The 141,656-nt window shown below is 48.9% G+C and overlaps 4 protein-coding genes across 7 annotated transcripts; 1 reads left to right on the top strand and 3 right to left on the bottom strand.

Moving 5' to 3' along the window:
* Window positions 1-241: 241 nt before the first annotated feature.
* On the bottom strand, window positions 242-25,046 carry She (Src homology 2 domain containing E). The gene is made up of 6 exons (XM_036190385.1): window positions 24,093-25,046; window positions 21,852-21,978; window positions 9,626-9,931; window positions 6,158-6,302; window positions 5,374-5,493; window positions 242-2,911 (listed from the first exon to the last, which is right to left on the bottom strand). The coding sequence occupies exons 1-6, from the start codon at window positions 24,699-24,701 to the stop codon at window positions 2,728-2,730; spliced, it is 1,491 nt and encodes a 496-aa protein (XP_036046278.1). The 5' UTR covers window positions 24,702-25,046; the 3' UTR covers window positions 242-2,727.
* Window positions 25,047-68,512: 43,466 nt separating this feature from the next.
* Ube2q1 (ubiquitin conjugating enzyme E2 Q1) lies at window positions 68,513-78,888 on the bottom strand. Its single transcript, XM_036190740.1, has 13 exons — window positions 78,419-78,888; window positions 76,255-76,359; window positions 75,818-75,922; window positions 75,134-75,184; window positions 72,744-72,884; window positions 72,476-72,560; window positions 71,901-71,961; window positions 71,631-71,721; window positions 71,476-71,534; window positions 71,346-71,394; window positions 71,004-71,099; window positions 70,627-70,693; window positions 68,513-70,220 (listed from the first exon to the last, which is right to left on the bottom strand). Exons 1-13 carry the CDS (start codon window positions 78,737-78,739, stop codon window positions 70,189-70,191), a joined length of 1,263 nt encoding a protein of 420 aa, XP_036046633.1. The 5' UTR covers window positions 78,740-78,888; the 3' UTR covers window positions 68,513-70,188.
* A 7,097-nt stretch (window positions 78,889-85,985) lies between these two features.
* On the top strand, window positions 85,986-97,468 carry Chrnb2 (cholinergic receptor nicotinic beta 2 subunit). Its single transcript, XM_036190707.1, has 6 exons — window positions 85,986-86,479; window positions 87,475-87,620; window positions 87,774-87,818; window positions 88,347-88,456; window positions 89,216-90,188; window positions 93,658-97,468. The coding sequence occupies exons 1-6, from the start codon at window positions 86,416-86,418 to the stop codon at window positions 93,826-93,828; spliced, it is 1,509 nt and encodes a 502-aa protein (XP_036046600.1). The 5' UTR covers window positions 85,986-86,415; the 3' UTR covers window positions 93,829-97,468.
* On the bottom strand, window positions 97,461-141,261 carry Adar (adenosine deaminase RNA specific). 4 transcript variants are annotated; one of them, XM_036190705.1, is made up of 15 exons: window positions 141,171-141,261; window positions 115,465-116,884; window positions 112,801-112,984; window positions 111,675-111,820; window positions 111,003-111,141; window positions 110,694-110,878; window positions 104,848-105,073; window positions 104,438-104,609; window positions 103,790-103,883; window positions 103,161-103,283; window positions 102,791-102,924; window positions 101,336-101,518; window positions 100,645-100,757; window positions 100,229-100,356; window positions 97,461-100,064 (listed from the first exon to the last, which is right to left on the bottom strand). In XM_036190705.1, the coding sequence occupies exons 2-15, from the start codon at window positions 116,166-116,168 to the stop codon at window positions 99,818-99,820; spliced, it is 2,778 nt and encodes a 925-aa protein (XP_036046598.1). In that variant the 5' UTR covers window positions 116,169-116,884; window positions 141,171-141,261; the 3' UTR covers window positions 97,461-99,817. The 4 variants fall into 4 exon arrangements, with proteins under 4 accessions (XP_036046598.1, XP_036046599.1, XP_036046596.1 ...); XM_036190706.1 differs by lacking the exon at window positions 141,171-141,261 and adding an exon at window positions 140,921-141,117; XM_036190703.1 differs by lacking the exon at window positions 141,171-141,261 and adding an exon at window positions 120,059-120,137.
* Between the last annotated feature and the right edge of the window lie 395 nt (window positions 141,262-141,656).

Raw genomic sequence — 141,656 nt, 5'->3', positions numbered from 1 at the left:
GACTAACCTGATAGGACACTTGTGCATTTATCATCACATGCCTCTGTGAACACACACTAAAGTGTGTTCTCCCATTGTTCTATTCCGATTTTTCAAGTTTTTAAAAAAGAGTTTATGTGTGTTAAGTGTTTTGCTTGCATATATGTATGTGCACCGTGTGCATGCCTGGTGCCCTCAGAGGCCAGAAGAGGGCGCCAGATCCCCTGGATCTGTGTGCCTGGAACTGAACAAGGGTCCTCTGCAAAAGGCAGCAAATGCTTTCAAGCTCTGAGCCATTTCTCCAGCCCTGATGTGTAACTCAGGAATAACCTCAAAGCCAAGAGCCACCCACCTCTGCCTCTTCAGCATCCTCCTGGCCTGCACCAATTCCTACACAAATATGCAGACCCGGTGGTTAAAATATAGCCTGACAGAAACCACTGCGGTGTCACAGGAAATAGAAATGCCATTTGCCTTTCTGTTTTCTTTCTGGAGACCCTCTCACTCTGTTGCCCAGGCTGGTTTTGAACTCTTGTCTCCTGCTCCTGGGTAGCTAGCTGGATTACATGGGGCCCTCTGTTCTCAGGGAGTCCTCTTTAAGGAACAGAGCAGCTTTTTACAAGTATGTTCTTTTAAAGGGGAAAAAGCGAACAGCTCTACAGATGTTTACTTCAAGGCATCCTGAGGGTTTACCAAAAGACAATCTTTCTAGAAAAAAATTTCTGGGAGACACAATCAACTCACAGGAATGACAGGGAGATACTTTATCAGGAGAAAAGGAAGGAGGCCCAAGTGTGTGGAGCTCAGAGGACAAGCTCAGCTGTGAGCTCCCTGGCTTCTGTCAGCTTGTGTCACAGCCTAAGAAGAAAATAGCAGCTTTAACCCACTCCCTCGCTGGCCTTCCACTAACCGACGATATTTTTGCTTTGGACAGCTCCCCTCCCCCTACTGTGAAGACTGGACTATATATAATAAACCTGTCTCCTCCGCTTCCAAACATGTCAAGGGAGGGAGTACACCTGGGCATGCGGCCGAGCCCAGGAGACACTGACAGTCAGGCCCGCATTCATCAGAGTCGCTGGGTGTGGACCCAGATCCTTCCACTCACAGCCACACTTTATAATGCTCCTACCATTCATTAAAGACAACAGCTCGCTTTCCTTTGAAGAGTAAGGAAAGCTGAGCAAAAAATAAGCCTCTGTGGCTAGAATGGTGAGCTAAAAATAGGTTTAACACAGCGAACAATACACACATACAAGATAATAAGTGATAATAAACATCTGCTGAATGGAATTGGAACTCCAGCTACTGAACATTTAAAACGAACACCCTGCACTACAAGCAAACGTCAGTACTGTGAGAACAGCCTTTGTGAAGATCACGGTGCCCCATTGAGAAAGTGCCTTCCACTTTTTAAAACAAAAAGAGAATCGCACAACCCTTTGGCTAGCATCTCCACTGAAATGGGCAAAATCTTCCTAGGTTTTGGTCACAACAGCCGAGTGACGGGTGTTTTCCTAAGAAGCCTGACCAGGTTAATACTTCTTGTGCAAGAAGCTGCGAAGGTTCACTTTCCACCGAGGGTGGTCAGTGCATCACCTTGGGACCAGTCTTGACACCCAGTTTACAAACCTGAGCAAGAAACATTCATCCAGTTCTGGTCTGGCCCCTTCCCCACAGTGCTGGCTCATGGCATACCACTCTGGTGGGATTTTCCATAATAGAGAAATCACAAGGATAAAAATACAATGATGGAGTGTCTTAGAGAGCAGCAGAGAGGACTTCAGTCCTTTCAAAATGTTTCTGTAGGCACAAATTGGTTTGTTCTGCACATACCGGGAAATCTTCCCAGCAGTGACTTGGTCCATATAACTGGATCCAAATTTTCTTGTAAAAAATTTACTAAAAATACAGAGCAAATCTAATTTTAGAAAGAAAACTTAAAGATGATTCTGTGCAACTAAAATCCACGAAGAGAAAACAAAAGATGTCTGAATTATGTAATCATCCAATAACAAAATGGTTGTTGAGCTCTGTAGAGTTTTGTTTTGTTTTGTTTTTTTAAACCAGAAACCAAATCTTTGGAGTACACTTAATAATAACCAGAATTTCACAAAAGATGTCATTACTCTATTATATTGATAACACTTTAATCTGGGATCTTCCATCCAATTTTTGCTTGTATTACTGATTTGCTAGAAGCGGATGTCCAGAGACAGCAAGAAAGCAAATACTTTTCTTAGGAAGGCCGACCAGCCGAATAATCCTCTGCACAGTCCTTAAGTTGTGAATGTGTGTGAAGGCCACAGCTGCATCAGGACATGGAGGAAGACAGCTTTCCTGTCCATTGTTCCGTTTCCCACTGTCCATCCACCTCCCCACGAGGGGGTCACTGCAGGATCTTCCAGTCCACGTGGCCACTAGCAAAGGCCGAGGGGTTTTCTGATGTTCAGGGGCCAGGCACTCCAGAGAACAATTCTGAGGGGCAAGTCAGTGCTCCTGAACTCTAGATCTACCCCAGACAGACCTCCTGCTCTGAGGGTGAAGACAACAGGCAAGCGATACTTTCTTAGAGTGTAGTTACTTGGCAGGAAGAGAAAGAACAGGTCAGACCACAAGTCCTGGATTTAGGACCAAAGACGGCTTGACTTCTAGGCGCTGAATCCCGGTCTGCAGCAGCAGAGAGTCCTGTGATGCTGGGTGGGTGCCAACGCCCTCGAAGGTGCCTGGGCTCTGGCTGCCTAAAGTTTAGTGAAGCTTGTGCACTGGGTGGAGTAGGGTCATGTGCTCTGCCCCTTTGAAGGGCAACTTTGCGCTGGAATAATAGTGTACCACTTCAGGGATGCTGTCAAACACAGCACTGGTCTGATCCAGTGTGTATCTGTTGTCTTTTGTCTGAGCCACTATGATGTGGACACACCCTTGACTAGTCCTGGGGGAGAAAAACAAGAAGACATGAATGAGCGAGCAGAGTGTCCATCCCCACTGGAAACCGTCCCAGCCAGACTCACAATAGGTGGACGGGCCCTCTTCCTGTCCGGCAACTGCTCCACATACACAGAAAGGCATTCGGCAAGCTGATGGAGTGTCTGGAAGTTTCTAAGCCTAAATGCCTGGTACCTCAACTTGTTTACTGTCATTCCACACCAGTGGTCGGGACTGGAGGGGAGAGTCAGATAAATCCCTCCTACGGCCCAAACACTAAGACAGTGAATGGGCCCGCGCCTGCCACCGCCACTCTGCAGTTCATACTGAACCCTCTCCACTGCTAAAGGTTTCTTCTCCCTTATTTTCCCCAAAGGAACACATTAACAATAATAACAACAATAACTGCCCATTTGGCCCCTGCCCTCACGAGGAAAGACCAGTCCTGCACATAATGACAGCTGGTACCGAAGGCTCCAAGATTTCATCCCCAAACACCGCTTTCGGGAGCCCAGTGGCTGTTCCTGGTATTGTCTACGTGGCCTGTCCCATTTTCTGAGCCATATTGCGCTCATGCTCCCCCCCCCCCCCCTTGCCTTCCAGCCTGATTGTTTCAGCTGCAGGGGCTCAGCTTCCTCAGGAAGGAAGTGCTGCTGGAGCTCTTGACAATGATCCTCCAATACAGTGCCACCGAATTCACCCAGCAAAGAGAATTTCCATGAGACACATTCTGGGAAGCCCACCAGGCCAAAGTGAGTTTTCTGTGTCTAATTAGACGTGGAGCAACAGGCAACTCCGCATCTTCTTCTGCACCAGAAGAGACTGGTATCAAATGCAGCTGGCATTTTGACAACCAGGGATTCAATATCCATTAAGGTCCCTCATACTAGGGAATAAAAGAAAACCAACTGATTCTGGGAGTGTTGGCACATGCCTGTCATTCTCTTACTAGGGATGCAGAGACAGGAGATCACTAAGTTCTAGTGAACCTACACAGTGAGACCCGTCTCAAAAGAAAAAAGAAGTGCCAGGCATGGTGGCACATACCATTTAATCCCAGCACTCGGGAGGCAGAGGCAGGTGGATCTCAGTGAGTTTGAGGCCTGCCTGGTCTACAAGTCAAGTTCCAGGACAGTCAAGGCTACATAGAGAAACCCTGTCTCAAAAAGAAAGAATTGGGATGTGTGTGTGTGTGTGTGTGTGTGTGTGTGTGTGTGTGTGTGTGTATGCTCATGTGCGTGTGCGAGATATGGCTCAGGGGTTAGTAGCATTTACTGCTCTTGCAGAGGACCTGAGATCAGTTCCCAGCATCCACACAGAGGCTCACAACTATCTGTAACTCCAGTTCCAGGGAATCTGATGCCCTCTCTGGCCTCCATGGGTGCCAGGCATGCACATGTTACACAGACATACATGAAGGCAAATACTCAATAACATGTTTTTTTTTCCTCCAAGACAGGGTTTCTCTGTGCAGCTTTGCACCTTTCCTGGAACTCACTCTGTAGACCAGGCTGGCCTCGAACTCGCAGAGATCCGCCTGCCTCTGCCTCCTGAGTGCTGGGATTAAAGGCGTGCACCACCACCGCCCGGCAACATAAAATTTTTAAAATAAAAAAAAACACAGAAGAGATTGAATTGCACTGTCTTTTTAATTTTTATTGACTTATTTATGGACAAACTTAGGGCTTGTGTGTGCTGGACAAGTACTCTACCACTGTACTGTACCCCAACCTCAGACACTACTCTTTTTTAAAAATTATTATTATTTATTTTATATGTTATGAGTGTTTTGTCTACATACATGTCTGTGTACCATGTGAATGCCTGGTACCTACAGAGGCCAGAGAGGGCATTGGATTCCTGGGAACTAGAGTTACAGGCAGTTGTGAGATGCCATGTGGGTGCTAGGAATTGAACCCGGGCCCTCTGGAAGAGCAGCCAGTGCTCTTAACTACTGAGTAATTTCTCCAGCCTTGGCACTTTTTAAAAAAAATTGTTTTTGTTTTCTTGTTTTTTAAGACAGGGTTTCTCCGTGTATCCCTGGCTGTCCTGGAACTCACTCTGTAGACCAGGCTGGCCTTGAACTCACAGAGCTCCGCCTGCCTCTGCCTCCCGAGTGCTGGGATTAAAGGCGTGCGCCACCACTGCCCGGCTTCACTTTTTTTTTTTCCTTTTTTTAAATCAGGAATTATTTCTCTTCTAAGAGGCCTTAGATCTGATGACGTAAGGTAGAAACCGACTAACGTTCAAGGATGAAAACGAGAGCGTCATGACTGTAACAGATGCCAGGGCTTTTACCCAGGGTCAGCTCTGATCACAGTCCCTCACCATCTGCTGTCCAAGTAAATGCCTTGTTTTCTGGTGATACGCACCCTGCAACCACCTTCAAATTATACCTGTTTGGACTGCCCATCTCCCCCCAGGGAGGGAAGACTCTGGACAAGGACGTTCGAGGGTGAGGATACTTACTTCAGTGCAATGGAGTACCTGCTGTTGCCTGACTCACTGTTCCGGACCAGGTAACCAGCTTCTCTGCAGGGCTGGAGTCGGCTCTCGGCCTCAGCTCGGGTAATGGTGCCATGATACCAACTGAACAGAGGCAGAGAAGAAACAGTGTCACAGTGCAAACCCAGACTGAGCTCACAGCCCACTGCAAGCATCACTTAAAACCACCCCACTGAGGCACGGTTGGTACGGAGCTCCAGAAGATGCTCAACAGCCTCGGCGGACCCTGTTTCACATGTGGAACAGGCATGATGCCGATTCCAGTGGTCCTATCACAAAACCTTTCATACACAGCCAAGCCAAGGAGGGTGTGACGTTTGAAACCTTTCCCTCTAGGTCTGGAGGGATGGCTCAGTGGTTAAGAGCACTTGATGCTCTTGCAGAGGACCTGGGTTCAGTTCCTAACATTCACACGGTGGCTCATAACCATTCACAACTCCAGTTCCCGGGGTATTCAATGCTCTTTTCTAGCCTCTTCAGGTATCGGGATGTACATGGTTCACACACACACACACACACACACACACACACACACACAGGCAAAATGCTCATAACATAAAAATAAAACAATCATTCAAAAATAAAGCAAGCTTCCCTCTGTATGAAGGAGGCTTAAGCCCTCTATCCTGAACAAATGCACTGTGCTGAGAAGTTCCACTAGGCAAGAATTCATACATGAAAGGGATCACCCCAAATGGGCCAGGGGGCCCCACACAAGGCTGTGACAGAGTCACTGAGGGAGACTCACGGCTGCTTTTCCAGGGCCAGGCCCGGGTCCACCTTCTCCCTGTCACTGTGGTCTGACAGGGTTGGCTTCAAGGTCTTCTGCCAGTGGTGTGCTGCTCTGCCTGTCTCCTCTTTGCTGGGAGGTCGATCAGATCCCTCAAACTGGACTGGAAGGAAGAAGTCACTCAGTACCCGAGACCACAGAGGCTAGCCATGTGACCTCAAAAGGGAAAACCTCATGCCTGCTTTAGCCCAGGAAAGAAACATTCCTTCCTTAAAAGTAAGCGCTACTGTGCAGCAGTGTCCTCAGTCAGGCATGCCCCTGCTGTCATGGACATCTGACTACAGTGCTACTGTCCCCATGGGACCACTTTCCTTGAGGTGACTCATCAGTTTAAAACAGTTTTGGAACACAAAGAGGAGACTCACGTTCAGCATGGACTTTTATTCTAAAAATGCTTTAAAAAAGCTGTTTTTTTTTTTTTTTTTTTCCTAAAGATTAAACATACATTTCAAGTGTGACTCTAGAGCACTCTGTCCTGAACGGGACATCTGTTTCTCACCCTATCCTCAAGGTTCAGGGGCCTGTGAAGAAGAGAGGCAGAAATACCATCAGCCACATGTGGTAGATGATTTCAACGAAACAGCGTTTTGCAGACACACATGAACTCAGAGGCTGTGACTGCTCACACAAACCTGCACAAGCCCAGGCCAGACAGAATCCCAGCCAGGAGGAGGGGACGTGGGCACAGAGCCCCACCCCTAGCCAAGAAGTTATTCACAAACAATAGCTTCTAGGGAAATCAGTTTTCTTCAACCACACTCCAGAACAGACACCACACAAACAGAGCAGTTAGCCCACACAAACAGAGCTCCACGGTTCTTAGTGGCTTCCCCCTTTGCTTTTCAGAGAGAAGCTGTGTGGGTGCCAAAGGGGTAAGATCAGAGAGGAATTGGAGGACAGCAAAGGGTATGATAGAAAGGGTATGAAAATTCTCAGAGAATAACTGTTTTTCAAAGGACTTCAACATACAATTAGTGAAATGTAGCGAGTCTCTCTCTCTCTCTTTAAAGATTTATTTATTATGTATACAGTGTTCTGCCTGCATGTATGTCTGTACACCAGAAGAGGGCACCAGATCTCATTACAGATGGTTGTGAGCCACCATGTGGTTGCTGGGAATTGAACTCAGGACCTCTGGAAGAGCAGCCAGTGCTCTTAACCGCTGAGCCATCTCTCAGCCCCCAAGTCTATCTCTTTTTATAGAATCAGTGGCAACTTTCGCTATGAAATAATAAACCACTGAGAAACGGAACAAAACCATGACATGACACCATAGAGCTTTGGAGACACCTAGGACGGGCAGAGGAGAGACTGAGCAGAGGCGCTTCATATTGGCTTTGCTTTTTTTTTTTTTTAGGCGAGCTCTCACACAGCCCAGGGTGGCCTAGAACTTGCCACGCTCCTGCTTCTGTGTAGGAAGTGCTGGGATTACAGGCATGCACCACCAAGTAGCACCCGGTTCCACTTCTACTTTGATTTCCTGTTAAGGGGAAAAGATACCTTGGAAATTCTAACTCAAAGGCAAAACAAGTTCTGTGAAAGCCAAATGGAAAAATGATGTATGGGGAGCAGCAGTTACAGATGGCTGTGAGCCTCCAGGTGGGGTCTGGGAACTGAACCCAGGTCCTCTGCAAGAGCAGTCAGTGCTCTTAACCGCTGAGCCATCTCTCCAGCCCACACTCCCATGCCATTCTCCTTGTTTTGCTTTGGGGCAGCTTATCAACATTCCCTGAAATTACTTAGAAACCCTCACGCAAGCAAAGCATGGTGGTATCCCAGCAACCTGAGAGGCTGAGCCCAGGAGCTTGAGATCAGCCTGGGCTAACTACATAGGAGATGCCTTCCCTGGTCCCTGCAACAAAAGATCCACATTTGAAGACGTGGCCCTCCCTTCAATCGAGGTTTTACTATGGAATAACTTTCTAAAGGAATCAATCTGCAGCTGGGGACTGTGGCATATGCCTCAAACACTCTCACTAAAGCACAAAGAAACTCAAGGACAACAAAAGCATCCAGTTTTCCCTCTAGGTTTTGGCCACAGTGGCCATTAACCCATCTCACCCAGACCTGCTATCTCATAGCCTTGAAGAGGAAGTGAGGCCAAGAACTAGAGAAGCTGTTCCCAGTTTGACAGCTTCGGTGATGGGGAATCTACGCAAAGTGATCAAAGAGGTTTTTCCAACAGTCCCTGAAGGCATCTCCACAGCTACATGCAGAAAGAGAAGAAAACAAGTATTTTTAAGGGCACAGTTTCAGCCTGGTTTCGTTCTGATCACACAGAGTATTGGAGATCTCAGACTAGCCTTGAACTCCTGATTTTCCTTCCTTCCAAGTCCTGGGAATACAGGTATAATCTGTGCCTCATCCGTAGCTAGATTCTTACTTCTCTACCTCAAATGCCCTGTTAAAAAAAGAGACTTGTGGGGCTGGAGAGATGGCTCAGAGGTTAAGAGCACTGGCTGCTCTTCCAGAGGTCCTGAGTTCAATTCCCAGCAACCACATGATGGCTCACAACCATCTGTAATGAGATCTGGCGCCCTCTTCTGGCCTGCAGGTATACATAGAGGCAGAATGTTGTATACATAATAAATAAATATCGGGGAGAGAGAGAGAGAGAGACAGAGAGAGAGAGAGACAGAGAGAAAGAGAGACAGAGAGAAAGAGAGACAGAGAGAGAGACTGACCGACTGACTGACTGACTTGTGGGATGCCAAGATGGCTCAGGGAGTAATGACAGCCTGGGTTCAATTCCTGGAGCCTACATGACGGAAGGAGAGATCAACTCCCTCAGGCTGTCTTCTGGTCTACCATGTTACACTCATTCCCACATACAAGCAAACAAAGACTCAAACAAACAGATGTCATAAAAATAACAGACTTGGGGCTGGAGAGATGGCTCAGAGGTTAAGAGCACTGGCTGCTCTTCCAGAGGTCTTGAGTTCAATTCCCAGCACCCACATGGTGGCTCACAACTATATGTAATGAAATCTGGCACCCTCTTCTGTATACATAATAAATAAATAATTTTTTTTTTTTAAAGAGAGACTTGCAGTCAGGAAACAAAGAAAATGATGCAGCCTTTAAAGTCATTATGAAACGTGCATCGCTCTTGGTACCCTCTGCAATGGGTCATCAGAGCTGATGCTCCTCTGGAGCTGGGCATGGGTGACCAGCCGCTCCCCTCCTCCTCCCCTCCCTTAGCCTCTAGTATCCAGTACTCTGCCCTGGATTTCTGAGGACTTCTTCAGAGTGTCCACCTGAGTGAACTCATGCTAGGTGGTGGATATGTTCACCACCTGCACTTGGCCGTTATTCAACATACACATGTGCTGAGGGGCACACTACATGTGAGCCTGGATCACTGTGTGTGTCAGCTCTGAAAAGTCAGGATGAGAAGGCCCTGAGTGGCAGCTGCTGCACCCTCACCTGACAGGGCCCGTGCGATCTGCTCCCTCTTCCATTCCCAGGGCTGCTCATACTCGGCAGCAGGTCGATCATCCTCCTCCGGCAGCCTGCTGTCTGCTGGCCGGGCCTTCACCTCTGCCACCCGTTGGCCACCCTCCGAGGGCTCGTAGGGGGTGTCATAGAGTTGTGGTGGTTTCCCCAACAGGTCCTTGGAACTGCGTCTCTTGGCTGTGGCCTCCATCTTCATGCTCTCCCCTGGCTCACATGGGCCGTCGAGCAGCTGGAGAGCCTTCACCAGGGGGTCTTTGGAACCACGACGTCTGATTTCTGAAAATCAGGCATACAGGTCACATAGAGCACCTCAATGGGCATGGACAGGTGTCATGAGGCCCGTGGGTAACCCAGTTACCTTCGGCTAAGGCAGTAGAATGCTCTAAAACTGTTCTGGGCTGGGCTGGCAACTCTCTGGCCACGCTGCAGAAGCCAGAGGAAGGCACCAGAGCGTTCCCGGCTAATGCACATGAACTGAAATACCACATTGTCCCCAGACAGTCTGCGCAGTTGCCCAGAGTCAATTCTAAAGACAGGTTTAAGAAGAATATGCCTCGGCACAACCCGATGGGCCCAGCCTAAGAGGAGGGTACGCCTGCAGGTTCCCTGTCAGGGTGGTGGAGAAGTAGCCTCTGCAGGGCAGTTTCACTTCCTGCCTTCGTGTTTGCTCTGAGTAGTTTACCTTCAGTCTCTACACTTCTTGCCGGAAGCCCGGAATTAAGTATGTGAAGGAAAACTTTTATGGTATTGAAAGCATTGCTCACAACACACCAGGAGAGCCATTGGCCCTAGTCAGGCTTATGTTTATTTTGAGACAGGGGTTCTCTGTGTAACCCAGGCTGGCCTGAAACTCACTCTGTAGACCAGGCTGGCCTGAAACTCATTCTGTAGACCAGGCTGGCCTGAAACTCATTCTGTAGACCAGGCTGGCCTGAAACTCACTCTGTAGACCAGGCTGGCCTGAAACTCACTCTGTAGACCAGGCTGGCCTGAAACTCATTCTGTAGACCAGGCTGGCCTGAAACTCATTCTGTAGACCAGGCTGGCCTGAAACTCACTCTGTAGACCAGGCTGGCCTGAAACTCACTCTGTAGACCAGGCTGGCCTGAAACTCACTCTGTAGACCAGGCTGGCCTGAAACTCACTCTGTAGACCAGGCTGGCCTTGAACTCAGAGACCCACCTGCCTCTGCCTCCTGAGTGCTGGGATTAAAGGCACGCTCCACCATGCCTGGCTTCCATCCAGGTTCTTAAGATGAGGCAGACACATTCACAAAGCTTACTGAAGGATAAATCCAAATAAAAGGTGTTCTGACAGAAAACAAAATAATCTCTCCATAGCATCTGCCCCGCAGTGAGCGCTGTTCTCAGGGCTATAGCACCCACAGCCAGTCTGTGAGATACTCATGACTGTGTCCCCATGTTAAAGAGGATCGAAGCACAAAGCGCTTGAGGAAATGACCCAGACCAGTACGTGGCAGGGCCCAGGGTGGAAAGCAGGAAGCTGGGCGCTGGAAGCCTTACTCTTGACACACACTTGGATGGATGCCAAGGGCAAGAAAAATGGAAGATGAGAGCTGACTCTGATGGAGAAGGTCATTTCCAGCAGAGGAAGCTGCCTGAACGAAGATAGGGAGCTGGGAAACATAAGGGTGCTCTGCCATCCCGGGGACAAGAGGAAAGCTTCACAGGTAGAAGTCCAGAGAAAAGGAGGCTATTTGGGAGACCTCAGCTTCAGAAGGGAAAAGCCCAGGGATGCAAAACGTGGGGGTGTTTGTTAGTTTTGTTGCCATCTTTTAAAAAAAGATTTACTTATGTATGTATACAAGTGCCTCCTCTGCATGTAAGCCTGCACACCAGAGAGGGCGTTGAATTGTGAGCCGCCTGTGGGTGCTGGGAATTGAACTCAGGACCTCTGGAAGAGCAGTCAACTGCTCTTATCCGCCGAGTCATCCTTCCAGCTCTGTTATCTTTTTTTTTTTTTTTTAAATAAAAAATTTCAAGATTTATTTATTTTTAATTCTGTGTGTGTTTCTGCAGAAACCAGAGGATGGTGCCAGATCCCCTGGAGCTCCAATTACAGACAGTTCTGAGCCAATGAACTTGGGTTCTGGGAATCCAACTCTGGCCCTCTGCCAAAGCGGTAAGTGTTCTTAGTCACTGAGCCATCTCTCCAGCCCTGTCTTTGCTGCTTTTTAAGACAGGGTGCGGTGTAGGCCAGGCCATCCTGGAGATTGTGACATAGAGAAAGATGGTCTTGAATTCCAGGACTTTCCTGCCTCAGCCTCCCAAGAGCTAAGATTACAGTTGTTGACAACTCATCTGGAGTGAGGTTTCTTTCAAAAGCAAGAATAAGAAGTTTGGATTGTGCTGTGTACAGTGCAAACCCATGTAAAGATCCCCCTCCCCCCAGACAGGATTTCTTTGTGTAACAGCCCTGGCTGTCCTAGAACTCGCTCTGTAGACCAGGCTGACCTTGAACTCACAGAGATCTGCCTGCCTCTGCCTCCCAAATGCTGGGATTAAAGGTCTGTGCCACCAGGCCTGGCCATTTAAAAATCTTAAAAACAGGCAATTATACCTGTGAGTCACTTTACAGTAACTCTAACAGCAGTGTATCGGATGAAGTGATAAATATCTGGCCTGCTGGGTGGTGGCGCACGCCTTTAATCACAACACTTGGGAGGCAGAGCCAGGCAGATCTCTGTGAGTTCGAGGCCAACCTGGGCTACAGAGGGAGTTCCAGGAAAGGTGCAAAGCTACACAGAGAAATCCTGCCTCAAAAAACAAAAACAAAAAACAAAACAAACAAAAAATCTGGCCTGAACTGATGCCTAGTAGTGTACAGTTAAACCCCGATATAAACCAGCCTATCAACAGTTAAACAGCTAACCAGTGTAGGACAGGGTCAGTAGTGTCTGGCAATTGACCAGTCTGGGCCTAGGGGCCTTACCAGGTCGCCCTAACCAAATGGAATCTCTGAAGATTCCTACATATTACACTTAGGTCTATTAGCATCTGTGGTCTTTTAGTCCACTGGCATCTAATGCGGCATCTCCTCTTGGAAAAGCCTCTCCTGCCCGGCTGGTCTCTGCTGTCTTTCAGAGCTCACCAGCGGCCATGGTGTCCTGGCCTATCCTTGCCTTGTGTGTTTACTACGGTGTGCGTAGTTTTCGACATACATGTTTCCAACTGGGTAGAGATGGCCGGTCAGGGACCACCGCACCTCACTTATGTTGGCAGGACACACACTGTGCCATGATGGGATGGGATGTCCAGGCACAGGCCAATGTGGATCTGCAAGAGTGTGTCAAGGAGGTTTGTGCCGTGGATAGCTGTTACTACTGTGAGAATAAAAGCAACTTCTGGAGAAGAGGACAGCCATTTGGAAGGACAGAGAGCCCCAGGCAGACTCTAGACAAGGGGTTCTGAGTAAGGGTGGCTGACGGAGCAAGGAGGGGTGGGAAGGATGGCGAGGCAATAGCAAAAGGACCTGTGAGCCTGCAGGACTTCCCACAGAGGAGAACAAATGGACAAACGGTGTTCCCTGGACAGCCACTGACCCAGTGAGAGCTCTAGTGTGAAGAAAGGACAACAGATGGAGAACACTAGTCAAAGAAGGGCACACCTAAAAAGGGCAAACTTTAGCCAGGCATGGTGGTGCACGCCTTCAGTCTCGCACTCAGGAGGCAGAGGTAGGCAATCTCCATGTCCCAGGCCACACAGAGTTCTAGACTAGTGAGGGATGTGTGTGTGTGTGTGTGTGTGTGTGTGTGTGTGTGTGTACATATAGTGTGCTCATGTGTGTGCTTGTGTGCATGTGTGTGTGTGTATGTGTGTGTGTGTGTATGTATGTATGTATGTATGTATGTATGTATGTATGTATGTATGTATGTGGTATGTGTGATGACTTTATTTCTAGGGTGAGGTTTTGGATCTATGGAATTCAGGACCCTGTCAGCAACCACCCCTGTGCCTCTAATCCCATGCAAGTCTACGCTCACTGGAATTACCTGGGCAAACTGTAATCCACATTTATTTAGCTGGTCCTCACCTTCACAGGACCTGACTTCACTGGTGGATGAAGCCTGCAAGCCAGATGGTACACACTACTGGGGATTCTTATGAGCAGTTAAACTTGAGGACATCTCTCACCTGCTCCCTCTGACTCCCTGGGGCTAATCTCGCCTGGCCTCATCACCAAACAGAAGGACACATCACAAGATGATGCTGTGAACACAGCTGGCAGGGCCGACCCGGCTCACCTCCCATCAGGTCAGGGGCCGCTGTCTGAGGCCAGAGCTGTGTCTTAGTCTCTTGACTCTCAACCCCATGGCGTTTTCTTCCTTGCCTATTCTAGGTTCTAGATGTAGCTATGAAAAACAAGAAACAAAAACATACTCTGTTCTTGGCTCAGTTGAGATAAGGCTGGCATTTCAAAAAATAAAAGATCTTTTCTCAAGAACTAGGCAAAAGGAAGCAGAGCACACAAAGGAACCCGGGGGATAGATTTAGAATTTTTAGGTTTCTAATCAGAACTTATTTATGCTCAGTTCAGACAGTGTTTCCCAAGATCATGACTTCAGATCTGGAGAGACATCTCAGTGGGTAAGAACACTTGTTACTCTCACAGAAGACCTAGGGTCAGTTCCCAGTGCCCATATGGTGGCTCACAATCATTTGTAACTCCAGTTCCTGACACCTTCTTCTGGACTCCTTTCAGGTACACACATGGTGCACATACATACATACATGCACTCATGCACATAGAATAAAAATAAAGAAAAAAAGAGATCCTGGATTTAACTCTGCCCCAAGTGAGCTGTATGAACCCAAGGAGGAAGACTGAGTTCATCCTTAGGTGAGGTCCTGAGTCCATCCTTAGGTGAGGTCCTAAGTCCATCCTTAGGTGAGGTCCTGAGTCCATCCTTAGGTAGAGGTCCTGAGTCCATCCTTAGGTGGAGGTCCTCAGTCTATCCTTAGGTGGAGGTCCTGAGTCCATCCTTAGGTGGAGGTCCTGAGTCCATCCTTAGGTAGAGGTCCTCAGTCCATCCTTAGGTGGAGGTCCTGAGTCCATCCTTAGGTGAGGTCCTCAGTCTATCCTTAGGTGGAGGTCCTGAGTCCATCCTTAGGTGGAGGTCCTGAGTCCATCCTTAGGTAGAGGTCCTGAGTCCATCCTTAGGTGAGGTCCTGAGTCCATCCTTAGGTGAGGTCCTCAGTCCATCCTTAGGTGGAGGTCCTCATCCATCCTTAGGTGGAGGTCCTCATCCATCCTTAGGTGGAGGTCCTGAGTCCATCCTTAGGTAGAGGTCCTGAGTCCATCCTTAGGTGAGGTCCTCATCCATCCTTAGGTGGAGGTCCTGAGTCCATCCTTAGGTGAGGTCCTCATCCATCCTTAGGTGGAGGTCCTCAGTCTATCCTTAGGTAGAGGTCCTGAGTCCATCCTTAGGTAGAGGTCCTCATCCATCCTTAGGTGAGGTCCTGAGTCCATCCTTAGGTAGAGGTCCTGAGTCCATCCTTAGGTGAGGTCCTCATCCATCCTTAGGTAGAGGTCCTCAGTCCATCCTTAGGTAGAGGTCCTGAGTCCATCCTTAGGTGAGGTCCTCAGTCCATCCTTAGAGTCAAAGTTTTGCTCACAAGGAACTTTCAATAGACTTGCATTCCAATGAGATCCCGTGATTGGCATCTTGGGTTATTCCATCTGTGTGCAGCATGTAGTGGCGTTTTCCTGTCCCCTCCATTTGAAATGGACTAGTAGCCAACTGGAAAGCACACAGCTGAAAACGTTCCTTTCTTGTCTAGCCCAGGAATGGAGATGTTGGTAAAACATCTTTTGAAACAATATTTAATTAGTCGGAAAAGAGCCTAGCCACCTCCCCCTTCCAGGGCATTAACCTTCCAGTCCATTCCAACACCTGGCGGTCCCCAACCTGAGGCACCATAGAAACAGAAACAATCACAGGGCTGTAAGCCGACCCTTCCTGCAGGGAGAATAGCCCCTGACGTGCAGGGCTGGCTCCAAGAGGAAATGAGCCTGAGAAGGAGGAAATGGCAAGAGGAAGCTACGCCCTGGCTGCCGATAGAGGCCATTTACTGTGGCAGACAACAGGGTGCTGTGGTTGGGCCGCAGATAAACACTCATTTGCAGCCTCTCTGAGACCCAGGGCTGCCCCACACAGTGAAAACTGCTACTGATATGTACGAAGCCTAACCGGGACTGGAAAATTCCCCTTTCCAGCCTGTAGTTCTCAGCGCACAAAATTAAGTCATTCACATCAGACACAAAGCAGAAGGCAAGTGTCTTTCTTAATTAACTATTAACAGCTTTGATTTTGCAGGGTCTCACTCTGTGGGCCCAGGCTGATTTCTAACTTGCAGTGATCCTCCTGCCTCAGCTTCCCAGAGACTGGGATTACAGGAGTGGACTACTACACCTGGCAACAAGTTTAACTGCTTTATCACCCTGTATTATCTAGGATTCTCTTTAAACATAGGGTTCTCTCTCAACAGTAAGCTATGTTTGCTCGCCATGGACATCACAGGCGTGTCATGCCCAGAATCTCACTGAAGCCTTGGAGCATCCTGATGGGTGTTAGGTCTCTACCCTGCAGGCCACTGAGTGGGCAGCCCATGCTTCTCTACCATCCACACCTTACTTTGTATGTATCTTTATGAAAAAGAGTTCCTGTAATATTTTCATTAAAAAAATTTAGATTTATTTACTTTTATTTTATGTGTATGAATGTTTTGCCTGCACATGTGTCTGTGCACCATGAGTGTGCAGTGCCTGGGGAAGCCAGAAGAGGGCTCAGATCCTCTGGAATGAGTTATAGACAGTTGTGAGTGCCATGTGGGTGCTGGGAATGAAACCCAGGTCCTCGAGGGAAGCAAGTGAGTGCTCTAAACCACTGAGCCATCTTGCCAGCCACACATATAAAATTTTAACTATAATTCTAAATAACATATCTTTCCCCCTAATCCTTTTCAGGTTTCCAAAATCACTACACACGAAGCCTCACGATGCTGTTTCCTTTTGGAGTCAGGAACGGGGCTGTTGTACAACTGTCTTACCAGGGTCTTCTTCCAGTGCTCAAGTTTCTAATCTGAAGTTAGCATTTCCTACCAGTTAACTCAGGGACACGTCAACAAAGGCAGATCTAATTCAGACACCCTGGAATTTACCTGGGAGAGACAGATTAAAGACTCAGCTGGGGTGCAGCTAAGGGCAGAACACTTCTGGGCAGGTGAAGCCCTGGGCTCAATCTCCAGCACTAAGGGACAAACAAGCATTCATGTGGACTTTTCTCTACAGTAGTTGTTAGCATGCTGGGGTTGTCCTTCAGACTTGACTATTTATACAAGCCAATAAAAACACTTAGAAGCAAAACAAAAATTTAAAAACAGTCTTTGGCCGGGCGGTGGTGGCGCATGTCTTTAATCCCAGCACTTGGGAGGCAGAACCAGGTGGATCTCTGTGAGTTGGAGGCCAGCCTGGTCTACAGAGTGAGATCCGGGACAGGCACCAAAACGATATGGAGAAACCCTGTCTCAAAAAAAACAAAACTAAATAAGTAAATAATAAAAAAATTAAAAAATAAAAACAAAAGCTTAAAAACCGTCCTTGACAGGAGTTCAGCAGTCAGAGCCACAAGCTGCCAGCCGCCCTGGGAACTCCCCTTTCAGCTGAGCGGTTTGGACAACCTACTTTACCCTTCTGGACCTGTTTAGCACTCCCTGCCTTTACACTGGTGTCAGAGCGTTTGGTGAGGTTATTTGGCAAGTTTGGCTCCTCAAAGCTCTGGCCGAGCAGCATCCAAATGCCTCCTGTGCTAAGAGACAGCTGCCTAGGGAGCTCCTGAAGGCCCGCCCAGTTTTGTGGCTCCTCTGCTGAATTACACAGAACACGTGTATCAGCTGCTCAGGGAAACCGCTCCTGGCATTTAGCAGAAAAATGGCAGGTTTATGTTAATCACGCTTCCTGTACCCAGCCCTGTGTTTTGTTTTTTGTTTGTTTGTTTTTTTTTAATTAACAATCCTAAATCCCAAGGAGAATTTATTTGTAAATTCTTAAGTTCTGCAAGTTAAAAGTTTTCAGGGGGGAGTCAGGCAGTGGTGGCACACGCTTTCAATCCCAGTACCAGAAGGCAGAGAGAGACAGGAGGATCTCTGTGAGTTGGAGGGCCAGACTGGTCTGCATAATGAGTTCCAGAACGGCCAGAGCTACATGGTGAACACCCGTCTTTGTGATGCATGCACAGTGTATGTGGTATGTATTTTAAAAGAAGAAACATTAAGTTAAACTAACCCAAAGATTGTTTTGTTACCAGAAAAACATTGCATTCTTAAATTACTAATTTCATAAATAAGGTAATTTTAAACTTTGTTTCTCTTCCTTTTGAAACAGGGTCTTACTGTCTGGACCAGAACTCCAAATGTAATAATGGAGCCATCATGCACAGCTTATTATATTTATCTCATATCAGACATTTTAAACTTCTTTGTTAGGTGGGTAGGGGAATAAGGACTCAGTGTGTAGCCAAGGCTGGCCCTGAATTCAATGTCCTGTCTCAGGCTCCCAAGCCTTGGAGTACATGCTACTAGCTCAGGCTCAATTTTGTCTTTGGTATATCACGTGACTTTGAGCAGAGCGATGGCCTAGCTTTGGGTCAAGTCTGCAATGCCTTTGCAGGTATTATTTTAAATGTCTCCCAGGGACACGGCACTGGCAAGAGAGCACTCATTTTGGAGTGGCAGATCTCAACTCAAATTCTTCATCTATTCTGAAAAAGTCTTGTGAAGCCAGGTGAGAGACTGTAATCTCGGGGGGCTGAGGAAGGCAGACAGCCATGAGCTCAGGGACAGCATCACTACAGAGCAAGACCCTTTCTCAGAACAAACAAATCAACAAAACCCAGTGAGAACCAAAACAGCATCCAGAGCGCCTCATGCCTGTAATCCCAGCATTTGGGAGGCTGATGCAGAAAGCCAGCCTGGCTTACTTAGGGAACAGACCTTGCTGACTGTGGTGGCCAATGCCTCAATACCAGCAGAAGCAGGCGGGATCTCTGAGTTCCAGGCCAGCCTGATTTATAAAGCAAGTTCCGAGACAGCCAGGACCACACAGAGAAACTCTGTCTTGAAAAATAAACAAACAAAAAAGTTTAAAAACTATAGTGAGTAGGCCTTGTCTCTTTAAAAAAATAAAAGTATGTGTGTGTCTCGATGGCTTGGCAGGTAAAGGTGCATGCTCTCAGTTGACCAGGGTTCAATTCCCAGAGCCCACATGGTAGAAGGCGAGGACTGATTCCTACCAGTTGCCCTCTGATTTCCACACATGAACTGTGGCAGGCGCCTGACCCTCCCACCAAATAAATAAAGTCTTGTGAGTGGGACAAGCCTGATGTCCTCTAAGTGTGCTTTCACCTAGTAACAACAGGGGAATGGCTAGCCTCTTTAGAGAGCTTTTGTGGTGATTAAATAAAGAAAGTGGAACTGAGGATGCAATTCAGTTGCAAAACGTGGGTTTACTATGCTCAAAGTTCTGGGTTCAATCCCCAGCAAGGGGACTAGAAGGGGAGCAATTAGAGATACAGCCTGCACTCCTGGGCTCTCCTGACTGGTGTGCTTCTCACCCCTTCACAGAAGCTGCTTTCCTTTTCTATTTTTTTGGGGGAGGGGGTAGGTTAGTGTTTTCGACACAGGGTTTCTCTGTGTAGCTGTGGCTGTCCTGGAACTTGCTCTGTAGTCCAGGCTGGTCTTGAACTCAGAAATCCACCTGCTTCTGCCCTTTGGGAGCTGGGATTAAAGGTGTGTGTGTGTCACCACCACTGCTCCTATGAAGCTACATTTTGCAGCCAGTGGAGGTTACCACAAAGAACCACAACTGGTCAAAATACAGAGAAAAGTGACTGTGGATACCCACCCCCAAAGGGGCATCTGTAGCACAACTGCCACAGCCGAGGCTCAGGGAACATTGTGGGAGGAGGCGGGAACAGACTGTAAGAGCCGGAGGACCAGGAGGAGGGCTGTAACAATGTCTTCTGGACCTGGCAGAGGTGCTACAGTCATGAACTCTCAGCAGCTTGGCTGCTGGCTCAAGACCACACTAGCAAACATATCAGCGTGGGTCGGGAAGGGCTTACAATCATCCCCAACCCCACAAGTTGAGAGGCTATAGGAAATCCACGGCTGTTAAAAGAAGGAGGGGCGGTGGTGGCGCACGCCTGTAATCCCAGCACTCGGGAGGCAGAGGCAGGTGGATCTCTGTGAGTTCAAGGCCAGCCTGGGCTACAGAGTGAGTTCCAGGAAAGGCGCAAAGCTACACAGAGAAACCCTGTCTCAAAAAACCAAAAAGAAAAAGGAAAAGGAGAGACAGTTCCATTAGGGACAAGCACCGGGATGCCCATACCCCTGGGGCAGCCCGACACCCATGTGCATGTGGCAAACACTGACAGATGCTGTAGGCTTTATGTATATTATATTCACATAGTGATGCATATACGTCATCTATTATATACGCTATAGAAGAAGATGCATGTATTTGAGAGGGGGTGGGGTGGGGACACGGGAGGATTTGGAGGGGAAGAGTGGGTGTGACCACAACCCATTGTACTTACGTATCAAATTCTAAAAATAAAAAGGAAAAGAATAAAAAGGAAATAAAACACTTTTCCTTGGTTATATGTAAAAGTCAATCCTTTCCCTTATTCCTTTTAAACCGCTGATATTTTGTAAAAGTGACTAATTTCGTTTTCACTTCCTTTCATTCACAGATTTCATTAGGGGCCGCAGTCCAGTGACCTGCAGGGTCACAGCCTGGCCAGGGCACACCCTCCCCAGAGTGGTACCTTATCTCTGTGAGCAGGGAAGCAGGAAACAGAGGCGAGCTTTCCTGTCGCTCGCTCGTTCTTGCCTGTCTTGGCTTTCCAGGGTGTGACAGTTACCTCTCGGCTCGCCTCTGCAGGGACGGGCTCACCCAGCTGGAGCTGGATAGTGTGTCTCCTCCACACAGTAAAGTCTTCCGAGTGTGAACAGGATACTCAGCCAGCACTCAGGAGCCACAGATTTCATTACGGGTGTTTACTTTAAAATTCCCAAGTAAATCTGAACTAGTTTGATGTTTTGCCTGAGGACTGCTTACACCAACTTACGAGAACTGAGTAGTTTGACCCCAAGACTCATGAGAAGGTTTGTTCAGCCCACAGACTTGGAACGGCTGACAGTGACTGTTAGCTAATTATTCCCTAGTAATTAACTGTTTTGTTTCAATGTTGAAGAACTTACGGTAAATAAATCTTCTACCACAATACAAAAAAAAAAAAAAAAAATTACATCTGCAAATGTTTACAAACCACTTGAGTATATATTTGTACTGACTTAGGATTCCCATTATGGATGCCAATGCTTTTGAATGTGCTCAAGATATGTATATTAGCAATCTTAAAAACTAAAGGCATGAAGCCAGTGAGACAGCTCAGTGGGTAAAGGCGCCAACCAGCACCAAGCCTGACATGACAACAGACCAGATAACTGTCTCCCCCAGGTTAGTGCACAAGCGCACCCGAATGGAACGCAATAAAAGTTTTTAGAAGGTGAAGGCTACATACTGAGCAGACTCTCCAACGCCATCTTGCAAAAATTAGAAAAGCTTAAAAACAAAACTCTTCAAATTCTTAGAACTCTGAAGGACACTCAGAAAGACATTCAGAACGTTTCCCTTTAAGATTTGGATCTAATTTCTGTTTCTTCCAGTCAACAGGATCTGCTTAAAGTGCTCTCTTCCTCAAATATCTATCAATGGGTATATGTATGTATGTATATGTCATCTATGTACGTATGTATGTATGTATGTATGTATGTATGTTTGTATATATCATTTATCTACTTATGTATGTATGTATGTATGTATGTATGTATCTATCTATCTATCTATCTCTATCTTCCTGGGTTTTTTTTTTTTGTTATTTGTTTGTTTGTTTATTTGTTTGTTTTTGAGACAAGGTCTCTATATAACCCGGACTGTGCTGGTATTGACTATGTAGACCAGGCTGGCCTTGAACTCACAGAAACCCTCTGGCCTCTGCCTCTTAAGTGCTGGGATTAAAGGCGTATGTCACTACGCCCACCCCTGATTACAATTCCTAACACTCAAAAGGAGAGTGATTTTCTGTCCTCACCACGCAGAACCGGCCACAAACCTGTTATCATCTGCTGGGCGTCGTAGGGCTCCATGTAACCGTCATTTTCTCCAGCTCTCTCTGCGTCCCTTTGACCTTTCGTCCGTTGGGCATCATACGGGTCAGCATAGTCTTCTAAAATGATAACCTGTCCAATGAGAAAGGACAGCTGCTAAGGATTCTTAGCTGCTGTTGCTAAAATCCCAACAGCATTACCAAAATCTCCTACAGGAACAAGGAGTCAGAAATCTCTCGTTGGTTCTGGGAGCTCTTGTATTTGATCATGTATCTCTGTCAGACAAACTTTTTTTGTACCTGATTTGTGACAGTTCACCTAAACTCGTGCTTGTGGGTTAGAGGTGGCAGGGTGGGCAGCGGGAAATGCAGGGTATCTGTAGCTTCAGTGCACAAAAAGAATTGTTCTGCCACATCCTGACAGCTCAGAGTCCGCTGTCAGCTAAGTGATATAGTCCCAGTGAATCAGTCACCTCACAGCACTGAGTTGGGTCAAAATGAATCCTGGCCTCAAGGAATTTTTTTCCCCCCAGAAGGGGTTCTCTGTATAGTTTTGGTTCCTGCCCTGGATCTTGCTCTGTAGACCAGGGGGGCCTCAAACTCACAGAGATCCGCCTGCCTCTGCCTCCCGAGTGTGGGATTAATGGTGTGCGCCACCACCACCCAGCAATCCTCAAGGAATTTTTATGAGCTCCAAAGAGACAGGCTTCACAGGTTAGCACTGAACAGTACTGCAGCAGTTTTGGATTCCATAATTCACAGGGAGAATGATTCAGCAGCTACAAGCCAAACAATTTTAAGGTATTTGTGTCCAAGATCACCTATCATTGCCAACCCACAGGGCGCGTGGAGAAGCTCTGTGCGCACAGCAGTTCTGTCTTAGCGGCTGAGTGACACTAAGAGGGGTGAGAGCCCTTCTCAGGAGGAGGCCAGAGCCACGCTCCACAGTCTCTGGCAGAACATCCTCTAGAAAGCTCATGAGGTCCCACAGGAGCACGAGGAAAGAACTCAAGACATTTAAAGGAGAGGTGAGGAGAATGGATCAGACCAGAAGAATCTGCCGCCTTGGAGAAGAAAGAGCCTAAGAAATTTCAGCCACCCAAAAGTGACACCCACGACAGGGGACTGTGACTGCCACTTACTCCAACCCCGATCTTGACACCTGCTCCACATGCTGTAACTCGGATACAGCAGGGAAGACAGGATGTGACACTCAGTCCTTGGCTCTAAACTGCTGTGAGGGTCTCAACCAACAGTGAGGTACACCCCCAGTTATATATGGGACGCGTCCACATCCATCTTCCAGTGGCTCTGCTCAGTGCCTGGCACCAGACAGGCACACAAAAACATTGCTGTGAACTATTGAATGGAGCAATGAACAGGCACCCAATATATGCCACCTCACACATGCCACAAGTTCCTGGCAGCCTAGGTAGGCAGCTTGTTGAGAGCCAAGAGGAAATTCAAGCCCCTCACCAGGAACGGTTTGCTTGGGCTGAAGCCAAAAGTCTGGGTGGGAGCTCTTCTTTCTCCCCATTTCTCACAAGACAGAAAGCCCAGCTCTGCCCTGTAAGGATGGAGAGTAGGCTCCCAGGTCCACTCCTCCCCTTCCTTACCTTTCCCACACTGGACAGCACCCAGAAGCCCTCTGGTGACTAAGATGCAGGAAACACCTTCTCTCCTGATCTGCAATTTCCTTAAGGGCATTTCCTTGTTATGGATTGCCCCCTCCCACTCCCTTAGCGCCCATGGCTCTTACTCTACAGCACAGAATGAATATCCACAGAATGAATGGAAGGCTTGTCATCTGGGCGATGCTGGAACTCTGAGAGGCCGGGGAAATGGGCAATTCACACTTCAGTTTACAGGCTCTTGTTGCTCTGTATGCTCAAGAGGTGTAAGCCATACAGAAGTCTGGCTTTGGTAGACCCCTTGACGACAAACTTGAAAACAAGAACCAGGGTACACCACACCCATGAAAGGGCCAATTTCTTTCCCTTCCCATCAACTGCTTTTCTAAACCACGAACAAAAACCAAACACATCAAACTTTGCAGCGAAGGTTTTGAAGCCTGGGTGAGAATCTTTCCAAGAGAGTTAGTCTAATGATTTTTAAATGGTCACTTGGGAGTCAGAATGGACTCGGGGGGGGGGACCTTAGAAAACATCTTTAACTTGGGGTTCATCAGGCTCCCGTGTGCCCCACCTCCCGCACTGAGACAGGTAGGTTGGGAACATGTATTCTCACCGTGTCTTGTTTCATTATCTTGGCCTTGTCCAGCTCGGGGCCCAGGGAGGAAGGTGAAGAGGACGCAGAGGAAGAGGAGCTGCTGGAGCTGCTGGTGCTGCCGCCACCCGGGTAGCCACCCTTGCCGTTCTTCTCCTGCGTGTCCACCTTGATGAGCCTGCTGATGTAGGTGCTGCAGCCCGCGCTCTTGGCCACCGCGCCCCGGTGGGGCTCCTCCTCAGTGGTGGCAGCGGGGGCGGGGGCGGTGACCCGGGAGTTCTTCCGACCCTTGCCGGCCGCGGCCTGGATCAGACCCTGCAGGCTGTCCCGGGACAGTCGGCTGTCTTTGGGGGGTCCGTTGCCGGCCCTGCTGCCCCCCAGCTCGGCCGCCGAGTTCTTCCGGCCCTTGCCGGGGGTGGCCGCCGAGCCGCCGGTCTCCGAGGTCTTGCGCGGCTTGCCGCCGGCGCCCCCGGGCCTGGCGCGCTCCGACGCGGTCTTCAGGGTCAGCGGGAACTCCTTGAACCACTTGGCCGCCATCAGGGCGCCCGGGAGCGTCGGGGCCGCGGAAGAGACGAGCGAGGAGACCCAGCCGAGACACCGAGTGGCGCCAGGAGCCGGGGGCCGCCGCATTCCCCGGGGCTGGGCGCTGGAGGCAGAGGCGCGCGCCGGGCAGGGTGGGACCCTCGGCCCGAGGCTGGACGGGCGCGGGGACTTGCGGCGCCGTGTCCTCTGCGCTCCACCGCCAGCGGCCGCCGGGCGCCGGGGCTTCCCCTGCTTTTCCTCCAGAGGTGGGCGAGGCCGAGCCCACGGAAGCCCCCGGCAGCCCTGCCCACACTCGCAGGGACGCCGCAGTGCCCGGGCGCCCGCCTCACGGGGGGGGGGGGGACGCACAGGACGGACGCACCCCTCCCTCGGCGGCGGCGGGGGCCCCCCGAGTGCACGCTGACCTCGCCCCGAGGCCCCCTTTCTGCAGACGGGACGTGCGCGGGGGAGAGTGGCCTGGAGTCGCGCTCAGGGACGACTGTCGCCAGCGCCCCCCGCTCCGTGTCCCTCGCTCTCCGCGTCCGGGGCGCGGCCTTCCCTGCGCGCAGGGAAACAGGCGCGCGGGGCGAAGGCTCGAAGCTCGGCCGCCTGGCCGCGTGCGAACCTGGGCGCGGACCACACAGGCTCCCACGCACCTACGGCCTGGGCTGCGGGCCGGGCGAGGAGGACGACCGGGTCCCCAAGGAGGAAGAGCGTGGTGGCCCTGACCGGCTCCAGACAGAGAGAGAAGGCGCCTCTTTGGGCTCTCTTTCTCTCTTTCTTCTCCTAGTTGGTTCTGTCATTCTCGCTCTCCCCTCCCTGCCCCCGCCCCAAACAATTTCAAAGCTTTTTGGTTAAGAAGATTAAGTCTGAGCGTGAAACAATTTTTTCGTTAAAAAAAAACGAAACGTGGCAGTTGCTTACAAGCCTTCACTGGTAGACCTGCATACTTTTGAGTCAGAAAATGTATCTTTTTCTTTTTCCAGATACAGGCCAAAACACCAATATCGCCTGAACTGACTGACAGTCGGAACAGTCTTGTGGTGCTGATGTCTTCCTTCCCCTTCTTCACTTCTTTCCCCGCTCTCTCTCCCTTCTCCCTCTCCCATGAAATCCAAATTTGCCTCTAGTTCTGTGCATTGGAGGACAATCGTAGCTGGGATGGCAAAGGGTGTGCTATCGCTGCGAATCTCATGTGGTGCTGAGGATGGAGCTTCCTGCTCTTTTTGTTTGTTTGTTTTTTGAGACAGGGTTTCTCTGTGTAGTTTTGTGCCTTTCCTGGAACTCACTTGGTAGCCCAGGCTGGCCTCGAACTCACATAGATTCGCCTGCCTCTGCCTCCCGAGTGCCGGGATTAAAGCCGTGTGCCACCACCGCCCGGCTGGGCTTCCTGCTCTTTAGGCAGGCACTCTACCAACAGAGCTATGTCTCCAGCCCTGTGCAGCTTTTGAGATTCCAATTACAGACCTCAGGGGTGTAACTTTCTCGGCCCCTCCTTCCCACCTTTCTCTCAGCTGCATGGGTTTACAGTTTGCCTGCTCCTTTTTTTCCTTTCAAACTCAAATAAATCATCTTTGAACCTCAAAGTAAAAATAAAACAACAATATCATATACAACAATAACAACAAACAAAAACTCTAACTGTGCTACGGAGACTTACACAACTGGTTCGAAAGTTCAAGCTACAAGCTGTGGGAATTGATAGCAGCAGCCTTCATCAGCTTGGAAGAAATGCAGGCTCAACCTGACCATTCAGATTCTAAAAAGTCATCTTAACTTAAATGGAGGTATAATTTGGATGTCACAAAATCCAGCTATTTAAAGTGTATACTTATGGGATTTTTAATATATTGAAGTCTCACTTATAATCTGATTTTAAAACAGATTCCCCCTAATAGGTGGGAAGATAGCCCAGTTGATATCATGCTTGGCATGGAGGCATGAGAACCTGAGTGTCAACTCCAGCACCCAAAAAGAAAACCCCTGGGAATCACACTCTTGTAATCCCAGTGCTGAGGAGGCAGAGAAAAACAGACCCCAGGACTCCATCGCCAGCTAGCCTACCCTAATGGGCAAGCCCCAAGCCCAATTAAGAAACCTCTTAAAAACAAAGTAGACATTTTTGAGGAAGGACATTCAAGGTTGACTTCTGGCCTGCATACATGTGCAAACATGTCCTCTACCACACTTGAATATCTACACACACACACACACACACACACACACACACACACACACACACACTCTGATTTGTTGGCTTACAAAATAAAGTCTGGGTAGCCAAACAGTGGCTTTCTCACATCGGAGAGGCCAAGACCCTGATAGATATTCAGTCCACCATGTTGAATGTCTCACCAGTGCCAGCCTGGCACAGAAGGCCTGAAGGATTCCTGGACACCCATGGCCTTGAGTCTGTGTTGGAAGCCTGGAGAAGCTGGTTCTACTACCAGCAAAGGGATGCAGTAGCAAAGGCTAGATGAACTTCCCTGCAGAGTAACAGCAAGCAGACAGAAGGCAGGCTTCCTTCTTCCATGCCCCTTGTATCTGGGCTGCCACCAGAAGGTGTGCCCACATTTAGCACCATCAAGAAAGTCCCTCACAGGAGTGCCCAGCGGCCCGCCTTTGAGTCAGATGCCATCAAGCTGACAACGAAGACTGCTCACGGCAGCTGTCACCGTCTGTTTTGTTTTTACATGTTTGACTGTTCTGAAAGTTTGATGTCATTGGAACCACACACGTGACCTCCTTGGTCTGCCTTTCGTCTTAGTATCCTCTTTGAAGTTTATGCACACTGCACACATGTGCACCCTTCATTCTTTTTATATTGCCCAGAAATATTCCACTGTATGGTGCTCATGTGCCACTGATAGCGTTTGGATCATTTCCAATTTTTTTTGTTTTGTTTTGTTTTTTGTTTTCTGAGACAGGGTTTCTCTGTGTAGCTTTGTGCCTTTCCTAGATCTCGCTCTGTAGACCAGGCTGGCCTCGAACTCAGAGATCTGCCTGGCTCTGCCTCCCGAGTGCTGGGATTAAAGGCGTGCGCCACCACCGTCCAGCGGCTTTCAACTTTTTGACTGTTACAAAAATGCTATGAATATTAGTGAAAAAGTCCTTATGTGGATATATGTTCAAATTCCGCAGGACTGGAATGGCCAAGTCACGTGGTAACTCGCTGTTTTAACTTTTTGAGAAACCGCCAAACCCCTTTTCAATCTCTCGGCATCATTTTACACCAGCAGCGTGCCCGGCTTTCCACACCTGGACACGCCACACCCTCGAGTTGGGTGTTTTGACTTATAGCTGTCCCACTGAAGTGGTAGGGTCATGCTTTTGTTTTGCATTTCTCTAATAGCTAAAGATGTGGAACATTAGCTAGGTGTGAGAGTACACACCTGGAATCCCAGAACTCGGAAAGTGGAGGCAGGAGGGTCAGGAATTTGAGGTCGGCCACCCGAGAGACCGTCTTTGTTACTGTTCTGTTGCCGGGAAGAGACACCATGGCCAAGACGATTTATAAGATAAAGCATTTAACTGTGGACTTGCTTAACAGTTTCAGGGGTCAGTCCATTATTGGCACGGTGGGGAGGAGCATGGCAGCAGACATGGTGCTAGTGCAGTAGCAGTGAATCTTGGTCTGGCATGAAGCTCTCAAAGCCCACCCCAGTGGCACACCTCCCCCAACAAGTACACACCTACTCCAGCAAGGCCACACCTCTTAATCCTTCCCAAACAGTTTCACTAACTGGTGACTAAGCATTCAAATATATGAGCCCATAGGGGCCATGCTCATGCAGAGTCTATTTAAAAAAAAAAAAAAAGACACGGAATATCTCTTTGCTTTTTGTGTAGTTTTGGAAAAATATTTCAGATTGTTTACTCCTTTTTGGTTTGTCTTGTTACTGGCTTGTAAAGTTCTTCACATATTCTTACATTTAAAAAAGCAAGCAAGGACCAGAAAGATGGCTCAGCAGGTAAAGGTACTTGACACCACGTCTGAGAACCTCAGCAGAAGGAGAGAACTGGTTACTACAAGTTCTTTGACTTGGATGTGCACACACACACACACACAAACACACACACCATTCTAAATAAATACGTGTAATTAAAATTTTAATAAACAAAGATTAAGAAATGAAACATGGGACACTTCCTCAGCCCCAGTATTAGAAGTGGGAGGAGCTCAGGACTCAAGTCACTAGGTTAGATTGTAGACAGTCAACAACCAAAGAACGGCAACAAGGCTCTAGGTTTCAGAGCCGACTCCAGGACCCTGACTCTCAATCTGTGGGTCCTGACCCCTTTGACAAACTTCTAAATTCAAAATTATTTATATTACAATTCATAACAGTAACAAAATTACAGTTACAAAGTAGCAACAAAATAACTTTATGGTTTGAGGTCACCACAACATGAGGAACTGTATTAAAGGGTCTCAGCTTTAGTAATGTTGAGAACCAGTGTGCTGGGAGACGATGGAGAAATAATGACCAGGTTCTGGTCTCTGAGCTTTGGTGCCTCCTTTTCCTTTTTTTTTTTTTTTTTTTTGTTGTTGTTGTTGTTGTGGGATTAAACAAGGTTGTGTAAGAGCATGCTCATCATAACACCAGGCAGGCCAGTGAGGCATCTTTGAAAGTTTCTGCTGAGCCTATACTTGGGAGGTCTTGGTGCTTGCCGGAGTCCAAAAGACCATACACATTTCCGTGGATCAACAGGAAGTTTGGATGGATAGTCTATGTCCAGTTTTCTCCATAAACTTCTTCACTCACTCTTGAGTGTTTCCTTAGCTGTTCTTGGCTTTGTTTAGGTTTATTTGCCCACAAAGCAGTTGTTTCTTCCCACAGCTGGGAACATTTTAGAAAAAAGTATTTCTCTTAATAGTTAACATTTTAGCTGGGGGGGGGGGAGAGTGTGTGCAAATAATTCCATAACATGGGAAAGTAGAGGACTGGAATATCAAGAATTTATGGCCATTTTTGGCTATCTAGTGAGTTCAAGGCCATTCTGCGCTACATGAGACCTTGTATCAGAAAAACAAATCAACAGCAATAATACTAAGACTGATACTAATACTGGTTTTGTTTTTGTTTTTGTTTTTATTGGAGCTAAGGACCGAACACAGGGCCTTGCGCTTGCTAGGCAAGCGCTCTACCACTGAGCTAAATCCCCAGCCCTTGATACTAGTTTTAAGCCAGGTGTTAATTCCAGCAGAGGTGGTAGGTCTCTGTGAGTTTGAGGCCAGTGTGGTCGACACATGAGTTCCAGGTTAGCCAAAGGTACACCGACTTTGTCTTTAAAATTAGTAAATAAGTAAATAAAACAAAAATAAGCAGATTAATAGTAATGCTTTAATTTGTATTTCTCCCAAAGTGAAGGAAAAATAGCACCTGAGAATCAGTTTGACAGCTTTCTTGTCTGTAGGAGCAGGATGAGGGTTGTGTGGTCTCGGGCCTAAGTTGTTCAGCTGGTGACTGTAAGCCGGTGACCATAAGCTTTGATGTGCCCACCCACGTGATCCAGCTGGGGGCGTAGCTCGGCGGCAGGGCATGGCTCCACCTCCACCACCATAGAAAGCAAACAAAGATAAAGCCTCACAGACTGGAAGGAGCTGCCAACAAAAGGTTCACAAATTGCCAGTATCTATCATTTAGTCACGTAAGTGTGCAATCTCACTTGGATCTCCTCCTCTGGGACCTGCTTTTTTAAAAAATTGTATGTATGGGGCTGGAGAGATGATTGAGTGGTTAAGAGCTGCAGATGATCTGAGTTTGGTTCCCAGCACCCACATAACAGCTTACAACTGTCCAGAACTCTAGTTCCAGGGAATCTTCTCCTGGCCTCCAAAGGCACCAGGCATGAAGACAGTGTGCATACATATATACAGGTAAAAAAAAATCATATGAATACAAATAAAACACAAGCACAAATCGTTAAAAAACATATGTGTGTATGAATGTATACAAATGCCCTGGTACATTTGTGGGAGTTTAGGACATAGTCTATTGGAAGGAGTCTATTAGGAAATAGTCTCCCTTTCCACCATGTGAGTCCTGGGCATTGAACTTAGGTTGTCAGGCTTGGTGGCATTTGTCTTTATCCACTGAGCCATCCCACAAGCCCTATGACAAAGCTTTTCAAACAGGGTTATGATGAGCCAGAGAGGAGGCTTAGTGTGTGAAATTACTAGCCACATAAGACTGATGACCTAAGTTTGATCTCTGGAACTATCTTAAAAAAGCCAGATGCGGTCGCCAGGAGTACATAGTGCGGCAGCAGGAACATAGTGACCCTGCCCTAACCCGATGGGCAGCAGGCATTCTGTCCCAGAAGCTGTATCTGACTTCCATTGACACTCTGTGGCATAACTCACATGGAGGTTGTGAAAAATTGGCAACAATCAGAAGTTTCTAAATAGCAAGCCAAAAATTAATTAAAAATCAAACACCATGGCTGTGTTGCTTCGAACACAGAACTGAACCTTTCTTCTTCTTCTTCTTCTTCTTCTTCTCCTCCTCCTCCTTCTTCTTGGTTTTTCAAGACAGGGTTTTATTTGTGCAGTCCTGGCTGTCCTGGAACTCTCCCTGTAGACAAGGTGGCCTCAAACTCAGAGATCCATCTGCCTCTGCCTCCCCAGTGCTGGGATCAAAGGTGTGTGCCACCGCTGCTCAGCTGAACTTTGCTTCTGAACCTACAGCATACACACTTTTCACTATGAATGCCATCTTGCTAGGCAGTGGAATGCCAGGGACTTGCAGGATCATATGTTCTGAATTGTTTATTTCTATGATAGGTGCATAGTTTCCTACTCACAGAGAAATACAACAGTCTAATTATGGAAATCAATGCAATATCTTTCCACTGCCATTGCTCAGCATGTAAGCATTAAATTAGTGCATCTTTGGATCATATCATGTTAGACTGTTTGATTAAAAATTTTTTTAACCACTGGGGATGTAGCTCAGTGGTAGAGCACTTAAGGTCAGTGTGTAGGAGGTCCTAGGTTTTTTTGCTCCTGTAGCTGAGAAACAAACTGGTTTTGGGGCTGCTGATTTGGGTTTCATTTTGAAGTACAACAGGTTTCCGGCACTTTCTAAAATGTCCCTAAATTACTTCTGCCATTTGGGTATGTGTTTATGTGAAGTGTCGTACTCAGTACTGATGACTATAAAATCAAAATGATCAACTTTGAAAAGCACTGAAGATGTCATATTCCTTAGGTATCAAATATTCATCCCAGATTTTATTCTTTATGCAAAACCAGGCACACCCATCTCATTACCATGCAAATTTGCTTTCATGAGTTTTTAAAAAAATATTTGTTATTTATTTTGTATATGGGTGTGGTGCACATGTGCCATGACACTCATGTAGGGGACAAGGCCAATGGTGGGACTGAGTTTTCTTCCATAGTGTGAGATCAGGGCATCGAACTCAGGTTGTGAAACTCATCAATAAATTGCTCTTACCTACTGGTCTGACGTTCATCCTCAACAAATGGTAAGACTGAGCTGGTTCAATGGCTCAGTGTCTGAAAGTGCCCGCCATGCAAATCCAGCAACCTGAGTTTGGTCCCCAGAGTCAGCAGGGAAGGAGAGAACTGGCTCCCTGTCCTCTAACCTCCACGTGCCGGAGCAAGAATGAACATCTGCATTCATCTGTACCATACATACACAATAGCAAAATAAAAACCAAGTGTTAGAAAATACAAACAGTAAAACGATATTTGCACCAAAGAATTGTTTTAAAGCAAATTTCTTCATCATTTATCAGTGAGCCCTTGGTTTTGTTCCAATCTGTTTTGTTTCATATTTTTGAGACAGGCCTTCTCTGTGTGGCCATGGCTGTCTTGGAATGTGCTCTGTGGCCCAGGCTGGCCTCAACTCACAGAGATCCTCCTGCCTCTGCCTCCCGAGTGCTGGGATTACAGGCGTGAGCCACCACCCCCTGGCTAAATCTTTGGTTTATATACTCATTTAACTTACCTATTTGTGCTGGTTAGTTTTATGTCAATTTGACACACATAAGGAGTCATTTAGGGGAAGAAACCTTAATTTAAAAAATGCCCTCAACCTCCTCCCTCCTTCAACAAACGGCATTTGGCATTAAAAAGAATCAGAAGGAGGAGGAGGAGGAGGAGGAGGAGGAGGAGGAGGAGGAGGAGGAGGAGCCAAGATCATGATGGGGAAACCCACAGAGACAACTGACCAGTGCTAGCTGGAGCTCACTGACTCTGAACTGACAGCTCAGGAACCTGCATGGGACTGAACTAGGCCCGCTGAATGTGGGTGACAGTTGTGTGGCTTGATCTGTTAGTGGGGTCCCTGGCAGCAGGACCGGGACTTATCCCAGGTGCATGAACTGACTTTCTGGAGCCCATTCCCTGTGGTGGGGTACCTTGCTCAGCCTTGATACAATGGGGAGGGGCTAGGCTCTCCTTCAACTTGGTATGCCAGACTTTGTTGACTACCATGGGAGGCCTTACCCACTCTGAGGAGTGGATGGGGGTAGAGTGGGAGGGAGGTGAGGAGGTGGGAGAAGGGAGAGGGTTGTATGTAAAATGGAAAAAAAATTTTAATAAATAAATATATTATTTAAAAAAATGCCCTCATCAAGCCAGGTGGTGGTGGCACACACCTTCAGTTCAAGCACCCAGGAAGCCAAGGAAGGCGATGTGAGTTGGAGACCAGCCTGCTCTAAAATAAAGTTCCAGGACATCCAGGGTTGTCACACAGAGAAGTCCTGTCTTGAAAAACAAAAACAAAAACAACAACAACAACAAAACCAAACAAAGACAAAAACTTTCCTCACCAAAGCAGTCTGTGTTGCAAGGCTATGTGGGGCAGTTTCTTGACTGATAATTGAGGGGGGACGGTCCAGCCCATTGTGGGTGTTACCATCCCTTGTCTGATGGTTCCGGGTGCTATAAGAAAGCAGGCTGAGCAAGCCGTGATGAGCAAGTAAGCATTACCCCTCCATGGGCTCTGCATCATCTCCTGCCTCCGGGTTCCTGCTCTGCTTGAGTTCCTGTCTATCTTCCTTCAGTGATGACAGTTACCAGGAAGTATAAGTGTAATAAACCCTTTCCTTGCCAAGTTGTTTATAGCCATGGTATGTTATCACAGCAGTAGAAACCTAACAAAGACACCCATATAACTGGAACCATGTAAAATTTTCTTAGACAAAAGGATTTTCAAATGGAAAGTTTCAGAAGTCCTATCTATGGTATGGATGCTTTAATTCTCATCTTATAGAAAAAGCATGCTCAAGGTTGGAACGCCAGGTCTAGCTTCCCAGGCCTTGTTCTCACAGGCCAACCACTGTGTAGAAGTATGTGGAGCTTAAAAGTTGCTCATGGTTTGGGGCAGTGAAGAGATAACTCAGCTGTTAAGAGTACTGGCTGCTCTTGCAGAGGACCCAGGTTCGATTCCCGGTACCAACATGGAAGCTCACAACTGTCTGTAACTCCAGTTCCGTGAACTTTAATGATCTCTTCTGACCTCTGCAGGCACTGCATATATGTGGTACACATCACCTGCAAGGCAAAAACTCCCATATATGGGGCACCTTTAATCACAGCATTGGGGAGGCAGAGGCATGTGGATCTCTGAATTTGAGGCCAGCCTAGTCTACAGTGTGAGTTCCAGGACAGCCAGGCTATGCATAGAAACCTTGTCTCTAAAAGCCAAAACAAACCAACTAAAACAAAAAACAAAAACAAAACAAAATGACAGCAGCAACATCTTTTTTTTTTTTTTTTTAAACTTAAAAGTTGTTCACAAGATCTGTGTTACTTTGTTGCTAGTAGCATGTTGCTCACAGCATCTGTGTTACTTTTCTTTGTTGCTTGGAACATAGGGGGGTAAATAATATGCTGTCTTCTGCAGGTTAGACTTCGGATGTGCATTCCACTGGGCTAAAGCCAGGCTGTCCTCCCAGCTGACACAAAGGGACCAGAATTGAAGACTCCCATTCCTTGCCTTTTCCAGCTTCTTCAGGCTACCCTCACCCCTCGGCTGTGGATGCTCTTCCCTGACCAGCAGCTCCCCAGTTCACACTACTTTAATATTACTACTAGCCTTCAATTTTAAAAATTCCCTTTCCTGCTCTCCTCTTCCATTTTCTTTCTTCTTTTTTCTTTTTTTTGTTTTTTTGTTTTTTGAGACAGGGTTTCTCTGTGTAGCTTTGCGCCTTACCTGGAACTCACTCTGTAGCCCAGGCTGGCCTCGAACTCACAGAGATCCTCCTGGCTCTGCCTCCCGAGTGCTGGGATTAAAGTCATGCGCCACCACCGCCCAGCGTCCTCTTCCATTTTCAAGGATTATCTGATTACATTGGGCCCATCTAGAGAATCTATTTTAAGGCAAGTTGCTTAGCACCCACCACCATATTTCTAGGTCCTATGGATGAGGATGTGGAGGGCTGGGAGACATTACCATGACTACCACATCACCTACTGAGTGGAGATTCCCGCAGCCTGTCTCTAACTGGACTGCTTTGCTTTGTAGAAGCTTGTTGGAAACAACTATAGCATGGAAGCCCTTATCTTTGCTAGCCCCATCTCCACCCTTCTCACGAAGCCTGTCCTCAAGAACAACTTTTGAGGGGCTGGAGTGAGCATTCAGAGAACTTGCTGGTCTTGCAGAAGACCAGAGTTTGGTTTGTAGCACCCACAAACCACCGGGTGGCTCACAGCTGCTTGTAACTCCAGCTCCAATGGATCCAATGCCCTTTTCTGGCCTCTGTGGGCACCTGTGTACATCTGGCACACATAGAAACACACACACTATATATACACTTTTAAAAAGAGTCACCTTTGAACTGGGTGTGGTGTTACACACCTGCAGTGTCAGCACTCTGGAGGCAGAAGAAACAAGCCGATCACCTGGAGTTTGAAGCCAGTCAGGGCTACGTAGCATAACTCTGCCTCAAAAAGTGTTCCCTCCCTCCCAAATCATCCTCAGCATCTCTTACCTCTTGATTCCAGCTCCAGTGTGCTTTGAGTGATTAAAAGACCCGGAGTGACTTGTTCCCTGCCTTTGACTGGACTCCTGGGGGGGAGGGTGTACTCAGGCAGGCGGGGGTGCAGGTCTGTGTAGAGACCCTTGCCCTTCCTTTGGGTTCAGTGGGACAGTGCTGATGCTGTGTTTGACAGGTGTTGAAACAGCATCGACTTTGTGTCTTCTGATAAGCAGAGAACGACGCGTTGGAGAAGCAGACGCTCTGGGGTGAGTGTTCTTGGGGAGAGGCGAGGTGCAGGGGCCCTGACTGCAGTCTCATTAACGAAGGCCACTGTACCTGGTTTCTGTTGAAGAATGGGCCTTGTCTGTATGGCTTCTGTCCATCCTGCGGTCAGTGGCTGTGCTTCCGTCTGCTTCCTTTCTCATGGCTCTCCCACCACCTCCACCGTGCCCTGGCCGCTGCATTGCGGTTTTATTTCCAACATGCTCTCTGACATCTTCAGAATGGGGATGTCACCACTCTGGTTAAGCCTTTCAGCTGCATCTTCCTGATGGGGGATGGATTGTGGCCACAGAGAGTTTCCCTGACAACTTGCTGTCTTCTCCAGCATCCCACCTCACCTGACTCACTGGTGGCAAGTGTGCAGTCCAGCTGTTTCTGACTGCCTGCAGCTTCCCCAGGGAGCCTTGGTGGCTCCTCTTGCCTTTGTGGTTTCCTTCTGGTCTGTCTCAGATACTTGCCTTGTCCCCACCCCCATTGGTGGCAGCTCTTTGAAGCACAGCATCACTTCCTAGAACCTCACTGAAAGCTTGGATCTCGGGGTTGGGGATTTAGCTCAGTGGTAGAGCGCTTGCCTAGCAAGCACGAAGGCCCTGGGTTCAATCCTCAGCTACAAGAAAAAAAAAAAAAAGCCTCTGCCTCCCACCCCCACTTCCAAACGAGCTCCTGTCTCAAAGGCTGGTGCCCAGCATCCTCCATGCATGAGTGTTTGCTGAGGGTCCGTGTTACCCATTGTTTTCCAGAAGGCGGCTAGGGAGTGTTGCACATCTTTAACATTTTTTTTTTCTTGTGTCGCAGTGGCAAGTCATACAGAATGGTCTTGCTCTTTAACACCCCTAACTCATCGCTTTAAGAAGGGTGTTAGTCTCCTCCAGCCTGATTACTCGCCACTGGGCCCTACCTCTTCAAGACTCGACTACCTCCCAATACCATGAACTTTCAGGAGATAAACTTTTAGTTGACCCTAGGCCGGATTGTCCCTAAGTCCTATGTTCTTTGCCTGGTACCGAACTGCACAAGTGATTATACATGGAGATGACTCACCATGATAATAGGGGGACCTCCTGTGTTCTCCTGACAAAGGGAAGAAAATGGGGGAGGGGCTGGAGAGTCGGGTCAGCTGTTCACTGGCTGCTCTTCCAGAAGATTCAGGTTTAAGTCTCCGAAACTCACATGCTGGCTCACTACCGTCTGTAACTCCAGTTCCAGGGGATCCAACACTCTCTTCCGGCCTTTGCTGACATGAGGCATGCACATGGTGCACAGACACACATGCAGACCAAACATACACATGAAATAATAGTTCTTAAGAGAGAAGAAAATGGCATTGGGCCACCAAGAATTAAATAAGTCACTTTGAACCATTAAATCATAATCCAAGAGGCAAGTTGGTGGCCCTTGCGCCTGACAGAGCTGTCTGTCCTGTCCATCTTGGGGACTGGCACAACTCAATCCTTGCCAGTGAAATGGGCGGAGGAGCCCCTGGACTCTGTTCCCACAGGAGTGGCACCACTTACCTTGCTGCCCGTCTCTCTAGGAGACTAACTCCTAGTAGAAGACTAAGAATGTTGGTGTTTCTTTTTAAGCATGTTTATATGTGTGTGTGTTGCGGGTATGATATGTGTGTGAGTGCTGTGCCTTGTGTGTGGAGGTCAGAAGACAATTGTCAGGAGCTGGTTCTTTCTTCCGCTGTGGGTCTGGGGTTCACCTCCTGTCACCAGGCTTTTGTGGCAAGCACTTCACCCACGGAGGCCACCCAAACACAGGACTTCTGGATCAGAGTTGCAGGATGGTCTACAACTTACAACATACAATGTAACTACCTACCCCAACTCTCGTTCTTTCTCTCTTTAGAACGCTTTTCATCTACTAACATTTTTTGTTTGTTTGTTTTGTTTTGAGACAGAGTCTCTCTACAGAGCCCTGACTGTCCTGGAACTCCATCTGTAAACCAGGCTGGCCTTGAACTCACAGAGATCCACCTGCTTCTGCCTCCCAAGTGCTGGGATTAAAGGTGTGTGCCACCACTGCCTGGCATCATCTACAAACTTGAAAAAAAAAAGTTATGGTATAATTTGTATGCCATAAAATTCACCTTTAGAAATGTACAGTTTGGAGGTGGAGGGGGTGGTTCAATGGTTAAGCACATGTATTGCTTTTGCAGAGGACCTTAGTTCGGTTCTCAGCTCTTATGTCAAGCAGTTTATAAGAGCCTGCGACACCAGATACAGGGGGCTTATGCCTTCTTCTGGACTCTGAGGGTACTGCACTCTCGTTCCCTGTCTCAATTACTTTTCTACTGCTGGATGAAACACCGCTGCCATGGCAACTTATAGAAGGAAGGGTTTACTTGGGACTTACTGTTTCAGAGATAGATGCCCATCATCACCGTGGTGGGGAACACGGCATGGCAGTGGGCAAGCATGGTGATGGAGCAGCAGCTGGAGGCAGAGAGAGCTCTGAGGGTGTTGGGAGGCTTTTGAAACCTTGAAGCTCACTCCCAGTGACGTACCTCCTCCAATAAGCCCACATCTCCTAGATCTTCCCAAACATCCCCGGCTGGAGACCAAGTAGTTAAATGCCTGAGACTTACGGGGGTCATCTCAGTTAAACTACCACATGCACACACAGATATACGCACATCACATAATTAGAAATAAAGTGTTTTAAATGTGCTGTTCAGTGGTTTTTTAAAAATGCATTCACAAGAAGTAACATATTCACAAGCTTCACCAAAACATTTTATTAATTAAAAAATAAGCCCTGAACTCAACAGCCCCTCTTCTTCTCCTCTCCTTCCAGCTCCCAGCAAAGCCACTGATCTACTCTCTGTGCACATAAGAACCGACTTTCATGTGTGTTTAAGAGTTTGGGTTATTCTGGACTCTTCACAGCAGTAGGCTCAGACAATTCACAGAACTGTTTTCTTTCCCTTTTGTGGTGGTTTAAGGGTCATTCATGGAGGTGGGTCCCATCCTTCACTCCCATTTATGGCTGAACTGCATTTCATCGTATGGATAGATCTCACTTTGTATGCCTGTCAGGTGAACATGTAGGTCATGTCTACTTTTTGGTTATTATGAACATTCATGTATAACTTTAAACATTTAAGAAGATTTTCTGTGGGTGTTTTGCCTGCATGTGTGTATTTGTAGCACATGTATGCCTGGCGCCCCCAGAGGCCAGAAGTGGGTGTAAGAACTCCTGAAACAGGAGTTATGGGTTGTTGTGAACTGTAGGTGCTGGGAACAGGTGCTCTTAACCTCTGAGTCATCTCTCCAGCTCCACCATATAACTTTTTGTTGTGTAAATACGTGTTCTCTTGGGCACATAACTAAGGACAAGCTTTCTGGGTCACATGGCGATTCCATGCTTAACTTGGTGCAAACACTCACTTTCCCTAAACAGCTGCACCGTTTACATGCACAGCAGCAACCGACGGAGACTTCTTACTGACTCAAACTTGCTCTTGCCTGAATTATTAGTATTAACAATACTACTATTATAAAACATGCCTTCTCTTGCCTCAGGTAAAAATGCTAGTTCTTGGGGAAGCTGGGTAGAAATCATTCCAAGGTACAACAGTGTTAGGATCCTTTATTGTATGTCTAAGGAGAAGGAGATTGATTTTATTTCTCTTCTTTACCCACCCCCATTTATCTCCCTCCTCCTCCCTAATTAGAACCTTCTTGTTTTTCCCATTCCCCATCAGATCAAGAGGCCTAAGAACAATGTTGGGAGATTCAATCAGTTCAACCTTCAGCTTAGTATAATAGTCTTAAGTTCTCAGATCTGGAAAAATATACAATATTAATTAAATACTAACAGTGTATTGTCTAGGGTTACAACTGCTTGTGCTGAGCTTTCCCTTCCTACCTAATCGTGTACACTCTGTCCCGGCCTGCTGCAAGCTGCAGAAATGTGAATTAGGAATTCAACTGACTATGGCAAAGCAATTACCTGGAAGAGTCAAGGACTTTTCCAGAGGAAGCCAAGGTTTAAGGAGTATTGTGTTATTGGCTTTTTGAATATATTAGCTGTTTCCTGCTATGAATTTCAAGTGTGCTATTGTAGCTTTCCCATTTGATTCTAAGAACTTCTAACAGTGTGGTTGAACCTTGATTGGGCAGTTTTTCCCTATACAATTAAGGTATGTGGACAACTTCCCCCAACTGTGTCAAAAATAGTTACACAGGCAAGACTTCCTTTTTCTAGGCTTTTGTCTCCCCCTTTTAGCATTAGAATCCATACCTGCCTTCTGTAATTATCTCCTGTAGCAAGTATCCAGGGCCAGGACCATCTCTGGACAAAAGCATTTTATCTGAGATACCTCTCCAACACCCAAGGACAGACTGCAGATAGATAAGCATCCTGACCACCTGCTAGTCTCCTGAAAATAAGGTAAATATCTACAGGGAGACAACTGCCAAGGTCAGGCGTATGTTAGGTATAAAGCCTTGTTTCTTGTCCAAATTAAGCTTAAACCCTCCTTTCTCCCACAGCCCAAGTGGTACCGCTAGACATCCCTTTGACAATTAACTCAGAACATACCAGGCACATCAAGCTGTGACACAGGCTGCCTAGTACCCCTCCCCCTCCCTCTCCCCTCCTCAACCCCATCCTGCCAAAAAACAGCATGGCCAAGATTAGGCTGAGGCAGATACAGCTCCAAAGGAAAAAAAGGCAGTTTTATTTTCACTCATAACTTAGTGATTTATAGAATCTTAATGTTTTACCTAATCACTTCTGTTTTTTTTGTTTGTTTGTTTTTTCGAGACAGGGTTTCCCTGTGTAGCTTTGCGCCTTTCCTGGAACTCACTTGGTAGCCCAGGCTGGCCTTGAACTCACAGAGATCTGCCTGCCTCTGCCTCCCGAGTGCTGGGATTACAGGCATGTGCCACCACTGCCCAGCTACCTAATCACTTCTAAGAGTATAGTTTGAGCACATAAATTCCCATTTTTATCTATTAACCGATTTTAGCCCTTAGTTGGCCCCACCTCCTTTAACCACTCCCCCTTTGGGTTGCAAATGAAGCTGCTCTTTGTGTGGATCTTATCACCTGTCTGTTTGACCCTGAAATAATTCAAGCTATGCGGCCTTGCCTTGGCCAGAGCATTGCTGATTGCATGGGTATATAACTGTAAACCTCGGAGACTTGGGAAGAACTAGATTGGAGAATTAAGATGGGGAGGACTGAGAAGGGAGAATTAAACTAGAAATATCAGGCAAGAAAGGAGCTAAGTTTGAGAGCAGGAAAGCAGCTGTGTAGAGAGAGAACTGACAGAAGAATAAAGTGAATGGACTGAAGAGTTTCATGTATGTAGATTCATTCAAGAATCCCTCAGATTACTTAATTCGTTGCTGGTCGTGTCTCTTCTGGGACTCTGGGAAAAGACTATAGAGGGGCTGGACCCCACTGGTCTTTGTTACTGGCCTTCCGCTCAGCCTGTCTTGTTGGGCACTGCCACTTGTATTCCTGATGCATGACGTACTATGAGGACAAGCCCGCACCCTGTGAAGTAATTGTGGTTTATATTCTCTCCATTCATCTCTTTAAGTCAGGAACGAGATCCCCTGTGCGGCATCTCACCTCTCACGTTAGAAAAAGTAACTGACCAAGTTCAAAATTTTACTCCAAGGATACAGTTTAATTCTAACTGAACAAACGCTCTGCTTTTGAAATGATAGTCCGAAGTCCCCTTGATTGATCTCATTTCACATATTCCTCTCAGTTCTGGTCACCAAATTCCATCTTGAATTAGGATGAAAAGAATGAGTAGTTTAGGTTTTAAGATGATTTGGTTTGTGTGTAGTGTGCATTCATGTGCATGTGTGTTCGTGTGTGTGTGTGTGTAATGTCATCGGGATGTGCATGCCTGAGGTTCGTAGCAGGGTCTTTCCTAAGTGTAATCCACCTCATCTTTGCCCCTCAGTTGGACATAGAGCTCTCCGAAAGCTGCTTTAGCTGCACATCTGGCTCCCGGGATCAGGCCTCCACCCTCTTGGGGAGCACAGGAGCTGTGGGTGAGCCACCCACCAAGCACTCTAACCACTGGGCCATCTCCCCAGCCCAAGATGACTGCACTTAACCGCCAAAGAGTCAGGACAATTCTGAACAAAGCAAATCTCCACTACTCATAGAAGGTTATATCAGGCATGAAGAGCCAAATTGGGACTGCCACAGGGACTCAGACAGAACATTTTAACTGTTTGCATTGAGATATAACTGATTCCTAGAATGCTCTAAAATACCCTAAATATAGCCTTTAGAAAATTAGCATTTACATTTTTATTTTAAATCTCTCTCTCCCTCTTGCTTTCCCTCTCCAGCCCTCTATGTGTGTGTGTGTGTAACTTTCAGGAGTCAGTTTTCTCTTTGCACCATGTGGGGCCCGGGGAACTCTGAACTCAGGTTGTCCGGCTTGGCGGCAAGCACCTTTACCCACTGAGTCATCTCACAGGCCTCCTTTGGAAATTTAGAGAACCTGGAATATCATCTTCCATGTGGGACTCCTTGAAAGTATTTTGGTTTCAATTAGTTACACCAGTGAATCTCCAGTCCTCGTTTGTTTAATGGGTCCCTTTAAAGACTGTGGTAAACCCATTGTTTAGGTTGGCAGAATTTATAGAGAAAGAAAATGACAGCTTTCCCAGCCAAGGTCAAGGAGAGTCTTCCGATGAAACCAACTACCGGGGACAGCTCTTCTCGGAGTGCGAGGCTGGCGTCTCACAGTGCGTCCGTCTATTAGCGGCAGGTGGAGAGGGAGGGAGGTGGTGGCTTGAGCTGAGATGGTAGATGGTAGATGGTAGATGGTAGGCAAAGAATGGAAGTCGGTGCTGTTTGTCAGACCGTACTGTTAACTGTTGAATTACGTGGACAGACGCTCCTATGCCTTTCTTTATGTTCTAGCCTAAGCAGGTGACCTCAATGGTAGTGTTATCATGGGGAAAAGCTGTTGATGTGTCCACAGGTTTCTAGTGGTCGATGTCACTCTCCTAGATGCTGTCTTGGCCATGTGTTCAGTCACATTTGGGGTCTCTGTTTTGACTCTTTTTTTTTTTTTTGTCCTGTTTGGACAAAACAAGCTTAAGATATTTTTGAGACAGTTACTGAAAGTTTCCTATTGGTAAGAAGTTATTGTTCACTTCCTTAGTTTGACAAGGGCATGTGTCAACACATGAAATGGCCTTTCCAACGTACACACTGAAGTGTGTAAAGGTTGACACAATGTGTGAGGTTCACTTTAAGATCCCTTGAGTAAGTGTATGTGGAGGGAGGGAGAGAGAGAGAGAGAGAGGGAGAGGGAGGGAGAGGGGGAGAGAGAGAGAGAGAGAGAGAGAGAGAGAGAGAGAGAGAGAGAGAGCGAGCAGCTACAGCAAGATGGCGCAGCTGTGAAGCTTGGAACAGGTTGAGTTCACTGTCGTCCTGTGTGTATAGCATGTCTCATAACAAGCCACTAGCCATGTCTGTTCACTTTCCATCACACGCTCTGCTCGCTGGCTCTGGCCCTGGTGTCTCTCACCTGAGTAAACAATGGCCTCTTAGTCTTTTCCTTCTCCTTGCCCACCATGTTTCGGCGTGGCAGCTGACACAGCAGTGTGTGGAACCTGACAGAGCCTCGGATCCTCCAGCCGCTGCCGTTCTCACTTAGAGAATCAGGAGCCCCCAGCCGCTGCCCACGGTCTTCTCTCTTCTCCGCCTACACGGTAGCCGTACTGTATGCTAACCTGCCTCGGGGGGTGGGGGGGGTGGGGGGATGGGGTGGGGGGGGTGGGGTGTTTGGGTGTGTGTGTGTGTGTGTGTGTGTGTGATCTGCTCGCCTTCTCCGGAGGCCCAGGGTCTGCTCTTCAGTTCTCTCCTGCTTTGGATCGTCTTCAACACATCACTGCACACTTGTCCTGTGCTCTACTTATTTCTCTCTTTTCACCATCTTATTTATTTTTGTGTGTATGCATGTCTCTGTGTGTGACACACACACAGGTGCCTGTACTATGGCCTATGTGGGGAGATCAGAGGGACAATCAGTGGGAGTCTGTCCTTCTACTATGTGGGTCCCAGGGATCGAACTCAGGCTGTCAGGCTTGGCAGCTGGCGCCCTTCTCCACCGGGCTATCTTGTCAGGCCCTGCTTGTTCTCTGCTTGATTCTCCATCTCCTGCAAAGAAGATAAGCTCGGGAATGAAAAGGTTTGGCTTACTGGTGATTCCCCTCTTTCCTTTTTGGGGGTGCTTATAACACATTTTATTTGGCTTGGTTTCTAGAACTGGGCTGCCGTTTGGACTATGTGTAGCTCTGAACACTCTGCTAGCTACTCTTTGGGGCGCCACCGAAAAAACAGTTTTAGCACGGAGCTGGCACATATTTGTTGCATGAGACAAAGCAGAGATAGTGAATGCAAGGTGACATCACCTAAGGACAGTAGTGTTGTGGGAGAGGAAGCAGGGGTACAGCAGGGGAGGTGGGGCCAAGGCTGTTCCGAGAATATGGAGAACTCATTTATTGGAGAGTTGCTGCAAGGCAGAAGAGATCTCTTAGGAGCAGAGGGCCCGAGAGAACCCGTGGGTTATCAGTTGAGCAGAAAGAGGGCATGGGAAGCACATGTGGTTTTTGTCTGGGGAAAGTGGAGCCTGGTGGTGAGTGCTAGGTCATAGGGATACTGAGAAGTTGTCTCGGGAGAAAGGGATGGAGTGATAACTGGGCAGAGGACAGGAAGGACATCGTGTGGGGCTGGGCAGAATAGAGAACAGAGAACAGAGTTGAAGGGCACAGGAGGGTAGTGGAATGGTGGGGTTCGCAGAGTCCAACCCCAGGAATGGGGGTTGGAGAGCTAGAGGCGTGGGCTGGTGGATGGTAGGAGGTCACAGAGTTGGCATTTGGGGTGGCGATGACAGGCCAGCATGTGCCCTAGAAAGTGGGGTAGGAGAGGATAGGCAGGCAGCTTCCGTTCTTTGTCTTCCAGTCTGTCTCATTTTAAAAATCATTTCACAAAACTGGCGTGTGCCACCCCAGTTAGTACTTTAGATTTTGTGGGAGTCTTTCACAGTGTGTTTGCTCACCGTATACATTCCTGGGCTTACAAATATTGGACCAGTTTTGGTTGGCAAAAGCATTAATTTCACCTGGTTTGAACTAATACTTCCCCAGGCTTGGTTGCCTCAAACAGTTTTGGTGAACTTACTTATATGCGTGTCTGGGCACATGTGTGTGCTTAGGGCTTGGACCTGGGTGTGGACCTCAGAGCCACACAGTGTGCACAGCCTGAGAGGGAGTGGCTTGCACGCAGCTCAAGTGTAATCTGTCTTCACCAAGCTCCCTGCTGTCCAGCCGTGAATTTTTGCCGGCCTGATGGGTGTGAGAGTGTAGTGCAGGTGTTGGCTGCTGTGACCTCCTACCTGTCTGGTGCGATGTCACTGCTGACGCTCCAGTTAGTAGTCAGCTGTAGATCCCTTGACAAGTGTAGCTGTCGATGGGCTGAAAAGGCACATGGCTAAGTGAACTGCCGTGATGCGCGAGGCCCAGGGAGTTCCCCCATCAGATGGGGCGTGTCTTCAGGTTTGGGGGGTGCCTAGTCACAGCTACCAACAGTTGTGGTGTCATTTTGTGGGTGAAAAGGGGCAGCAGGATTTGCTTTATTTTGTATCCTGGTGTGTGTGGGAGGGAGGGGGAAGGGGGAGGGGGAAGGGGGAGGGGGAGGGTTCTTCTCTCCTTCTCAAGCACATGTTCCAGACTCAGTTCCTCCTGGGCCTGCTGTGCACTCCCAAGCAGTGGCTTCTGACCTCGGTCGAATATTAAAGTCGTCCAGGGACTATCGGGTTTGTTTTTAGGTAGGGCCTCCCTTGTAGTTTAGGCTAGCCTTGAACCTGTACCTCCTGGATGCTGGGAGTGCAGATGTTCTTACCACGTACAGGTGGAGAGGTGTTCAAAGAATCGATGCTTTAGTTACTCCCGTTCTGATTCTGTTTTTCTGGGATGGGCTAGGCACTTCATCAGCTGTCAAGAAGGAGAAAAACAGTGCCTTTTCCACTTGAATCTTGTCAGCGTCAGAATTAAGATCCATTGTTAGGGGCTGGAGACATGGCTCAGCAGTTAAAAGCAGAGGTCCACAGCTGGATTCCCAGCACCTGCATAGCAGCTTGCAACTGTAACTCTTGTCACAGGGGATCTGATGCTCTCTTCTGGTCTCCTGGGCACTGCATACACGTGGTGAGTAGACAGCATGCAGGCAGAACACCCATATACATAAAAAATAAGTAAGTCTTATCTGGAAAGTTATAAGGAATCACATTATTGTTTATTTACATAAAATTACAGATAATACAAACAAGTTTGTGTATTTGTACACATACACATATGTATATAATATACATATACAGTTTAGAAGAAAAATTCCTATTTGGGCTGACAATATTACCCCCCAAAAGAGCATACCAATTTGTTACCCAATACCAATGGTCAGCCCTGTATATAACATTCTATGGACAGACTGAGCAAGTTGTATTTATATATTTAGGAATATACACACATACGTATGTTTTAATATTTTTTTGGTCCGCTTTTTTTAAGACAGGGTTTCTCTGTGTAGACTTGGCTGCCCTAGAACTAGTTCTATAGACTGGGCTGGCCTTGAATTCACAGAAATCCACCTGCCTCTGCCTCCCCAGTGCTAGGATTAAAGGCATGCACCACCACCACCTGGCTTATGTTTTAACTCTTAAAAGATCATTAAGTAAACCTGAAAAAAAGAACCATTACTATAGAATACATGTTGGCAATCCTTCTGCGAAGGTCAGATAGTGGATATTTTAATTTTATGCTTTCAATGCCGCCTGCTTCTGTGGGTAGGATAGCCTACAGGCTGGCGTGAGAGGATCATGGACAGCAAATAACGAAAGAACAAACTTGATTTGCAAAACAAAGAGGCAGTGGTCTGAATTTGGCTCAAGACTTTGGTTTCCTGAGACCCAATATAGAAGATACAAAAATATTAAATCCTCTTCCATTTTGTCTTAATACTGGTGAAATATGAGACAAAGTTTTTTTAAAACCGTGTATAGAAAAAAACTATTTATTTTTAACTACGCCTGTACATGTATGTAGGGGTGGTATGTGCAGATGCCCTGAAGTCATCAGGTCCCCGGGAGCTGGAGTAACAAGCTGTTGTGAGCTTGGCCCCTCTGCAAAAGCAGCACACACTCTGAGCCAGTTCTCCAGCCCCTGTGAAGGCCAGTGTTATTTGAGACAGCAGCTCACTGTGTAGCCCAGGCTGGCCTCTGGGATGATAGGCATGCGCATCATGCTGGTCACATTTGATGATAAAATGGAAGCATGGACCTAGAAGCCCTCAAGCACAAATCCTAACTGAAGCTTGGCTGTGTAGTGTGAGGGAGGTCACTCAACCTCTTCTCCTTGTTTTTATGAGTCACTGTGATGAGGATCACGTAACAATGTGCCCATCACAGGGTGGCTGTGATGACGGCAGAGTAAAGATATGCAAGCTCTTCTTAAACAGATAATGTGGAGTTGTCCTTGCAGATTGCTGGTTGCTCTGCATCTCACAGATTCAAGTGTAATAAACATTAAATATTTAGAAGTAAAGCAAGTTTAAAAATCTGAATTTAAATATAATATAAACACATAGCATGGGAAGCAGGAGTTATACATAATGCGTTTTTGTTTTTGTTTTTGTTTTTTGTTTTGACTTTGTTTTTCTCACCAACATGGTGCCTTTAGGTTGGTATGATGTGCTTTTTAAAATGGTGCCATAAATAACAGTTTTCCAGAGTAGGACTTCCCAGGGACCAATGAGTCTTCACCATGGTTGGTTGGGAAGTGTTTTACTGTACAACATGCCCGTGGCCAGAGGGAGCCAGAAGCATGGCAGGTGTGCAGGTACAACATGAGTAGGCATGGGCTGGAGAGAGGGCTCAGAGGTTAAGAGCACTGCTTGTTCTTCCAAAGGTCCTGAGTTCAATTCCCAGCAACCACATGGTGGCTCACAGCCATCTGTAATGCCCTCTTCTGGCCTGCAGGGATACATGCAGACAGAACACAGCATATGTAATAAATAAATCTTAAAAAAAAAAAAAGAGTAGGCTGAGGCTGGCCAAGTAAGCCATCACAAGGGCACCAGCACCTGTGACCTTTGGATGCTGCGCCAGCAGTGTGGGGACCACAGCCAATTGGCAGACAAGGAGCAGGGGAGGACACCTTTCCACTAGCATAATAGAGTGTGGCTCAAAGGGGCACCAGGGTGGCAGGGATGGTATCAGAGCAGAGGAGAGGGTCAAAGTAGGCTGGGGGCTGGGGACTGGGGCTCCCTAGTGAAGGGCAATGTGGGGGTAAAGAGGAGGAGTGGGGATGGATGGGTCAAATGGTCATATCCAGGACAGTAGAGACCAGGCTATGTTCAAGAGCAATGGGAGGGTCTGCAGAGGCGTGCAAGTCACTTCCTCCCCGGACCTTCTGCCTCAGCCTTCAAATCTAGATGTGGCACTGGTCCTACACACTCACAGTGGAATTTGTCGCTCTGTGATGTCTGCCTGTCACCCTCACATCCATCCCCACTCAACTGCCCAGGCTCAGTGAAGACAGTCTCCATCCCTCCTGCCTGATTCTGTGTTCTCGGGCATGGGCATGAAGTCTGACCCACACTGCATGTGGCAGATTCTCTCACTCAGTGTGTTCGGTTGAGCTGGGGTCCGAGGCCTCAGGAGCTCACTGTGAGTGATCCACTTCCTCTCTCCTGCTGCTGCTGCAGGAGGGGATTCTCTCCCTTCTAAAGGACTACACAACCCTCTCCGTGTCTGCAGAATCCAAAATAGCTGAAGTGGCTGTGACTACTTCCTTTGTCTGCTGTGGGAAGCTCCTCCTCTGTCCACTCTGCTGATGTGTGGATGTTGCGGATGAGACACTTTGGCAAAGTGTCATCTGGAAACTCCCTGTTCCATCTTTAACCCTCTGGCTCAGCAGCCAACACTGTCTGCTCCACCCGGCCCTGGGGTCCAGAGTTACTTTTTCTTCTGTGCCTACGCTGTTTCCTAACCTGAGACAGGTGATTAGGCTGCTCTCAGACTTAGCTGGCCCCCGGAATGACCTGGCCCCCCTTTGAGACAGGGTCTCACTATGTAGTTCATACTGACCTTGAACTCAAGGTTTTCCCCGCCTCAGTCTTCCTAGTGCTGGGACTGCAGGCACAGGCCGCTGTTTTCAAAGTAATAAAAGCTCTTGGAGCCTTAGCTGTGGGTGTACTAAAGAGATACAAAGTCACAGGTATGCTATTATGGTGAAAACTATTTTCGGGGGTTTGGGATTTGGCTCAGTGGTAGAGTGCTTGCGTAGCAAGCGCAAGGCCCTGTGTTCGGTCCTCAGCTCTGGAAAAAAAAAAAAAAAGAAAAAAGAAAACAATTTTCTCCTAGTTCCTGAGGCACAGCCCACTCCTGAGACTGGAAGCCCTGACTGGGAGCCCCGTGCTCTCTTCTGAGGCCCCAGACCGGGGACAGAAGCCTACTGGTAGCTTTGCTGCCACCCAGCAGCTCTGGCCTGCATTTCCGCCCAGTACTGGGGATGGATGCCAGGGTCTCTGCTCCGGAGTTGTCATACCCTCCCTCTTTGTACTCTTTGAGGCAGGGCCTCACTAAGTTACCAGGACTAGCCTTGAGCTGACTCTCTAGTCCAGGCCTTGAGCTCCCCCTGTAGTCCAGGCCTGGAACTGCGAGCCAGAACTCTCAATAGTGAAAATCGTAGGGCTGTGCCACCAGAGCCAGCTCAGCGCTGTGGCTCCCTTGGTTCACAGGTGCTTCTCTAAATTTCAACTTTGTGATGGCAGGTCTGGGCTCCCCGCAGGAGGCGGCAGTGTGGTCCAGTTCAAGGGCAAGTTCTCCCAAGAGCAGAGATTATGAATGCCAACAGAAGGCTCTGGAACATCCCCAGGTGGCCCAGGCACCCCACTTCTGGTAAGTCTGGTGGTCTCCGCTCTGGTTGCTTTGTTCTCACTCCCCAGGGTGGAGACTTTAAGATGGCTCACTCGGTGAGTCTGGGCTAGATGACCTCAGCCAACCGTCATAGCCTCTGACTGCCTTTGACAGTCAGCAGCCCATCCAGGATCAGAAAGCATTGTGCATTTTGTTGTTGTTGTTTTGGTTTTCGAGACAGGGTTTCTCTGAATAGCCTTGGCTGTCCTGGAACTCCTCTGTAGACCAGGCTGGTCTGGAACTCACAGAGAGCCACCTGCCTCTGCCTCCCTAGTGCTGGGATTAAAGGCGTGTGCCACCACCTGGAGCATTGTGTTTTTAAATAAAGGTGAGTCTGTCTTCTTGGCAAGAACAGAAAGAGTCATATGACAATTCAGCTGGGGTTTTCCCACTTGGAATACTGAAATTCTTGTTTTTATTTGCTTACTATGACAAATATTAATTGCTTAATTAATCAGTGTGGAAGGGTGAACCAGGAGCAAGGGATCCCGTTTCAGAGCCTGAATGTCAGGGTTGGCTGTACCCACGGAAGTCCACATGCAGTGGCTTAAACCTGTTCACTCCCTACCTGACTTCCAGGGGAAGTAGTCAAGAGGTAGCCAAGGCTGCTCTGGAAGCCCGCCAAGTTATAGGAGTCCCAAGCAGGAATCAAGGACAAAGGCCCCTTATCCTCCTCAGAGATGCATCCCGAAAACCCCAGGCACATTTTGCCGGCACTTCATGGAGCAGTTCTGTGGCTCCTGGCCTCTTTGCACAAAGATGCTGGAAATGTGGCTTTTAGAGACAAGCATGCTGTTGCTACACTTCTGGGTCTGTCACCAGAGCGGGTGAGAATACAGGTCTTCAGGCAGCTCACAGGCTCCACAAGCTGGAGAGATGGGAGCAGGGAGTGGGTGATGGGCCAGGTCTGAATTCCAAGAGTGCCTCTGGCCACCTCCCATCCTCCTCTTTAGGACCGCTCTTGAATGTGGTCCTCTGCTGCTCCTCCACTGATGATACCCTTTCAGCCCCTCCCTCACTGCAAATTGCCTCATCTGGTTCACTGGGTACTCAGACTGAGTCCCTGATAATGATCCATCCACTTCTTAGCCCATTGTCTTCCATGGTCTTTCAGCTCACAGCTTCTCATGTTTTAGCTGTGTTTCAGACCTTGTTATAACCAAGTCTTTCCAAATCCTCCATTCCAAGTATCCTGTTGTGCACCTCCAACCCTGAATTTCTCTTTCTACAAGTCTGGTTTTCAGGCTCTAACAAGCAACAGAAGTATCCACTGAGTCTGCTGGGACAAGCTACAGGGCCAGGCATGGAGACACACACCTGTAATCCTAGCGCCCAGATGGCTGAGGCAGGAGGGGCAAGAGTCTGAGTCCGGTGCCAGCTACGTAGAGCTGTCGTCTTTTTTGTTGTTGGTGGTGGTTTTTTGTTTTGTTTTTCAAGACAGGGTTTCTCTGTGTAGCTTTGCGCCTTTCCTGGATCTCGCTCTATAGACCAGGCTGGCCTCAAACTCACAGAGATCTACCTGCCTCTGCCTCCCAAGTGCTGGGATTAAAGGCATGCGCCACCACCACCCGGCTAAGCTGTTGTCTCACAATTAAAAGCACATCAATCCTTTTTATGACTTTGCTTCCCCCTTAGCTCCCACCATCTGTAAGTTTCCTTAGTTGAAGATGAGCTTTTCTCACTGGATTATACCCTATAAAACCCCAACGATAGCTGAGCCAAGCCCCCTGCCTGTTCAGAATCAGCCCTCTGAGCTATTAACAACATCTGTACATCCTGGGCACGAGCTCAGTGTGCACGCAGTCGCGGGCTTTCCCACGCTTCCAAGCTGACCGAGGCAGGGTTCCCAGCATTCTGACATTTCAACACAACACTGACATCCACTGCTGGGCCTCATTTACAGGTGTCCTGGGATGTGCAGCCCAGGGCCACATGTTGACCACATCTCTATACTTCTGTTGCTTTGTGTCTGCTCTTAAACACATTTGCATTTTAAGAGAGTGTAATTAGCAAATTCTACGTGGTTCTCCCCTCCCATATCTTTCTACAATCTTCCATCTTTGACCCTTTAAAAAATAGTCTTTTTTACTGTTTTTGGTTCTGTGGTGTGTTTGTGGATGTGGTGGAGTATACAGATGTATATACAGATGCCCCTGGTAGTCAGGAGTTGGTGTCTGTCCTGCCGGAGCTGGAGGAACAGGTGGTTGTGAGCTTCCTAACATGGGTGCTGGGAACAGAATGAGGAACTGTTAACTGCTGAGCCATCTCTCTATGCACGCCCCCCTTGAAATACTACAATGTGACTTGCACTCGGGAAGGACCTCGTGCTAGGCCGGCGTGCATCCTTAGCTCACTGTTCACTGTGTCCCTTTTCTTCCCCTTAGCATAGTCATGGTAGTGATTATGAAGTAACTTCTTGTTAATACCAGTATCTGGCCATCTGTGAATCTGATCTTATCCATATTTACTCTGTGATTATAGGTAAAAATTTCAAAATTTTCACAAACACAAAAAGTTAGATAACTTAGATGAGATATTGAGACTTTATATAATGTGTTTGTCTTCTAAATAGTATTACCTTTTTTATAGCAAAAATTAATTAATAGCTGGGCTTGGTGGTGTAGATAGGCTACTTAGGAGACTGAAGCACAAGGATCGTAAGTTCAAAGCCTGCCTGGTTGGGGAGGATTGAGATGGCTTAGTAGGGCATGTGCCCCAATGCCTGCTGCCCTGAGTTCAGTCCCTTGGACAAGGAAGGACCCACATGGTAAAGGAGCTTTCTACCAGAAGTTGTCCTCTGTCTTCCACATGCCAGTGGCGGGCCATGCGTGCACACACACTTACACATGTATGAACACTCAAAACAAACAAGGTTTTCTTTAACAGCATGCCTAGACATGGTGGGTGGTGGTGGCGCACGCCTTTAATCCCAGCACAAGGGAGGTGAAGGCAGGTGGATCTCTGTGAGTTCAAGGCCAGCCTGGGCTACAGAGTGAGTTTCAGGACAGACTCCAAAGCTACACAAAGAAACCCTGTCTTGAAAATAAAAACAAAAGCCAAAAAAAAAAAAAAAAAAAAAAAAAAAGACAACAAGACCAGCGTGGGCCTCACAGTGAGGCCCTCTTTCAACATAAAAAGTGTAAAAAGGGCTGCGGGTACAAATGGGAGGTAAACAGCTGCCCAGTGTGCACATGCCCTCAGTTTAAACCCCAGTACTGAAACACAAAGCCAGGCAGGGTGACACACACCTCTCAGCACTCCTAAGGCAGAGGCAGAGGATCTCTATGAGGTTCGAGGCCAACCTGGTCTACCATAGTGAGTTCCAGATCAGCCAGGGCTACATAGTGACACCCTGTCTTCCCATTTCCTCTGCCCACTCCCAGAAAAGGAAGGAAGAAGAAGAAGAAAAGAAAGAAATGAGTAATGGGCTTTTGCACCCACTTAGGGTGGAGCCCTTGTTGTTAGGATGCCTAGGTGTCAGCTTGAGCTTGTGGCTTGGTGTCCCTGGGGTCTCAGGTGAACCCTCAAGTTGCTTCTGCTTCCTCCTTAGTGCTGAGTGCTGGCTCCCACCCTTCATCCCTCACAGTGTCTGGTCTCTTCAAGGCCTTCTAGAAAATGCCCTGTAGTTGGGACTGCTTAAAATCTGAACCAAGCATGCGGTTAACTCGAACTCTTTGGAACCTCTCCGAGGCCCCGTCCTCTCTGGGACACTAGCTCACAAAACTCCTGTACTGAACCTGTTTTGCCACCCTTCCGGTGTCTAGGTTGTCTAATCAGCACAGACGCTGCCAGCCTGTGTGGGAAAGTCCACAGTGTGAAGGTAAAGTTCCAGAACCTTCTTTCCTGTGGAAATTGCCCTCTGCTGTCTGTGCAACAACCTTTAGCGTTGTGCGTGGGAGGAGCTGCCATGTGGGTCCAGAAGCTATGGAGTGTGCCCTGGGTCCTCTCCCGAGTTCTTTTGGCCAGATGTGGGTTCCTAAATGCTTCTAAGATGGAAGTAAACCCTAAGAAGAGGAGTGTAGGATCCCACCCATTCGGGAATCTAACACTCCTAGAACAACCCAGGGCTAAAAAGGAAAGTGTAACAAAAGCATTAGAGCACACAACTGAGCAATAAAGATGCTCCAGCCCACCAGAAGTTTCTGAGAGCAGTGCTGCATGGGAAAGGTCCAGTCTAATCAAAGGGAGCTTGAAAATTCATTAGTGGATGGAAAATGTTGATTAATGAAGACCAAATAGAGAGATGACGCTATTGTAAAAACATTTTGCTTGAAAATTTAAAAAAATTAATGTTATAAGCTGTGCCTGGGTGTGGAACTGTAACCCTAGCTACTTGAGAAGCTGTGACAAGAGGGTCACAAGTTCAAGGTTGGCCTTCACTGCAGGAGAGTTCAAGGCCAGCCTGGACAGTTAGGAAGACTTTATCTCGAAGGCGAGAAGGTGGAGGGCTCATAGTCAATAAATGCTGCCTTAGCATGTGCTGGGAAGTCCCTGGGTTCTACCCCAGTAACACACACACACACACACACACACACACACACACACACACACACACACTGTAGTCAAAGAGATTGCTAGAGCCCAAGTTTTATTTTGTTAAGAAACATTTTTATTTGGTGTCTGCCTGGCTATCTGTGTTCCTAGCTGTGTGCACCACAAGTATGCAGACGCCTGTCAAGGCAGGAGGGCGTCAGATCCCCTGGAGCTGGGGTCACAGGTGTTTGTGAGCCACCTGATGTGGGTGCTGGGAACCAAGCCCAGGTCCTCTGGAAGAGAAACAAGTGCTACCCGCCACTGAGTCATTTCTCCAAATGGTTTTTCTTTAAAAAATTAACAAAACAAAAACTCTGGCCAGGTGTTGGTGGCTCATGCCTTTATCCCAACACATGGTAGGCAGAGGCAGGTAGATCTCTGTGAATTTGAGCCTAGCCTGGTCTACAGAGTGAGCTCCAGGACAGCCAGGGCTGCATAGAGAAACTCTGTCTCAAAAAACCAAAACCAAAACAAACAACAAACACCCCTCTGGATCTGAAAGTATGTCATGTAAATGGCATTCTTTCTCAGCATTAAGAAGTCTGAGCTTGGAGGGTCACAGTTTTGCAGCCAGCCTGGGCCACAAAGCAAGACATTGCCTCAAAACATAATAGCAAACTGAGAAAGTGGGCTATAATACAGATTTTTTTTTTAATCAATGAAAAAGAGACCAGTTCAGCAGAGGCTAAAATGAAAGATATTAAAGTGATGATTTTGGAAACCTAGATGACATGAACATAGTTCTAGCATTCTCTTCTTAGATTTCTAAAACTGTCATTTTTGGACAGTACTGGTGGTGGAACCTGGGGCATGAGTGTGTGAGGCGAGTGCTCTGCCACTGAGCTATGTTCCAAACTCTCAGAAGCATTCTTGTTGGTTTATTTTATTTTATTTTTTTAAGATAGGAACATGTCCACTGTCACCATTACTTTTCAATGCACACTTGAGGTTTTGGTTATCTAGTAAGACATTAAAAATAAAGACATATGTTATTGGAAGGGAATTGTTTGTGGGAGATGTTTCTTCTTTTTACATTATTTATTATATATGTATGGGGTGTGTTGTTGTTGGTTGTTTTTGGTCTTTTGGGGGCCTTCCACCCAGTTGCCAAATAAATCATACACAAGAAGCTTATTCTTAATTATAAATGTCCAGCCTTAGCTTGGCTTGATTCTTGCCAGCTTTCCTTAACTTTAAATTATCCCTGCTACCTTTTGCTTCTGGGCTTTTCCCATTATTCTCTTGCTTCTGCAAATCTTACACTTATTCCATGGCTTGCTGTGTAGCTGGGTAGCTGACCCCTGGAGTCCTCCTCCTTCTCTGGCTACTGCTTTCCTCCCAGATTTATCCTTCTATTTATACTCTTTCTTGCCAGCTCCACCTATTCTTTCTCCTGCTGTGTCTATTGGCCATTCAGATCTTTATTACAGCATCAGGTGTTTTAGACAGGCAAAGTAACACAGCTTCACAGTGTTAAGCAAATGCAACATAAACAAAAATAACACACCTTAAAGTAATATTCTTTAAGAGTGTGTCTTAGTTAGGGCTGTTATTATTGTGATGAAACACCATGACCAAAAAGCAAGATGGGGAGGAGATGGATTATTTGGCTTACACTTCCATATCACTGTTCTCATCAAAGGAAGTCAGGACAGGAACTCAAACAGGGTAGGAACCTGGAGGTGGGAGCTGATGCAGAGGCCACGGAGGGGTGCTGCTTACTGGCTTGTTCATCATGGTTTGGTCAGCCTGCTTTCTTATAGAACCCAGGACCACCAGCCCAGGAATGGCCCCACCCACAATGGTCTGGGCTCTTCTTCATCAATCACTAATTAAGAAAATGCCTTATTGGCTAGAGTGGTGGTGGCACAAGCCTTTAATCCCAGCACTTGGAAGGCAAACGCAGGCGGATCTCTGTGAGTTCGAGACCAGCTTGGTCTATAGAGAGAGTTCCAGGACATCCTGGGTTACACAGAAAAACACTGTCTCAACAAAGAAAACAACAACAAAAAAGAAAGAAAGAAAAGAGAGGAGGGAAAAAATGGAAAATAATAAAATGCCTTACAGGCTTGCTTTTATGGAGGCATTTTCTTAATTGAGGTTTCCTCCTTTCAGATGACTTTAGCTTGTGTGAATTTGACATAAAACTATTCAGCACAGAGTATGAGGGTGCATGTGCCATGGATGATGCAGTCAGAGGATAACATACATGCGTCAAGTTTCTCCTTTCTGGGATTGAACTCAGCTCATCAGGCTTGGCATGAAGTGTGTTTTACCCACTAAGACATCTCACCAGCTAATGTTTGTTTACATAGAAAAAGAAAAAAGGAGAAATGATCTGTAACACCTGTGACAAGGAGCTTGCTCACTGGATGAAGCGCCTGCTGTGTAAGCATCAAGACTGGAGTTCAGATCCTCAGCAGGCATGCAAAAGTCTGGCATGTGTGGTAGCCACCCGTAATCCCTGGGCTTAGGAGACAAAGACAGGAGACCCCTAGAGCAAGCTAGATAGACAGCAGGAATTGTCAGGCTCTAGGTTCAGCAAGAGACCTTGCATCAATAAAAAGTGGAGAGTGAGCAAGACAGACACTCAACTTTGGACCTCCACTCTCGCACAAATATGTACATACAGGTGAACATTTACCATGGTCTATCTTCTGATTTCATCTCTTATCTGCGTGTATGTATTAGTTTGTCTTCTATTGTTATGATGAAGATCATACCCAAAAGCAACTTGGGGAGGAAAGGGTTTATTTCATCTTATAACACCTGGTCACATCCCATCCCTGAAGGAAGTCAGGGCAAGAACCAAGAGGCAGGAACTGAAGAATAGACTATGGAGAAATGTTCATTGGCTTGCATTATAGTTCAGTTACTTTTCTATCGTGCCTGAAGACAGCATGACCAAGGCAGCTTATAGAAGAAAAAGTTTATTTGGGGCTTACAATTTCGGAGGTGAGCCCATGAGCATCGTGACAGGGAGCCTGGCAGCAGGCAGGAAGGCGTGGTGCGGGAGCAGGAGCTGAGAGCTTATGTTTTGATTCATAAGCAGGAAGCAGAGAGGGAGTTAACTAGGAATGGCGTGGGTTTTTGAACCCTCAAAGCCCACTCCCAGTGACACGCCTCCTCCAGCAAGGCCACGCCTCCTGATCCTTCCCAAACAGTTCCACCAGCTGGCCCACGTGCATGAGCCCATGGGGTCCACTCTCATTTAAACCACCATCCTCTCTGTGGCTTGTCCAGCTTGCTTTTCCACAACCCAGGACAATTGCCCAGGGGTGGTACTGACCACTGTGAGCTGGGTCCTCCCACATCAATCTTTAATCAAGAAAATTCCCCACTGGCATACCTACTGGCCATCTGATGGTGGCATTTTCTCACTTAAGGTTCCTTTTCTCAAGTGACCCTAGCTTGTATCAAGTTGATGAAACTAACTAGAGCAATGTGTGTGCAGTTAAATCTAGATTCTGCTAGATTTCTCCAGGGGGAGAAAATGTGATATTTGTTTTTTTTTCTGTTCCCCATTCTGCCTCCTTTTAGGCCTCCTCCTCATCCCACATAGTCCTCCAATTTTCTCTCACACACACACACACACACACACACACACACACACACACACACATGACAGGTCTCTGGCTGTCCTGGAACTCACTCTGTAGACCAGGCTGGCCTCAAGCTCACAGAGATTCACTTACCTCTGCCTCCTGAGTGCTGGGATTAAAGGCATGTGCCACTATGCCTGACCCTATATATAATTTTTAAAGGTTTTCTTATTTTGTTCTATTTGATGTGTATGAGTGTTTTCCCTGCATGTATGTGTGTACACCACAAGCATGCCTAGTGCCTGTGGAGGTCAGAAGAGGGCATTGGACTCCTGGAACTGGAGATACAGACAGTTGTGAGCCACAGTGTGAGTGCTAGGAACTGAACTCAGGTCCTCTGCAAGAACAGCCTGTGCTCTGAAGCACTGAGCCGTCTTCCAGCCCTTTTTGAATTGAAGTTTTTCAGTCGGCCTGTTCTCTCTCTCTCTCTCTCTCTCTCTCTCTCGACTATATAACTCCCATCATTCTATTTTCTAGTTCCCACCTCCTCTTCTTCTGCTTCCCCCATCCTGTGGTTGAGTGTATCCGCCGAGGTTTTGGTTATTGTATTTTTCTATTTTAAAATGTCCATCTAAAGGTATTTTAAATCTTTGTAAGTTTCCCCAGCAGGTTTCCATGCCTCTAACAAGAGTTCTGATTTCTCATTTGCTTTGAGAGTGTTTGCAATTCACACTTCCACATCCTCTCATGTCTGGTGAAAAATGTTTGTCAGGTAGTGTGCTATCATGCTGTTGGCAAGGTTTGATTACTTTTTTTTATTCTGCTTGAGATTTTCATTGGAAACCTGGATATTTTCTTCTTTCTTTAGTTATGTGACTGGATTTGAAATCTTAATTTAGTTGTTTGTTTGTTTATTTATTTTATATGTATGGGTGATTTGCCTGCATGTACGTCTATGCATCTCTTGCATGCCTAGAGTCTGCAGAGGCCAGAAGAGGGTGTCAGATCCCCTGGAACTGGAGTTAGGAATAGTGGTGAGCTGCCATATAGGAGTGCCGGGAACTGAACCCGGGTCCTCTGCAAGAACAGCCAGTGCTCTTAACATCTGAGCTATCTCTCCAGCCCTGTGACTGGCTTTGTGTTTCCCGCCTTCTTCACACTGCTGTGGCAAGGAAAGGAGGTAAAAATACAAGTCCAGTTTCTTAAGGTGACAGCAGCTCCTTTACTGCTGGCACTGGCTCATGCTTCCCACTGACATCGTCTGGTGTGTGGCCATGGTCCCTGGGAAAGTTCTGACTCTGCCCTTGACTTCTTCGGACTTACTCCAGTGGGTAGAGAAAGGGAGAGTCTTAATCCTGCTGGGCAAGCATGGATGTCTAAACTTCTCAAGTGATCTCCATTGATATCCAGACTGAGCCTGAGAGTGAGTGACTTCTTTACTTCCTGGAGGATGAAATGTCTGCCTACCTGCTTTGTGATAGCATCAGGGGAGGAGACTGAGGTGACTTACCTGGAAGTCTGAGCTATCTGCTTTGCTTTGGTGTGTGTGTGTGTGTGTGTGTGTGTGTGTGTGTGCAGAGGAATCACTTCAGTCAGAAGAGAAGAGCTGTCCTTTGGAGGCTGTCTTGCCATGCTGCATTCTGGTTCTTTGCCTGGAGGAAGCAGGCTTAGGTGGGGGTGGGTTTGTCTATGTTGGCTGGAATTCTGGGGTTGCCAGTCTTTTTGGCTCTGAGTCTGGGATATACACACCCCAAAGAAATCCCAGAGAACCCATTGCCATGTACGTTGGGTGCCAAGGTCTCTAGTTAGCCTGTCTTCTCACCACTTCTGAATCATCTTAGATATGTTTTATATGCAACAGCCAGGTTTGACTTCACACAGTTTATAGAATCAGAATCGGAAGGACCATGCCAATCCCACCCCAGGGCAGAGGTTCTTAAAATGGAGTGTACATTTTTTTTTTTTCAAGACAGGTTTTCTGTGTAATAGTTCTGGCTGTCCTGGAATTCACTCTATAGACCAGGCTGGCTTTGAACTCACAGAGATCCACCTGACTCTGCCTCCCAAGTTCTGGAATTAAAGGTGTGCGCCGCCGCCGCCACCACCACCAGGCTGGAGTGTGCATTTTTAAATGGTTGTGAAAAATCAAATAAAAGATTTCCTGGCACTTTGTCAAGGCAGACATGGTGTGTGCTTGTGATCCAGTACTTGGGGAACTGAGGCAGGAGGATCTTGAGTTCCAAGATGACACACAGATGCACAGTAAGTGGATGCATAGTTGAGGACATGGAATCGGGTGGTCTCAATGAGGGTAGAATAAAGCCTTTTTCAGAAGTGTACATCTAAAGAAAACCTATGTCCACTGTACTTGTTCATAGAAAGGCAGGAATGACAGTGTTCCCATAAAATGCATCTGTAGGGCTGGAGAGATGGCTCAGAGGTTAAGAACACTGACTGCTCTTCCAGAGGTCCTGAGTTCAATTCCCAGCAACCACATGGTGGCTCACAACCATCTGTAATGAGATCTGGTGCCCTCTTCTGTATATATAATAAATAAATAAATCTTAAAAAAAAAAAAGATGCATCTGTAAGCTAGAAAAACAGGGAAGAGCCAGCTCAAACTCATCAAGTTCATCAAGGGAAGTCTTAGGGTCTGCATGTGAAGCCAGCAGTCCAGGACCGAGGGAGATAGTGGAGGGTCCAAGGTTGATGTTGGCAGGGAGAGAGGTGGAAAACTGAGCAAGATAAATGGATAAAAAGCCAGGTGTGATGCACACCCACAACTCCCTCGGAGCAGAAGGGTCAGGAGGTCAGTGTCTTGAGAACCCACATGGTGGAAGGAGAGAACTGATTCCCGCAAGTTGTTCTGTGTTCTACACATGCGTGTTGTGAAAAATGTAAGCGATTAAAAAATCCTAACTCTTCACACTGGTTCTTAGGGTCATCAATTAGAACCGCCTTTGGGAATTTTAAATAGAAAGGACTATATGTGCTTGGCTAGAAGGGGAAAACTTTAGGGCATGGCTGTGGCATGGAGGGCCGGCAAGGCACAATGCGGTGTAGAACAGCGGTTTGGGCACTGAGGTCCCTCTCACTGACACTCTTGCTCATGACTTCACCACACGACACATCTGATGGCCACAGTAAGTGCTGGACGGAGGCACCCGAAGTCAAGCAATTAGGTGATTGGGGGCCAGGATTAGAGCTTGGATGGGCTCCAGAACCTGCATTGTGAACAGCCACACTGCTGCTGCTGCTGCTTCTTCTTCTTCTTCTTCTTCTTCTTCTTCTTCTTCTTCTTCTTCTTTTTTTTTTTTTTTTTTTGGTTTTTCGAGACAGGGTTTCTCTGTGTAGCTTTGCGCCTTTCCTGGAACTCACTCTGTAGCCCAAGCTGGCCTTGAACTCACAGAGATCCACCTGGCTCTGCCTCCCGAGTGCTGGGATTAAAGTCATGCGCCACCACCGCCCGGCTGACTGCTTCTATTTTTAAAGCACCTACTGAATGTCAAGGTCCACGCATGACATCTCTACTAGACCCTCACATTACAGCAGGTGACATTCATGATACAGAGGAAAAGTAAGGTTTGCTGAGTGCCATGGTACATGCCTGAAATCCCGTTACTCAGGAGGCAGATGCAGGAGGATCACCTTGAATTCAAGACTAGCCTGACACCTTGTGGGAACCTGTCTCAAAATCAGTGAAAAGGGAAAAGAAAACTCAGGCTTGAAGAGTTAAGCATATGAGATGATTCTGTTGGTAAAGACCCTGCCCCCAAGCCTGATGTACTAATTTGGATGTAACTGGCCCCCATAATCTCATAGGGAGTGGCACTATTAGGAGGCGTGGCTTTGTTGGAGTAGGTGTGGCCTTGTTGGAAGAAAAGTGTCACTGTGTGTGTGGGGGGCTTTGAGGTTTCCTGTGCTCAGGATACTGCCCAGTGTCTCAGTTGACTTCCTGTTGCCTATAAGATGTAGCACTATAAGATGTGTCCAGCGCCACATCTACCTGCATGCCGCCATGTTCTCTGTCATGATGATAATAGACTGAACCTCTGAAACTGTGAGCTGCTACCCCAATTAAATGTTTTCTTCATAAGAGTTGCTGTGATCATGGTGTCTCTTTCATAGCAATAGAAACCCCAACTAAAACACCTGACGACCTGAGTTTGATCCCTGGGACCCACATAGTGGAAGGAAGAACCAATTCCCCCAAATTGTGTGCCCTCTGACATATATATATATATATGTGTGTGTGTGTGTGTGTGTGTGTGTGTGTCTGCTTTATAACTGTAGTTTGCTACTGTTATGAATCCTAATGTGCAAGGGTATCTGGTACTTGACTCCCAAGGGGGTCACAACCCACAGGCTGAAAACCCTTGTTCTAGAGTGACTAAGGTAGAGGTCCAGCTTTGGGAGTCTGGGTGCACTATTGGTCCCCAAAACTGTAGAGCTGGGGACAGGCTTGGAAAGCAGCTGATGAAGAAATGTGCCAGGAGTGTCTAAAGAGAGGAGTGGAGCAGATGTGACCGCACACGCCTTTAGTCTGCACGCAGGAGGCAGAAGTAGCTGGATCTCTTGAGTCTGAGGTTTGAGGTCAGCGAGTTCCAGGCCAGTCAAAGCTATAGAGAGAGAACTTGTCTCAAGTAAATAAGTAAATAAATAAATAAGCAAACAAACAAGTAAGGGGGTCATGGATGGAAACTGGGTAGTAAATTTAGATCAGAGACTTGGCTGCAGGACTGTGTGAAGGTCGCTGCTGCTCCTGTGGAGAGCCACTTGGAAGGAACGGGAAAACACTTTCTACTCTGGAGCAGAGAAGGGCTGTAGTAGAGGCTGATGTGGGGTCAAGTCAGGTCTTTCCAGACACAGACAAGAGCCATGTTTGTTTCCCAGTGGGAAAGGTCCCCACAGGAGAAAGATGGGGAAGAGGAGGGCAGCCTAAAGGGGTGAGGTGAAGTGGGGAGTGTAGTGGGTAGCCATTCCAGCTTTGACCTGGAAGTTCCAACCCCCATTGAGGCTTCGGTAATGGTCACGCCTACAAGGTGGGGCGGAGAGATCCGGATGTGTGGGCTCTCTTGGTTCCTGGACCCTGGATGCTGGAGGTAGACCGAGCAGAGTTCTCCAGAGAACGCCACTGGACTGTGCTACACCTATCCCAGACCCTGTTACCCATCCCTTCGCTTGTAAGTTACCCCACAAAATAAACCTCCCTTTTAACTATGTGGAGGGCCTTAATAATTTCACCAATATCTGGTACCCAACGTGGGGCATGAACCCATGACCCTGAGATTAAGAGTATCATGCTTTACCGACTGAGCTAGCAGTGTGAATGGCAGGAAGTTCACCCCTTGAGGTGGGGAGGGAAGGGTGTGGCTCTGAAGGGAGAAGATGTGACTGGTGCATTTGGAGAGAGAATGTAGGGCTTAGCAGGGGCTTGTGGGATATTATTTGGCTTGTTTTTATTTTATTTGTATTTATTTGCATGTCAGTGTGTGTGTAGGTCAGAGGACAGCATGTGGGAGTCTGTCCTCTCCTTCCACCACGTGGGACTAGGGATCAAATTTCTTAGGTGTGGCAACATTGCCTGCTCAGCCATCTTTCTGGCCCTTGACTTGGCTAGCCTTGAACTCTCTCTGTAGCACAAGCTGGCTTTGAACTCACTGCAACTTCCCTGCCTCAGCCTCCCACAGTACAGGCATGTTCGATCATGCCTAGCTAATAGTGAGTTACGTCAGGAACACTGATTATGATTATACTGTCAGCCCCAGCTGGAGGCCCCTTTGTGTGTGTGTGTGTGTGTGTGTGTGTGTGTGTGTGTGTACTCACATGTATGCACATCTTTGGATTTAATCAGGCCTGCGGTTTCCCTGGTGAGAAAGTAGGGATAGCAGCTTAAGCTGGGTGTGTGTGCCGGGCAGCAGGCAGTGGCTAGCATCCAGAACTTTCTGTTCATACCCAGAGTTATTCCTACTCTCTACTTCTCACTGTCCTCTGAGAAGTGCCATTGGGGAGCCCCCAGGCCCACCGTGCTGGCTAACCTCTGCTGTCTGTGGAGGGCTTGTGAGGACGCACACCTGCAGCAGCCTCCTTGGCCCTCCTCTCTTCCCATGCACCCCTTTGAGCTGCTCCAGGATTCTGAGAGGAAGGAGAGGCTGCTGGGGGCCTCTAAACCACGGGGGATGATCCAACACGTAAACTGGTAGCGTAGACAGCGCCACACCCGGGTGATGCCTCTTCTCTTTCTCCTCGGGCTTTGGAGAGTAGCCAGACCAAAGGTGAGACTGAGCACGTCCACACAGCTCCTCTGCTTCTCTCCACCCACCTCGGCCATGGCTTCCTCAGCCTCCTTTTCAGCTTTGTTTCCACTGAGAATACAGAAATGTCCCTCTCCCCCTTAGTTTCTGTTGGGGCACTTTCCTAATCCACATGAGGATGTGGGGGGCTGGGAAGTGGAGGGTGTATCTTCTCAGCCCACCCTCAGCTACCTTGGAGCAGGCTGAGGCCACCTGGGGAAGGCTGCACTCCTATAGCACAGGTCTGGCCCCTTCCCAGCGTGCATAAGGCTTACTCCTAAGGGGTCCACTGCCCACCTCACCCCCAGATGAGAAAACAGGGCAGCCTTTGAAGTTCCCACAGAATGAGAGAACACAGGAGCCTAGGTAGAAGGCTCACCAAGTCAAATAAATGGTGTCGGCAGGCTTCGTTCTACAGGATGAAATTTTTTGTTGTTGTTTTGTTTGTTTTGTTTGTTTGTTTGTTTTTTCGAGACAGGGTTTCTCTGTAGCTTTGGAGGCTGTCCAGGAACTCTCTTTGTAGACTAGGCTGGCCTCGATCTCACAGAGATCCACCTGTCTCTGCCTCCTGAGTGCTGGGATTACAGGTGTGCGCCACCACTGCCTGGCTAGGATGAAGATTCTAACAACTCCTGAAACCAACCTGTTTCCCTTCTGGGTACAGTGAGAGCCTGTGGCAGACCCTTCTCTGGATTCCAGATCACTATGCACAGCACATCACATCTGCTTTGTTTTGGCAATGGACACCATTCCTAGCCTCAGAGGAGCCAGAATAGTGCCTAGTAGACATCTTAGTTTTGGTTTTGTCCTTGAAGAAGCAGGTTTTTCTTACTAACCGTGTGTGACCCAGGCAGGCCCTAGGGACTGGCGTGGCAGGAGGCTGGAGAGCACTGGAGCAGCCCAGGAGTTGGGGAGGAGTCCTGTGTTGCCGGGCAATTCATAACGGAGTCATTCAGAGACTCACTGTAGCAGGCTCAACATTCACCTTGTGAGACCTTCCTTCAAAGGCACCATGATGTACCTGTCTGCCGTGTTCTTCCCTTCAGGGATTCTCCCTGGCCTAGGCCTCCTTCCTTCTGCTACACATTGTGTTTCTTGGGCCTTGGTCTTGGCACAACCCCACTGCCCGGGGCAGCTGAGCCCAGAGCCACTCACCTCCTTTGCGAGATCACTCACTTCCCCCACTCTCCTGGCTCCTTCTTGAAGCTGCTTCTAAGGGACCTGACCTGGCTAGCTCAAATCCAGGGTCTCTGTGGGCTCCAAAGAAGCAAGGACATAAAGGGGTGACTCTTCTACTAGAGTCCTCTGCACCCACATTGTCCTCATGTTGTGGGGCACACCTCTTCCAGTGCAGACGCCCAGATGGAGCTCTGCCAGGCAGAAGCCCCAAGCCACTCAGGAAAGGTTTCAGGCCCTCCCAATAGATAGAGCCTACACGTACCAGCAGAGCATCTGCAGGTAGGGTGAATGCAATGGGCCAGACCTGTCTCTGCAGATGCCCTCTTACAGCAGCTCTACTAACCATCCTCAAGAGAAACTAAGCCCTCCTGGGGAAGACAAAATTCAAAGCAGGGATCGCACAGTGGTTCTGGGTCCCCACATCTGACCAGGCCTCATTGCCATGTTCACGCCAGGAAGAAGGCACCAGAGCCAAGAGGTCCACCAACCCATGTGTACCTCAGTGATGCACATGGCTGAGAGTCGATATGGGGAACAGCAGTGTCGTGTTCCTTAGAGCTCTGTCCCCTCACGGAGAGCTGTTGTGCCTAGGACCAAGGGGCATAACCTGCCCCTCTCCTTCCTTCCCATTGGCAAAGTGCTGGGTTAGATAAAGCAGGCTGCTGGGCCGTGGTCATGTTTACTGTGCAGTTGACCACCATCCCTGAGTCCCTGTGCGGCCTAGACAATAATGACTGACTGCTGGACCATCCACCTCTGTCTCAGCCATTCATGTTGGAGAAAGGTCCTGAGGATCAGGAACAGGAGGTGCCTACATCTGGAACCATCTGGACGGCCCCGTGGGTTCCCTTTAGCCTCTGGCTCTGTCCTCTCCCCTCCTTAGCAGCAGCCATGCCAGTAAAGTGCTCTCTAGAGTCAGGGCTTTTCACACCTGTTTCTGGAGCCTCAGTGTCCCCGAGGATATCAGCTGCTGCTGAGTTCTTAGTTGGTAAGGGAGACTTCCCACCCCAGCTTCCACCAGAGCCGCTAAGATGACAGGTATTCCAGGCTGCCAATTTTATTTACAATTTCTTTGGGCACGGATTCTGCTGTAGGAGAAAATGGAGGTTTGGAGACCAGTGTAGAGGCTGGAGCGCTGGGCTCAGGGGCGGGGGTGGCGGGGGTCCTTTTTTCATGCCCTTTCTTTAGATCCAGGCGCGGAGACAGCAGTTTCCACATTCTAGAAACACAGAAGACCCCCTCCTTTCCCTGGCCCTTCACAAGGTTGAGGGAGAGGATGAAATATTGCCTTGGAGAACTGGGAGAAGTCGAGGTAGACACAGCCCACTCCCTAGATGGAAAAGTGCCTCCTGAAGACTACCTGGGAGGCCAGCAACCTTGTGCCCAGTGGTCAGGGTGCTCCACCCAGTGGTCAGGAGCTCCACCCAGAGGGCATCGTGGCTCATTGCATGAGGAAAGGTCTGCTGCCATGCCTGGGAAGGAACAACAGTCTCTTGACCTTCTGGTTCTGGATATTGGAAAGCGGCCCAGAAGGGAGCCTCCTGATCCAATGAACAGCTGCCAGGAGAGCCAGAGTGCCCAGCCCAGTTGTGTACGACTTCCTCAGTAGACTCTGAGAAAGCCACCCCAGGGGATGACTTTCTTCCTTATGTAGGTGAGGAACGCCAGGCTCAGGAAAGTGAAAGGACCTTCCTGGTACTGCACAGCATGGCATCCTGGAGGAGGGACTCCTTTTGCCCCAATCAGAACTGGTCTCACTCATACAGACAGTCCCAGAGTTTGGAGGCCTTGGTGGAAGGGAAGGCAGGGCTGAGTTCTAGAGAAACCTCTTGGAGAAAGGTGAATTTTTGGCTGGTGCCCCCACCCTATCTTTCTGCTTTCTGCTTACCGTGGTAAAAACATCATTTTATCCCCACAGAATTTCCCATTAAAGAGCATAACCCAGGACCCCCTAATTGTTTGAACAGGGCTGCCTCTTTCCATACAAGCTCCTACTTTGCCCCAACCCCCGGCTTCCCACTGCTCCAGCTTTCATCATCCAGGAGGGGAGCCGGAGGTAGCAGGCACTAGCAGAGACTTGTTGGGGAGCTGATCTGCCGCCAGAGCCCACTCCCTGTGGCCTCCGCCTTCTGCTTCCCTCCTCTGCCACCACCTGCCCTAAGTTTTGTGGTGTTTTGTTTTGCAGATATTTTGAATTCACACCAGGTGTCCATTAAATCTCCAGGGAAAAATCACTGGCACTTCTGAGAGGTGACTGTCCCTCTGCCAGGATTCTGTGGGTCCCTGAAATCTTGGATGAAACAAGCTGAACATGGGCCAGGAACTGGGGAACCAGATGGGAGGCACCCTGCCATCTCACCAACTTCCCTTGCCTTCTAGCCACACATCTTGAAGTTTGAAGAGTTTAATGGGACATGATGGGAACATCCAGCTCATCTGTCTGCCTGCACTGCCCTGGGTGTCAGCTGTTCTTGGGGCCTCAGCATTGAATTGCTTTCCATTTTGCCTTTATTTCAACTCATCTTTCCAAAGGGTGTAGTCTTGTCAGGTGTCTTTAGTCTACTAAACTGGCGTAAACATTTGAACCAAAAAAGTAAGCTTCTATTAGGTTAGAAGCTTGAGGCAGCCAAGCGTAGGTATTTCCCCCTTCTTCGTATGCCAGGGCACTCATGGAGGTTGGAAGAGACCTTGCCTAGGTTCCTTGGTGTTAACATGTAGAATCAGGTAGGAGAGTGAGCCATCGCCCTAGCAAATTAAGGTTGTCATGTCTCACATTCGAGGTGACGGATACTTTCTCCTGGTCACTGCCTGCTGCTCTGTCCTGCCCTCTAAACTGCTGCATGGAGACTGAGAAGTAGCTGTGAGCCTCCCATGTTCACTTAGCTCCCAGGCTGCGGGCTGCAAGCCAGACCCTACCTGGGTCACAGATCCACATTCCTTGCCTTCCCTACTGCAAAGAAGAAATCTGCCCTTTGTGATATGGCCTCTTTAAATTCAGTGCATAAGTTTATGAGAAGCCTACACTTAAATTTTCATCATAAAAGGTTTGAGGACAAAAATGGAGGGTTGTAAGGGGTTGGAGTCACAGTTCACAGAACCTGACATTTTCCTTCATGTCAAGTGGATATGAATCCATTATATTTTAATAAGTTTATTAGAGCCAAACTATTTAAATAACTTTATTTGATCCATCCTTTGGTAGATGAGAAAAATACATTACAAAATACATTATACAGAGGACAGCTCACACAGTACACATTACTAAAAACACAATCTACATGCCAGCCAGGGCTGACATTAAATTCAGAAGGAAGCCACGTAGGCTACAAGATAGATTGCAGTTCCATGGGATGACTTTTCCCCTTGTATCCTCTCTGTCTCAGCCTCACTGTATTAGCACCCCTAATCTGGTGGGTGGGTGTAGGCAGAATTAGAGCAGCATCAAGTAGGACTGGTGAACTCTCCATCCACCTAAAGCAGCAAGACATTCAAATTCCTAAAAGAAAGTGGGAGCAGGAAGGATGGCCACATTAAAATGCCCACCTCAAAAGCATTACCAAAAATCCTAGAGCTGGGGTTTCTAAACCCTGGGACCTTGCTTAGCTGTCCCTCGTCTCTCACATCAGCAGGCAGGTGGTCCCACAGCAAGCTCACTGACAGGGAGATGCAGGCTTCATGTGCTATGTGGAAAGCAGTCTCACAACAGCAGGTCCATCCAACACGGTGCACAGTGCCGATTTCTAGCTCTGCAGACTTCTCCCCTTCCGCGCTGTTCCTGGGGCTGAGCCAAGGACCCACCACACAACACAACCACATTGAGCTAGCTGTTTCCAGGAGGCCCAGAACTTGGGAATGGCTAGAAAGAATCCAAAGTTCATGTCTTTTCTTAGACCACCTAATGAAGCAGATGAGAGGTGAGAAGAGAGGATGGGAAGGCAGGGAACCAAGGAATTACAGCCACCCAGCAGGTTGCTGGGATTAGAGGAAACCTCATGCATCCAGGAGCTGGGCCCCACCCCACTCAACTTAAAAAGTTTATGAAGCAGCTACTCCAGTCTCATCTTTTTCTTGGAAATTTCAAAATGGAGATTAGTACAAAGTAGCAATGACAATCAGGCTGTTTCTGGGCCTCTGCACTGTAGTTCAGCAGGCCAGACTGTTCCAAGAAATGTAGGTGCTGGTTGCTTCAGAGGCCTTTAGGAGCACCTAGGGTCAGATCAGGCAAATGCTTCAGCTTGGTATTTCTCTTGTGTTAGCAGCAAAATGTAGCCTCTCTGCAGCTTCTCCTTGCTACCAAAGCATGGTGGGCCTGGCACCCTCCCCACCACCCAGCAGTCAGGGGATGTAGAATAAAAATAAAGATGAGTCAAGACCAGCATCTTCAAATTAACAAACTGTAATTGTTTTCCCAAAGATACATTTTTTTTTCCATACACATCCATCATACACTGTAACCAAAAAAAGCAGTGTACATGAAATAAGAGAAAATAAATTAAAAACCCATAGCATAGGTAAGGAGGCTCTAGTCTGGAGCACAGCTGAGTTTCCAGCAATGTAAGGAGGCTTGAGAGTTTCTTTAGAAGAATGCCTGCTAGCAAGGGTTCCAGCAAGGTGGTTGGTCTGTAGTCAGTCTTGAGTACTTGAAACAGTTCAGTGTGTGTGGTTTGTTGTTGTTTTTCCTTAGCGTTTAGAATAGCCATCATTGTCCTGCAATAGGCAGAGCTATCACGTCCAGGAAAAATGAGGGAGGGAACCAGAGGCAGCGTGAGATCCAAATACAGCATTCAAAGGTAATTGGTCCAGTGGTGCCTGGGGAAGGAGGAAGGGGATGATACTCCAGGGTTAGCCATCTTCCTTTGGGGGTGTGTACCAGCCTGCACAAAAAACACAAACCAGCACAGTAAGGGGCAGGCCCAGGGCAACTTTGACCACTCCAATCCCTGAGGACATCTCCACTGTTCCAGGAAAGCAGATCCTAGGAAGGATGTCCAGTCCAGTGTGGGGACAAAGATGCAGAGAAGCTGAGGGTACTTACCTGGAGGCTATTGTAAGGGAGGGAGAATGGGGAGCCCACCCAGAAGTAACAGGAATTGGATGGCAGTACCCAGTCTACCTTTTACCCCACCCCTTGGAGAGAAGAGTGAGGTTAGCCACCTCCAGACTTCTAGAGAACTGGGCAGATGCTGGATCAATGGACAGTAAGGCTCAGAAACCAAAGGTTCTTGCACTTGGCTGGTGTGGGGCATGGGGCTAGCTCTCCGGGCCGGGCTCCAGCCTCACCGTTTTTTTCGTGGATCTGCACCAAAGACTTGTAGGACTGCTGTGCTCTTGTTAGGCTGTACTGAGACTGGGGAGACAAAGTCGCCAGGTCAGATCATGGCCAGCTGCAATCTACTGTCCCTCACCTGCAGGCTGTCACCCAGGGACCTAAGAGTCCTAGCTTCCAGCACTAAGACCCTCTGCCCGGGAAGGCCTTGAGGACACACCACATACAGCTTCCCTTCCCAGACCTGTGCCCACCCCAATATCTGAGATGCCACTGAGGCCAAGGTCCTCCCTCCATTTCAGGGGCCTTATCCTCTCTGTTCCTCAAAGGCAGCTTTAGCCAGCTAGAGGCCCACACTGTCCTTGGCTCCCCAGAGTCCCAGGGCCCTTACTTTGTTGGCTCCAAACTGCACCCGTGCCTTTCCCTTCACCAGTGTGGCGCTGATCTGCATGATCACGGACTCTATGGAGTAGGCACTGCTCCAGCCCTGGGCACAGCAGGGACAGAGCAGGAAGTCAGGGTCTGCACCTCTCTGGGAAGAGGCTGCCCTCACAGAAGGGTCCCTTTACTCCCAGTACAGTCACCACCCGCCCACCTAGGCTGCTGGGTACAGGCTGTGCCTAGAGCAATCAAAGGGCCCTATTACGGCTATGGTTTGTTCCCCAACCCCAATGGTTAAAGCTCAGCCAGCCCTGCCCAGGCCAATGCCCAAGAGTGAAACAGGCTTGCTCACCTGCTTGGTGAGAAGTTCCATGCAGATGGCGCCTCCACCCAGAACATAGCTGCAGAAGAAGGGATAGTCAGCTGTGCCTGGCCAGAGGTCCAGCCCCTTCCTCACCTCTGCACCACAAACAGCCACTCACCCTCCAGAGAGGACTGGAGACACAACCCTGACGAACGGTGGGTCAAAGGGGAAGTTGTCCTGAGAGAGAGGCAAACAGCAGTCAGGGAAGGGAGGCCTGCACTCTCCTAGGACACAAGGCAGGCAGGAAGGGAGCACCGAGAAAGGCCATCTTACTTTAAAGGAGAAATTAAGTAGGATGAAGTCTGCTCCTTCCTTCTCCTTCAGGATCTGGAGATCACTGTGCAAAGCGCTGTCCTGGTCAACTCTGCAAAGCAACGAATCTGGGCTCAGACTGCTGGGTCCTCACTGAGCAGCCTCCTATGGGCCCCAGTGCCCACACCTGTTCCTGGGACCCTGCAACCAATACACTGGCTGGGACACGACTGCCCGAGGTCCACCCGTCACTCCACTCATTTGCTGTCTCATCCCAGAGTTGCCACTCACTTGAGGAGTTTGACATTCCAGTCATAGAGACTGTCATTCACGAGTTCGACTGCATAGTTTCCTGGAAGGATAGGAGACATTAGAAGATGGGTCTGGACCAGCAGGTGGATCCCTCCCTCGTTGTAAGAAAAAGGCTCAAGCCAGGAAGTGGTGGCGCACGCCTTTAATCCCAGGGCTCGGGAGGCAGAGGCAGGTGGATTTATGAGTTCAAGGCCAGCCTGGTATACAGAGTGAGTTCCAGAACAGGCAAACTTGGGGGGAAAAAAAGTTCCAAGAGTCCAGGTTTGTCTCTGGATATGCACCAACCCATGCCTTGAGGAGTTCCAATCGCAGTCTGAAAAGTTTAGAACCATTTGTGTGATCTAGACATTCTCAGGGCTCCTTGCCAGCATCATACTGCATTCTTTTAAAAACCATTACCTGAATTTGCGCGTGTACCACCCATGCAAGCGGAGGCTCTGTTATGTGGGTATTAGACTGAACTCAGGTCCTGAAACCTGGTGGCAAGTGGTTTTATCCACAGAGCCATCTTTCCAGCCCACGCCCTGTCCCTGTGCAGCCCCAGGCAAACTCACCGCCTTTGAAACTCTGTGATCGGTATATGTCCCTGAGCTCCTTCATCAGCCGGTCAGTGGCCTGCACCGAGCCAGACACTGCACCCTGGGAAGGAGAGCACACGATCACTCCTTGATCTGGGAGGGAAGCCTTAAGGCACTCTGGCCTAGGGGAAGGAGCAGTCCAAGTCCACAAAGGAGGCAGCTCTCCATACTGATGGGCAGTGGCCTGCCACTCCCCAGCCAGCACCCATCAACCCTTCGCCTTGCCTCTCTACAAGGCACGTACATTTAAGTAATCTTGCCTCTGGTTCTTTTTAATTTTCTCTAGGATGGCCAGGTTTTCTTTTCCGATGCCATCGTCTTCTGATTTCTTGCCTTCCGCTGGCTCTTCCTCTTTCATTTCATAGTGATCTAGGTCTTCTGTGTCCTGAGGTAGGTGTGGGAGCAGAGGAACGACACCAAAAAAGGCAGTGGATAGACTATCCTTTCTTTATCCCACTTTTCCCGGAGCCCTAAGCCCCCAGGCATTCTTAGTAACACATTTTCCAGTTCGAGAAAACGGCTCAGCCTCATTCCCTCCACAGTCTAAAGGCCAAGGCAAGTTGGATCTAGTTTTTTGAGACCGAGTCTCAGATAGCCCAGACTGTCCTCAAACTCATTACATAGTGAAGATAACCCCAACCCTTCTGCTTCTACCTGACAAGTGTTAGGGATACAAGTGTGCACGGAGCTTTGATTTTGAGACAGGGTCTTGCTATGTAGTCTTTGCTATCCTGGAACTCACTATGTAGACCAGGCTAGCTTCAAGCTTGCAGGGATCATCCTGCTTCAGCCTCCTGAGTACTGGATTACAGGTCTGTGTCAATACATCTGGCCTCCCAAGGCAATTTTCTTCTCTTTCTCAATCCCCAAACCACAGCAGCAGAGCTACAAAGAGGACTGAGAAAGGGACTGTCTTCTGTTCCCTTTACAAAACCTTAGAAAACCCTGTTCCAACTGCCCCTAGAATTTCCTTGGCAGCAGACACTCTCAATTTCTAGATGACTGTCTTTGGCCTGCAGTGATAATTAAAAGCTTGTTTTATGGGTTGGGGATTTAGCTCAGTGGTAGAGCACTTGCCTAGCAAGCGCAAGGCCCTGGGTTCAATCCTCAGTTTAAAAAAAAAAAAAAAGCTTGTTTTATTAGGCTAGACCATCACACCCAAGAGTCCCTAGGACCCTACGCCTAGCAGAGAAAACTAGGAGCCAGCTGTGTGGCTCAGTGGGTACAGGTGTGTGCCGCTAAGCTTGATAACATGTGTTCAATCCATGGAACCTACACAGTAGATAGAACTGACTCCTCCAAGTTGTCCTGACTTTCAATACATCTTAAAAACATAAGGAGAAATCCAGACCATGAAATTCTTCCTCTCCCTACAAGAGCAGGATCTGAATTGAGTGCCCAGAAGTACTCATTGCCCAGATGGAAATGCGGTGGCCCAGAGCAGGAGATGGCTGAACTCCACAGCATAATTAGCTCCTGTTCTCCCGGCTCTATGTGAACAAGCAGCTCACTAAGAGGAGGCCACACACACAGAGGCAGCTTCAGTCCAGAGTCAGGTGCCAGGGCGTGGCACGGAGGATTTGGCACTGCCAGGAAAGACTATTTCAGGGCTCATCAGCCCACTGTGGGCTGAAGATCACTACAAAGTTACAGAATCTGGGTCCAATGCTAGGAAACACGATCAGAGATACCATACTACAACAGGACATCCTGTCAAGTTCTGTGCTAGGGGCAACACACACTAGCTTACTTCACTCCTTTATAACACTGAACTATTCTATCATTATCTCCATTTTATAGAAAAGCTAAAGGCTAGTGAATTAATTCTCATGCCCAGTCAATGCAGACTTTAGAGAAATAAGGTTAAGTTCTAGCTGGCTATGAAGTTCAACCTAACTATGGTTATATTCTAGAGAAGCACCTACAGTCAGACATGGTGGTACATGTCTGTAGTTCTAGCACTTGGGAGGTAGAGACAGGTGGATCAAATCAAGCCATCCTCGACTACACAAGTGAGTTTGAGGCCAGCCTAGCTTACACAAGACCCTGTCTCAAAAAATAAACAAGTGTTAGAAAGAAGGCTCTGAGGTTAAGAGCACTGGCTGCTCTTCTGGAAAACTGGTTCCCAGCACCCACATGGCGGTCACAACCATGTGTAATTCTAGTCCCAGGGGATCCGATGCTCTCTTCTGACCCCCACAGGTACTGCAGGTATGTAATGCAGACATTCATGCAGGGAAAACATCTATGCATATATCAGGTATATTATACATTACTATTTACTGCCTGAAACAACTATATAATATGTATCATAATCCTATTTTATAGATGAGAAAACTGTAGCTTCATGAGAGTAATTGAAACTCCCGAAGTAAGACAATCAGGGTGCAAACTAGGGTCTGTCAGGACTCCTGAAGTCATCTGAGATGAAATTTGTCCAGTGTTTGTTTTAACAGATTCCCACCTAAATGCTTTCTAAGAAGAGATAATAGATGGCAATCTCCTTCACGTTAGGACACTCTTTATTCCAGTGACAGCTTCTTTCCCCAGGACGAAGATGGAGCTGTTTATAATGAATGGCCCATACTAATGAAAAACACTTCCCGTCACCGCCATCTCAAGTGGCAAGCCTACCTCAGGCATCTCCTCATCTTCATCTTCTGAAGACACTTCTTCCTGTGTGCACTGCAGTGGAGATGGGGGCAAAGACGAAGGTCAGAACCCAGAAGGTTGCTAGAGTGCAGCCTCTGACCTACCCCCCTGGCCCTGAAGGTCTGGAAGCTGGGCACTGTGCCCATAAAGATGCCAGTTTCTCCACCAGCCAGCATGAGCCCAAGGGATGGATGACTTTGCTACCAGCCAATTATTCTCTTCTTACTACATGTCAGAGGGATGGACAGACGGACAGACGGACAGGGATGGCTGTTCTTGTCCTCTACTCTGCAGATCCCAGCTTAACTTTCCTGAGAACCCCTCCTTCATTTGATCTCCTCTAGAGAGACAGTGCATTTCTGGTTCTAAACAAAGGGCCTGGGTTTCCAATAGCATCAACTGCTAGTGCTAAGATAATGGTAAAACGCCTCATCTCAACCTGAGTGCTGCCCCTGAGAATGCCTTCTGATAGGACAGCAGCAGTGAGTAGTGCCGCATTTAGCTGGATTCTCATCTGGAGAAGAAAGAGGCTGAGAATCACAGGTGTTTGGGAGGAGCGCGGTTGGAAGGAACAACTGCAGTTCCATCTCAATTATCAAGTACTTATCAATCGCTCTATGGGATGACTGAAGAGCAGGACCCAAAGCCCAATCCTCAACTGCATACCTGCTCTGCTGGCAAGGGCTGATCCAGCATTTCCACATCAGGATGCTGAGGCAGGTTGTAGAGCTTACACAGGTCGGAGATGATCCTCTTCAGATGCTGCAGAAGCTGGGTGCAGACCACAGAGACATCAACTACACTTCCCTACTGCAATCTGGACTGCTGCATGGATGAGCTTTTATCTCAGGTCCCCAAATGGTGGCTGGTTCTCTAACTGGATGGCCTCATAGTTATAGGAATGACTTTCCTTAGTGGCCCTACCCTGGAGCTGCTACAGGAATCTGCCTCCTCTGGCTTCAGTGAACAACTCTCCTCAGAAGTCTGCACCAAGACGGTCCACCCGGGGTACCATCCACTTTCAGATCTACCTGTCTCTCTAGGGTACTTCTGTGGCTGAAACCTCACCAGGAGCACATGCACTCTCCCCCCTGCCTCCTCACCAAAGTATTCCCTTTCTTTATGTCCACCAGCCTCTCCAAGACAGCAGCCAAGTTAGGGTCATCAGACTCCACCGACCAGATGGGGGGCACAGCAGGGTAGGATTCCTGAAGGGAAAGCAGGGAGAGCCGTCACAAGGGGAAACTGAGAAACCAGTTTTTGCTTAGACTTCCTTCTTCCCTGAAGACTTATGATTCCTTTCCTTCCCACCACTATGCCCTACACTCAGAAACACCAGCTCAGCTTCTCTAGAAAGAGCCTGGGGGGACCTGGACTAAGGCAACCTGCAAGCTTACGTTCTCCCCGAGTAAAGACCAGGGCAAGGTAACACCAGCAAAGGGCTACTGTCCTGATGGTCACAGTCCAAGTTCTCCCACACCCAGGCTAGAGTCTCTCAGTGTTTCCAAACTCCAGAATGGGGGAAGGAAGAGCACCTCCTAACAGTCACACTGCTGAGGGAAATGCAGGCTGTAGCCACCAGGGGAGGAGCTAAAATACAGTCTTCAAAGCTAATAATAAAAGGGTATGTGCAAGACCCCCCCCAACAGAACCCCCCTAAGACCCATTCTCCCTACCACTCCCTCAGGAACCTGCCCTCTCCTCAGTCCAGGCATGGGCTGGGAGAAAAAAAGCCTACGCTACTGACATTCCCAGCATTCCTGAGCCACCGTGCCAAAGGAGCCTAAACAGACTCCCCCACTCTGCCCAAGCCAAGGGGGCCAGTATAGGCCAAGTTTCCTTTTAGAGGGGCCATGGGCACTGCAGCTGAGAACCCCCAAAGACAAAGCTAGGAGCTGGCCTCTGGAAACTGAAAGGAAGCAGCTGGAGGAAGCAAACCTACCCGTAAGTGAATCCACTTAGCAAAATCCAATCTTTGATGTTTCAACACATGCCAAGGAAGCCTTACCCACTTCTACTGGGGATCTTAGCGATGCCATAGTTCTAACCAGTGCTGCAGGAAAAACAGTACCAAAGATGCTAAAATCTTTACTTGACTGAGCCACTCCTGGCGGTCATAGCTTGGTGAGGTAAGCCTCAGCTTGGATAGATGATTCCCCATCAAAACTCAAGGGTCTCATTACGCTCCACTCCCAGACCTCACCAAACCATGACCTGGTTTGGTGGCAGAAAGGGATAGAAAACACCATGAAACACGAATTGAAGGGTTCAAGTACCACAGAATGCACAAGTCGGTCTTTCCCCAGGCCACTCCCATTTCCAGTGTGGATAAAGGCACTAGCCCTCTAGCTAGCTAGCTCCAGGTGGGTGTTATCAACCAACAGGATCATGCAGTACCAGATTACACCCAATTTCCTCAAGGGACACTAGGGGATAAAATAAGGCCGGATACATGTAAGGTGTTTCCTAATCTAGTATAGTTAGGATGGAATGATGCCCACTCAGGAGCAATGGCGCTGTTACTGCTCAACACACACACACACACACACACACACACACACACACACACACACATTGCTATCACCACCAGAAAAGGTAACCACCACCTAGGACAAGCAGACAACCCCAGGAACGGGGAGAGGGGTGTGGCAATGTTGCTACCAGCTGAGGCATCTTAAAAGAGGAGTTAAAGGTTAGTTACACCCGAGTATTAGGAAATCCAAAGTGGAGTCAGTGAACAGCTAACTATCACTTGGTGAAATTCAGGGAGCAAAATGGGGTTGCACGAGGGATGCCTGGGCAGAGGGAACCCACAGGTGGGTAACATCTAAGTGGAAAGAACTGCCGAGAAGGGTCACTACCGAACTGGGCCGAGTTCCAGGCTAGGTCCTTCCAGCAGAGGCCTGGAATCTTATTGGAGCTGGGGGTGGGGAGAAGAAATGGGCATTCCTAAGTGACATGGTGAAGTTGTGGAGGAGTATGCAAAGGGGACCCACATCATAAAACCTGACGTGGAGGTGGGTTCATAGGAGGGGGTGGTCGAGGGGCCACATGTCCGGGTGTCCCTCGCTCTCAGGGGTCAACAGCAGAGACTGTGACTGCACCACAGAACCTCCAGCTGAAGAAACAAGTGTAGCCTGGAGAGAAGAGCCGAGCCCCAAGACGGGGCTCCGGCCTCCGGGTCCTTCGAGAGCAGGAGGTTGTATGGTGTGGTTTCGAGCACCGGACAAGGGACCCCCAGCGCGGTGCAAACGAGAAGGTCCTCACCGTGATGTTGCAGTGGATGCGGACGGGGTCCCCCGGTACCGACCCCCGGGAGGGGAGATGGGGTCCGGGCGCGGCCCCGGCCCCTCCGGCTCCGGCCAGCAGGAACTCGCAGCTCAGCTCGTCCAGGCAGGCGCTGGCAATGCGGAAGCGCTCGTGGCCGCGGTGGAAGATGGACTCGAGCAGCTTCAGCTCTCGCCTCAGGCAGGGCCCCGGCCCTGGGCCCCCTCCCGGGCCGCCCCCGGCCCCCGGCGCCGCCCCCTGGACCCCCAGCTGCTGCCCCGGCCCCGGCTGCTGCTGCCCCTGCGGCTGCGGCTGCTGCATCCTCCGCTCCGCTCCGCTCCGCTCCGGGGCCGGCGGGCCGGGAGCCTCCGGCCTCCGCTCCGGGCTCCGCCGCCGCCGCGGTCCGCACTTCCTGATCCCCCCTTCGCCAAGATGGCGCCGCCGCCACCTCCGGGACAGGCCCCCTCCGCTCGCCGGCCCACCCCCCCCCCACGGCCGCCGGAAGCCGCGCGCCCCTCCCCCTCCGCGGCGGCCCCGCCTCCGGCCTCACGTGACCTCTGAGCTCCGGCCCCCGGCACGTGATCGGCGCGTCTTTCCCGCCCCCCGGCCCGCGCCTGTCACCCTCCACATGTGACCCGAGGCCCTCGGCTGGCTTGCCGCTCGGAGCGCCTCCGTGCGTGTGCGTGCGTCGTGCGTGCCTGCGCACGACGGCCCTCTGCCGGCGCGCCGCCGTCACGTGGTCGGCGTCGGGGCTCCCCGGGGCTCTCGGCGGCGTCGCGCTCCGGCTTCCTGCTCGCCCCGCGCGGCCCCGCCCGGGCGCTCGGTGGGCGGCGGCGGGCGGTGTCCGTCCCGCAGCCCCAGGCGGGCCGTCGGGCTGCGTCGCCCGCCTCTGCGCCCGGGACGGCCCCGGTGTGCGGTCCGGAAGGCCTCCCCGCTCCCCGCCGGGGCCCGAGCAGCTGGCCTGGCTCTCCCGGCGGCTCCTCTACCGTTGTGGTCATCCGTCGACGCTCCTGCCAAGCCTCGGTTTCTCCATCCGTACAATGGCTCTGTACCAAACGACAGTGTCTCTCTGGCCCGTTTCAAGGACTTGGTGCGAGGATGCCGAAGTGTCGAGTATGGTCCCCGGTCAGGGGCTTTTCCTCCAGGGTCCCAGGAGTGCGTCACTTGTCCGGAGGCTTGATCTAGCAGTTGGATGGAAGACCCTGGCCCTCCCACCCCGTCGCCCTGACCCTGAGCGCGGTTGGAATTCACGGCAGTACCTCGACATGCCCCACTAGGTGGCGCTATCGCAAAGGACAACGCGGTCTGAGGCTCCTGAAACCCGGAGCTGCAAAACAGGCCGGTGTCAGCAAGCAGCCTCCTCTAGCCTGATGCTTTGGGGCCCATTCAGCCCGGGAGCCATTGGCCCTGCCGCCGCCGCCTCTACCTCTGTTGGAAGCTGATTCTGGGCTATTCACTCTCTCAGTGATGTTAGCAGAAGGCTTGGCCGTGTTCGACTCTGGATGTTTAAAGAAATTCCGCGTTGGTGTTTTTTTGTTTTTGTTTTTTTTTGTCGTCGTTGTTGTTGTTTTAATAATTTGAAGACCTGGGGGTGGGGGAGGGCTGATTTTCTTGTAATGTGAACAGCCTGAACGTTTAGCTGCATACCGTCTTTGTGCCTGTGTTCACAAGGTGGAAGCCTAAAATGATGGGGTAAGCCAAACCTGGCCGTGGTCCCAACTATCTAGGAGGGTGGAAAGTCCAAGGCCTACCTGGGTAACTTACTGCCGCATAAGTAATAAATAAGAAAAGGTTGGGGATGTGGTAGGCTGCTTGCCTAGTATATGGAAGCCCTGGATTTGACATACCCTCATCACCACACAAAAAAAGTAATAGTAAAAAGTTAATTTATCAAGTACTCCCCGAGCCAGGAATATTTTGCAAGTATTTCTAACCCTCCCAACAACATTGCAAGGTAAGAGTTTTAATTTTTGTTTTACAGATGGAGATCAGGATCTATAGCTACTGAGCAGAACGTCTAGGTCTGTCTCCATGCCCTCTCCCCTATTCTGTCTGCTGCTTACCGGCTTATTTTATTCCTTTTGTTATTGTCAGGGTTTTGCTATGAAGCCCAGGCTGGCCTGAATCTTACCCCCCCTGCCTCAGCTTCCCAATGATAAGCTTCTAGTCAGGCATGGGCCACCTTGCTCAGCTCTCACCTTCTGCCTTCCCACATGCTTCCTTTAGAACCTTTCACAGGTCACATGACTGTAGCCCTTGTCCAGGAAACTGGAACTTGAGACCTTCCTTTCTCAGCCTTCAAGTACTGGGGTGACAGGTGCACACAGTAGGCCTGACTTGAGCTTTCTAGAAAAGCTTCATGTGTATGCATATTTTGCATGCACTGTGTACATGTACCACATATGTATGTGCTTGGTGCCCACAGAGCCAGAAGAGGGCATCGGATCCCCTGGAACTGAAGTTACAGATAGTTGTGAGCTGCTGTGTGGGTGCTGGGAACTGAAACCTGGTCCTCTGCAAGAGCAAAAAGTGTTCTTCTTTACTGAGCCACCACCCCAGCCCCATATACAAGTTTTAAATGTGTCCATTTATTAATTGTCCTCCATATTGAACCCAGAGTCTCACCCATGCTAGGCTGCCGTTGAACTACATCTCATGAGGGGTTTATTTGGAAGAGAACATGATGAGACAGTCCCACAGTGTTACAGACTGGTAAGCCACACCCACCTCCCAGAAGAACTCTGCAGTCATGGTCACTGGAGCATGATGCTCTATTGCTACTTTCTTCAGTATCTCAGCTCTGGCCGGGAGAGCATTCTGTTGCTGATAAACCTCATAGGGAGTCACACCTAAACTGATTGGGCATGAGTGTGGTATCCAGCTAAACTGGACATGAAATGGTTTAGTGAATTCTGGGGCAGGAAAACAGCGGGTAGAAATTCCCGGCCTTCATGGAACTCTTACTAAGGAAAAGAGAAATTATAAAGCCACAATAGACAAATGTGGGAAGTGGACAAATGCTTACTGAGCACCTACTGTGTGGGGGCACTGAATGAAGCAGGCCCAGTCCTTACACTCTCACGGTTGTGTTCAGCCTGGCAGAGCAGACATTTGGGCCAGCCAGATGTCACACAAGCCTAGTGCCTTGAGTTTAATCCTGGGTGCTCACAAAGGTAGAAGAGTACAGACTCCACACACTGCTCCCCAGTCTTCACACACCATGCCATGGCCTTTGCCTCACCCCCAGCAATAAATAAAAACTTAGAAAACCAGACATTTAATGCATAGACAGACATTCAAGCACTGAACTGAAGTTGTAGGAGTGCCTCAAAGGAGAAGACTTGGAGATCTGGAAAGGTGTTCCGAAGAAGTGACATAACCTCGGAAGAAGAGTACAGTGGATGAGGCAAGAGCCGACAAGTCCCATGCAGAAGAGATGGCATTACGGAGTTTGAGACCACTGGGAAAAGACCACAGACTCAATTCAAATTGTAATTAGCTAGATTTATTAAAACTGCTAGCAGGGCAACAGCCTTAAAAGCCAAATTGAAGACATGCTACCCAGAAGGGGCTAAGGGAAGGGTTTTTAAAGGTGGAGACCACAATTACCTCGTTTCTGTGGAATTCGAAGCTGTTTAAGAAACTGCTTCCCTCCCCTCAGCTGTGTGAGGAGCTCTCTCTTCCCCCTGTTCACAGCCATGAAGGAGGTACCTTACTCCCCTGTATACAGTGATATTACAGAAGCCAGAGCAAGCTGTTAATCATCACAGCAGTTAGATCATTCTGGGAAGGGTGCAGATTGCTAGGAGCTCATCTTTCAGAAATTTAGGGCAGAGGCTAATAGATACGAAGGAGATACCTGGTACAGAACGGAGGTTTTTTAGCCATCACAATGGCACACAAAGGTCTTGAGGAATGATGTGGCAAGTTGGAAGATCAAAAGGTCAGCAAAGCCTTAAGCTATGGAAGTAGGTATCAGTAGCAGCACTAACAGAACTGGGCTTTGTGGGAAACCAAACCAAGACTTAGTTCTGAAGGGGAAGGAGGTTGAGAAGGAAGGCCTAAGTTCTAAGACAAAGGAAGGGATCCAGCACTCAGTATACTGAGACAGGAGGATCATGAATTTGATGTTAGCCTGGGCTACACAGACCCTGTCTTGAAAAAAAGAAAAAAAGAAAAGGGAATTGGAGGTGTATCTCAGTAGTAGAGGACTTGCTTAGCATGTAAAACCCCTAGTGTATACCACCAATAAATAATAGGATAAAGGATACTTACCTTTGTGGAGAATGAAATAGTGACTGGGAAGGTATAGCAAGATAACCAAAACGTATGTCTTATGTATATATTTGTATACCCAAATATGACATGAATGTCCACAGCAGTGTTATCTGAATAGTCCTAAATAGGAAACATGTCTAGCAAGAGTGGAATGGGTAAATGATAGTGTCGTCACACAATGGAATACTCTGCAGCTATGATTCTCACTAACAATGCCCAAACCACACATACAAAAGGTTATTACTCCATTTATGTAAAGTCTATCAGGGAAAGCTGACCTGTGCTATTAGAATGGCAGCTCTTTTTTTTTTTTCTTTTAGTCATCTAAAAAAACTGGGTGGGTGTGGTGGTATGTGCCTGGAATCTCAACACTTGGTAGGTAGAGTCAGCAGGAGCAGGAGTTCAAGGCCAGCCTCAGCTCTTATGAGTTTGAGAACAGCCTGGGACTTATGAAACTCTCAAAAACAAATAATGATAAGATACATATACCATAAAATTTACCATTTGCATTCATACTATTGTGCAATCATTCCAATAACTAGTTCTAGAATTTTATTTTTTAAAATTTATTTCCATTTTGTGTGTATGAGTGCTTGTCTCCATGTGGATTCAAAGGTGTGTGTGTGTGTGTGTGTGTGTGTGTGTGTGTGTGTGTGTGTGTGTGTATACCAATGGGTGCAATGTCTGTGTAGGCCAGAAGAAGGCATTGCATCCCCTGGAACTGGAGTTACAGGTGGTTGTGAGCTGTCATGTGGGTGCTAGGAATCAAACTGGAGCCTTCTGGAAGAGCAGCCAGTGCTCTTAACTACTGAGACATTGCTCCAGCCCCACTTCCAGAACCTGAAGTAGTGTCGACTGGGGTCTCTGTCCTCAACGAGAAGGGATAATGACTGGGAGAAGCATCTGGTTATTGGTAATTGTTCCTTTAAACAAAATCTGGGTGTTTCTATTATAATAATATATCCAGATACACTGTACTTCTCTGTGTAAATGTTATACCTAAATAATTGTAGATACAGTTTTGATAAGTGCTTGTCTCTCCCTTTAGAGGTTTGATTCTCAATCCTCTTTGTTTTGCTAATTTGTATTTTTTAAGTTGGTCTTTATGAACACAAGTATTACTCTGGCAATAAAATTTTAAAATGTAAATCACTTTAAAGGAAATATATTAACTTTGATATTAAAAAAAATATTCCTTGTCATCCAGGGCACTAGAACTCTGCTTACTAACCCTGTTGTGTCAGGGTTGACATTTCTGTGTTTGTCCCAACCCTATATGGTTCTGTATCTCTCCTGTCACCTCTCTTCCTGAGGGAGGGTAGAGAAGGCATGTGGGTACAGATGAGGAGAGAGGCTGTCCCACTCGTCCCCGGGCACTGGGTGGTTATCTCAGTGGACTCATCCTTGCCAAGCTAGAAGTAAACTTGAAGCCAAAACTGAAGTTTTGAGGAGATAACTTGAAGACCGAGGTATACAGGCTACCTGGACGGGCAAGGACAACCACAGGCTTTAGACGAGTGGGTACCCCTCCCCCCCAAGCCTGTCATGTAGAAGGCAAGTGATCTAAAGTCTGCCATCTAGAAGGCAATGAATGGTCCTTTAGATCACAGAAGACATTGCCAGCCTTCCTCAACCATGCTGCACCCACCGGACATGCTGTCTCAGGAGTGTGGAATAGCTGCAAGCTAGCCTTGCCCTATGACTCATCTCCACTTTCATTTCCGTCCTACCTAGTCCCTGCAGGCCATTGCCGTCCCTGTTCCCAGTTTCCACGGTCCTCTGCGTCTTCCCTAGAGTTATCATCACAATGGCTAGTAGCCTACTGCCAGTGTGGTCTCTAATAACTGGAACTAAGTCTTGGAGCATTGCCTCCTCAGCTCCAAACAGTTCTGGGCTCACAGGACATAATACATGTTGATCTAAATTGTTGAAGACAGATCGACCCTTGAGCCTTTCCCCAAGTGGTGTGACTGCACACTGCTTCTCTCTAGGCGTCACTTCTTGGTGTCCAGATCTCTTCCTGAAGAAATTATTACACATGCATAGACCCTGCACACGCCTTGCACCTGTGGCATAGATCTAAACCCACTTCCACATACACTGTGGGTGCCCCTGCCATCATCTTGCTGCTTCTCCTGTGCTTTGCTGCCTTTCCCCTTCAAACTCTTCCCCACCCTTTTCTTCCATGCTGGGGACCGAACTGAAAGCTTTGCACACACTGGGTGAGCACTCTCACCAAGCTGCGTCACTATCCCCTGGACTCCCCAAATCTGAGCACTCGTTATTAAGTTGCTTCTGCCAGTACTTATAGACAGGGACTTCGCATACACACTCAAGTGTGTCTGTCATGCATTACCACTTTCCTGTTAAACCTTCATCTTAAGCCCGGCCCCATGCTAGTTCATACTCCAGTGGGAAAGGCAGTGGCTGCTGTAGGATAGTCTAGAGTCTAACAAGGTACCTAACTCAATCCTTGGTCAGTCACAGCTTCCCCCAGGAACTGAAATTCCTGCAATCACTCGAGTTTAAGTAGAAGGTAGTTAGGGGTGATAAAAGAGCTGGAGGGAACCATATGTTTAAAAGGCTAAGGGCTGGGAGGGGTTAAACATTCAAGGATCTTAAAGACATTGCTAAGAGCTGAGTGGAGCGGAGGACAGTGCACACAGATGAGATTAGGGAAGCGGGCATTGATGAAATGAAAGAACCCTTGCTTCAGACAGGAATCTTTTTGGTTGAAAGTGACCACTGATCCACTAAGAAAAAAGGGTCCTTTATGGGCTCCGTAGCTAAAAGTTCAGGGCTTTCAAGATCAAAGATGTCATTGAGTTTTGACACCTCTCTCATCTCTGCTCTCCTTTGTGTTAGCTTCATTCCTTCCTCTGTGAAACGGTCCCCTGATCTCCCCAGAACACAGAAGACAACTGGAGTGGAAGAGGCCATTGATACTGGCTGCTTAGCCATATGCCAGAACCTTCAAGGCTACCTTCTTTTCAGGAGGTCTAGACCTTTCTACCTTAGATTCCCCCCAAAGGATGGCAGGATCTTGGCCGCATTGGAGCTTAGGGGAGCAGAGAAAGGGACTGGTGAACGGACTCTATTCCAAAACTCCAAAGCAATTTGCTTTTTAAAACTAGCCAGCTCCCTGTTCCCTGGCTCTTTGTTCCAGGTCCTAACACGCATATTCTCTGCACATCCTTAGCTTTCCTGAAGAGCAGAATCATAAGTTTGGGTAAGAATATAAGGGAGAACAGGAACCCCAGAAACGCCCCCAACTCACTCCGCATCCTAAGAGAGCCCTGACCTACTTGTCTCCCTCCCACTCTTGCTCCCTCCCAGCCCTGCTCAAACCTCTCCAAGTCCTGCCCCAACTTTGGGGCATTTGAACTCGTCCACCTAGCAGTGGGTCGCTTTCTCCTGGCGCATACCCCACCTAGGCAGGCCCAGCCAAAGAGCATCCCACTCAGGGACCACCTTTTTTTCCTTGGGATCCCGCGCTTCCGCCTCCGGGGCGGAGACTCCTCCCCTCTCAGTTCTGGTTGCGTTCCCTGGAAGAGCAGCGGGGACCGTGAGAAGCCGGGTCCTCCTAGCCTTCCAGGAGCCGTCCAGCCCTGGAGGCCGCGAGTCCTACCCGGAAGCAGGCGGCTGCGCTGCTTCAGCACCACGGACAGCGCTCCGTCCGCAGCCCCAGTGTCAGCGAGGCAGCGCGCTATGCTGGCGGCATGGCCCGGCGCTCCAGCTCTATGGCGCTGCTGCTCAGCTTCGGCCTTCTCTGGCTGTGTTCAGGTAAGAACTGGCCGGCCAGGCTCCCCTGCTGCAGCTAGTGGCTCAGGACGCCAAGTTCTGTCACCCCTGCCAGGACAAAGGCGAAACGAGGGATTCTCTAGAGGTGCAGGAGCCTGCTGGGGGATGGGGAGAGACTCCAGGGTGGGCAGGGAGCGTCTGGAGGACCCGGGCGCAGGCGCAGGCGAGAGGCCACGGAGAGGTGGAAACCTGACCTTTGCAGGGAAGAAGCAAGCAAGCACAAAGAGGAAGGAAGGAGAGGATCCTGGGATGACAAGAGGCTTGATAGCATTTGACTTTTTATGACCCCGATTAACGCCTGCCTCCCGGCTCCCCATTAATTCCCATCCTCCTCATTGGGGTCCTGATTTGGGTCACCCTACAGAGAGACAAGACAGGAAGGGGAGACCAGTGTCCCTCTTGTAGGATGGGACAGGAGAATTGGAAGAGAGAAAATGCCAGACTGAGGACGAGGGAGGCACTCTGTGGGGTGCTCAGATGGTGTGCTTGTGGAGAGTCACAGAAGGAGAGGCACGCGAGGAGAGGGGCCAGTACAAGGCAATGCACAATAGAACGAACTTTCCACACCTGCATGGCAACACAGAGAATGGATGCCTGCACCCCCAGATCAGGCAGCCCCGCTATTCTGCTCCAAACCGTGGAGGCAGAGACCTCAAGCTTCAAGGCTTGTCCAGCTGAGACTTTTTGGGGAAAACAAGTCCCAATTAATCTTTTCAAAGTGGGTGATTAGTCTAGAGGTGTCTCTCCACCTCTGTTTGGACTCGTGGTATGGTCTCAGAGAGGGACTTGCCTATGAAAGTCAACCTGGGCTTCTGTGGTCCCAAGGCATAATTGAACATTTTGCAATATCCTTAAGCATAGGGTTGTAAGAGGCTATGACTTCCAGGCCGAGCTAATTGATCTATTACCCCACTCCCTGGGTAGGTAAGCTTTTGCGAGCCCTTCTGTTTACCCACTTCCTGCCTTGCCTTGCCCAGGGGTTTTGGGTACTGACACAGAGGAGCGGCTAGTGGAGCATCTCCTGGATCCCTCCCGCTACAACAAGCTGATCCGTCCAGCCACTAATGGCTCTGAGCTGGTCACTGTGCAGCTCATGGTGTCACTGGCCCAGCTTATCAGTGTGGTGAGTGTGGGTCTCAAACACTGGAAGTCAGCCCAGCCAGAAAGGGTTTGCTCCTTAGACGCTTCTGAGGTGGTGGTGGTGGGGACCTTAAGAGGGTGGTGGAAGGTCTGAGGACTAGGAGGCCTTTTCAGAAGCTGCTCTGTTTCTCTGCAGCATGAGCGGGAGCAGATCATGACCACCAATGTCTGGCTGACCCAGGTCAGTGCTCTTTCCTACCCTCCCCCCTCCCCCTTTCTCTCTTCATCTCATTCAGAGAGGAGTCCTGAATAGTTGGATTTGAATCCTTGATTGGGCCACTCACCAGCATTGTAATTAATTAATTTAGAATCTGGTCTTCCTGTGTAGCCCTGGCTGACCTAGAACTCACTATGTGGATCAGGGTGGTCTTGAACTCACAGAGATGTCTGCCTGTCTCTGCCTCACTAGTACTGAAATTAAAGGTATTCACTACCATACCTGCTTGACTCTGTGAGTTTAAATGTTAAACACTCCCAAGAGTCATTTTCACATCTGTAAAATGTGAAGTCTAATATCCTGGCTTAGATATGCAAATTAAACAAAGAAGCATCATCACATGACCCATGTCTGGGCAGGGAAGTCACTGTGGAGAGAGGGCTGACTTTTTCAAGTTTTCCACAAGCCATATGAATTCTCTTGTCCCTGTCTTTGACTCTGGGCCCCCTTTGGGGCTGGGGGTCGGTATTGCTTTGCTCTTTCCCTTCCCAGGAGTGGGAAGATTATCGCCTCACCTGGAAGCCTGAGGACTTCGACAATATGAAGAAAGTCCGGCTCCCTTCCAAACACATCTGGCTCCCAGATGTGGTCCTTTACAACAAGTAGGTGACCCTGGAGTGATAAGAAGGTTATGGAAGATCAGAGGTGTGCTTGGAGGATGAAATCATGGGGTGGGGATATAAAAGGAATGTGCTGTTGTGAGAAGGAGATGGCTTTCCCCTGGCAGGTTGTAGACAGGCATTATCCACACAGACAGACCCAGCTGGTGGGATGCAGTGTGAGCCCATGGTGACTTGGGCCTTGACCAGCCCCTTCCAGCTACTTAGATTGCCAGTATTGGCAACTGGGTAGGGGGCGGCAAGACTGACAGTTGTCGATGCCTAACTTGATTTAAGAATGGGCACTTCTGGAAGCCTGGGTGGTGACAAGAACTTATGGTCCTTATTTCAGCTAGATTCTGTTCTGTTCCCGTCAATGAGTCTTCTTACCTTTACGGCACAAAACTCCCTTAATGATGAGACTGCGCCCATATCCCTTCATTACTTGGGACTCCCTGCTCTGGCCTCTCTGGCTTCCCCCACCTCTACCCTCATAAGGAATAGTCAGCTTATACAATGTGGGACAAGTAGCAGATGCATCCCCTCCCCCATCATTCTCTTCTACCACTGAAGGGATATACATGCCTCCTGAATAGGACACCTGTTCTTACCACCAGCCCATGCACATCCCCATCCCCAGCTCCATTCCTGCACAATATCTTTGTATGGGATGGTCATTCACAGCCCGGGTCCTCCTTGCTGGGTTGATGATGGGATGGAGATTCTCAAGCCAGGGCTGACTGCCCCCCCATTCCTTGACAGTGCTGACGGCATGTACGAGGTATCCTTCTATTCCAATGCGGTGGTCTCCTATGATGGCAGCATCTTTTGGCTACCGCCTGCCATCTACAAGAGTGCATGCAAGATTGAGGTGAAGCACTTCCCCTTTGACCAGCAGAATTGCACCATGAAGTTCCGCTCATGGACCTATGACCGCACAGAGATCGACCTGGTACTCAAAAGTGATGTGGCCAGCCTGGACGACTTCACACCCAGTGGGGAGTGGGACATCATCGCGCTGCCAGGCCGGCGCAACGAGAACCCAGATGATTCCACCTACGTGGACATCACCTACGACTTCATCATTCGGCGCAAGCCGCTCTTCTACACCATCAACCTCATCATCCCCTGCGTTCTCATCACCTCGCTGGCCATCCTGGTCTTCTACTTGCCCTCTGACTGCGGGGAGAAGATGACACTTTGCATCTCTGTGCTGCTGGCGCTTACGGTATTCCTGCTGCTCATCTCCAAGATTGTGCCTCCCACCTCCCTTGACGTACCGCTGGTGGGAAAGTACCTCATGTTCACCATGGTGCTAGTCACCTTCTCCATTGTCACTAGCGTGTGTGTGCTCAACGTGCACCACCGCTCGCCCACCACGCACACCATGGCTCCCTGGGTCAAAGTGGTCTTCCTGGAGAAGCTGCCCACCTTGCTCTTCCTGCAGCAGCCACGCCACCGCTGTGCACGTCAGCGCCTGCGCCAGCGGAGGCGTCAGCGGGAGCGCGAGGGGGCAGGCGCGCTCTTCTTCCGTGAGGGCCCTGCAGCTGATCCATGCACCTGCTTTGTCAACCCTGCATCAGCGCAGGGCTTGACGGGAGCTTTCAGGGCTGAGGCCGCGCCTGCAGCTGGTCCAGGGCGCTCGGTGGGGCCTTGCAGCTGCGGCCTCCGGGAGGCAGTGGACGGCGTACGCTTCATTGCAGACCATATGCGCAGTGAGGATGACGACCAGAGTGTGAGTATGAAGTGTGAGTGAGCTAGGCATCCTAGGAGCCCTTGTGTGTGGGGTGTGGGTATTGCTTAGAGTCTCAAAGCAAGGGTACAGGGGAGAGGCAACATGAGTGAGGTGGACTCTCCAGGGTAGGCTAGCAGGTTGACTTGCCTACTTTGGAGGCTGTACCAGATGGATGACCTTGCAGTGCCCCCGAGGGACAGCACTCAGGGTGAGATGCATCTGCTCAGACATCTTCAGGGATGTGTGAGGGAGGTAGCCAGGAACCTTAGGGCTGGGAGAAGTTCTTTTGGGTTTGAGGGTGTCCCCGAGTTTTTCCCTGTAGCTCACATGACCCCATCCCAGTTGTTAATGTGTTGCTCTTGGTGCAAATGGAGATGAGTCCTTGGGGGCCACAGAGCAGGCAAAATGGGGACAGTGACAACGATGGCAGCCAGGGAAAGGGAAGTTTAGAGCTTCCATGGGGTTGATTCCAGTGGAGAGAGCAGGAGTTAAAATCAATAGCCCATTTCTACTGTCCTGGGCCTTGAAAAGAGTCTAATGAAATATTTATAGAGATGGTGTGGGCAGAGGCCCCGGGCTCCCTAGAGTCATCTCACCCTCTTTGTGCATATCCGGCTTCTGGTTGGTTTTTTTCCCCAGTCTTCCCAGAAGGAAATTCCTTGAGACTAATCCAGGAGTTGGGGGAAGGTGCGATGGGTTAACATCCTGCCCCCCATTTTGGGTGCCATCTGGCCTTTCCTGAGATCAGTGTTCAGGTACCTGGTTGGTTCTGGGCCAAGGCTCAGCTGTTCCTATAGTGACCAGCAAGGTTTCTTCTGGAACTTGGCCATCCTGCTGGGTAAGGAGAAAGGGCAGGCACTGTGGCTTTTGGTGGGAGCTGGGTTCAGGCATCTTTTCCTCTGGACAGCAGTGAAAGCATGAGACAGGGAACATTTCACAGCTCAGAGGAAGGCCGAGGAGCTGACTGGGAGACGCTAGGCTGCAGGGCTCAGTTGCTGCTGGGTCACTGGCCTCCACCCCTTCTGCAGTCCATCACCTAGCCTACACTTCAAGCCAGGTGCTGAGGGGGCAGTGACCTACTTGGATGCTTCAGAGGGATCTAGAACTCAACACACCTAGAATTGAGTGCTTGCTCTACACCCCCACCCTGACCCTAACTTGCCCCTAGTCCCTCCATCTTGTAGTAAGTGGCATCATCATGGGCCAAGTGGTTCACACCGAAGCTGGGGGGCAGGGGAGGGGGGATCCTTGACTCCTCTTCCTCTCTCTTCCCATCATTGCAGTGATAAAAAGTCTTGTCCTCTGAGCACCACCTCCAAAATGATCTCCGCTTTACCCTAACACCCTGGTCCTTGGGCTGCCTTCGACTTCAGCTCTTGTGTGGATGGGGGAGACCATCCTAATTGCCTCCCTGCTTCAGCTTCCTATGCTACAGTTAAATAACCCATGCTCCTCAGCTCCTGACACTGCCCCTTTGCCTGGGTCACTGGCTTTTCACTCAGTTGTCTCAGGCAAGCCAAGCTCTCTCCCCGCCCCCGAGCCTTTGCATCTGGGTTCCTCCATCTGGAGCAACCTTTGTATTTGTTACTTTCTCATGGCTGTGGTGAAATTCCTGCAAAAGCAGCTTCAGGGAAGCAAGGTCCTCTTTGGCTTACAGGTTGAGGTTCCAGCCCCAGGCAGGGAAGGTAGGAGGAGGAGCTTGGAGCAGCTGGCCCCGCTGCACCTACAGCCAGGAAGCAGGGAGAGCTGAACGCTGATGCTCAACTAATCTCTCTCTCTTTTCTTTTTTTCTGTCTGTGACCCTAACCCAGAGTGCTGCCTGCCTCAATTAATCTAATCTAGAAAACTTCCCATAGACTTACCCAAAAACTTCCCATAGACTTACCCAGGTCTGTTTCCATGGCGATTTGAAATCTCATCAAGCTGACAATATTAAATCTTTTTCCTAAAGACAAAAACCTATTAGTTATTAAATTTTGCTCTTATTTAAGAGCAAACCTATCTATAATCTTTTATCCCAAACACTTCAGTGTGTCTCTCCTTAAGAACAGGGATACTCTTGCATGGCTCAGCTTCAAGGCTGGTGCTGTGGCTTCAGTGGTAGAGTTCACGGTTAGCATGTGAGTTCCCACTGCAACCAACAACCGACAAGATAACCATGCCCGGGTTCAAAGATCGAATTCTGGAAACAGCATCAACACCTTTACTACTGTAAAGGGCACACTCAGGCTCTTCCAGTTGTCCTGGTAACCCCTTTCTTAGGATCACTGTCCTTAGCCCTAAGACTCCGAGTTGTGTTTAGTTCCAAGCCTCATTAGTGTCCTCCCGCAGATTTGCCTTTCATGGTATAAACAGTTTAGAGGAGACCAGCCAGGTGAGTAGGGCTCTGTTGGCTTTGCTGGACCATGTCAAGGTCAGTGTGACCTTGAAACAGGGCTTCTCTCATGCCCCTTGGATCTTGCTCTAAGTACCATCTCCTGGAAGAGGCGTCTCTGGGCCACACTCCGCTCCTGGCTTCCTTCTGTTAGTCCATCCTAGTTTTCCATTCCCTCTCAGTAAATAATCTTTGCTGTATTGTCTCTGGCTCCCTGAGGAGACTGAAAAGCACAGGGCTGTTTAGTTTACTCGGTTGTGTCCCAGTGCCTCGCAGGATGCTAGGTCTGTGGCAGGCCCAACTGCTACTTCAGTGAGTGACTGGCTACATGAGGGTGCACAGCTGCCTTCTCCCCATCTTGTGAGCTGGCTGGGCCCCAGAGGAACACGTGCAAAGGCCAGACTCAGTCTAGAAGAGACTGTGACCCTGTAGTTGGTTCCCAAGCCCCATGGGCCATTATTAGCTTTCTGACTGATTTTTTTCCTACCTGGGCTCCATCCACACCCTCTGGGCCTCTGTGCAGGAGGGATGCTGTGGGATGGGGTGCCCCAAGACACCATGAAAGTAGAGCTTCAGGGGCAGCAGCTTCCAGTTCCTGAGCACAGTCCCAGATGCTATTAGGGTCCTCTGATGTAGGAGTTTGCAGTTCGGTGGAGGGCCAGACATACAATGCACTATGGCATAGTCTCAACACTATGATGGCCATATATAACCCGTGCCAAGGAAAACAGAAGGACCGGGGAAGTCTTCATAAAGATTATACTTGATTAGGGCTTTGAAGTATGTGTAGGAGTTTGCCAGGTTTTGTTTGTATTTTAAAGGAAGTAAGAGAACTAAGGAGACATACTGGAGTTTTTAATACGTCTGAATTTTGGAGTGTGGGAGGCAATAGGAAATAGGCTCCTGTTTGTTCTGGGTAGGTTCTGATGGGCCCTGGGGCCACTAGAAGCTTTAGAGCAGGCAAGATCAGGACTGTGAAAGGTTGTACTGCGTTTGCTGAGGGAGAGGGGTGGGGTGCTTGGGTGGTAGGGACTTTTCTACCCCATTCCACATGACGAGACTGATATCTGGGCCATTTACATTTCCTCCATCCAGGTGAGGGAGGACTGGAAGTATGTTGCCATGGTGATCGACCGCCTGTTCCTCTGGATTTTTGTCTTTGTCTGTGTCTTTGGCACCATCGGCATGTTCCTGCAGCCTCTCTTCCAGAACTACACTGCCACTACCTTCCTCCACCCTGACCACTCAGCTCCCAGCTCCAAGTGAGGCCTCTTCTGCAGTTCCTCACCCTGTGACCCCTGGGGTTCAGTAGTACTGGGTGGAAGATGATCTGTCCCGCTCCACCGAAGCCCTGCTTCACACCTTCGTTCACACCTAGCCCTCCAGCCTGGAGGCCTCCCGTTCAAGCCTTCTCCTCCTCCTCCTGAGCTAATTCGGGCAGTAGTGTTAATGGTGGGAGCCAAGGCTGGTAAGTAGAGGCCAGAGGTCTCAGAGCCATCCACCTTGGGAAGGGTGCTGGAGAAGGACAGTTCTCTATGGCTTCCAACCACGGGAGAAGAGGAGGTGGGAACAGGGGCTCAGACCCTCCAGCCAGGCTGACAGGGACGAGACAGGTGCAGAGGAGTGTGGCCAGTAATTGGCACCCACCCACTTAAGTGGGCAGCAGCTGATCTGGGAGGACTTGCAGGTTTAGGGGCTCTTCCTGAGAGCTTCAGCTGGCCCCAAAGTCTCCCGAGGGGCTTTAACTTAGTCCCACAGCCTGTGTTTTGGAGGGCTCCAGGGCCCAGCTCCAGGGTCTCGTCAGTCAGGGCAGAATTCTCTGCACTCCTAGATTTCCCTCTCTTGCTCTCACTTGGAAAGGTAAGGTGTTAGGGGAACCTCTGAAGGTCATGAGAGTTCGAGGCTCTCATAGTCTCAGAACTCTTACACTGCTGGATTCCAGTGGGAGCCATGCTACAGATCTGGAACAGGCAGGAAGGAGAGCGAGGCCCTTCCTCCTTGCTCCAAGGCCACAGACTGCTTGAAGGACCTAAGTGGGAGACATCTGAACTGTGCCTCAGTGTACATCCCAGTTGTCAGATGGACTCATGGGCATCTCTGCTTGATGGCAAGAGGGACCTCCTTTTACTAGAACAAGAAATTGCCTGTATTAGGCCTCTCCCCTCCACCCTTCAAACTTCCAGCCCCCGAGAAAGCACCCCAACATCATAAACAGCACCGAGTCCTAAGTAGCACCTGGAAAGGCGCTGCCCCTCTGGAGGGCAGCGCCGGTGCAGAAGTTCCAGCCTCTTCGAGACCCCACCAGCGGCTGCTCTGACTACCCTTGACTTTCTACCTCCTGTAACAGGCTCTTGTCCCAGGCACCAGCCACGGCTGGAAAGGGCAACGAGCAGTTTGTCGGACTTGTCGCCATGTCCTGTTGAACATATCAGGCAAACAGTGCCCACCTTAGAACCTGCTCTCAGCATCTGAACCGTGAGGACAGAAGTCGGCAGAACTGTGATGGGTGGGAAGGACTCGTGGGTAAAGGATCCTGGGGCAATGCTGTCCCCTGCCCCCCGCCCCTCCGTCTACATTTTGGGTGCAGCTTTTTGAGGATGACTGCAGTGAGGGAGGGATGGTAGGAGGCTATTATGTGCCAGGGCAGTGTGAACCCTAAAGGATACTGGGAAGCTCTGGGGAAACTCGGCCCCTGTCACTTTGGGGTTTCTGTCTCTGCCCTTGGTGATGTTGGGAGGCTCCTTGCCTCCTCCATGCTACTGACTCTGGAGAGTCCCTGGGACAGGGTGGCGTGGGAGTGGCCGTGAAGAAAGGAGTTGGGGATGCCCATCAGTGACCAAACTCCAGTAAGCTGGCATCCACCTGTGCCTGGAAGATGGCCCACAGGCTCCCTGCCACTGTGGAGACCTCCAAGTCTGGAGCAGCTGGTGCCAAGAAGTGAGGAAGGCCGAAGGCAAACAGGACACAGAACCCTCCAGAAGGCTTTTTTTTGGGGGTGGGGGAGACTACAGGGGAAGGGAAGGACTTCCTTGTAAGGAACAAGGACAATGGGGGACTGGCCACTGTGCCTACCCTCTGGGACTCTGCCACTGACAGTCCTGAGGGACGCAAGCTCCCGAGACACCAGGGGCAGCAGCAGAGCATTCTCCAGAGTGCCTGGTAGCTGCTCCCTGCCTGTCACCACGGCCTTTGGGCAGGTGGGAGACTTCCTAGGGAGGAGAGCAAAGGCCTTTGGAGTCTTCTCTGAATTGTTCTCCAAGCAGAGTGTCATAATTCTTGTCACCCTCTGCTTCCAGGCAGAAGTGGCTGTGGAGCCCCACCCACACTGGCCAGCTTCCCACTCACCAAACCCAACTGGACAGAACAAGCGTCACGTTGTAATAACTATCCCATCACATCTGAGAAGTCTGTCAGTGTGAGGGTCACGTGCTTCCCAAAGGACTACAACTTTGGAAACGGGAGGACACCTCACCCACCCGCCTTCAGCACACTCATCTGTATGCCTTCCTTGGCACGCCCAACTCCACTCCTGAAATATTTGCAATGGTTCACATCCCTCTCCCTAAACTTACCCCCACCCCCATCCCCGGTAGCTGGACTCATTCCTCTTAAAATTGTTTCCAAATATGTCTGTTACTTGGGTCTGTTTTTAGGGAAGGGAGCTAACCCTTCAGGACAAGACTGGCAGATACGGAAGGGGAGAATGTAGGGGAACCCCCACTCAAGGGAGGGTAAGGCATTTATTTCAAAAGAAAACGTGAGAGGCAGTAGACGCTGCCCTCCTCATCCGCTCCATTGATCAGATGCTAAAGAGATGGCCAGGAGGCTGGGGCTTCCTCTCCAGCTCATGCTCTAAGAAACCCAGGTTTCAGCCGGCAGACTCCCACAGCTCAGGCCTGAGCCACGCCCACGCCCTGGGATCAGAGTGAAACTGTGGGCGAGCCTCTCTGGGCCTTCACCTAGGCTTTAAGAAAACCGTCTATCTTCACATCTGGGAGCCAGGGATCCACATGCCAAATAGCACTCTACCTGAGCAACACTTCTGGCCCACAAAGCTGGCTACGTCCTCAGAGACAGGAATACTCATTTCCTCACACCAGGCCCAGTGGCTGCCTGAGGACAGAGGCATCTGAGACCCCAGGACAGCAGGAGCTGTCACCTTGGACTGTCTTTAGAACTGCTGTTCCCTGAGGACTGCATTTAAACCGGTGGTGGACGACACCACATCAAGTCCTGGTCTTAAGGTTGTGCCCCAAAACGTGTCGCTGGCTCTTCTGACCTCAGTTGTCCCATCTGTCTAAAGGATGAGGAAGGAGCTGTCCCTCAGTGTCCTCAGGTATGGCATTACTATTGAAAGGCCAAAGATGGGTTTTCCAGGAATTCTGGAGTAGGTTACTATGTAGGAAGAGATGTGTTTCCTGGAAATTTAAGAGGGAGACTTTGGAAGCCATCCTCAGTTAAAAGATGTGCTCAAACCCATCCTGGTTCCCAGCCAGCCGCGACTCCCTTCCAAATGGCACATGCAGGCACAGTACGGCTGAACGCTTGTGGGCGGGAAACGGATGAGGCCGGCACCACCAGTGGTTTGTGACAGTTCCTGGCGCCGTCTCTTCATTTGGGGCTTTGAAATCCTACATAGATAGGCCCCTGCGAACAAGGAATGAGATGGTGGGTTCAGGGTGGGGTTTGGGGGTGCTCAGGCGGGGGGGGTATTGCGAAGCAGGGCGAAGTTGCTGAGGACACAGCTGGAGCTCGACCCATCGACACCACATTCCCACCAGGTCAGACTGTCGGGGCAGTGGGACCTCGAAACAGCTGCGGCCAAAGATTCTAGTGTCACATGTCTCTCTGTCCCACTCACTCTCACCGCCCCCAAGCAACCAAGACATGAAACTTTCTAACAGTCCTGTTGCTTCTGTGTTTTTATTTCTGAGGAATGTATACTGTCATTTGTTAAGGGACACAAGAAGAGGCTGCATCCATCACAGTGCCAAGGCTATGCCTCGGCTCCTCCCCACTCTGCTCTTGGGGTCACTGTCAAAACCCCAAGGCCAACAAAAATCCCTTCCACTTGAGTACAGGAAATAGTTTCAAGCATTGACAATTCTTACACGTGATTATTCAAAGAATGCAAGACAGCCACAGTTCAGACGAATCAACTACGGAAATTATTAGAAACAGTGTGGAGGGAAGGCCCTGCTTCTGAAAATAAAGACCACAAAAAGGGGAGACACAGGGAGGAAGCTCTGCCCTCTGCCCAGTGGGGCCTGGAGGCAGGAGTGTGTGCGTGCCAGTGGTTCACTTCAGCAGGCCCACAGATGGAGGGATGCCTTGCTCTCCTCCATCTGCAGAGAAACCCAGAACCAAACGTTTGCTAGGCAGGATCTCGAGGGTAAGAGAGGGTTCTGGTCTGGAGAGCTCGGTGTGCCTGGTTGAGGAGGAGGCTGCTGAATGAGCTCTGGTCCCTCAGGAAGGACCAGAGGGGCCAAAGCAATCGACAGAGCAAAGTCCCTGACCTGCCCAGGCCCAGAAACCACATGGCTCTGTTTCAGATGCCGGTGCCAGAACGTAATCTGCCTTGGGCTGACTCCACAGACATGGCGTTCCTTTCCAAATTTGCAGGCAGACACTCACTATCGCAGACACTAGCAGTTCCATAGGATAATTCGGTGTTGTGCGAAGACATCGCCAGTGTATTATCAAGACATAGGTTCTTGTGTTGGTCAGGTTTGATCACAGGTTGAGGAGACAGTAGCCATTGGAATCAAAGTGCAAATATGATATGGTTGCTGTTGGCAGTGGGCCAGGGGGTGGGAGAGCCGGCAGCACGGGGGAGGGGAGTGAGCAAGGGAGTGCAGGAAACCACTGACACAGCTATTCCCAGAGGGAGCCACACCATTCAGAGGAAAGGCGTGGGCTTGGGGCAGAATGGGGGAGGGTCTAGCTGTCTGCTTGGCTTGGTGCTAGGGCAGTAGAGGCAGACTCTATACAGAGGCTAAGGTTCCTACATACCCACAAGTCAATGTCAGGGCGAGGGGGGTCCAAAGAGCAGGAGGCTAGCCTGCCCTGTCACCTACAACACTGCCGTACACATAGATCAAGATTTCCGAAGGGGTGGGGCAGGCCGGGAGATCGCAGTGCCTTGTGCCCGGCCCATGAACCAGTCTCTGAAGCCATCTGGTAAAATGAAAGTACATTCACTAATGGAAAAATATATTTGTATCTCAAGTCTGTAATGTGGTCCAGAATCAACGCCTCTGGCCTTTTAGAAATAGGAATTTTACACAAGGCTTTTGTCAACTGCTGCCCTAATGGTGCCGTGAGAGGGCCCCACGGGGACAGTGACCTCGCCACCATGATGCTTAGCATTTACTCTTGTTCAGTCTGCACAGAGGATCGACCCTCCATGACTTTTCCTCAGCTTCTCACAAATAGCTGGGATCTGTGGGCCCCACACCCCACGTGGACAGAGCTAGATTCTGGGAATGCTTTATGGAAGGGCAGACAGAGTGCGGCTACATTCCAAGGAATGTTGGTGCACCCTGATCAGTGCTCTGTGGGTCCCCTGGGGCACCTTCTCCAGTCCCACATCTGGTTCTCAACTCCCCTGCTGCCCGGCAAGGGCAGTTCCTTGGCTGGCCAGCACGGCCTGTTATTGGGCAGGGTTTGCCTGTCCCAACTACATTCCCATTGCTCTGCGACCCCTGAGCAGTTCTCAACTCCTGCCATGTAAACATTTCACCAACCCTTTATGTTCACCTCTTCACCCTTTTGGGGGGGGGGGAGGAGAAACCTCCCCACAGGAAGGAATGGTAGGAGGGAGGATCAGGGGCTGCAGATCTACAGAGGTGAGATGGTTAGTCCCTGACGTGATTCACAGAGAACTGACGGGAACATGATCCAATCCACAAGAGGTCAGTGTAGCAATGGAAAAGGAGATGAAAAACCTCCACAAAACTAAACTCCATGGGGCAGGCTGCAGGGCTATGCTACATGTGGAATGGGCAGTGGCCCCCCTTCCTTTAATCTGACTCTTTGCTTGGGAAGTGGGGGGGGCTTGACCAGACCCCACCTTGAAATCCCAAAGCAAGCAGGATAAACAGGAACCAAAGGTCTCGGTGCCATCTATTATGGTTCCTCCATTAAAAAAAGGGGGGTTGGGGAGGGGTTTAAAAAAAAAGCCCCCAAACTCTGGCCCAATGTGATGAGGAATGTCATGAACTCCCTCTGACCCCACGGGAAACACGGCCCACCGTCAGTCATTGGGTACAGGACAGAGATAAAAGTTCTTCTCCTCCTGGGGTTTGCTGATCCAGTCCCCGTAGCCCATGTCCCGCAGGCTCTTCTTGAAGTAGTTCTTGGCGAGCTCGTAGTCACGGGCAGCTTTCTTGGCCTCACCATAGGAGAGCTGCAGTAGGTCTCTGCGAGCACGGAAGGAGCAGAGCTTCTTAAACTGGAGGAAAATGTTCTTCTTGGACACCCGGGACAGCTCCTTCCCTGGTCTGGGGAAACAGAGGCACTGGTTATTCATCTGGAAGCAGGTGAGGGGGGCTAAGGTGTGAATTTTGCAGAAGGTGGACGTCCTTAACTAGCAGGCAGGGGCCTGCCCTTGGGAGTCTGGCAGCAGGCCTGGCTGGGCCTCTCCTGTGCCATCCCACCTCCTTACCCATCCACAGTGCCTCTGGTGCCATCCAGGATCTCTAGGTCGTAGCCATCGGCCAAACACCAGTTGACGCTCGTCTCCTTGGTCTTTCCGGATTGCCTTTTGGAGTCATACACACTGACTCGGCCGACCTAGGGACCCATGAGAGTGATGGAAGGGAAGCCTTTCAGAGCCAAAGTCTGGGAGCAGGGATGGAAGACTTGTGGGTAAGGAGTACGAGACCCTGATCACTCCCCTTGAGAGCTGCGCTAACTTCCCCACGGTTCAGATTTACTTCAGACTGAGAGTTTAAGCCCAGACACCCAAAGGGAGCAACAGCTTGCTCTTGGGACCCCAGCAAAGGCTCCCCTTTCCACAGTGCACAGTTTTGCAGAAGAAGGCGGTATGTGTCAAGAGCAAACAGAATAGGGTTAGAGCACCTTGGGGTGGTTGACGATAAAGGGGTAGCGCAGTCCGTCCTCAAATGCCTTCCCATCTCTGGTCACGCGGCAGCAGATCGCACGGGTCAGATGCCCTTGGCTGAAAAGGTAGCCTGGTGAGAACAAAAGCAAGTTTGCACGTGGGTCTGCACCATGCTCCCCGAGGCAGAGGCGCAAGAGGAGCTGGAAGATGAGAAACAGTCTTCAGGACAGGAAAATGGCTCCTTCGATGTGAAGCACCTGACCGTGGCCACACAAGACACACGGGACATCAAATACCTTCACACAAAACACAAGGATCGGGGCTTGGGGAGTCAGCTCAGTGGTAGAGCACTTGCCTAGTAAGCACAAGGCCCTGGGTTTGATCCTCAGCTCTGGCAAAACAAAACAAAACAAAACAAAACAAAACACCACAAGGACCTAGCTAAGGCAGAGGACTGAGAGAAGGAGACAAGGAGGCTCTAAGAGGCTTCACCGCATCCCGAGACCCAGTCCAGCACGGCTTTCCTCAATCTGCTGCCCATGCCCACCTTCCCTGCCTCAGCAGACTGGGCACTTAGACCCTGTTCCTAAGGTAGAATCAAGCTCGCTTGGGAAGGGAGGAACAGGAATACAGGACAGCACGGCCTACAGGTTGCTGGGATCTGAGCCAAGGACAGGTGGGTTCCAGTTCCCAAAGTCAGTCCCTTACCTAGTGTTACAGATTTTAGGTACACAGGCTGTAGGAAGTGAGTCAACAGTGCCCCTTGCAGGCCCAGTACATTCCAGCGTAGAATTTTGTCACTACAGGACATGGTACGGAGTCTTTCCCCGAGCCGGATGCCATCCCACGTGGGTACAATGTCACTGGACTCCACAGGAATTGTGCCTTCCCCTGCATGAAAGACTTGAGTTGGACCGATGAAGGCCACTGGACCAAACCACATCCCGGGCACACTATGTGCACTCCTGAGGTATAGGCCATTGACTGCACATATTTTATAGCACCTACTATGTGCCCTATAGGTGTGCAGTGCCGAGGTTGGGTTCTGGATATCGGAATTCAAGTCTTTGTGCTTTAGCACAGAAGACAGGTTAGCAACTGGGCCACCTCCCAAACCTTGGGGTTTTTTTTGAGACAGTTTTGCTATATACCCCAAGTACAAACGTTTGATCCTCCAGCTTTAGCCTCCCAAGTCTAGGAGTGTGCTGCATGCCCGGCTGGTTTGGTTTTGTTTCAGAACAGCTGTATGGAGCTACAACTCATATGCCACACCACACAATCCACCCACTTAAAACACACAAGTGTCTTCACACCTGTTCCGTCATTACAACCAGTTGCTGAGCATCATGTCGCCTTACAAAGAGGCCTTTTACACCAGGAAGTCCCTTGCCCGGCAACTCCCAGCTCCCGATCTGTGGGCCTGTCTACTCTGCCCCTTTCAGACATGAAATCATATGACAAATGTTCTTCTGTGACGTGTTTCAGCTAGCATGTTTTCAAGGTCCGTGCTGTGGCAGGTCTCAGGACGTTATTCCTTTCTATGGCAGGTAATATCCCAGCGTATGGCTCGATCACATTTTACTTGGCCATTTATCCGGGTATGGGTACCTGTGTTCAGTCCACTCTAGCCACTGGGACTGTCACCATAAGCACGCCTGTCCATGTGTTTCTGTGGACAGACACCAAGCTCCTTAGGCGAGGCTCGAGGGGCAGAGCATGGCTTGTATGGTGACTGTTCACACTTTGGGGAAAGGACCTGATTAATGTCTGCGGACCATCTGGGTGGCAGTGAAGTGTGAAGGGCTAAGAGTGGTGTGAGGAGACACTGGCTGACAGAAGGAAGAGAGGATGCTGGAGGGCAGGGCCGAGCCTCAGCAGGAGCTCAGGATGCTGGCATCCCACTTGTGAGCTCAGTGGACCCCAGCTCCCGTCCATTCTCTTCGTTTCTGCACACCTCGTTCCCATGACTACTGACACAGAGGGCGGCTCTCATTTTATGTTTAGCTGGACTCTTCCTGGGGCTCCATGGACCCCTCTGCCTCCTGAGCAGCCTGGAGATGCCCTGTTCTCCCAGCCACAGGCTTCCACACAGAACCTGCTCTCACTCATGTACGTGCTGCTGCCCTGCTGCCCACTGGTCTTGGGAGGTCGCCTATCACTCACCATTTTCCACCTTGGTCCGAAGCTTGCCTTGCTTGGGATTTTCAAAGACAGGGTAATGGCGGGATTCTGTGCTTTCCACAGCACGGTCACTGCAGGACTTGTCAAAGAGAGCTCCATCTCCACATGGTGCCGTGCTGCCAACAATGGCATTAGTTAAGAACCCCTATAGATCTCCTTCCAACTCATGGGTCTTAAAACCACTTGTCATCCAAGCCAGGCATATTTTCTTAGGCCTAGCTGGGTAGTGGGCGGCAGGAATGCCTTGGCCATCTGGGCATGCACCTCAGACACAGAGCAGACATGGCTTCTAGTACTAGGTCAGGGCTTGGAGCCAGAGGAACATGGGGACATCCAAGCCAGGGGTACAGACCTGATGTAGAGATGAAAAGAAACTGTCTTTTTTATCTGGAGCTTCTCTCCTCCCCTGGCAAGCTCAAATATGCTGTTCTTGGCAGTATGCTGGTTATACTTCATTAGCTCACTGTAGAGAAACCTACCAAAAGAAAGCTGGCTAGGAGGCCGCTCGAGTCTGGGCCGAGCAGAACACACCTCCACACTCTGCCCTAGGTTTGAGACCAGGTAAGGAAAGGCTTCCACGGTACACAGCTTTCAGCTTCTCGGATGGAAGAGGAACTGGGAAGTTCTCCACAGGAGACCTCTGCATGTCCTAAGAGGTAGCCTTTGGGTCAGCCACACAGGGTTCCAGGCAGAATACATCGACTCAAGACCTTATAGGGCTAGCTGCTGCTTCTCCCTGACTCTTGTCCTTCACAAATTAAAGACAGCTGGCAGGGACAGAGGGTGAGGACACATTCTCACATGGAAGGAGAGGCTGCTTCGTTCCCAGGGCCTGAGGTCGCAGAGGTCACTTTGTTTTGAAATGATGCAGCCAGGTCACAAAAAGGACTGACTGCTGACAATTTGCTGAGGTTTCAAGGTGAAGGGACTGGGAGACGGGAGGGCCCCACAACAGCTAATGGCTTCGACCACCTTGCTCACCTGATGAAGCCCCTCCGGGAGATGATTTCTGCATGGCAGTCATTGACCGTTTCTCCCTTCAGGCTGAGAGAGTCCCCTTTCACACAGCGATTCCCTGGGAAGGTCATCAAAAGAAAACCCGGAGTCATCAGCGTGCTGTGAAGCAGGTGAAGACGTTCAAGGCAGGATGGCCTTGAGCTGACCGATCCTGGACTCTGTGCTCTTTCACTCAGCATCCCTGGCAGCACAGTGCCTGCCTATAACCTCAGCACTTGAAAGGCTGAAGAAGGCAGATGGGGTATTTGAGGCTAGCCTGGGCCACCCTGCCTCAAAGCCAAAACAAATCCCAGCTAAAGCCCAAACTGATTCCAAATCTGAGCTGACCTCAGTTAAAAGTGAACAGAAATCTGAGCGCTCCTTGGGTGGAATGGACGGGGCCAGAGTCAGAGGCTCCAGGATATTGATGTAGTGTTCACTGCTAAGCAGTTAACTAAAAAATCTTAACAGCTCCAACTCAAGGATGTGTTGAGCATCATGTCAGCAACTTTGAAGACATTCAACCAATGAGGAGTTTTTTGCCCTCCCCTTTGGACTTGCTCACAATGACTCCAGGAAGGCTGAGAAGGACCTGCTTCTCATCAAGAGGCCAATGTCTCAGGGTGCACTCACCTGTCCCCAAACTGACGACAACACCCATGTCCTCAGGGTCTCTCTTCATGACAATGGCAGCCAGGATCTTGCGGCCGAGCAGGGAGGGCTGGAGGCTGTTGGTGAGGGCGTTGAAGCAACGGTGGCTGAGCATAGCTATCTGGTCGTGGACGGTGCTCCCAGTGAGGGGAAGCTGTGGGGACAGGAGCGGTGTCAGGACCCCGGAGCTCTGCCCGCGTCCTGTATGTCTGCTGGCAGGGGGCCATCTTTTCCCATCCCACATCTAGCACCCCAGACATGCACTCTATTGAGACCAAGACTGAAGCCTAGGGATAATTACAGCCCAGTGAAGAGCCGACTTCTTCTGGGGAGGAGCAAGCAGAACCCCACCCCCCCCCCCCAAAGAGAGCACCAAAAGCAGATGTCTTAACTGTCTTTGGATGTGCATCTGGGGACCTGGAAAGGAGGAGCATAGTTCTTCTGAGACTGGCCCCTGTCACTGGGGTTACCTCTGCGAAACCCAACTGCTCTGCCTTCTCGCTTTCCCCGATCAAGACACGGAGGGCTGCGTCGGCTGCGTCTTGCTTGCCTTGTTTCTTGCTGTGTGCACACACGGCTGGAAACCAGCGGCCCCCGACTTTGGCTTGGTAAACAAACCTTTGGGATGGGAATGAGAATAAGACCAGCAGTGGCAGCCCCTGACGGCCGCCACGTAGGGAAGGCTGGTTTTCCTTAGAATGAGGTCACTCTTGCAAACACAAAGACCTGCTGCTCTTACTCGGGGGCAATCCTCAGATTTCAGTCATTCATGAATTACATTTTTTTAAGTAGTAGTTTGCTATCCAGATGTCAGCTGGATTATTTCTTAGTTTTTTTCCTTTAACCAGACCCATCAGAACTATAAACATATTTTAAAAGTAAATTTCATTTCATTGCCACAAATGGGAAAACAGTACCACTTCCCACAATCTTATGAAATTCTGTCTGTTCTATTACCTGCAAAGGCTCCTTATTTATTTGTTCATTTATTCATTTATTTCAGGGCTGAGGACTGAACCCAGGGCCTTGTGCTTGCTAGGCAAGCACTCTACCACTGAGCTAAATCCCCAACCCTTTGTTTTTGTTTTTTGAGACAGGGTTTCTCTGTGTAGCTTTGTGCCTTTCCTGGAACTCACTCTGGAACCAGGCTGACCTCGAACTCACAGAGATCCGCCTGGCCCTGCCTCCCGAGTGCTGGAATTAAAGGCGTTTGCCACCACTGCCTGGCCCCAAAGGCTCCTTATTACAAGGGAAGATGAGAGAGCATTGGAAAAGGTTTCTTTATAGTCTGGGAAGATGGTTCACTTGGTAAAATACGTGCTTTGCAAGCACAAGAACCTGAGTTCTATCCCCTCCACACACACATAAAAAGCTTGGTATGGTGGGGCAGCACGCTTGCAACTCCAGCAAGAGAGGCAAAGCCAGGATCCCTGGGGCTGGCTGACTAGTTAGCCTAACCTAAGTGAGAGGCCCTGTCTGCAAATTTAAAAACAAAGAAACAAAAGCAGAAAGACAGACAGTGACTAAGGAGTGACGTTAGCCCCCCTTCCCCCCTCCCCCCATACACAGATGAGAAAGGTGTATTCTCCCAGGTAGAAATACCCAGGAATTTACATGGTCTGATTCTCCCACTCCAAGACTGGGGCCCCACGGAGGTCAACCAAGTGCTCTCCCCCTCAGCTGGATCCCTAATACTGTGGGGTTTTTGAAGTCTCCAATTTCGTTTCCTGGATGCCTCCTGACAACCTCGGAAAGGACTGCAGTCTGCCTTAGGCCTAGGAGTCAAGCTTCCCAAAGGAATTATTTGTCCATTTCCAGCAGGCTGGGGATAGACTACTGTTCCTGAGGCAGGCTCCCACAGATCCGGAGTGAAGCCAGAAGCTTGGGAACCTGTCAGCTTTCAGTCAGCTCCTAATGCAAACTTAGCTCTGGATAATCCAATGGTGCCTAAGAGGCACAGCCCAGGCTCTGCCATCCACACTGAGCTTCCCATTGTCCTTCCGTTACAGAGCAGCTGAATGCCTCTGTTCCTTTCTTTGCCCATGCTGGCAGGTCTCTGCCAACCAGTGGGCAAAATCCAGAATATGTGAGGGAAGCAGGAGAAGGTCTGGGTGAGCAGGGAAAACTGTAGGGCCTCTGCCTCTGGAGACCAGGAGGATTTTGTGGCCATTATGTCTTTGGAAAGGATGAGAACTACACACATACTTTTGTGTATGTACAACAGAATGTGAGTAAGCTTGTTAATTATGAAATTAGAATCCTTTAGAGCTGTGCTTTGCTAATATGGAAGCTACAAGCCAAATGAGGCAGCCAGATTTTTAAGTGAACTAAAAGATTAGATGTTTGATTAATTCAGACCCTGTTGCCACATTTCAAATGCCCAGTAATACTTCAGCTAGCGGTTAGGCTTTTTAGCAGAAGTTGAGATTTTATTTTTATTTTCAAGTGTGGACACACATCTGTGCAGTGCCTAGGAAGGCCAGAAGAGGGTGCTGGGTCCCCTGGGAGCTGGAGTCAGGTGGTTTTGAGCTGCCATGTGGGTGCTGGGAACTGAACTGGGAACTAGGGTCCTCTGCAGGTGCAGTCTGCACTCTTAACTGCCGAGCGATCTCTCCAGCCCTCAGAGGGAGTGGAAAGCACATCAGTGACTATAAACAGTCCTTTTGAGAGGTCTGGGGTCTAGAGCAGCCGAGAAATGGGGTAGAGCCTGGAGGGAAGCAAGGTCAGGACTCAGGCTCTCAGAGATGGTAAGGGTTTGTGGATGGGCTGAGGTCAGTAAGCCAAGACAGGCTGCAAGAGAGAGGCAAGGGGGGGAAGATGAGGAGACAACCGGTCCTCGCGCACAAGTGGAGGAAAGATGCTTCCTTTATCCTTCCTGACGGTTGCAAGGCAGGCAGGAGGTCTGGTCCGGGGAAGATCAAATATCTGTTCTCTCAAGTGAGTTACCAGTTTAGAGTGCCAACAGTGATCCCGGTGGAAATCTGAAGCAAAGGGCTGGAAAGCGCTCTCAAAGGAGAAAGCAAAAACTGTCAGGAAGTGCTAACAAAGGACAAGAATGTGGAGGGACCACTGATGCTCCAACTCAAACCTTCACGGCGTCCTACTGCTTCTGTGGGGAAGCAGCAACCGAGGCAGGCCCTCTCGGCAACGGCTGGTACAGGCTTGCCCTATCCTTACTCCCTGCTCAGCCACCAGACCATCTCATCTCTCAGTCCCTTTACTAGCTCTGCCCCCCCCCCCAATAAAGATGCACAGCTGCCCCTTGGTGTCCATAGGAGATGGTTCTAGGATTCCCCAAGGACACCAGAATCATAGAACACTCAAGTTCTTGAAATAAAACAGCACAGGATTTGCAGATAAGCCATGCATATTCTGCTGTGTGCCTCTATCATTTCTAATAACTTACAATACACAATGTGGTAGAAGTACTGTATAAGAAGTGGTAACCTTATCCGGTTCAGGAATAATAATAAGTATCTGCATATGTTCAGTACAGACGCTATTAGTGTTGCTTAAGACTAAACCCAGGTGTAATTAAAAGGAAATCTAGTCTACACTTGGTTAAATCGATAGATGCAGTACCAATGGATAGAGGCTGCCTGTCTCTGTCCTGAATCCTTTGTTTCCTCTCAGCCATCTTAAGTGATGCCTGAGCATCACATCTTGGGAGAAGTCCTCCACTAGGGAGTGAAGCTGGGTCACAACAGATCCTTATTCAGGGCAGTCCAGCCCTTCCACAAGACTTAGCAAATGTGATCTCACACTTCCTCGGTGACTGCAGGCTACTAACAAAAGGGCTCTACACACAAGTAAACACAGCAGAAACCAGTTGGGATGTACCAGATGATGGAAAGCAGTGGCTTAGACCAGGGTACTAACCCAGGTGAGAAGCAGAGGGGACTTTGCCAGAAACTAAATGTACCCAACAGAACTCAGGAGCCGCTTAGTGGAAAGGAAGGCATGACTATCCTTTTGTCCTAGCCAGTTTCCCCCAACTTCACACAAGTACCAGCTATCTAGGAAGAACCACCTCAACCAAGAAAGTGCCTCCATCTAGACTGCCTAGGGAAGTCTGTAGGACATTTTCTTGATTAAAGATCCATGTGGGTGGGCCTGGTCCACTGTGGACAGTGCTACGCCTGGGCAGGCTGTGTAAGAAAGCAGGCTGAGCAAACCACCTGACTTCCAGTCAATAACGGACTACCGGGAAGCTGCTTTTGGTGATGGTGTTTTTCAGCACTAGCCAGACTTGACTTGAGGATGGTAAGCAGCGGCACTGTTTACTGAGACAGGGAGTCTTGGATCTCTGCCTAGGACAAGTCATGCAGGTGTCTATCTGATCAGGAGTGAAAGCATGCAACCGGATACAGGGATCCGGAGCTCTGAGAGGTCTGTGGGAGAGACACAGTCAGCACTTTCCAGCACTTAGACAACACGTAAAAGCTGACACGTTGGTTAAGGTCACAAGGAAGAGAAGGAAGAGTGGATGCAGCAGCATCATTCACACAAAGGAAGGGCCAGATGAGATGGATAAAACAGCTGCTGAATCAGCATCTGCCTCCCCAGGACAGCCGCATGGCAGGCCCAATGTCCTAAGGCAGCTGCACCCTTACAGCTCCAATCCCAGCCCCTAAGTTCTTTTTTTATTCTTTAATTATTTATTTTTATTTTATGTGCATTGGCATTTTGCCTGCACGTACGTCTATGTGAGGGTGTCAGATTTTGGAGTTACAGACAGTTGTTAGCTGCCATGTGGGTGCTGGGAATTGAACCCGAGTCCTCTGGAAGAGCATTCAGTGCTCTTAACCACTGAGCCATCTCTCCAGCCCCAAGCTCCTAAGTTCTTATGTGCCAGGTGAATGACTGAATTTCCAGGAATCCACGGACGCTCCCACTATCATGTGACCAGGCTTAAAGAAGGGAGGCTGGCTGCAGGGAGAGACGAGACCATGTCCTCTTTCCCAGCCAGCTTCCACACAGGACAAAGGCGCCCTGAAGTGGGGTGCTCAGGAGCCCTTCTGGGCTCCTTCAGTTTGAGGCTCTTAACTGGGTTATGATCATCAAAGGGCTAATGTTTTTAGTGTTTTAAAAGCTCCAAAAGACTAAAGAGTAACACTCTAAAAGAAAAGGGCATGTCAAATGAGGTAAGTCAACGAAATGCAAATGCATATGGACATGGTAACGTCAATGACAGCACTACTAAACAAAGACAAATTAAAGGACAAATTTAAAATAGCACGTATTAGGTATAATTAAAAGGGTTTTTTTTGTTTTTTTTTTTGTTAGTGAAGGCACACACATAAGGTGCATGTGTGGTGCCCAGAGACAATCTGTGGAGGAGATCAGTCTCTCTCTCTAATGCGGGTCCTAAGGATAGAATAGGTGACCACAGGTCATCTTACTCAATGAGCCATCTTGCTGGTCCAAAAGAGAATTTAAAAAATTAGAATTTACACACACACACACACACACACACACACACACACACACACACACACAGGATGTTTGCCCACATGGATGAAAGTGTACCATGTGTGTGCCTAGTGTCCATGGAGGCCAGAAGTGGGTGTCAAAACCCCTGGAACTGGAGTTATAAATAGTTGTGAGCCATCCTGTGGGTGCTGGGAACCGAACCTGGGTGCTCTGTAAGAGCTACCAGTGTTCCTAACTTCTGACTCTCCCTAGTACCCCTGCCCTGTGTTATTTTTATGAGATTTTTCTCCTTAGTTACTTTTAAAATTAAAAAATTGGATATGGGAGGGCTAGAGAGAGATGGTTCCTCCAAAGGATCTGGGTTTGGTTCCCAGCACCCATGTGACAGCTCACTAACATCTATAACTCCAGTTCCAAGGAATTTGGCCCTTTCTAGCCTCCATGGGTACTGCAAACACACGGCACAGACACACAGGCAAGCAAACATCCATACACATAGAATAAAAATGTTTATAGGAGGGTACTTGAAAAGGGATGAAAGGATAGAAATCAAGCTTTTCATTAAATGCTTTTCCATCCATTTGAATGATTTTGTATGAAACTAAAATTAGCTCCTAAAACTGAAAGGCTCACATTCACTGCACCAGTGACTGGATTCTCAAGATGGCTGAACTAATGTCTTCATTAGGCTGTGCAGACAACCTGCCCTCCTATTAGTCAGAGTTAACGTGCATCACTTCTTACCGAGGTTACAAGCCACCCTGACCCGCTGACACACGGTTGTTGCCAGGACTAAGACACTCACTTGGGTTCGTGAGGTGGTCCGGACTGGTCGATCAACTTGAACTCAGCAGCGAAGCCATGGGAGCGAGCATACTCTAACAGGCCGCCCACAGGGTTGGTGTTCAGGTACCTGACGAGCTCACCAATCCTCCTGATCTTGTTGGGTGCCACAGACTCATCAAGAGATTCCGAGTTCGCACCTCCAGACTAAGGGAGAGTTAGCCGAAGAGGAACCAGCAACATGTCAGAAAATTCAGAGGGTCTCGAAGACAACCCTCATTTGCCCACGCTGTACCAAGTGGCCTGTAACCTGAGCAGGACAATGCCCCACCTGGTCATCAGCTGAATTGGCTGCTTCCTCCTGCAGAGCCTTCATGGCCTCCTCGGCAGCCATCTGCTTTGCTACTTTCTTGCTGGGGGCACTCACAGTGGGGAAAGTCTGGGCTCCCACTGCTACACAGTACTGGAACCTTAGAGGAGATGATGGGCAAGGATCACAATGGCTGGGCTGAGGGATCTACCTCACCCCGCCAGGCTGCCATCCTCCACTACTCTTACACATATCACCCCTGTGCAGTTACTGTGGCCTTGGACAGCTAGTGTGCCCTGCCCACCCACTGCCCGCAGTGTCTGCTGACCTGGCTAACCACTCAACATGCAAGGGCCACTCCTCACACCCGCCAGGAAACCTTCTTCTGAACAAGTGTGTGCCAGAACCCCCAAGCAGGGAGCTGCTAAGGCATGCCCAGATCCTCAACCTTTCTGTCCCAACAGTGACCGCCACGCTGTCCACGCTGTGACCCTACCTAGTCCTCGGTCCCTTCGAACTCCTAATCCCAGATTCTCTGCTTCATAGCAGCAGCCAGGCCCTGAAGGCCCCTTTCCAGACTGCAACAGGAGAGACCATAAAGAGGAACGACTTCTCATCTCCGAGGCTGCAAGGGGGAAGTGTCTTTCCTACTTTGGGGAGACCTCCACAGGAGACACCACACATAAGACATACTTGGGGTCATGGGCAGGGCCTTCTTTGGACAAGAGGCGAAATTCGCAGGCATTCCCTAGTTTGTGCATACACTCAAGCAGTGTGGTAACTGGGCTCTTCCCATTGGAAAAGGGTGTTGTTGAGGAGCTGGGCTGGGACTCTGCTGGCTGGAAAAGAAGAAAACACAAGACAACACTCTTCAGATGACCAGAGCAGGGAGCAGTGGGCTGCTGAGACTTTCTCCCCGCCTCCTGGTTTCTTTTGAAACAATGTCCTCCGATAGTCCAGGCTGGCCTTGACCTCAAGGCAATCCTCCTGCCTCAGGCTGCCAGATGCTGCAATTACAGACCTAGACAACTAAATGTTAAGAGAGGCCTTCCAAAGGAGATGCTGTGGGCACAGGGAGGGGGTGACTTACTTTCTAAGAGAGGAGAGTGGATTCGAGGTCTGCGGTGGTAAGTTTTAACTGTCAACCTGACACAGCTCAAAACCAAAGGCAAGGAGCCTCAGTGAGGTGCTGTTTGGGTCAGACTGGCCTGTGGGTACGTCTGAGGGATTGTCCTGATAGCTTAGCCGACATGAGGAGACTACCCTAAATGCCAACAGTCCAGACAAAAGGACACGGGCAATAAAAGCTCTATCTTTCTGCTTGCCTGGCCTTCACTCACACTGCGGAGTTCATCTGTGTGGTTGCTGCTGCCTCCCTCCCTGATACCAGAACCGGCTTTTCTGGACATTAGAGCAGCTCTCCAAGAGGAACAGCTCAGGCCTTCAGTACCAGGTTGGGACTGCCAAGGTCCCCAGTTTTCAGCTGCCGGCTATGAGCTGGCCTCATTCGAGCGCTCTGACCATACCGTGGGCCTAGCTAGGAAACCCTCTTTTCATTATGAGTTCTGTAAGTTCTGTTTCCCCCGAGAACCCTGACTAATATTTGGTTCTTTCAACCCCGACATTGTGTAAATACAATCAGACCAGGACGGCAGAAGGACAGCTGGCTAAGAAGGAAGGGGAGGTAGGGGTGTGCGGACGGTGGGGATGCTGCCTCAGTAGTGTTGACCATGTAAGCCAGGACAGCTTCCAGAGTCTGTTAGACCCTGACACACAACAGCCAAGGGTCGCTCACTGGCCCCAGGGAGGAAACACCTACCTTCTCCGAGTCTTCTTCCATGGGACAGTGGGACAACTCTTCTGGTGTCCCGCCGTCTTGAGCTTTGGCTTCCCGAAGCAGAATGGCCATGGCTTTCATTGCTGCGTCCTGCTTGGCCACCTTCTTGCTGCCGGCTTCCGCTGGGGGGAACTGTCGGCCATTGATGACAACCTGGAATTTAAAGCTTGGTGGAGAGTTAGTCGGTGTGTCAACACCAGATTGGGTCATTCCTCTGTTCATTCAAAAGAGATCTCTACCCCAGAAGGTTCTGCCATACTGAGTGCCTTTCAGGGTCTTTATCTCCACGTAGCCCTGGCTGTCCTGAACTTCACCATATAGGCCAGGCTGGCTCAAATTCAGAGATCCTCCTGCTTGACTCCTGAGTACCGAGAGTAAAGGTGTGGGCCACCACACCCAGCGGTGTCTACTTTTTTTAAAAGTTTTGTGTGTGTGTGTGTGTGTGTGTGGTTGTGTGTGTGTGTGTGTGGTTGTGTGTGTGTGTGTATGTGTGTGTGTGTATGTGTGTGTGTATGTGTGTGTGTGTATGTGTGTGTGTGTATGTGTGTGTGTGTGTGTGTGTGTGTGTATGTGTGTGTGTGTGTATGTGTGTGTGTATGCGTGTGTGTATGCGTGTGTGTATGCGTGTGTGTATGTGTGTGTGTGTATGTGTGTATATGTGTATGTGTGTGTGTATGTGTGTATATGTGTATGTGTGTGTGTATGTGTGTGTGTATGTGTGTGTATGTGTGTATGTGTGTGTATGTGTGTGTATGTATGTGTGTATGTGTGTGTGTATGTGTGTATGTATGTGTGTATATATGTGTGTATGTGTGTGTGTGTGTGTGTGTGTGTGTGTGTGTGTGTGTGTAGTAGATCAGACATGTGGGAGTCAGTTCTCTCCTTTCACTACATGTGTTCAGAGGATCGCGCTCAAGCTGTCAAGCTTGGTGGCAAGTGTCTTCTACTTCCTGAGCCATCTTGCTGGCCCACCATGTTTTAGAAACAGGGTTTTACTCTGGAGCCCAGGCTGGCCTTGAACTACACATCCTTCTGCCTTGGCCTCCCAAGTGCTGGATGACAGGTGTGCTGACCTGCCATCATTTCTTAGCAGTGAAGAAAGGTAAGGTGCACAAAAGAGGTGGGTGGACAGTCTTGCTAACGGCCCTGGAACTGTCCCCTAGCCGACTGTGGGCTGGCCTCTTCGATGGAGGTCCTAAGAAAGGCACTGTGGGGCTCCTTTCAGAACTGCCCAGACCCCCACAGCAGACACCTGCCCCATGTTGGTAAGTAGGGAGGAGGGGAGCTGGGTATGAGAGGAGGAACAGGAGGCTGGAGGGGTGCGTGAGGGCTAGATAAGGAGCCACCTCTAAAGGCCTGCTGTTCAGGTGGGTGGTGTGTCCCGGGTCACCGGAACAATCTGTCCTCCTTAGATTGCTTGTGCAGTGCTCTAGCTCTGTCTGTCTGGGATGAAAACCAAAACGCTTGGTCCTAGACCTCTGGCCTCAGCCTCAGCCTCCTCTGCTCAAGCTTTTAAATGTCTCAAGCTGGATTCATTTCATTCAGAGAAGGAGGTCGGATCTCTTACTTCCTAGGTCTTCAAAACACTTGAATATAACATCATTTCCTTTCCCACTTTCCCCCTTTTGAGGCAGTCTTACTGTATGTTAGCCCAGGCTACCCGGGTACTCTCAACACTGTCTCAGTTGCCTGAGAGCTGGATTGTGGATATGTGCCACCACACCTGGTAGCATTCAAGTTCCTTACAGGGCTGAAGTCCACAGAATGACTAACGGCAAGCCCCACAGCTTCCCCGAGCATGGAGGGTGTTGAGAGAGAGAAAGAGAGAATGCTAGCCCCAAACTGGGTCCTGGTGCTGCCAGCTTGGGGACAAACACACCCTTTGTTCAGCAGTTCTCCTGCAGTGGCGATTTGGTATTGTGAAGGAAATTAAGGAAGAAATAGGTCATGGCTGGGAACCCTCACCCCTGGAAACCAGGGGGTCACAAATCAGATATCCTGCATAGCAGATATTTACACTGCAATTCACTACAGTAGCAAAGTTACTGTTATGAAGTAGTAACGAAATCATTTTATGGTTGGGGGTCCCCACAGCATGAGGGTTGCAGCATCAGGAAGGCTGAGAACCGCTGCCATAGTGCAAAGCCTGGCCAGCTGCCTGCAGAAGTACAAGGACCACCTTTGTAAGACCGGCAGGCAGCTTTCTGTGGTTGACACACCTTCAAGTCCCTCTCCCAGCTGAGGCTGGAGGGGGGGCATGCACCTGTGCCCCCTAACAAATGCTGTCACTCTGCCTGCTCAGCCTGCCCCGCCCCTCTCCTCTTGGGAGCTTCCGTTTGGCAGTGATGGGGACAGAAGTAGTCTGTGTTAGCACTGGCCCAAGCAGGTAGATATGGGTGCACAAGAGCTAGTCATCTCTATGGAAGTTTACTTCAGCCAAGAGTCAGTCTCGGCTACCTTGAGGTCTATCCTCTCTGATTAGCATCTAGAGAAAGGACCAATCAAGGGTGATTTAGCCAAAAGGTGGGAAAGAGAGAATGCAAAGGACAGAAGCCACCAAGGCCACCACTCACAGTGAGCTGAGACAGTGCAGGAGCCAGAGCGCCCGACTCACACACTAGGCACGCTTCCTGGGTGGTCTCTTACCGAGGCTCATGGGACGGTCCACTCTGCTCCAGGAGGTTGAAATCACAGGTCTGACTAGTGAACTGAGCATACTCTAACAGCCCGCTGACAGGGTTCTTCAGCTGGCACTCGGTCAGCTTCTTGTATGGTGAACACCGCGGCAAGACGGGGCTGTAGAAGGAGGGCATCTCCATGATGGCTCGGAACTCACCTGGCGCCGTGCGGATACTATTCAAGTTATCTGGGATGTCATCTGTGGCCCACTGGCCATTTTCAGAGTCAACATACCCTGCTCTAGAGGGGCCATTGTGATAAGCGTGTGGTCGCAGTCTCACTGGTCCTGGTCTGGCCTCATACCTACTTTCATACCTCATAGCAGGTTCCTGCCCATTCTCCACTTTTTTGGGGGTTGCCATGCTGCTTGAGGCACCTGATGGGGGTGAATGGCAGCTGGGGAATGAGGTGCTTCTGGTAGCCTCTGGGACAGCTGCTGGAGCACTGTGTGTGCTTCTCTTGATCTGCAGCCGCTCACGCTTCTTGTCTGTCAAGTACCAGATGGGAGGCATGGCCCCTTGCCTGTAGACATCGCCTTGCCTTTCCAAGTCCATCAGCACTGCATTCACATCTCGGGCCTTGGTGAGGCCAATGTTCTTGGCCAGGTTCAGGGCAGACGAGTTGGACACATTGAATAGGTAGTCACAGATCTTCTCCTTGATCTCTGCCATGTCAAGAGGCTCAGGAGGTCCTTCTCCGTCAGAGGCAGGGTCTCCGTCCTTACTGTCCAAACCAGGCTCTTCCTGAGGGACTTCCTGGCCACAGCTGTCTGGATTCACAGCTCTAGGGGGCTGAGCCCAGGCCTGAGGTGAGGGTGCAAGGCTCCACAAAGGAGGAGTTCCTATCCCTTTCTTCAACTTCCCCTTCCTTTGCAGGGAGTACAATATACGATTGATCTCCTTCTTTGGGACCCTGAGCTCCCTGGCTAGGACCTGGGCGCTGGTGGACTTGCCCTCACCAAGCTCCTCCAGGCGACCTAGGATCTTCTGCTCTGGATTCTGACTAATGCTCAACTCCTGGAAGTGTGAGCAAAGCCTGTCAGCCCCTCTCCATGGCAGACCCCTGCTCTGTGGGGGAGGAGGTGGGAGTCCTATGTGGAACTCCTGACTTCTGAGAGTCACACTCCTGGGGAAACCCCAGATTTCCAGTTGCTTGCCGTGGGAAGGTGGCCCTGGGAACCTTGGCCAGTGTCCTGGGAGGAAAGGGGGCAGTGACTGGGACTGCTGTGCAATCAGGGGTGCTTCTGGGAGCCGCCCTTTGAGGAAGTCTATCTGCTGGAGCTGGAAACTCCTTGGGTAAAACTCAGGCCCACGGGGCTGCGGATGTCTCCACTTGCTCTGCTCATAGCTGGGGTCCAAGTAGGAGTGTGTCTGGTGAGGGAACACCCCTGCAGAAGATAACATGGAGGACAGAGCTTGAGTTAGAGCCATACATCCCCCTCTGGTTTCTGCCTGGGGAAGCTGCTCCCGATTCCTACCAGGCAGGGTAGCTGACTGAGTTGTGGCCTACGCCCTCACTAGGGTAACTTTAGTCCACTGCCGGCTACTGCTTGTGAGCTCTTCAGGGACACAGAGGAGGAGACGTACAAGACACATGATGTCTTTCTTATGCCTCAGCGAGGCCTCCAGCAACTTAACTCTTTCCCTTGTAGTAGGAGTTTGAGGGGATGGGAAAAAAACTTTCTACTCACCCCTAAATTATCCTTCTAAAACTAGAAAAACATAGCCAAAAAGATGGTTCCGTGGGTAAGGGCACTCGCCACAGGACCTGGTGGCCTGAGCTTGACATTGAAGATCAGAGTGGAAGAGAGGTGGCCTTCCTCTCCTCACCGTGTATCACCCCAACCGACAGACAACAAATAAGTAACTGTGAACTTGGAACACAAGCACATGGGACTTCAGAAAGAAACAACCAAACACAACCCTGAAAGTGGGGGGAAAAGGGATTCCAAGTGTGTGAGATCAGCCATCTAAGCCAGGCTCTCTCACAACACAGCCCCTTTAGTCTCTAAAACCCTGTCGCGGGGATGATCTTGACAAGCGGGATTGAGGCCTGGAGGCCACTGAGGTGCACCCCTTCTCCCAGCTCAAGAAGGAATGTAACCGCGTCCTAGAAGAGGGTAGACAGCTCTGAAGAGCGTGTCCTGAACTGAAGTCTGCACACACAAGACCACCCGGCTCCTCTTGGGAAAGGGTGCTGTGCTGCAGAATGGATGGCCCAATCACACAGCTCAGGCACGGAGACTAGGTGATTTCTGATGGGCTCTCTAAGTGAATGTGGGGAAAAGACATTTTCATTTCAGAGAGGTTAAAGTCAGTTTCTAGGTAAATACCTATTTTTAGACTTATTTATTTTATGTGTGTGGATGTTTTACCTACATTTATGTCTGTGTATCACATGTGTGCCTGGTGCCCAAGAAGGCCAAAGATCTCCGGAACTGGAGTTACAGATGGTTGTGGCCCAACAGCACTCATTGTTCTTAACTGCTGAGCTGTCTTGGTAGCCCCTAAATACAGTCTTGATTTAAATGGCCATTTTCAGACAAAATCTGGCAAATATGAGTGCCTAGTTACAAAATAGCTGAATAAGTTGAAATATTCTCACACTATGGAACATTACAGTTTATAAACATATATACATATATGTTGGACACCCTCCCCCCCCTTTAAAGAGACAGGGTTACTCTGTGTAGTCCTGGCTGACCTGGAACTTACTTTGGAGACCATGCTGGTCTCGAACTCACAGAGATCCAACTGTGTCTGCCTCCCAAGTGCTGGGATTAAAGGCCCGGCTCCATTTGTATTTTGACCACAGAAAATTTGAGTATATGTTAAAAGTGTAAATGGCAGAGTACATGTATATTATAGTCTTTTCTATTAAGAAAAAGGGAAAATTCACAAGAGTGAGTGTGTGTGTACACGCGAGTGCACACACGTGTGCACACACACACTAGTATGAACAAAGATGAAAAGAAACAGTAATGAATTTACTGAGTTATTTTTGGAAGGTAGGACTAAAGAAGGAATTCTTTATTCTGTCTTACCCCTAAAAGCCCTCTAAAAACTAATTCCCAATTGAGAACAGCTGCAGACAGTCACTTAATGGGACTGAGTATTCAAAGTCATTGTGTGTGTGTGTAAACACACATATGTATATATACATACATATATGTATATATTTACACAGAGATACACATACATAGACACACATATATACATATATATAAATGCTTTTCCTTCAAGTCAGATGTCCTCTGTGTTTTTAGCGAAGGGCTTTTGAAAATACATTTAAAATACAACATTAAGGGCTGAGGAGATGACTTGGTGGGTAAGCATTTGCTGCAGAGTCCTAAGGACCGGAGATTGAATCTCCAGAACCCACAAAAAGGCCTAATGTGTTGTATAGACATCACTAATTCCAGGACTCCTGAGGGTACAGGGGACCAAGAGAAACATTCCTGGATGCTTGAGGGCCAACACTGGAAACAAGAGAGCCTGTCTCAGACAAGGTGAAGGTGAGGACCCAACCCCGAGGCTGTCCTCTGACCTCCAGACATGAGTCCAGGTATGCATGCACATCCATAAAATTAAAAGCTGGCCTTTTGGGTAGGTTTCTTGAGACAATGTCTCACTCTATAGACCAGGCTGGGCTCAAATTCACAGAGATCCACCTGCCTCTGCCTCCTAAGTGAGAGGATTAAGGCATATGCCACCATGCCCTGAAAAATTAAGTTTTAAAAGTACACACAGACACAGACACACACATAGCTCGGTGGTAGAGCGCTTGCCTAGCAAGTGTGAGGCCATGGTTCATCCCAAATAGCTTCTTAAAATTAAGGTATAAACTTGGGTGGGGCGTGACAGCAAACCCAGCACTAGAGGAAAGAGTCTAGTGGATGGCTCAGGACAGCCAAGGTAGCAACACATGCAAACCGTCTCAAAAAAACAAAACAAAACAAAACCCCACCACCATCACCCAATCAAGACACAGAACTCTCCTTCCCCTCTGCGTTCAACCGCCCCCAATTCCCGGCCCTCAGCGCCAAGCATCGGTTTTCCATGCCCATTGCCCTCCAGTGTCAAACTCAGTGCCGCACACAGCATGAGCCCTCTGAATCCGGATCCTTCTGTTTAGAACACTGCAGCTGGGACTCACGGACTGCAATCTCTTTAATGCTAAGCAGAATTCCACTGCCGCTTACCCCATAAGCTGTGGAAAGACACCTTAACCCTAACCGTGTAGGTGATCTGAAAGCTAATTAAATTCCCCAGGAAGTGGAAAGAGAGCAAGGAGGAAGGGCCTTGGGGTAAGAAAAGTTGCTCGAGTGGGGCTACAGCAGAGGCGTCAGCGGCCGTAGCAGAAAGGGTAGGGTGTCTGCCTTGGCCTGGGTCCTCAGGGTGGAGACCCCGTCCATCTCCACGCCTCCTTCCTATTGCTCAAAGCTCCAACAACTAATGGATACAACTGCCCAGAAGGGCAGATCGGCTTGGCGAGGGAGCACAGGACACGCGCAACTCACACTCCTTGGCCGGAGGCGGGGGTGCAGACCCCGCGGGCTTACCTGCGGGTGCCCTGAGCCCCTGAGACATCGCGCTGGCCAGGCCCGCACCTGGGCCGCAAGATGGCTCCCCAGAGTTAGCTTTCGTTTCCTGGAAAGGCTCCCCCGCCTGGGCCAGGAGGCGGGGTTTGCTCTCGGCGGCAGCGCAGCACCCCGCCCACCCCAAGGGCCGCACCGCCGCAGTCCCCACCCACGGCCTTCCTCGCCACTCCGCCTTCGACAGCCCTGCACTATTCATACCGATAGCTGAGAGCCGCCGCCGGGTTTATTTCTGTTCATGGTCTTCTGAAAGCTTCAGCTGGGCGCTCAACAGCGTCCCCTCTGCCGGGCGGGCGAGGAAGTTCCTTTGCCGTGTTTACTCCCCATTATTTGAGAGATTTACAAGTCTGTCTCTCCCTAGTCCTGTGGATGTCCTGTCCCCAAGAGCTTCATCCACCCTGTCACCTGCCACAAACTTCATACCTTCTTACGGATAAAATTCCTTCCTTTGTATATTCTGTTATTTGGCCTAGAATGTTCCTCCTTTCCCTTGTTTTTGCTTTTTTGAGACAGGGTCTCATTCTGTAACCCAGGCTGGTCTGGAACTCAGTATGTAGTGCAGGCTGGCCTCTAACTCACCATAATCCTCCTGCTTCTGCCTCCTGAGTGCAGGGGATTATAGATGTGCACCACTGGGCCTGGCCTTCTAGCAGGCCCTTTTACTAGTACTTTCTGTGAAGCTGCTTTTCTTTTTTTCCTGTTCTAAAATATAATTAATTAGTAAAATATACATTTCAACAAGGCCTACAGTGAATGATTATGCATTCTGGGCAGCTTCACATCTAGGCAAGGCCAATATTCGAGGAAGAAGCTACAAGAATGTGCATCCAATCACAGTTTGTAGCCGTCTCTTATTGCCAATCTGCCAGTCACAGGGAACATGTCATTACATCACGTGTGCAGGGCACCAATTTTTTTGGGGGGAAGGGAAGCAAGAGCTATCCTTAATGGGGAGTTCATTACAACTTTGGAGGAACCCCACCCACAGCCAACAGTTTCAGTGAACATGTTAAGGGAAGCAGACATCGACTTCGAGACCAAGACACACTTTCCTGTGTATTGTGTTGTGTTCGTCACGGAGTGGGTAGTCAGGATGGCCTTCAGGAAAACAGTCACAGGACTGGGACAATCCCAAGGGGAATTTGAGGGTCGGGAGGAGGGCTACTGTGAGCTGTTTCACATCAGAGACAATTGTGACAAAGTCCTCAGATCTGCGATCTCTCCTCTTGTTACCTGGCATATTGTTTGATGAATTCATCCACTTTGTTTGGGGAAATTCTCCTTGTCTTTCGAATGATGTTCTGCAGCTCTGTGAAGCTGTATTTCAAAATCTGCTTCACAGACTGTGTCCCAGGGAGGCCTTCCCTGACTCCAGGTAGTGGGGTGGCAGCGAGGAAAGGGGAATTTGTATGGCCGACTTTACTTGTCAGCAAGTGGGCACTTGGAGCTGACAAGACACTTTCACAGTCCTGGGCACCTGGTGTGTGCTAGTGTGCAGCACCCAGCACGTGGTGCAAGTGGGAGCCCCAGAACGCAGCAGTCTGGCCAAGATGGATGGCTCAAATGCCACTCCCAATCAGGGCCTTCTTCCTGTTGGTATAGCTGCCTCCCGTGCTCTCTGGGGCGCCCCTGTGGGCAGGGCTGTTAGGACTCTATGCCCTGCACGGCGAGTCCGGACGGTGGGTGAATGAATAATAGTGCACTCAAATCAGCAAACAGTGTGCAAAGCAGACTTCACGGGGGGGGGGGGGGGGGGGGGGGGGGGGGAGATAAAGATAACAATGAACACACACGAGGAAAGCTCAGTCTGGTGCCTTCAGGGAACCTCAGGAAAGGAGGTCACAGTGAGTTACTGTCCACTCACCAGTTAAGCACCATTAAGTAGCACAGAGGACCAGGTAGGAGCAGCCCCCACTCACTGCAGAAGTCACTGCTTAGGAAAACACACCCATGACTTAACCATTCCATTCCTCTAGCAGGATAACCTCCAAAACACTGGAAACGACACAAGGGTTTATCAAACAAAAATAAGCAAATGTAGCAACATCAGAATAGTCTACAGCAATGGAGGGGAAAACTACAGCCACATGCAATGGATGGGAAGCAATACAATAACACGGAGAGAAGACATGTAGAGTCCCAAGCCAGGCCACACCAAGCTGTATCATGTATTGCATAGAGGGAGGTGCTCTGAATGGAAAGAATATTCTGGGTACTATAGTCCAGTTTTCACCTGGGTAGTGGCTACATATGTTTGCTAACTGATTGTTATGCACTAGTGATTTATTCATGTTCACACTTGGGGAAGGGTTTTGTTTTTGTCTTTTAGGAGAATGAAGGCTAAGGAATCTGAAGAACACTGGACAAATGAGACAACTGAAGAAAAAGGACAAATCATCTGTCCCAGGAAAAAGAGTAAAATGGCCTATTGGTATATCATCTACAAAATTTCATAAATTTTTCTAAATGTTTGTTTCTGCTCTTCTCTAAAAAATTAATACTCTTAGTCTTCTTGTAGTCCCAGTTCAATTAAAGCTTCAAGTTGATTTTAGAGTTGGAGAATGGCTCTCTCCTCCTTTAAACTCAAGTATGTTGTTAAAAGGAAAATGAAAACTCCCTGTATCATACCAGAAGAAAGAGCCATCTTCTGACATGGGACAGGAGAAAACCCAAACTAATTAAGGGACTATTCTACTACTAATCTCAATTCTTTGATTCTATTCTGATTCTTTAAACTCTTCTGAAAGTATGAATTTTATATCAAAATTTACAAGATATATATATATTTTTAAACTTTGTTAAGATAATAATGGTCATATGAGTACTAATTAATTCTAGAAAAAAGGCTTCAACTAGCTGCCTATGCATGTCTTTGTGTTCGAGTCTCTTTTCAGTTTTCTGCAGGAAATCACGGCCAGGCCTAACATCAAATGAAATCTCCAGGAAGAAGATGGGGCCCCACAACGACAATTCCACATGGAAAATAATATCACTAAGCTGACAAACATCATCTACAGTTCAGCTTTGGACTACAAAGTGCTTAGAGCAATTCTGAGATGGCTAGCTGAGATGATCCAGTTTCAAAGACTACTTGAATAAGGACTTGAGATAAACCCTGAACTTTGGCATTATGGATAACAAAGAATATAGTTACCTTTCCTAGAATTTGTCAATTAACCAAAAATTTTTCTTTTCAGAATAAAGATAACTTCGCCCATACCCAACAGAAAGCAATTTTAAGAATTCGACGCTCACATTCCCAAAGGGGTGGTGTGGGGTGGGTGGTTTTTTGGTCCTTTTATGGGTATTGGGTCTGGGATAGTTTTCATTGTTTAGGAGGGTTGGTTACAAGTTGTTGTTAAGGGTTAGGAAAAGGGCTAGGCAAAAGGTGCTTGTTAAAAAAAAAAAAAAAGAAAGAAAAGAAAAAGACAATTACTAGTTTTAAATACTTTACATTCAATTGGATTGTTTTATATTGTATACAAATTATTATTGAGATTGAGATTGTTAAAATATACCATACACGTATTTCTAATCTTGCTCGAGATATTGTATTTATACCATTCATTTAACAATGTAATGCAATTTGCTAATCCTTGAATGTTAGTATTACCAACTATTAGGATATATAAAAATAAAAATTAATGGTTAGACATTACAATTGAACTTGTAGTCATATTAGGTGTGTTTTCAAGATCAAACAGATATATTTTAGATAGACAGGTCATCTTCAAACCTTTCAGAGATCTACAGAATATGGCATTTAAAATGTTTTAATAACTTAAGAATTTTTCTTTTTTGTTATGACTATGAGACATGACGGCTCCTGGCAGTACCAATCTACTTCAGAGAAAATATGGGCATTAAAGAAACTACATATGTAGTTAACTTTCATTGTGACAAAAGTCAGCCACTGGACAACAAAGTATCCTCTAATCAACTGCTGACAAACAGGACAGACAGGACATGAAACAAAGGACTACCAATTCTTGCCAAAACAAGTGTGGTTATGGCTTTAACAAAAGGCATCTTCTGAAGCCAGGACAATATGGCACATCCCTGAAGTGAGTGACCTTTGCAATCTGTAAAAGGTATCGTGCCCTTTTCTTCAAAGGCAGCTGAACAGAGAGTGGGCCAATGGCTTCTGACGTGCAATGGAACAACAGATGAAACAGTTATTCTTGAAGAATAACTAAGCTCACCCCTCTCAATAGTAGACTGGCGTTTAATAGAGGGATGTGGAGAAGAACAGGATGCCGAGATGAAGCCACATATACACAGCCAAGAAAAATGGACAGCTGAATTGAAAAGACATCAATAATTTCCAGAATTTAAAATCCTGAATCAGGACATGACACTAATGGAATTCAGGTGTTTCTGGTACATGGACTGCTCTCACCAAATGTGAGGTCAAACTGTTGACCTTGTGTACATCCTAGTTCACAAAAGAGTCTGTCAGATACGCTAAGCCTGTAGGCTGAAGATGATGCCCCAACACTGCGGAGAAACCTCAGGTGACTGTCCAGGCAGCTGGCTGTTTCTGTCAACTCACATTTTTTTTTTTTTGGAAGCTGCTTGCATGCACTTCTTGTTTTTATTTTTTATTAGGTAGTATTATTTCCTTCTTGGGTCTCTGAGAGAGTTAAAGATCAGTTAGTTATAGTTATAATTATCTTTGTTAAGGATTTCAGAAAAACTCACTAAGAGCTGTAAATGTATAAATTTGAAAGACGTTATAAGACAGTTCCATTAACAATATAAGTTAGGATAAAAGATAAATCAGGTACATTCTGGACTTACCAAAATAGGGTAGATAATAAAATTATTTTCTCTGAATTTGTCAAATACAAATGGACTAGACATTGTTTAGGTATTTATTGTTTGTATATATGGTATATAGTTATTGTACTTTTATATATAGTTTTTCTTACATTAGTTGTAACTTTTTCCTTTTTTTTCTTTTTATTAAAATAAAAAAGGGAAATATAGTGATATTTTATTTGTATTGAAATGTGATTTTATTTGTATGTCAATAAAGTTGCCTTGAGGTCAGAGCAAGCCAGAGCAGAAGCTGAGCAGTAGTGGGGCACGCCTTTAATCCCAGCACTTGGGAGGCAGAGCTAGGCAGATCTCTGTGTGTTCAAGGACACAGCCAGCATGGCAGACACACGCCTTTAATCTCAATACCAACCATAGAAGACCTGGAGGTCTGTACAAACAGGCAGTGACGAGGGGGTCATGTGGCTGGGTTTACAACCAATGAGAGAAGAGAACATAAAGTTTTTAAATAGACAGGACGCACAGAAGTAGGTCTCTTGCGGAGAGGAAGAACCGCAGAAACAGTGAAGGGTAAGGTTTTCCGCTCTTGCTCTGACCTCGTGGTTTTTAACTCTGCAATCGGTTCTGTGTTTCTTATTTAACAAGCCGGATACATCTACATTCACATATATATGTATGTGTGTGCATGCTATATTCCACAACTTTAAAAGGTAACGAAGCAGAGAGAATGCCTCTCCATGCAGGAATTCTAGCCCACCTCCCCAGGTCCTCTGCTCCGTTCACATAACCTGCATGGTGCCTTACCTCTGCTTTCTTGCCTTCCCAGTAAGTAATCAGGAAGAATCTGGAAGTGCTTTTATGGGCCTCCAGTGCAGGCAGCTGTTCTAGTCCTTCAGCCTCTGTGAACCAAACACAGAAGAGCTCTCAGAGAACTTTCTCTCCTCCAAGTTCATTTTATGCCTTGGAAGAACTGCTGCTGTCAGAGTCTCATCAACGGAGTACCCGCAGACAGTCTGTCCCGATCTCATCAACTGAGTACCGCAGACAGTCTGTCACAGTCTCATCAACGGAGTACCCACAGACGGTCTGTCACAGTCTCATCAACGGAGTACCCGCAGACAGTCTGTCACAGTCTCATCAACGGAGTACCCGCAGACAGTCTGTCCCGATCTCATCAACTGAGTACCCGCAGACAGTCTGTCTGATCTCATCAACGGAGTACCCGCAGACAGTCTGTCCCGATCTCATCAACTGAGTACCGCAGACAGTCTGTCTGATCTCATCAACTGAGTACCCGCAGACAGTCTGTCCTGATCTCATCAACTGAGTGCCCAGACAGTCTGTCACAGTCTATCAACTGAGTACCCGCAGACAGTCTGTCCTGATCTCATCAAATGAGTACCCACAGACAGTCTGTCCCAATCTCTACAACTGAGTGCCCACCACAGTCTTAGTCAGAAACCTGTCTCCTCTCCCAGACTGGTGACGGATATTACTGTACTTATCTCTGAGGGTTACTTATTAGTCACCACCTAAATACTTCAGAGTTATGTCTATAATAAGGTATCACAAAATAAAACAACCCCTCAGCTTCACTGTGACCAGGCCCTAGTTCCACATGCGCTTTCAGCAGCTGCCACTAGGTTTAGATCTCAGTCCCCACCAGCCTTGCTTTAACTACAGTTACTGTTATCTGGGTGATTTACAACAGTTTCTGACTTTCATTTTCCGGAACCAGACTCCGGCACACAGACCGCTGTCTACGGCAGGTAGATCATTTGCCTCTACAGTCCAGTAGAGTCTGCCCACCTTCAGTGCTGGCTCCCGTAGAGCCACTGAGAGAAATGCACTGCTTGGACAGAATGCTACATGAACAACTAGCAATGTGTTATCAGAGAAAGTAGTGACGCCCTGAGCTACTAAGTACTAACAGCATCAGTATTATTTTAAAGATTTTAAATTCTGTGTGTATCCCCACCCTATATCCTAGCTCGTAAGAAACATAATCTGTGGAGCTCTAAGCATAAATTTATTAGTCTCTGTTCTGTCTCCCCCCCCCCCCCATGTTCTCTTTCCTGTCCTTGGGTCTCACTGTATATCTCTGGCTGAACAGGAACTTGATATGTAGCCTAGGCTAGCCCTGAACTCCTGACTCTGAGTTCTGGGATATAGGTGTGTACTACCATGCCCAATCTCTTCAATATTTATCATTGGGCTTTTCTTTCCATCAAAATAGCTATTATCCCTGCAATACTTATTTTTAAAATTCACAGACCTTCCTTAGTAATCTAACTTGCTCAGATCATCTGGGGAGCTTTCAGGAGACAGAAGAATGAGGCATCAGCCAGTTATATTGACCCTGAGAGATAGTCTGTAGATGCCAAAAGCCAGAGCCAGCTTTTGGTTTTGTTTCTTCTTTTTTTTTTTTTGACACAGGGTCTCATACAGTACAGAGTCACCTTGAACTCCATATACAGCTGAGGCTAACTCTGAGCCCTATCATCCTGCCTCTATCTTCCAACTGCTGGAAGTACAGATGGGTGCCACCAAGCCACCCCCCCAAAAAAAACAGAGGTCTCCAGAAGAAGGGACATGCTTTTATTACTGAGGCAGAGTTCTCCAGTAACTGAAAGGAAAAAATGTCTGTGCCAAGCATTGTTAGCAATTACACAATAAAGTTACAGAATGAATAACAATGCTAAAACAGTTGTAAACACAATGGCTAATAGTTCCGTGCAGAACATTCTACATGCATACCATTGCACATTTAGCTTCATGAGCAGCTCACCAAGTGACCATATACCTGCGGCTCTACGTATTAAATCCTTCTGTTACTCAAGCTGCCTGCCCTATGCAAGCTCGGGACTGTGAGTAGCTCTTGACCAGTAGAGAGACTCAGCTACTGGTCCACATCTGGGGTCCAAGGATTCTCACAGACTGTCCTTTCCTTCCTCTTCTCCCCATCCCAGCCTGTGAGCTCTGCTCAGGCCTAGCTCCTGCAGAGCAGTGGCCCCATCTCCAGCTTGTAGGAAGCGGAGGGAGTAAGTGCTGGCTGGATCTAGGCAGCAACAGCAGACTGGGCCCCGAGTGCTACAGTGTTTCTTGGGAAGCAGGTGGATTTCATGAACAGCCAATTCACAGGAAGCCAATTTGCCAGATGGCCAATTCATCAAACAACCAATCCAATACACGCATTTATTTACTTTTTTCCTCCCTTCTTCTTCTCCTTCTCCTTTTTTTTTTTTTTTTTTTTTTTTTTGGTTTTTCAAGACAGGGTTTCTCTGTGTAGTTTTGGTGCCTGTCCTGGATCTCCTTCTGTAGACCAGGCTGGCCTCGAACTCACAGAGATCCACCTGGCTCTGCCTCCTAAGTCCTGGGATTAAAGGTGAGCACCACTACCGCCACCGCCACCTGGCCTTTCTCCTTGTTCTTAATTGAGCAGTAGTCTGTACTCATCTTCCTAAGGGACTCCAAAGGCAATGTGCGATGCTGTCGCCTGCTGTCCTGGAGCAGACTCTGAGGAGGAAGCTCCAAGGGCAATGGGGCCAGCTGAGTGCCATTGTGGCTGTCTACGGTCTTCCAATCTTCCCTGACGAGGGAGTTGATAAGACTCTGCCATTTCTAACTTCTCTTCTCTTTTTTCTTTCCTTGAAATAGGATTCCACCATGTAGCTCAAGATCTTCCTATCCAGCATCCTAAGTGCTGGGATTCCAGGTGTGTACCACCAACGCCAAGCTTCCTAACTCGGTTTTCAATGTCATCCTTTCACTACTGACAAGTTCACAGATCTTTCCACCTATATGCAGAGAAGGTCCTGTGACACCAGAATAGAGCAATCTGAGATGCTGACATTAAAGGATACAATGATGTAGTCCCAAGGCAAGCAGTGGCCACCAGGAGCAAGCAAGGCCAGGCACATCCCAGAGGCAGCTCAGGCCAGCTCCCACTTCCCCTGGGGTGCAGTGACACCAAGCAGCCTCCAGAGCTGTGAGAGAAGCAGCTGTATTGCTGAGTCACCTGTCTCCAGGATTTGTTATGCAGTTGGGGCCCAAAGGCCTCATGGGAAAGCACACATACTCAGTTTTCCAACAAATACTTTAAACAACTGCTAAGCTCTGTGTAAAGTGTCAACACCACCTGTAATGCCAGCACTAAGAGGGCAGAGACAGGATGCTCTCCACCGATAGAGCCAGCTGCTGAGGGCCAGCTCTGGCTACAGAGTCAGCTGACACCCACACACATACCAAACACACACTCACACACCAAACACACACACACACACACACACACTAAATACCAAACACACCCACACACCAAACAAACACACACCAAACACCAAACACACACACCGAACACACACCCACACCAAACACACACCCACACACCAAACACACCCACACACCAAACACACACACCAAACACACCCACACACCCCACACACACCTAACACACCCCACACACACCAAACACACACACACACACACACACACACTCACACCAAACACACACACACACACACACACACACACACACACACACACACACATCCAAACACACACCCAACACACACACACACACCCCAAACACAAATACTTAATGCTGGTTTGGGGACTCCATGGATACCTTCACAATCTAATTTTGACTAGGAAACTACCCTGGCTTCCTCCAAAGTGTTCCCAAATCTGATTAGGTTACTGCTGCCTTTAGGAGGTTACCACCATTAATCTTAGAATAAAGGTTCGGGTCCAAAACAAGGTCTGCCACATTAGCTACTGGTAGCTCGGTCCACCCTCCATCTTGTTTGCCCAACAGTCAAATCACACTTTTGCAGGCTTGAAAGAGTCCAGCCCCCAGTTTTCTGTTAGTTCTTTCCCAACATGAGAGGATAGAGGGCGGATAAAGTTTAGAGTGCCTATCACCCTAGGGCCTTCTTTTTCTCCTAGCTGTATTAACACATTTACATCAATCACGTCTGTTTGTCTGTGCAGAAACAGCTTTCACTCTTGGGACACAGCCCAGAGCCTTGCAGATACAAAGTGTTTGGCTAAATATTCATCCAGTCAATATTTTATTGTGGTCAAGTCAAGAGTCACAGCCAGCATGGTGGCACACGTCTCTGCTCCCAACAACCTAGAGGCCTCAGAAGGCTAACCTGGGCTAAATAGTGAGACTGTTACAAAAAAAAAAAAAAAAAAATTAAAATAGCCAGGTATGATGACTCAGGCCTTTAAACTCAGCACTCAAGACGCAGAGGCAGGCAGATCTCTGAGTTCAAAGCCAGCCTGGTCTACAGAGTAAGTTCCAGGACAGCCATGGCTACAGAGAGAAACCCTGTACAGAGGTGGGGAAGGAGAGGGGGTGGGAGAGGAGGAGGAAAGGCTGGAGCGGTAGCTCAGCAGTTAAGAGCATGTGCTGCTCTTTCGGAGGACCTGAGTTCGGACCCCCCAGCCCTCTTTTGGCCTCCATGGGTGTCGGGCACCCCACATGGTACACAAAACACTCATACACACAGAGTAAAACTTAAAAAAAAAAAAGGACAATCAAGGAACTATCTTCTGAAGTTCAATTGATAAGCCCAACTGTTTTGCAAAGCAGTTAGGCATTGTACAAAGTCTTCGGTGAGTGTCTAATGTCAGCTAATGATGACTATAAGGCTACTAAGAATGAACTAAACAATGTAACCAATGACACAGCTGATAACCAACCTGGAAAGCTGGTCATGCAGGCCTATGTACTCTAGAACCAGAGCCATAAAAACGGCTTACCATGGTAAACTTTGTTTTGTTTTGTTTTTTAACCACAACAGAAAATGGGGGTGTTAGAGAACTTATTCTTTTTTAGTGTGCACATGGATATGAGTGTTCATGTATGTGGGGGTGTGTGTGTGCACATGTGAACAAGTGCACCTATGTGTGTGTAAAGGCCACAAACAACCTTAGGAACACAGCGCATGTTCTTTGAGAGAGGGTCTCTCATTGGCCTGAAGCTTACCAATTGAGTGGGGCTGGCTGGCCACCATGCCATAGGGACCTTCCTGTCTCCATCTCCCCAGGCCTGGGATTGCAGTGTGCAGCACTGTGCAGGCATGGCTTTGTTTGTTTTAAGCCTGGGTTGTGAGGATCAAACTAAGGTTCTTCGCAAGCTTTTATTTACTGAACCACCCCCCTCCCCAGTCCCCAGAACTGCTTTTTATTTTATTTTGAGTCAGGGTCTCACTCTGTAGCCCAGGCTGGCTTGGATCACAGAGATCCACCTGCTTCTGCCTCCCAAGTGCTGGGATTAAAGCGCCACCACACCCGGCCTTAGAACTGCAGTGCCCCTCAGAACTGGAACCTGCCAAACGCCCTTCAAGCGCTGAACCAACACCTCAGTGCTATTCCAAGTAGCACCGAGGACCGCTCACGTGGTGACGTGCCTGTCACCCAAGTGTACCTCAATTTGGATCCCCAGCACTCACATAAAAAGCTGGACTCAGTCAGCAGTGTGGGGCTGCAATCCCAGCACTGCAGAGGGAGGGGTGGGGACCCCTGGATCTTACTGGCCAGCTGAACAGGTGAGTGCCAGAAGCTTATCTCAGAAAACAAGATGGAGAGAGATGGAGGAAGAAGACACTAGGTATCCAATTCTGGTCTCTCTCCACATGCACTTACATGCACACATGGATACATGTACACACACACAAAGCACACAGTGTAAACTGGTGTCTTGGGAAGATGTCTATAATCCCACTACCTGGGAGGTAGACAGGAGAGTCAGGTGTTCAAGATCACCCTCAGCTACGTAGCAAATTCAAGGTCAGCCTGGGATATGTCAGATTGTCTCAAAACCAAAACAAAACATGGTTAAGTACATACTGTATAATTCCACACATGAAACTTTAGAATGAATCTGTGTGTGGGGAAGGACTTGATAACAGCAGCTGTATTCAGGAGTAGTAGTGACTAGAAACAGGCACCAGCGATTTCCTATAGAAATGTTTTATTTCCTGATTTAGCTACTAATTAAATGGGTATATTTTCTGTTAAGATCCATGATGTGCACACAAACACACAGTTCACCCCAGAAAGTGTTTTAGGAACACAGGGAGCAGGAAAGGACAGAGGCTGAACCCACCATCTCGCTTACACACAAGAAGGCTGTGCACTCAGAGTGCCCAGTTAAGCCCTATAAACAGAATTTCCTGCAGTAACTTCTGACACGCTGAGAACACTAAAATAATGAAGTGCGTGAATGACCCTGGACTTCCAATACATCCATCACTGACTAAAAGGAACGCAAGGTTGCTCCACTACGTGCTGACACCACAGCTTGGCAGAGTAGCTGGGAAAAGCTCTTTGTGCCCTTGGACTGCTGTGGGATGTCTTTCTGTATGCTGTGAATATGTGTTTCTACCATTGGTTAATAAAGAAGCTGCTATGGCCTGTGGTAAGGCAGAATAGAGCCAGGTGGGAAATCCAAGAGAGATACAGGGGAAGAAAGGCGGGGTGAGAGGCTGCCAGCCGCTGCCAGGAGAGGCAAGAAAGAATGGGTAATGCCATGAAGACACAGGCAAAACACAGATTAGCAGGAATGGGTTGAGCTAAGTTGTAAGAGCTAGTTAGTAAGGAGCCTGAGCCAGTCAGGACACAGGAAAACTTCTGGCTACAATGGACAGTGTAGTTGGATACTCCCAGAGTATGGAACTGCACATGGCTGGCCTAGGGAAAGACCAAACTGTGAAGTATGTTCCCACTGATGTGTATGCTCTGTGCATGCATAAAGAAGTTATGCCAGACCAGCATAAACTGGGAGCACCTGTACTAAAGGGCAATTTTACAATGTGGTTGTAACAGCAGAGCTAAAGTAAAGCACAGACCTTCAGTTAAAATTCTTTATAAGGTATTTATTCTATTCGTGTGTGTGTGTGTGTGTGTGTGTGTGTGTGTGTGTGTGTGTGAGAGAGAGAGAGAGAGACAGAGACAGAGAGAGACAGAGACAGAGACAGAGACAGAGGAGGGTCACACACACACACAGAGGAGGGGGGGAGAAAGAGAGATTACCAGTACCTGCAGACACCAGAAGAGGACATTGGATGTCCTGAAGCTAGCTAGAGTGATAAGTGGTTGCCACCCAACATGCATGCTGTTACATAAACTCACATCCTCTGGAAGAGCAGTCTGTGTTCTCAGTCACTGAACCCTTTCTCCAGCCCTTGAGAGCATGGACTGCTCTTCCAGGGGACCCAGGTTCAATCCCCAGTATTCACGTGGTAGCTTACAACCATCTTTAACTCTAGATCCAGAGGGATCCAATGCCCTCTTCTGGTCTCCATGGGCACCAGGCATGCATGTGATGTACAGAGATATGTGCAGGCAAAATACCCATACATATTCCTTTTAATTTATTATTTATTTATTTTTTGGTTTTGGTTTTTCGAGACAGGGTTTCTCTCTGTAGTTCTGGCTGTCCTGGGGCTCACTCTGTAGACCAGGCTGGCCTCCAACTCACAGAGATCCGCCTGCTTCTGTCCCCCAAGTGCTGGGATTAAAGACGTCCACCACCACTGCCTGGCCATCACATTTCTTTTTAAAAGCTGAAATAAAACAGAAAATTGCTTTTTAAAAATTATATAAGTCTAGAATACAGACCAAAGGAGGTGGAGAGACATATTTAAGCTCCCAGAGGGAAAATCCCAAGGATAAAGCCTGCTTCAGAAGAATGAAAAGTCTTTCGTCCTCTGGTCCTGGGATGGACGCTATGCCTCACATACAATAGGCCAGCGCTCCAGGAGCTGCACCCCCAATCCCAAACAGAGTCTTTCTGTTTAACTCCAAAGCCTAGACTAGACAGACAATACTCTGGAACAAAGTCCACAGTAAATTAGGTTTGTTGTTTGTTTGTTTCCTTTTATAACAAATATACTCATGCTTTTAGAGCGGTGGTTCTCAACTCCCTAATGCTGCGACCCTTTAATTCAGTTCCTCATGCTGTGGTGACCCCCGGCCATAAGATGATTTCATTGCTGCTTCATAACTGTAATTCTGCTGTTATGAATCCTGATGTAAATACTTTGGAGATCGAGCTTTGCAAGGGGGTCGCAGCCCACAGGTTGAGAGCTGCTGCTCTAGAGCACCTGTGCAATTTACTTTTGCACAATCAAAAGAAGTCAAGTGCAAAATCACTTAAGCACAACAAACAGAAAATATCTACTAACGACTCTGAATATAAAAAAGGTAGTTAGCAGGACATGGGAAAAGTTCACTTAATCATAAATAAAATGTAAATTAAAATCAGTTATTTTAAAAAACTGGCCTCAAGTTTTCCCATTTTTGGTGTAAATACTTCATTCTGTAGGGCAGGGAGAAAGTCACACAGGGCATGCTTCAACACTGTGGAAGGTGGTGGGAACTGAGCATCCCAAACATCTGAAAGCCAAATGCTGCGGTGGAGGCCTTTTAAGCTCTGATGTGGTCCACAGGTATAAAATTCTACACCATGAAACTACTTCACACACAAAACTAAAAACTATTGTATGATACTGCATTCAGGCTGTGTATAAGGCATCTGTGAAAACAGAATGCCGTTTTGTTTACTCTCTGGCCCATCTTCAAAGGCATCTCCTTGTGCATGTGCAAATATCCCCTAAACCTACCACACGCACACAAACCCAATATCCAAACCACTTCTGGTCCCAAGAATCTTGTGTAAGGGCCACTCACTCCCCGCTCACTTTTGGGAAGCATATCAGGACATGGCAGCAGAGACCTGCAGCCGGCAGGACATGGCCCTGCAGTGGAGACCTGCAGCCGGCAGGGACTGGAGTTCAGACATCTGGGCCAGGTCAGGGTTAAACAGTAATCCTCTTTCTTTGAGTTTATTTGTAGGAGAAGCACCCCGCCCCTTGCTTTTCCAGTGCTGAGAATGAGCCCAGGGCCTCGCACATGCTAAGCCAGTGCCTGTACCACTGAGCTATAACCCTAAGCCCACCTCACCCCAGTTTTCCTTGTTTTATTTAAATATTAGGGTCTTGCCAGGTTACCCAGGCAGGCCTTGAACACAGTCTGAGTAGCTAGGGTTATAGCCCTGCACAACAGGTCAGGCTGAGACTGACTGTTGTTTCTATTAATAAAAGGAAAGGGCATTTTCCCCTGTTGTGCTGTTACTGGGGGAGGTGGTTTATGGTCAAACACACAAAGCTAGGAAGATGGATGCCATCTATAGAGGCCTAAGGGTATGGGAGTTAGATGCTTGAGCAGGACCCCAGGGAAGCTTGACTTGTCTTGCACGGGGCTCTGACACACACACCCCCCAGAAGGGTGGCTCGGCTCTGCCCTGGAGAGAGCAGTGGTGTAGCTAAGGCCCCTTGAGGGTGGCTGTATAAAAGGTTAGATACGATCCACCTGCACAGCTTAGCTAGGTGAAAAGAAGCCTGCAAGGATGACATCTACACTACAGAGTGTAAAATCCTAAGGAAGGGGGGGGGGGAGCAGGCCCACAGGCTGCTACTGGAAGCTGTTTACCAGTTTTTTATGAATAGGAGTATCTTGCTTGCCCATATGTATGTGCACTGAGAATGCAGTGCCTGCAGAGGCCTGAAGGGGGCATCAGATCCCCTGGAACTGGAATTACAGAGGGCTGTGAGCTGCCCTGTGGTTGCTAAGAACTGAACCCCAGCCTCTTCAGGAAGACCAGCAGCACTCTGAACTGATGAGCCATCAGTTTATAATTTTTCTGATGGAGATCTTTCCTCTTCTTTTCTTTGAAAGCCTTTTCCTGGGTATTTTGGTATTTAAAGAGACAAGACACTTTCAAGTTTACAACACTGATCTCAAAACCCAGTCTGAAAATTTAATCCAGTTTAAGAATAAGTTGGGCGGGGCAGTGGTGGCGCATGCCTTTAATCCCAGCACTCGGGAGGCAGAGCCAGGCGGATCTCTGTGAGTTTAAGGCCAGCCTGGGCTACAGAGTGAGTTCCAGGAAAGGCTCAAAGCCACACAGAGAAACCCTGTCTCGAAAAACAAAACAAAACAAAACAAAATAAAAAAAAAAAAGAAAGAAAGAAAGAAAGAAGGAAAGAAAAAGAAAAGAATGAGTTGGTATAGTTTATTTTATTTTATTTTTTAATTAAAGGGCTGTAACTGTGCCTGACACATTTTAGGCATTGGAGGAAATATTTAAAACAAATATCACAAGAGGAAAAACCACCTCAAAATAGAAACAAAACCTTAACACACCCTATCAAAGTACACAAGGAGCTAGGTGAGGTAATGTCACCCGAGGTTCCAGTTAACTTGAAAGGCTGAGGCAGGTGAATTACTTGAGTTTGATGCCAGCCTGGGCAACATGGAGAGACAGACTTTTCTCAAACACATCAGTAAGTTCTGAAAGGCTCTCTCCCAGGGTGGAACTCCCGGCTGGATTCTCCGAAAGCCTGACCTGTACCGGGACAAACAGGGCAGAGGTCCTGCCTTCCTGAGATGTCCGGTAGAAATAGTGTCAGCCCTTTATGGTAAGACTATCTACCCAGCACACTGGCTCCTCCGCAGCACCACAGCAGCGTTCTCTGGATCAACATTTCCTCAGTACCTGCTCTGTGCCAACTGCCCCAGCCCAAAGAAAACAAGACGCGCCTGTCCTCTGCCCCTCACCACGCTGACACACCTCTCAGACTAGAGAAGAACAAGTACAAATGCAAGGCTGGCTGGCGTTAAGTCTACAAGGAGAACAGGCTAAGAGGGAGGACCGCAAGGCATGCACACTCTTCTTCTAGGGCAGGCAGTGCGGAACGCAGACAGCTCCCAAGCAGAAGTCAGCGTGGGCATGGTGGTGCACCTGCAATCCCAGCACTCAGGAGGCAGACAAGAGGACCTTTGTAAATTCGGGGCCAGCCAGGTCTACGCTGAATTCCAGGTTAGCCTGTGCTATGCGTTAAAACTCTGTCTCAAAACATGAGAACCAACAAACAAACCCAGAAATACAACCTGCTGTGTTCTAGCTTCACTTCTGCGGCTGTGATAAAATACCTTGACATAAAGCCTCTTAGGGGAGGTTTATTGGCTTAAAATTCCAGATCCCAGTCCACCATTCTGGGGAAGGCAGGGCAGTACCTTCAAACAGCTAGTCATAGGCATCCATGGTCAAGCGCACAGAGGAAGAAATGCACACACCCTTACCTGCTAGTGTTAAGCCTGATTTACTCAGGTCAAGAGCCCCTGCCTCAGGAATGGTGCTGCCCACAGTAGGCTGGGTCTTCCCACATCAACAAGTTGAATTAAGACAGTCTCCCTCAGACACAGCCACAGGCCAACCCAGTGTAGACAGCCCCTCGCTTAGACTCTCTTCCCCGGTGACTCTAGGTTATGTTGACAATTAAAGCTAACTATTTGTGTTTTGTTTTTACTCTTTGGGGGCCTGCCACCCAGCTTCCAAATAAATCACACATGGAGGCTTATTCTTTCTTATAAATGCCAGGCCTTAGCTTGGCTTATTTCTTGCCAGCTTTTCTTAAATTATGCCATCTACCTTTTGCCTCTGGGCCTTTTCCTTTTTCTCTGTATATCTTTCTTTCACTCTTGTTCCATGGCTGCCTAGGTGGCTGGCCCCTAGCGTCATCCTCTCCTTCTTCTCTTGCTCTTTCTTCTTTTCCTCCCAGATTTCTCCTTTTATTTATTCTCTCTGCCCGCTTACCCCACCTATCCTTTTCCTGCCTCGCTATTGGCCGTTCCACTCTTTATTAGACCAATCAGGTGTGTTTAGACAAGCAAAGTAACACAGCTTCACAGAGTTAAACAAATTCAGCAGAAAAGAATGCATCACATCTTTGCATCATTAAACAAATGTTCCACAGCATAAACAAATGTAACACACCTTTAATATTCTACAGTAAACTATCACACTTAAATTCAAAGGATTAGCCCAAGGAAGCAGTCAGGAAGGTCAAGCCAAATAGCAGATGTGAAATCATGGACTGGAAGAGTTGCTGTCACTGAAAAACATTGTATGGAAAAACAAACAGAACCAGGTATACTCCTTTCAGGTCAAAGGCTCTTGTAGTCATGGAGAAGCAGTGTGCATCTCTATCCCAGGAGAGGGCCTGTGATGCAGACTGGTCCAGCCACGGAATCCCACTCCCCCATGGGATCCCTCCTCCTGTCCATGGTGATTAGCTCACCATGTTAGAAGATGGCCAGCCATAAAATCATGACTTAGGGCAGTCAGTGGTCTCAGCTTTTTCAGTGTGTAGAAAAACACCCAATAAACTAAAAAGGTCAGGAGAAAGGGCCCAGAGTGTCCTCATGACATCATTTCAGCCCCAAGATCTAGCCATACCTGAAGCTCACCTTTGGACTTCCAACTGAAACAATCAAGGAGGGGAATTCTTTTACTTACATAGCTTACACTGGGCTCCTGAAATCTGCAACTAGTTTAATATGTCCTCTTTCAGAGAGAACTTCATTTTCTGTGCAAGGAAGGGTATAGACAGACAGACAGACAGGAGAGATGTCAGGTCTCTCCCAATGTCTAATAAAGCCAGTGGAACAGGCAGGTTTTAGGCATTTGGCAAAGTACAGAAAAATCATTTGAGCTCCTTGGGCTCAGGAACGAAGGGCTATGGTACCTAGACCATAGCCTAAAACGGATGAGTTATATAAACCCCATAACCTACTGGACAGACCTATAAAGACAGAAGTGGCATACAAGAAGCCGGGTCTGGCAGCATAGGCCTGTGATCCCAGCTACTCGGGAGGGCTAAAGCAAGAAGTGAATTCAAGGCCAGCAGGAGCAAATTAGAGAGCCCTTCTCAGAATAAAAAGTAAAGAAACAAAGGATACAGTGAGTGATAGAGTGTGTGCTTGCCCAGCATGTACGAGCATCCAGGCTCAATCCCCAGTACCACAACTAATGAATTACTATAAACCATCAAGAGCAGTTTGAAGCTAGTTCCATTCCCACATTAATGGTCATCTGTAACATTAAGGGTTACTACTGCTGTGATGAAGCACCATGACCAAAGCTACCTGGGGAGAAAAGGGTTTATTTGGCTTTCATTTCCACATTACAGTTCATCATTGAGGGGAGTCAAGGCAGTCAACTCAGGCAGGAACCTGGAGGCAGGAGCTGATGTAGAAGCCACGGAGGAGTGCTGCTTACTGACTTGCTCCTCATGGCTTGCCCAACCTTCTTCCTTATAGAACCCATGACCACCAGCCCAGGGGTGACACCACCCACAACAGGCGTGCCCTCCCCCGTCAATCACTGGTTAAGAAAATGCTCTGCAGGCCTGCCTACAGCCTGACCCTATGGAGTCTTCTCAGTTGAGACTCCTTCCTCTCAGATGGCTCTAGCCTGTGTGAAGTTGACCAAGTATCGCTCACAGATCTTTGCTAAACACCTACGTTTTAGAGAAACTTACTATTAAACTCTTTATCCTTGATGCCAGACAATCATCTGGTGCTTTCGAGAAGGCGCTGCCAAGCTGCCAAGCAGCTGTGTCCATTAAGGTCACATCTAGCAGATGTCACAGCAAGACAAATTGCTGGAGCTCAAGGGATCACTGCAAAAGCCCCAAAGCTCAGATTCTGCTGTTTGCATACTTCAAAACTCTAATCAGTTTGTCACGGATAATAATGCCAACCTTGGTCTAAATGAGAGCTTCAAGTCTAAGTCTATGAATCAGTAAGATGCTTGTGTGGCAGTGTGCTGGAGTATAAAAATAGCAGCTTCAGGATAAATAAGCACTAGGTCTCCTGCTGGAACAGTGCCTCTGCCCCCCCCCCCCCGCCCCTTTCTACAAGCAATCACCAAATACCTACCGTCTGCCCAGTGCTGTATGTATGCCCAAGTCCAAGAGGCTTCCTCTCCACCCCCAATGAAAACAGTCAAATCTTAGTATACATCAGGTCAATAATGGGTAGGATGTAAAATAAAAGATGTATTATTGCAACAACTAGATGTTGTTGCAACTCACAGGAAATGATACTCCCCTCCCCCCAGGTCCATACCTCCCTTCCCTGATCACGTCACCTTCGAATTGCCAGGACCCTAGTTGCTGAGAAAGACTGAGACCCAAACCACATAACCTGATGGCTTGTCTTCAAGCTCTAGCTCTGCAACAGTATTAGGATCCTTGCCAAGAGTTACCTTCTGCCATCTGTAAAATGGGAACAGTACTTACTGCACTAAGCTGTTGGCCGGACTAAACAAATTAGTGTATTTGAAGTCCCGACACAGTATCAGGAGCAAAGGCTCAAAAAAGAGAACGTATAATTAGCCCAACAAATTGAAGTCCTAATCTCTTTTCAGCTCTAGAATTTTGTGCAGTCTACAGGAGGGAAACAATGCAGGATAGCAAATATCCAAAACAGCTCAAAGATCTCCAGCCTCTGGAGCTACAGCACCGAGGAGAAGTCACCAGCGGCAGTACAAATGCTGACATCTGGTCAAGAGAAGCATAGCTATCTTCATTTTGGAGATAAGGCCAAGGACGAGACGGGAGAGGTTAAATGACTCAATGTCACACTGCTGAGAAGCGGTGGACCTGATTCTACGGTTCATGCCCGCTTCAGTGTCTTTCTCTGCCTCCCATGACACTGCAAGCACTCAACGGTAAATATAACATTGATGTTTTCCCGGATCTTTACAACGACGGGAACGAGACCTCTTTCCTAGAGAAGTAAGTTGGCATCGTCATTCAACTGCCTACAATTGGACGCTCCTGCGTTCTCCGTCGCTAATGACCTCCTCTAGCAACCTGTCCTCCCTCGCCAGCAGCCAGCCTCGGAGGCCTCGGTGTGCCGGTGTTCGCCTGCAGCCGCTTAGACGCAGCCCCCTCGGCTGATTGCACGCTTGCACTCTCCCCGCGACGCGTTCAAAAGCCCACCGCAAGTTTCCCGGACTCTGATACCCACGCGGAACACCTCGGGCCGGCTTACCCTCCGGCAGGGCCCAAGAATCAAGCCAAACAGACGAAGGAAAGGCAGGTGACGCAACAAGGCCTCCTGCTTCAGGGCCAGCCCCAGGCTGAGCGCCACGACCGCGACCCCCGCGTGGGATCCCACGGTGGGCACCTCCGCGCCCCCGTACTAGCCAAGCCAGGGCGCCGGGTAGGCTCCCGAGGCCAGGCGCCGGTGCCCCGCATCCGCGGGGAAGGAGAGGCTCGGCGGGAGGGCCTCGGGTACCCAGCGGCTCCCGCCCGCAGCAGCGCCCGAGCATCCGCGCAGTCCCGCCGCACCCTCCGCCTCCACCACTGCGCCTCCTTCCATGGCGCCGCAGGCTGCGGAGGCGGCGGCGGCCTGCGGGGGGCGAGGAGCCTCTTACCCGCGCGCGACTCCTCCGACGCTGCCCACTCGGGAGCCTGCCGTTGCGCCGGACCTCCCCGGCTGGTCCCAACGCGCAGTCCTCCACCTTCGGTCAGGAATCAATGGCTAGGGCGCAGATTGGTGACATCACTGGCGCGCCGGCGTAGGAGGGAGGCCCATGTGATGCATCCCTCTTTTGTTTGAGCCCTTGGAAAATGAGGTTTATGTGGCTCCGTCTGCCTTAATAGCTCGCCATCTGAGGAGGGCATATCTGTGTGCATGGTGGGAACCAGGTACTTGGTGTCAGGATACTGCGGTTTTGCTCAGGGCCTTGATTCTGCTCCCCAGTCCCCCTTAATGTGGTTTGGTTGGAAGACCCGAGAATATGTATAGATACAGCCTTGAAGACCACAGAAATGGTTGTCAGTGTGCTATCACCAGTAGACTTCGGATGATTTGTTTACATTAAATCAGTGCAGGAAAGAGCAACATAATGGGATCTAGA

Source organism: Onychomys torridus, chromosome 6 (genome assembly GCF_903995425.1).
Source record: "Onychomys torridus chromosome 6, mOncTor1.1, whole genome shotgun sequence".
Lineage (NCBI taxonomy): Eukaryota > Metazoa > Chordata > Mammalia > Rodentia > Cricetidae > Onychomys > Onychomys torridus.
This window is presented reverse-complemented; position numbering and strand designations above follow the sequence as displayed.

Coding starts and splice junctions, on each gene's coding strand:
- She (XM_036190385.1), bottom strand. CDS start 24,701: ATGCGGCGGCCCCCGGCTCCTGGCGCCACTCGGTGTCTCGGCTGGGTC. Junction 9,932..21,851: donor CGCCCAGCAGATGATAACAG/GTTTGTGGCCGG, acceptor CCTGATTTTCAG/AAATCAGACGTCGTGGTTCC. Junction 2,912..5,373: donor AGGTACTCCATTGCACTGAA/GTAAGTATCCTC, acceptor TTTCTCCCCCAG/GACTAGTCAAGGGTGTGTCC.
- Ube2q1 (XM_036190740.1), bottom strand. CDS start 78,739: ATGCAGCAGCCGCAGCCGCAGGGGCAGCAGCAGCCGGGGCCGGGGCAG. Junction 71,395..71,475: donor TCTCCAGTCCTCTCTGGAGG/GTGAGTGGCTGT, acceptor CTTCTTCTGCAG/CTATGTTCTGGGTGGAGGCG. Junction 71,100..71,345: donor TGGAACTTCTCACCAAGCAG/GTGAGCAAGCCT, acceptor TGCTGTGCCCAG/GGCTGGAGCAGTGCCTACTC.
- Chrnb2 (XM_036190707.1), top strand. CDS start 86,416: ATGGCCCGGCGCTCCAGCTCTATGGCGCTGCTGCTCAGCTTCGGCCTT. Junction 88,457..89,215: donor GATGTGGTCCTTTACAACAA/GTAGGTGACCCT, acceptor ATTCCTTGACAG/TGCTGACGGCATGTACGAGG. Junction 90,189..93,657: donor GTGAGGATGACGACCAGAGT/GTGAGTATGAAG, acceptor TCCTCCATCCAG/GTGAGGGAGGACTGGAAGTA.
- Adar (XM_036190706.1), bottom strand. CDS start 141,065: ATGCTCGGGCGCTGCTGCGGGCGGGAGCCGCTGGGTACCCGAGGCCCT. Junction 111,142..111,674: donor GGCCCTGCCCATGACCCCAA/GTATGTCTTATG, acceptor ATCTCCTCTAAG/GTTCCAGTACTGTGTAGCAG. Junction 100,357..100,644: donor TTATCGTCAACCACCCCAAG/GTGCTCTAACCC, acceptor ATGGGTCCCTAG/GTCGGCCGAGTCAGTGTGTA.